General features: G+C 40.7%; 7 protein-coding genes across 10 annotated transcripts; 4 read left to right on the top strand and 3 right to left on the bottom strand.

Annotated features, from left to right (window-relative positions):
* The first annotated feature begins 13,502 nt into the window (after positions 1-13,502).
* Positions 13,503-14,499, top strand: LOC130095415 (olfactory receptor 146-like). The gene has a single exon (XM_056262153.1). It carries the CDS (start codon positions 13,524-13,526, stop codon positions 14,460-14,462), a length of 939 nt encoding a protein of 312 aa, XP_056118128.1. The 5' UTR covers positions 13,503-13,523; the 3' UTR covers positions 14,463-14,499.
* A 25,454-nt stretch (positions 14,500-39,953) lies between these two features.
* LOC130095416 (olfactory receptor 146-like) lies at positions 39,954-40,880 on the top strand. The gene has a single exon (XM_056262154.1). It carries the CDS (start codon positions 39,961-39,963, stop codon positions 40,831-40,833), a length of 873 nt encoding a protein of 290 aa, XP_056118129.1. The 5' UTR covers positions 39,954-39,960; the 3' UTR covers positions 40,834-40,880.
* Positions 40,881-60,310: 19,430 nt separating this feature from the next.
* Positions 60,311-63,361, top strand: LOC130095565 (uncharacterized protein K02A2.6-like). The gene has a single exon (XM_056262323.1). The coding sequence runs from the start codon at positions 60,335-60,337 to the stop codon at positions 63,359-63,361; it is 3,027 nt and encodes a 1,008-aa protein (XP_056118298.1). The 5' UTR covers positions 60,311-60,334.
* A 7,619-nt stretch (positions 63,362-70,980) lies between these two features.
* On the top strand, positions 70,981-73,342 carry LOC130095564 (E3 SUMO-protein ligase ZBED1-like). The gene is made up of 4 exons (XM_056262322.1): positions 70,981-71,584; positions 71,749-72,256; positions 72,515-72,701; positions 72,869-73,342. The coding sequence occupies exons 1-4, from the start codon at positions 70,981-70,983 to the stop codon at positions 73,340-73,342; spliced, it is 1,773 nt and encodes a 590-aa protein (XP_056118297.1).
* Positions 73,343-78,258: 4,916 nt separating this feature from the next.
* or6at1 (odorant receptor, family 6, subfamily AT, member 1) lies at positions 78,259-79,268 on the bottom strand. Its single transcript, XM_056262155.1, has one exon. The coding sequence runs from the start codon at positions 79,263-79,265 to the stop codon at positions 78,303-78,305; it is 963 nt and encodes a 320-aa protein (XP_056118130.1). The 5' UTR covers positions 79,266-79,268; the 3' UTR covers positions 78,259-78,302.
* A 10,393-nt stretch (positions 79,269-89,661) lies between these two features.
* Positions 89,662-116,423, bottom strand: LOC130095419 (neuronal acetylcholine receptor subunit alpha-10). Its single transcript, XM_056262156.1, has 5 exons — positions 116,275-116,423; positions 112,024-112,169; positions 109,369-109,523; positions 108,017-108,549; positions 89,662-90,545 (listed from the first exon to the last, which is right to left on the bottom strand). Exons 1-5 carry the CDS (start codon positions 116,393-116,395, stop codon positions 89,851-89,853), a joined length of 1,650 nt encoding a protein of 549 aa, XP_056118131.1. The 5' UTR covers positions 116,396-116,423; the 3' UTR covers positions 89,662-89,850.
* A 474-nt stretch (positions 116,424-116,897) lies between these two features.
* Positions 116,898-143,564, bottom strand: nup98 (nucleoporin 98 and 96 precursor). 4 transcript variants are annotated; one of them, XM_056262147.1, is made up of 33 exons: positions 143,388-143,564; positions 139,997-140,103; positions 139,795-139,893; positions 139,165-139,347; positions 138,910-139,049; positions 138,650-138,757; positions 138,284-138,467; positions 137,997-138,202; positions 137,748-137,882; positions 137,496-137,628; positions 137,255-137,347; positions 137,019-137,162; positions 136,751-136,884; positions 134,256-134,443; positions 134,041-134,160; positions 133,646-133,929; positions 133,438-133,551; positions 133,193-133,331; positions 130,865-131,042; positions 130,595-130,747; positions 129,390-129,614; positions 129,183-129,309; positions 128,025-128,442; positions 127,702-127,934; positions 126,027-126,296; positions 125,779-125,936; positions 122,745-122,885; positions 121,154-121,308; positions 120,822-121,043; positions 119,887-120,128; positions 118,650-118,804; positions 118,465-118,576; positions 116,898-118,270 (listed from the first exon to the last, which is right to left on the bottom strand). In XM_056262147.1, exons 2-33 carry the CDS (start codon positions 140,073-140,075, stop codon positions 118,068-118,070), a joined length of 5,475 nt encoding a protein of 1,824 aa, XP_056118122.1. In that variant the 5' UTR covers positions 140,076-140,103; positions 143,388-143,564; the 3' UTR covers positions 116,898-118,067. The 4 variants fall into 4 exon arrangements, with proteins under 4 accessions (XP_056118122.1, XP_056118124.1, XP_056118123.1 ...); XM_056262149.1 differs by having other exon boundaries at positions 137,760-137,882; XM_056262148.1 differs by having other exon boundaries at positions 137,748-137,879.
* Between the last annotated feature and the right edge of the window lie 615 nt (positions 143,565-144,179).

Below are 144,179 nucleotides of genomic sequence, written 5' to 3'. Positions count from 1 at the left end.
GGCCGCCCGGGAAAGCATGGCCGTCTCTGGATCAGACTCAGACACACCCGTATGCACACCGGAAGGTGGCAGCTGTGACGAGTCTTCACTTCCAGAAGAATCATGCCCAACTTGTGATGCTGCAATAGACATGGCGTCTTCCTCTGGAGCGCCAAAGGAAATCCCCTGAACACTCGCGGGTTGCAACACTTGAGAGGGGGGCGTGGGGCACGGACAAATAGTCGGCATAGTTCCACACCGTCACCCTCAGGTCACCCTGGCCACCAACCGAAGTAGTGCCTCTCGTGGAGACATTAGATCGGGGTGTGGATGAGGGGACTCTCACTCTTACGAGATCACTGAGTCTCGACCGTAGTGTTGCGATGGTCATGTTCCCACAGAGAGAACATGAGTCATCCACGAGCACTGGTCTAGCGTGATAAATGCCCAAACATACTAGACAGCGCTAGTGCCTATCAGAGTCAGACACGAGTCTACCGCAACCAGAAGTGCACGGGCGAGGCATCTTTAAAAAGACGTGCCACGTGCAAGCTCTTTTGTGAGAGTAAAAAACTCAAGTGTTGAAGCGCCCAGGGAGAAACACATTTACTGGCAAACCACTGCACAGACAGATAAGCAGCCAGGAAGTGTGCACTCGCTGGGATATCGCCGTCACACCAACACCGGAGAGTCTCGCTCGTCTCGTAAAGCTGATAGTTCAGAGATGGCTGTGGAGTGAAGAATTAACTTGGCTCCGAAGCGAAAACATATCTGCATGTTGCCGGCGTCCTCCTTTTATACCCACATGGTGGGGCGGAGTTGCACCATGCAAATTCCGCAGACCCATGGCATTTCTTTGCCATTGGCTCATTTTGTAATATTCGAAGTTGATAGGCTTTCTAAGCGAAACCCCATTCGTCGTCATCCGACGGAACTCAGAGTGACAACAAAAGGGAACAGGTTATCAGTATGTTTTGGTAAAGTTTCCTGATCAGAGCAAGAGCTAGACCAACTTCAACCTTGAAGAAGCTGTGTATCTGTGTATGTTTGCTAGTATTCTTTGTTATATGTCCTGTATTGGTGAGGTGAACAACTGGCACCCAGGGGAGATGAAATGACTAGTTTTCCGACAAGCTGAAGTCTAGAAACACAGATCAGTGACCTTGGAGGGTCACTTCGTGCCTAAAGTCAGGATCCTCATGTCATCCGAATAATCAGAGATATGCTTCTGCCTATCAGTCCATATTTGGAAATTTTCTACATTTATGTATTTCTTAACCAATCAGAATCATTCAGGCAGAGCGGTGTGCAGCGATCGATCCAATGGCGGCATTCGATCAGCGGGTGAAGGTCTCTGCACGTTACTGTCTTTCCACGTGACAAAGTAATTTGATTAAATAAAATACATTTTCTTATATGTATTTTCTCATTATTTCATCTGACCCCATAAATGAAAAGGGTTTTAATGATATCTGGGCATCATTAAAAGTGAGCGCATGTTTGATTATTCGTTTTTAACTCTGATTAGGCTCAGATTAGGAAGCTGTATCACTTAGAGGTCCTTGCGTCTTCCGCAGGTCTCACGACACAATCTCGCCAGTTTTGTTCATCAAACAGATGTAATTGGCTAATATCTTAGACGGTCGGATTCACCCTTACACAATCAAAGATACTTTGATAGCCCCCATGGAATGCATACACTTGAACTTAATTTAATCGTTTTACTTCAGTAGAGGTTTTGGCCACTATTACAGATAAGTCGACCAACTTTACTTCTCTTATAATAGCTTTTGGATTGGCCAAGCCCGTGATTTCTCACATACACTTATCTAAAGTAACATTCAATTAAAAACAGAGGTAATTAGACACACACAGATTTAGGTCGATCGATCGCTGCCCTAAACAGAACTAACTGCAAACCAAGTACACTTGAATTGATGTCAAATATTAGTCATCACTAATCTGACGCAAACTTGTGGGAATATACGAATCCGATAATCTACTTGGGAAAACAATCTTAGAGTCAGTCAGAATAAAATCAAACGTTTACAATTTTTTGACTAGGGAATGAAGCAATAATTCAAAATCCAATTCATAAGAATAAAATCATCAAAGAAATATTTACCTGGCAACGACATGCTACACACAGCGGTCGTGTGGGAAATCTAGTTACAGACTCCCTGAACCTTTTTGCCCCTTTTCCTTATAAACCCAGATAATTCAATATTCTTACCAAATGGTGGTGTCTGTCGTTATAATTAGATTTTGGTCCCCTATTGAGGGGCTTACAGCTGTGAGATCAGAATTTGTACTTGAATGGGTTCTTGTTTTACATACAGGAGAGGATCTGGGGGAGGGAACACATTTAAGGGACACATCACTTTTCTCATATTTTATTACTTCTTTTAGCTTGTCACCATGGTTGGGAGAATGAGACCATTTTACCAGGCGCACTGAGATATTTTAAATGTTACCAAACGTGTATAGTTACTTTTTTGTACACACTTAACATTTCATGGGTTTTCAGTGAGTTTTAGGTGAGGAAGAGAAGGGGGAGATTGTCAAAGTGAGGTGGGAGCTGCACTGTGTGCTGCGTCTCAGATGTTGCTGTTACATTATTATGCAAGGGAGGATTCAAATGTTAATTTTCAGGAGCCTTTTGCTCTCTCGAAGGGTTGCCCAGATTTCCTGGCACTCGCCTTACAGGTTCAACAAACGTACCAGAAATGTGGAGCTAAACCACCAACCTTCAAGTGTGGAGACCTGTACGTGTAAGAAACCCAATGCATGTACCAAAGGCTGGAAGGAAATTCATTGTTCCTTTGTCAGTCGATAAGAAACAGGGACCAAACACTTATGCCTTGAGCGATGGAAAGAAATGGAATGCAGCTCACTTGTCTCTGGTTCCAGAAAACACTTAGGCCCTGTCCACACGGACACGGGTATTTTTATAACCGTGACTTTTTTACGCGGTTCGGCAGTTCGTCCACACGGAAACGCACTGAAACCGAACATTTTTCAAAAAAGGCCAACGTGGCTTTACGGTTAAGGGTTATATCGCCACCTGCTGGCGTGGCATGCTCTTGACCGCGCTTGATAGCGTGTTTTTGCGTTTTCATGTAGACGAAGACCGAGCATGTGTGGACGGGATTTTTTTTTAAAACGCTGGAGGAAAAACTCTGGTTATAGAAATACCCGTGTCCGTGTGGACAAAGCCTTAAACTGCATTAGAGGATGCTCAGGTTAACCCTGGAACTGAGAATGTTGTGCTCGAGTCAGTTAGGAGTACACGGGCTAGACAGCCTCCTGTGTGGTTAAAAAACTGCTACAGGGTAAGGTAACACTTGTGCTATAGTAGGAAAGTAATTGAAAACATTTGTTGATTGTGTTTATGTGTTGATTAAGTGATGTATTATAAGACACCAGAAGTACATTTATAGTTTAAGGGCAGAATTTATAAATGGATGGAAATTGGGCTGAATAATCCCCTTTGTTAAGAGCCTGTTTTTCTGAAGAAAGAGGGAAATGTTATGTCCTGTGTTTGTGTTCATAGACTGTAATATGTTCATAGACTGCAATACTGGGCCAGTCAGCTAGATGCTTTGAGAGAGAATGGTCTGCTGTATTAAAAAAAAATAATAAAAAAAATTAGTAAGTGTCACGGGCCCACCGGTGGGCCCAAATCCATTACATTTTTAAAACAGTAATATCATATAATAAACCTAAACTAATGTTGACAAACTATATATCATTTGAAAGCTTACAATCTCTAGTTTCCATATTTAGTGATTGATTTTCAAAATAAATTACAGAGGAGCCATAATTTATCAATTTGCAACAAGAATATTTTCATACTCCTAAAGCGTGTTTAGACCTTTATTTTGAAATAGTGATGAACATGAAAAATCATGAAAGAAGGGTAGAAACCTCAGTTTGTTTTCATGCCAAGAGTTCAAAAGATAGCATCCATTCAATTATTTTAGAAAACAAGGTCTGAATATTTTTTAAATATAAAGAAAAAAATGATAGATTCACCATTTGTGATGTGGCAGGAAGCTATAACGCAACGCACATACTTGTTCTTTTTATGTATTTCTTAGAGGTTGAATTCATATCAAAATCTGCCAAACTTCTCATATTACTTCTGAACAGGATGTCTACTTCATAAATTGTATGAAAATTGTGGAAATAATGGTTCAGATTACTCAAAACACATTTGGAAATGGAGGCGCCCTTATATGGGCAGTAATGGAGTCTGGTTGTCATCTAGTGAAAAGGTTTGGTACTGCGCCCAAACAAAATCTTACTGAAAGCTCATTTTTTGAGATATCAACCTAAAATTTGAAACACAACTTGTTCAGATTTTTGGCTTTGATTTTTTTGCAGTTTTAAAGTCGCCCAGGTTTTGAAAATATATCTTTTATATAAAATATGAATAATTAAATTTTTTACATTATACATTTTCATAAACTCAAACTTCTATAACTTTCTTTCTGTTTCACTTTCTTAATTTATTTCACTTCTACAAAAATCTGCCAAATGTCTTCTTTAAAACGAGACCAATCTTACGTCTATATTCCAAAGCATTCTTGAATTACAACCATTTAAGTTCGAAATGTGCATTTTCATGTATATTCAAAAAAAGGGGGGTGACACTTAAAGGGTTAAGAAAGTGTTGTTAATGTTGTGAAACGAGTCTCCCTCTCTCCCTTTTTATTTCTTTCATTAAGAGTTCCAAACATTATAGGCGGCTCATTGAAAAGAAGGTCATCCCAGTATGTCTTTCAATAGAGTAGGAGTGTAACCCCGGCATCCTGGCCAAATTTGCCCAGTGGCCTCTGTCCATCATGGCCTCCTAATCATCCCCATATATACTCATTGGCTTCATCACTCTGTCTCCTCTCCACCAATAAACTGGTGTGTGGTGGGCGTTCTGGCGCAATATGGCTGCCGTCGCATCATCCAGGTGGATGCTGCACATTGGTGGTTGAGGAGATTCCCCCTTCTATGTAAAGCGCTTTGAGTGCTGAGAAAAGCAATATATAAATGTAATGAATTATTATTATTATTATTAAAAAGATTGGGCAGACTATGCAAATGTCAAGTGACAAACATGGTCAACAGCCAATCGCTGTGGGGTTCAGGTTGTGATGTCTGTCTTGAGAGTTTAAAAATATGCAGATTGTGCCAGAGTTTATGCTGGATTTAGTGTGTAAATCATTTTGTTTACAAATAGACATTTTTCAGTTGTTATATATATGTTAAATATTTTACTTTGGATGTGTTCATTGTGATTATAATGGCTGGGTTTATTAAAGTTTATAAAATTGACAGGATATCTTTGCTTGGAGCATTTGTTTCTGCCCACTTATTCACACAAAACAATATATTGATTAAAAATTTGTAAGACAAGTTTTGTGTCAGAAAAGCTGTATGCGAGGAGGCATGAATGATCATGAATATTGATTGATGTGTTTCGCACCTGGGAACACACAGACACCCCTAATGTTGTGATTCCTGTCTTGTGTTCCCCTTGTCTTGTGTGGACTTTTGTTATTTCCTGTTCTGTGCCATGTTTTTGTAGTCCTTTATAGTTTTTCTTGTTTATTAAAGGAACACTTCACCCATTTCAACATTAATCTTTATTGAAAGTGGGTCATATATGTAGTCGACATGTAAAAGAAATTTTGAATTTGGTGCCCTCTTGACCGAGAAAAGACAGAAAATAACTTTAGGGCGCATTTGTATGAAAGACAACAACTCCCACAATGCACCACATTGCACAGCTCCGCAAGCCACTCCCACTACTCCAGAACAGCGCAAACATCAGATAAATCACTCGTCTACAAGGCTAACGTGAGCTGCCACCAGAGTTAGAAATTCATTTCACACAAAATGTATAGTTAGTTGGCTGTGGCGAGCAGGACGAGGGACGTGAGAGCGGCGCGAGGCCGGTGGCGTGAGTGATAATGATCGACATCTGTAAGACGCACCGGTCTCTCTCGCGTCTCTCACCGAGGAGCGGACGCATAAAACGAGGAGCGACGACAGTCCAGATCGAGAGAGGAACAGGCCTGATTTTATGGTGTGTTTTGTTTCTGTTGTGTGTGGCCAGCAGTGAGGGGCTGCTGGCTTATACTTTTGTTTTGTATTTGTTTATTTTACTATTAAAATGTTTAAATGTTCGCCGATTCCCGTCTCATTCTTCCCACAACAACGAACCCCGTTACATTGGCAAACTCATTAGCGAATTACTCCTCGTTTGTATTTCTTTCTATATGGTGAATTATTGCATGATACCTGTATGTTCCAGTCAGAACAAATGCGGTGCGACACTAGGATTGTTCACATCACAACACAAACGTCCGTGTGCTCGTCTGATCCAGAGATTTCGTCCAGGAGAAATTGCGATCGTTGAAATTCTCTGCAGCAGATGGACTCTGTCCGTAGCGCACAGCGAGAGCACACGCACCAGCAGCCCGCCTCAGCTCGAGCCAGTCCGGGCTCCTCGTCCGCTTCAGTCCGCCTCAGCGCGAGCCAGTCCGGGCTCCTCGTCCGCTTCAGTCCGCCTCAGCGCGAGCCAGTCCGGGCTCCTGTGCTCCTCCTCAGCCTCAGCTGCTCTTCACTATACTGCGGCTCGTAAAGATAGCCACGAACACCGGATTCGAGCAGCAGAATTTCAAAATCCTCTTCTTCCATATCATGTTTAGTTTCTTCCGTCATTGTCGTAACTTCCTATCTCCACAGCGCTTGTCAGCTTAGCTTCCAAACAAGATGGCTGATATTGCTTTCTGTATCTGCAAGTGAAGTCCCACCCACTGATCTGTAATAGGTCTGTAGCGTGAGTGAGTCCCACGCCCTGAATAAATGATGAGCTTGTGTTTGTAGTCTCTACACTTTTCAATGAAATGGGACTTCCTGCTTTTTATGACGCAAAATGACGATTTTTACGTCATAAAAAGCAGGAAGTAAAACACTTAAATCCTTATTTCTCCCATCTCAGGGAAAAATAAAGGAAAAATCCACGATCATTACAATATATGACTGGGTTTCTAACAATACAAAGCTTAATGCAAATGGGTGAAGTGTTCCTTTAGTCTTTCCATGTGTTTCTGATTAGCCACGCACTCCCTGGGTGATTACGGACTCCATTTCCCATCATGCATCTCCCTGGACTGACCTACACCATACACCATACACCTGCACTGCACTGATTACACACACACCTGCACCTCCACACCTGTTCAAACACTCATTTAAGACACACTCACACAACACTCTGGGCTAAGTCTTGTTTTACTGCTGCGAACATTTCCAAGCATTTTTTCATGTGTTTATCTGCCTGTTTTGACCTTGTCTGTTCCTGATCTTCTGCCTGGTTCCTGTATATCCTGTTTGTTTGCTACCTGCCCTAGTGATGGCAAAATGAGGCTTCCTGAACCACTGAGACCTCGCAGCCTATTGCTTCACCCAAAGGTTCATTACTCAAAGCTTCATTCAGCATTGCTCACTAGTGATATCTAGCTACTGTACAAAGAAGTAACAGACAAATTAATTAATTCTGAACCAATGACCTGAGCAGACTTCTGACTTTATTTATTTATTTATTTATTTTCTTCTCATTGCATTTGCAATAATAAAAAGACCTGAGCAGACATCTGGGTATAAAATAAAATATGTATCTTTCTCTGTCTAAATTTACTTGTGCAGAGACAACTGTCACACACACAGTTAATTAATTATTCATAAATTGTTTGGATAGTGACAGTATGACACTGTGTTGAGTGCAGTACTTCTGGTGGAGGGAGTGTAATAAAGTAAACTGCACAGAATAGTCTGGGGTGGGAAAATTTAAGAATTGTTTCTGGGGGTTTTGTGCAGTGAACTGTTACTAGTTTTAGTCCAGTGTTGTGCTTATGGGACTGGGCATATAAAGGAGCAAACTGCAACACTGCAGTTTGAGGTGGGTGAAGGAAGGATTGCAATAGATTTTTATTGAGAAACAAAAAATGTTTCAAGTGTGTTGGGGTTTAGACGATTCCTCTTTTTGGACAAAACCTCTCCAGCCTTGGAAAGATCCTTTCACAAGGAACAGAGGATGCAGGGGAATATAAAAATGCCAGTGCTAGTTGGTATATATGAGGATACTGATGCTTCTTTTGAGCCCAGACGGGGGAGGATCTCCTCTTTCTTGCTGGCTCCATTACCAGGAAAAAGGAAGAGTTGCAAAAAGCAAACAAATCCAAAAGTGCAATCCAAAACAAAAACCAGTCCAGTCCAGCTCCAAAAATCCAAAGCAATCCAAATAATGTTATCTAATTAATATAACAAGACTATAATATAGCTACTATAATTATTAATAACAATATACTATAAGTATTCTAACCTGATATAATGTAATAATATACAGCCCTAACACATATGACACAATAACGACAATGCCAATGAGAGTTCTCTAACTCTCTGACACTACTACAACTGCTTCTACTACTCCTGACAACACCCAGAAGGTGGCGCGAGTTTCAAACCCCCTTTATCCGGAAGCGACACTCAGACAAAACCGATGACGTTTTCACACAAACCGAGGCCTCGTTTGTCATTAGTCACATGATTTTTACGTTAACAACACAAGCCTCGAATCGCGGCTTCATCTGGCACGCCCATTTTTTCTCGACACAAGCTCCAATGCCTCGGTTCAAATGTCACATCACTAACCTGCCCTGATATCCTGCATGTTTATTGACCTCGATTTTGCCTGATCTTCTCTGCTGTGTTTGCTGGTGTATGACCCTTGCCTGGTGACTACTCTGTTTAATAAAAACAAGCTGCACTTGGATCTGAATGACTCCTATGCTTCGTAACAGAAGACTTAGTCACACCAAGATCCAGCAGCGATGCCAACCATGGATACAGCAGTACAAATCCTGCGTCTCCGTCAGGGGAATCGGCCGATTGAGAAGTATTTCGAAGAGTTTATTGAACTGGCACATCTCACCTCAATGAACACAGAATGCCTTATGATCTTTTTTCGGGGAGGACTATCTGAACCGCTCAGTTCATTCATGCCCTTGCATGATCCTCACTGGACTTTAGAGCACTATATTGACCTGGCCCTTTAGTTGAGCGGCTCAACTTTTACTGTGGGATTGGTGGACGAGGAGCCCCGCAACCCCACAGTACCCGCCAAGTCTGAGTTTCTTCACGTCTCGCCTGCTGAGCCTGAGTTTCTTCACGTCAGGCCTGCCGAGCCTGAGCTTCTTCACGTCAGGCCTGCCGAGCCTGAGCTTCTTCACGTCAGGCCTGCCGAGCCTGAGCTTCTTCACGTCAGGCCTGCCGAGCCTGAGCTTCTTCACGTCAGGCCTGCCGAAACTGAGCTTCTTCACGTCAGGCCTGCCAAGCCTGAAGTTCATCACATCAAGCCTGAGCTTCACGTCATGCCTGCCCTTCTTCTGCCCTTACGTTAACAACACAAGCCTCGAATCGCGGCTTCATCTGGCACGCCCATTTTTTCTCGACACAAGCTCCAATGCCTCGGTTCAAATGTCACATCACTAACCTGCCCTGATATCCTGCATGTTTATTGACCACGATTTTGCCTGATCTTCTCTGCTGTGTTTGCTGGTGTATGACCCTTGCCTGGTGACTACTCTGTTTACTAAAGACAAGCTGCACTTGGATCTGAATGACTCCTATGCTTCGTAACAGCTAATGTCCCTATCATGTTGAATGTGACTGTGAGTGAACTAGAAGAAAAAAAATGTGAGGAGATTGAAAAAAATTACTTTTTTTTATTGTTTGTATATTATTTACAACATAACATAATCCAAATACACAATGGTCAAAGCCACATTATTGAGCAAACTGATTTAAACACAGAGACTTGAATAGTCACACACACACCTTTGTGCCATTCCTGAAACAGATCATGTTCATATGTTGCAACAAGTGAAACATACCTGGTGTCATGTTTGTGTCTGTCTGATTCTGTTCTGTTTAGTTCTTCTGTTTGTTTTCAGTTAGTCACATGTCTTTTGTTTTCCCGCCACTCATCTGTTTCCATGCCTACCGTCATCAGTCCATCTTCATCACCTGTGTCTTGTTAATTACCTTCATCTGTGTCACCTGGTTTTTGTTCATCAGTGTCAGTATTTAGTTTACTTCTGTTCAGTCTGTCCTGGTCGGTCCTTGTAAATGTTACCTTGTATTGTGAGTGTTACCCTTCTGCCTGTCTACCTGCCTGTACCAGTTTGTGTTAGTTTATTATAGTAAAAGTTTGAATTGGAGCTGTGTGCCTCTGCCTTTCTTCACCCGCACCACACCCGTGACACCTGGCATTTGTGAGATGGAGCTTATTTTACCATGTTCATGTAGAATATCAGTCCAGTGTTGAAGAGCTCTCAGAGAAAAATTTGAGGCAGCAAAAACCACATTATATATTTTAGAAACAAAATAATTATTGTTTAGCGCATTATAAACATCTACGTTTAAGCAGATATTCGCAAATACAGTATTTCACAGTAAACGCTAAACATTCTAACATTCATCATGTTACAGTTTAAACACTCTTTACTTTTATATCGTTCTTTTATTTCATATTATAAGCATCAAACATTCTCGTGTCATAAGATATTTAGATTTATTTAGATGTCAAAGGTTTCCTACCTGCCCATCATATTTCAACATTTTTCACTCAGTTTACACATTTAAGTCTTGTAATATAGTTTGGTAAAAGTCTACCTAGTAAAAAAAGTTTACATAAGCTAACAATAACACGTTAACTAATGTAAGTAAGAATAAAATATTAACTCCAAGAAATTATTATATCCTCTGCTGGATCAAGCCATGCATTGCATTGCATTCTTCTTCTGAGGTAAATTCAAGGCTTATTCCTCACAGCGTGTCTTCTTCCAATGCTTTGTTTATCGAGGTGATGGGAGCATTTACAGGTTTGCGTGTGTAACCGTGGCGTTAGGTCACACTTGATCCCGACTACGCCACCGGGGTTGTATGGAAATACCAGCAAGATGTGCACCAATAATTTGTCCTCTTTTAAACTCTGATATGTCTCCCATTATGTTGTGTGGATTGAAATAGTTTATGTACAGCTGTGCTGTTGCTCTGCTAATTCAATATTCACACTCTACTCTTACTGATTGAATGTAAAATCAGTGAAGATTGACCACCAGGATAACATTTATAGGCATGAAACCTCCAACACTATGGCCTGGTTTCAAAGACAGGGCTTAGATTAAGCCAGGAGCAGACTTTAGTTAAATTTAAGTAGCTTTTATAAACGTAATTTAAGAGCTTTTATAGCTTTTTATAAAACATTACTGATGTGCATCTTGAGACAAAACAATAATAGTTACACATTTTAAAATATGCCAGTGCAAGTTGCTTTCAGTGAAGACAGCTCAAACATGCATTATATTCTGATAGAGTTAACAGTGCCATGGGAGGATGCGGTAGATGAGGCATATGAGAGGAAGAAACTGCGGTATGCTCATCTGGCCACTGAAGCAGAACAGCGAGGATGGAGAGTCCAGGTTTATCCAGTGGAAGTGGGTTGTCGAGGTTTTGTGGCACACTCTACAACCCGGTTCCTCAGAGACGTCGGATTCAGCGGCCAAGAGTTGCGTCGTACAGTAAAGAACTTATCTGAAGCAGCAGAAAGGAGCAGCAACTGGCTGTGGTTGAGACGGAAAGATTCTAGCTGGCTGTGTACAGGTCGCCACGCTACGGTTTCGTAGAATTCTTGAAAACTTGAAGAGTCTGTTGGTTTATTTGTATATGTTCCTGTGGATATTGCGTGAATGACGGGTGGTTGGGCAGATATTGTGTTTTGCGGTTGGTGGTATGCCATACGGAACCGTTGCCACTGAAACTGCATATTAACGCACCAGTGGGGCTCGACAGCCTTAGTCAAACGGGTTGGCGCGTATGGTTGGGTTGCGGAGAGATTGTGAGATTGTGGTTAGGTCTCAGCAGCAGGAGGGATGTAGAGGTCAGTAAGCTGGGCTGAGTTGAGTGGGGGACGGAGGGGGGTGACTCTGGGACGAAACACTAAGGACGGAAGGTGCCCACTTGAAGACCCTAGAGATGTCCCCTACTCGGCTCAATCCAGACGGTTGTCGTGCTGGTCCTGTAGTTGCAGCCGTCGCGTGTGCTGACGCGCCAAGTACACTGCAGCCGTTAACGCCGGACAGAAGGGGAGTCACACCACCATATGGAAAGAAGCGTAAATGGATGGAGAAGCATAGTTTACTGTAAAGCTACGTCTTAGTTTTGCTTATCTTGGCGAAAGCCGGGTACAAATCAGCATGAAGTTTTAACATCTACTCTCGTGTAATGGAAATCATGGGACTAGGCTTAAGCCTTGTCTGTAAAACCAGGCATATATTAGCCAGCGTAACAGTTTCATTGTCCAACCCCTTATTGAATTTCACATACCTCTTGAAAGAGTGTTGTGTTGGTGCTGGTCCTGCAAGTCTGTTTTATTTTATCTATATTTAAAAAAAACTTTAAACATGTGAATGTAAAAAACAAAACGTAAGTTAACTTTTGTTTGGTTAGCTTAGGTTTTCCCCATCTTGGGGAATAAATAAAAAAAGTACCACCTAGTCAGACAATGCTCTTAAATTTCCAAACAGGGCTCAGCTTCTTAATAGCAAATACAAAGCTTTCTATTGCTAAATTAATATAATTTAAAACTAAAACTGTCATTACTCATCCTAATGCCATTCCAATCCTGTTTGACTTTCTTTCCTCTGTTGAACACAAAAAAATATATATTCATATTGAACAATGCTGTGAACCAAATAGAATTGAAGCCCACTGATGTCCACTAAAAAAATCTACAAATATTATTTTATGTTCCACAGAATAAAGTCATACAGTTTGGGAATGATACGAAAGTGAGAGAAATTTTGGGGTGAACAGAACATTACATTTTAACATATAATATTTGTAAATGTATTATCACGCATACAACATAAAGTGTAATATGCATTACATGTATACAGTGACTATGATCATGACAACAAGGTCTATAAATCAGTTTTCCCCTTTGGGATGATGACAACATCACAGAAACACTGTTAAACCAAATAAAAGCTAAGGTCATGTAAACAGTTTTTCACTTAACATCTAGCAACTTGACTGTCATCTTTCTTGATAATAACAGGGTGCTGAGTAAGTATTGTTTTATTAGACAACTAAATTATGCAATGCATAACTTTGTAGCAAAAACAGCTTCCAGGTTCTTTGATTTTTCAATTTACTATGTGGTGATACAAGAGTTGTTCATGCTGACGGTGTGCTGCACTATGAAAATGTTCAGATGACAAGATGTGCATTTGTGAACCATTTGGCATATATGCATTTAATATACTATTAAACGATCATACATTTCTTGAAACAGTATATGTGAATGCAGAGTGGAATGCAGCAGTATCAGACAAAATGTTATTAATGACAATGACAAGTTTTTTTTGTTACTCTATTGGTAAGGTACTCTATAGGTATAGGATTGTGCAGGGCAGCCAATGGACAACCTGACGTTCACAAACAGCATTCTCCTCGTGGAGGGACTAAAAATTACAACTCAATCTTCTTATCCTGTTTTCATCTTGCTTCTTTTGGTTTATGTCTTTATAATGGTCTCCAACATTGGACTTATAATTCTGATTTCAACAGAGAAGAATCTACATCATCCTATGCATTTTCTGTTCTGTAATTTGCCGCTAAATGATATACTTGGTACAACTGTCATTTTGCCGCGCTTAATGCAAGACATGTTAAGGGAAACATCACAGCGCTATATCACATATGTGGAGTGTGTTATTCAAGCTTATTTTGTGCACATATTTGCAGTAGCATGCCATTATGTGCTAATGATCATGGCCTTTGACAGATATGTGGCTATATGTAATCCATTGCGATACACAGCTATAATGACCAATAAAATGGTGGTTAAACTATCAGCATCAGCCTGGGGGCTGTCAGTATTCATGGTGTCAATTCTGTTAGGTCTCACTGTACGCCTGTCTCGCTGCAGGTCTATCATTGAAAACCCTTTCTGTGACAATGCCTCACTGTTTAAACTGTCCTGTGAAAATGTGATCATTAATAATGTCTTTGGAATAGTTTATACTGTGATTGTCTTTACCTTCTCACTTGGGTCTGTAATTATAACATATGGAAAGATTGCTACTGTATGCATAACCAGCAAAAACAAATCACTCAACAGCAAAGCCATAAAAACCTGTAGCACTCATATAGCTGTTTATATAATCATGTTTGTTTCTTGTGCTAGTTTTATTTTTCTCCATCGTTTTCCTGAATACTCTGACAGCAGGAAACTAGCTAGTATAATGTTCCATATTGTACCACCAGGACTAAATCCTTTAGTATATGGTTTACAAACCAAAGAGATAAGACAAAAGTTTGTAAAATTTTGGTGTAGAAAAAAGGTGAATCCTTAGTTTAATGTTTTTTGTTTGTTTGTTTTACAATATAGCAACTAATAATATAACTCTAAACCTTGCTGTATTGTATTATTTTTTATTATTTTTAAATACACATGTATCTTTTTCACTGAGGCATTTTGTGCATGCTATTCTTATCCTTGATTGTCAGGGAGAAAATTGGGGGGAAAACTGTAGCACTTTATCTTGTATTAATTTTTAAAGTATTTCTCACCCTTTATCATGCGTCTATTTGGTAAAAGTATACACTGAAAATAAGCAATTTTATTTGAACTAGAGGGCTATTTTAAAAGTAGTGAATTGGGCATATATAAATATAACCACAAGACAGTATCTATTTTGACTAAACGTTTCCATTTCAAGGTTTATCTTTTTATTATATGAAGTTTGTAAATTCCCCTCCAGAATATTTATAAAGCAGTGGTCTCTGATAATATTTGTGTACTTTTCTTCTCTAGGATCTTCTCTAGGAAAATTATTATATCAGAATTTGTAATATAAAGCAGATTTATGGCACTGATCTACTGATAAAAATGAAATTAAGTTAATTTACTGTTGTATAGACTGTCAGACATTTACAGACATTTTACGTTAAACAAATTGTAATACATAATTACCGGCAAGGTACCAGTTGCAAGTACGATAGTAAAAGGCAAGTGAAGTGCTTTGATTAATACTTTTCACTCATGTCTGAAACCTGACAGTTGCTTAATTTCTATAACTTTATTTCTTTGTCTGAAACATGAAATACTTGCTGTAAGTAAGTAACATCTGAACTATACAAATATACTATAGTCCTTTTAATTGCTTTTGAGCAATATTTAAACAGTAAACTCTTGACTCTTGTCTTGACATCATGTATGCTGGTGTGGTTTTCTTGTCTTTACTTGTTAAACAAGCATTACACTAGTAATTGCACAAGGCAATTACGTGTCAAATCATCCAAATTTCCCCAGCTTCATTTTTTTATTTTGTTCACAAAAAAAATCAGTTATTGAGCAAGTACACAAGACATTAGTGTTCAAAACTGTCTCACTACCTTATCCCGATTCGCAACAGTAGGCTTAAATAAATATTTATAATTTGATCTGTCAGGTCCAATTTTGTGGTAAATGTCAGTTTGATGTAATTATTTTTATTTTTTTTACAATCATTGTTGTATTTTTAAAAAAAAATTGTCGATTAGATTTCAATTATTTCAAAGGTTCTTACAGTCTAAAAAAGCAGATGAACCAAAAACGTCTCAGGGTTACGTATGTAACCCTGGTTCCCTGAGAGGGAACGAGACGCTGCGTCGAGACGCGGTGGGAACGGCTGCCTCAAAGTCATAGCCTTTGAGGCAGCCATACTCCTAGTATCTTGGTCAGACGCCTCACAGTGCCGCGAAGGAAACGTACTACAGGGTGTCTCCCCAAGGATACACCACTTAAAGGGACATGGTAAGCAGCTAAGGCTGCCATGTACACCTTTAGTGTGGAGGGGGATAGACCTGCGGAGAAACGCTCCTGCAGGAACTCCAGCACTGCAACCACAGGGCAGATAACTGGGTCCAGCTGGTGCTCTCTGCACCAGGAAGTAAACAATTTCCACTTCAAGGTGTAGAGTTTCCTCATGGAGGGAGCTCTGGAGTTGAGGATGGTCTCAACAACCTCAGTTGAGAGACCTGAACTTATGAGCTGGGCCCCCTCAGAGGCCAAGCCCAAAGTTTCCACAATTCTGGGCGGGGGGAAGGATCAACCCGCTCGACTGAGAGAAAAAGTCCCCCCGAGCGGAATCTCCAGAGGAGAGCCGTCGAGGAGAGACTCTCGGTCCGAGAACCATACTCGGGCCTGCCAACACGGGGCTAATAACAGAAGAAGGGCCCGGTCCCGGCGAACTCTCACCAGAACTCCCTGGAGCAGAGAGATCGGGGGAAATGCGTACAGACGTGACCTCGGCCACGTCTGCATCATAGCGTCCAGCCCCAGAGGAGCTGGCTGACTGAGTGAGAACCATAGTGGACAGTGTGTGTTCTCTAAGATGCAAAGAGGTCTACTTCTGCTCGACCAAAGTTTTTCATAGGAGTTCCACCACCTCGGGGTGGAGTCTCCATTCCCCGGGCCTCGGCCCCTGCCTCGACAGGATGTCTGCTCCTGGATTATGTAAGAGACCACCGACGTGTTGTCTGTGCAGACAAGCACATGGTGACCTCTCAGGTCTGGCAGGAAGTGCTTGAGAGAGAGAGAGAGAGAGAGAGAGAGAGAGAGAGAGAGAGAGAGAGAGAGAGAGAGAGAGAGAGAGAGAGATCGAAACACCGCCATCATTTATAGCCAATTTATGTGCCAAAAAAGTAGATGGTCCTGCCAAAGATCTTTCGCCGAGCGACCACTCATGATCGCCCCCCAACCTGTGAGGGAAGCATCCGTCGATAGCTACGCGTCGACAAGAAGCCCCCAGCACTGGGCCTAGGGCGAGGAACCAAGGTTTCTTCCACATGACTAAGGCACGTAGGCATCGCCGCGTGACCTTGATCATGCGAAACGGATTTCCTCTCGGAGAAACCCCTTGGTCCTGAGCCACCACTGCAGGGGTCTCATGTACAGGAGGCCAAAAGTTATTACGTTGGACGCAGCTGCCATGAGACCCACCAGTCTCTGAAACTGTTTCGCAGTGAGTGACTAGCCTAGTTTTACCTAGGCCGAAGAGAAGAACCCGATATTGGTACACTTCGCCCCCGAAAGCGAACCTCAGGGACTTCCTGTGTGGAGGACGCGTCCTTCCATCTATCGTGGCAAACCAGTCCTCGGACTGAATCTGTGACACAATCTGTTTGAAATGTAAGCATCCAACCTTCTTTGGAACAATGAAGTAACGGCTGTAAACCCCTGACTCCCTACTGGGAGGAGGAACCCTTTCTATAGCCTCCTTTCGCAGAAGAGTCTGTACTTCTTGCTCCATAGCCAGAGCCTGCTCGGAGTCCACCACGTAGGTAGGACCCCTAGAAATCTAGGCAGAAGAACCGAACTGGATTCTGAAACCATTTCTATAGTGCGCAGGACCCAGTGAGATATATTTGGCAGTAGCTTACAGGGTGCCAGAAAATCTACTAAGGGGACCAGTCTCTCGAGACTGGCCTCTGGATTTAACCGAACAGTCACTTCGGTGCCCTGAAGCGGATAACCGGCAGGGAACGACCGAACTGGCAGCGCTGCGACCCTCCTCAGAGAGTCGCTTCCCAGGAATGATAACATAACCAGAGCCGGACCCAACGAGATATATTTGGCAGTAGCTTCCACGCTGCCAGAAAATCTACTAAGGGTACCAGTCTCTCGAGACTGGCCTCTGGATTTAACCGAACAGTCACTTCGGTGCCCTGAAGCGGATAACCGGCAGGGAACGACCGACTTGACTGTTCCACGACCCTCCTCGGAGGATCGTTTGGGAACGCTGACACCTCGGTGCCCTGAAACGGATAACCGGCAGGGAACAACCGAACTGGCAGCGCTGCGACCCTCCTCAGAGAGTCGCTTCCCAGGAATGATAACATAACCAGAGCCGGACCCAACGAGATATATCTGGCAGTAGCTTCCACGCTGCCAGAAAATCTACTAAGGGTACCAGTCTCTTGAGACTGGCCTTTGGATTTAACCGAACAGTCACTTCGGTGCCCTGAAGCGGATAACCGGCAGGGAACGACCGACTTGACTGTTCCACGACCCTCCTCGGAGGATCGTTTGGGAACGCTGACACCTCGGTGCCCTGAAACGGATAACCGGCAGGGAACAACCGAACTGGCAGTGCTGCGACCCTCCTCAGAGAGTCGCTTCCCAGGAATGATAACATAACCAGAGCCTGCTCGGGGTCCACCACCGTAGGGAGGACCCCTAGAAATATGCGTGGATGAGAACCGAACTGAGTTCTGTAACCCTTTTCTATAGTGAGCAGGACCCAACGAGATATATTTGGCAGTAGCTTCCACGCTGCCAGAAAATCTACTAAGGGGACCAGTCTCTCAAGACTGGCCTCTGGTATTGGTCGAACAGCCACTTCGGTGCCCTGTAACGGCGAACCGGCGGGGAAAACTGAACTGACTGTTCTACGACCCTCCTCGGAGGATCGTTTGGGGACGCTGACACCTCGGTGCCCTGAACGGCGAACCGGCAGGGAAACCGAACTGGCAGCGCTACGACCCTCCTCAGAGAGTCGCCCCCCAGAGGGCGCCGAGGAGACACGGATTCTCGAACCCGTCTCTGCCCGGAGGGGGCCACCCTCAGAAGCCAGATAGCCTCGGCATCAGGACTTCTTCTTAGTCGAAGCCTACTTCGAGATAACGACTATCCTCAGATATGTCTTATCCAAAAATGACTATGGCTGAGACTACTAAAAGGAACCAGCCTCTCGCGACTGGTCTCTAGTATAGCTTGAGAAGCCAATCCGGCGTCCTGAAACGGATGACCGGCAGGAAATAACCGAACTGACCCCTCTTAAACCCCCCTTCTGCGAGTCAAACACTGAGACTAGAACTCACTGGAGGGCACCGAAGGGAGATGTGCACCATATAATGAGGTGTTATCCATTTGCTCTTGGGAACAACCATTTATTTCCTCAGAAATAAATGACTCCTCAAAGATCAGATGAGTACATATTTAATTTTCTCAATTAAATACAGCCAAATATCAATCAGACAAGTAAACACGGTCTGGATGAAAAAGCTGAATAGTATATTAATACAGACATTTAACTCCAGGATAAGATGAATACATATTTAATTTTCTCAAAAATTAAATGCAGCCAAATATCAACCAGACAAGTAGAAACGGTATGGATGAAAAAGCTTAAAGCTGAATAGTATATTAATATAGACATGTAACTCCAAGGATAAGATGAGTAGCTATATATTTAATTTTCTCAAAAATTAAATGCAGCCAAATATCAACCAGACAAGTAGAAACGGTCTGAATGAAAAAGCTGAATAGCCTATAAATACAGACATTTAACTCAAAGATTAGATGAGTAGGCCTACATATTTAATTTTCTCAAATTAAATACAGCCAAATATCAACCAGACAAGTAGAAACGGTCTAGTTTAAAGGCTGAATATAGTGTATTAATATAGACCTCATAGTATAATCTCAAACAAAAAAGAATACAAAATAAGTTTTCAAACAATCATAAGAGAACGAGAGAAAGGGAAATTTCCCGTCTACTCAGTTCCCTGTGCATATTAGCTACCATTTATCTACACGTTGCCTCGGCAAACGTGAGAAGAGCCACTTTATTATGCAGATATGCAGACCCATAAATTATAATCACGCGCTGCCTCGGCAAGCGCGCGATCTGAGCCATAGATTCTTATTGTAGAGATGCAGACCCATAATCAACGCGCTGCCTCGGCGAACGCGAGATATGAGCCAATAGATTCTTATTGCAAACCCGTAATCTACGCGCTGCCTCGGCAAACGTGAGATCCGAGCCACGACTCTTATGCAGCCCGTAATCTACGCGCTGCCTCGGCACACGCGAGATCCGAGATCGAGTCACAGAATCTTTATTGCAGACCCGTAATCTACGCGCTGCCTCGGCAAACGCGTAGATCCAAGCCAAATCTTTATTGACTTTCTTCCCTCGAGAAGAAAGCCAACAAGAGCAGAGCTAAAACTCTCGATAGTGCATATGTTACATGTCGGGAATTTATGAATGAACACAGTCAGACCCAATTTACTAGAGCTGACCGTGCATGCTCCACTCCCAAACAGACCACACATGAATCGCGTGTGTCCCCACTCGTAATGAAGCGAGGGCAGGGACGAACACACGATCCAAGGCTGTTTGCTCTCCATACTCCTGTCTAATATATATATATATATATGCTTGTGGACAAACAACAATAAATAGACAGAGACAAGATCACACAGAGCGCTTGCTGAAGGCACAGAAGCTGGCGCGGTCTGTTTTCAGGTGTGCTTTATAGTTTCCTGGTCGATGACGTCACCCGCCTATGATGTCTCGTCTCTCCATTGGACTGATTATACACGTGCTTCACGATGCAATCACGCAGGGGCGTTCCCACCGCGTCTCGACGCAGCTCGAGTTCCCTTGAAAGGGAACCAGAAAGACACTGACCAAGCAAATAAATATAACAAACAACAGGATAACAGGTTACGACTGTAACCTTGGTTCCCAGAAAAGAGAATGAGATGCTGCATCGAGAATGATGCTGTGGGAACACTCTGTGTGATTGCGTTTAGACGTACGTGAAAAATCAGTCTAATTGTGTAATGGGACGTCAGAGGCAGGTGACGTCATGGCCAGGAAACTATAAAGCATGCCCAAACCAACCAGCTCTAACTTCTGATAGGATGAAGTAAGTCGCTGACAGGCATGCGGGAAGTATGGCAGGGCGACACAGCGTCTGATTCCCTTTTCAGGTTACAGTCGTAACCAATACGTTCCCTTTCAAGGGAACACTGTGGGAACCTTTATACCCACATCACCATAATGACAAGTGTGACGTGTCTGTCTTGTGTGAAATCATGAAGAGCAGCACTAAGACGAGAGTACCTGGGATCTTGGTGTAGAGCCCAAGTCTAGGTTGTAAAACCTAACGAATGTGTGTGGAGAAGACCAGCTCACAGCATCACAGACATCTTGAAGTGAAACTCTTGATAAAATAAGCCTTAGAGCCTCATAGTAGAGTGGGCCAGGACTAACATAGGCAAAGGATTTCCAGCCGACTCATATGCAAGAGAGATAGCTTCAACTATCCACTTGCTCGTCCTCTGCTTAGATTCTGGGGACCCCTTGCTGGGTGACCCAAAACAGATGCCAACAGCTCTGTCAACATAAGCATCTAAAGCCCGAACTGGACACAGCAGATTATTTCTTTCCTGGTCTGGATCCTGAAAGGGGGGAGGACAGAGAGCCTGCAGCACAATAGATCTAGCAACATTAGTGGGGACCTTAGGAATAGGAGTGAAGGGTGAAGAATAGAGTGAAGAAATGCCTTCACCATACCAGGTGCAAACTCCAAGCAAGAAGGGGCAACTGACAGGGCTTGCAAATCTCCTACTTTTTAAGAGACGAGATATCAAGGTGGAACAACGCTTTAAGAGTTAGGAACTTAGAACCTCCTAAATAGGCTCAAATGGAGCCAGGGACAGGCCTTGTAAAACAATGGCCAAATCCCAGGCTGGCACCCTAGGCCTCAGCCTCAGGGTACCACGGAGGAAACGGGTTACCAATGGGTCTCTCCCCAAAGACACATCACCCTAAGGAATGTGGTAACCAGCTATAGCCACCACATTAACCTTTAACACTAGAACGGCCACGACGGTCATTTTGACCGTTTTGAATTTTATATCTGCAATAACTTTGTTGAAAAAATAAATAAAATCCTGCTGGTACCTGACTTTTCCTAAAAGTGTCTGTATTTTCATTTAAAATGTTTTTTATATAAATTACACATAAGGCAAAAAAAACAAATGAACATATTTACCTATTTCGGCCATAGACGGTCATATTGACCGCACTGAATTTCGCGGTATTCTTTTGTTACATTTCTCGCGGTTGACCTTTGTCTATTAGGAAATAATCAGAAGATTCAATTGCAAAATGACAGATATGTTTATTGAGAGCTGGTCAGATGCTGGGAGAGTTAAGGTGTGTAAATGTCCGGTATGAAGCCCTTGGCAGCACAGGGACGCTGCGTGAAGAACCAGGAGTGCTGAACAGCTATAGTAGTTATGGAATTCTGGCACTTCTAGTGTTAAGGGGAGACACAGCAGGCAAAAACATTGATTTTTCATGCAATGATCAGTTTTGAGATTTTGGGCTAGTTTACTCCTTCAATATGTGTTCTTTCAAGCTGCTATAAAGAAAACCTTGAAAATATACTTTAAGATGTTTATTTTATTCCATTTTGTTTACTTGCGGCAATAAGTTTCTCCCGAATTTACCAAGAAGTTAGCATTCGAACGCGTCATGCTGCGTTCCGTCTGTTTACTGAAGTCTGTCATGACCGGTATCGTTGTAAAGCTCTGAGTCTCCTGCACAACGCTATGCAACCCAAATATGGGCATTTCCTTTCTATCAGTAACCAATCGTGAATGTCCAAAGGGTGATTTAAAGCTAATGACGAAATCTCATTGGCTACTGCTGGTTTCTGCTAACGTGATTCGCTCAGACGCATCATGTGGTGTACTCTGCCAATGTTAATTCATTGAATTACTACAGTTGTAGGCCTTATATGCCTGCCATGTTATTAAATAATCAGTTTTCATGAGCTTGAAATATTATATATTATTATTACTAAGGGCCTGAGCATTTATTCCGTTTTTGACCAATGTATTCCGATAGAAATGTATTAAATTCCCTACTTATATATTTAAATGCCTTTTTCTCAAAATGAGTTTTTTTGTCTTTCTCCAGTACAAACATCTCAGCCTGTGAAGCACCTATGTACACCAAACTTTCCAGTTATACACTTAGCAGTATTCTGAAGATATTTTCAGAGGGATTTGTTAATAAATCATTCCTGGCCTGATTTATGTGACATTTTAAAGGGCACCTATTATGGAATTTAGAAAATTACCTTTCATGTAGTGTGTAACATAGATCTAAGTGAACAAAAACATCCTGCAAAGTTTTATATATGAAAGGTCACCGTAAAAAAAGTTAATGTCTCTCAAAAGTATGAATTTAATGAATCGTTTTTCCAATGAGTCAGACTCATTTTCCTTTTCGTTGTGACGTCAAGACGGAAAATTATCAAATTGGCCGCGTCCACTCATTGCGTGGGCAGACACCAGGGTAAACTTGAAAACATCATGTCGACAACAAGACGCCGTGTTCTGAAGTGCGAATCAAAAGAGACCTTTTTTTCACTGCCCAGGGACGAGCATGTGAAGAATCAGTGGCTAGAGTTTATATTTACAACTACACCACACAAGTATAGGCCGAATCTTGTGCTGTGTTCGCGTCATTTTAATGACGATTGCTTTACAAACATAAATGTTTTCAAGTGTGGATTCGCGAGCCGGTTGATACTGAAGGAAACGTTCAGTACCAATTTTATTTGGATGAGCTTCCTCCTCCGAATCACAACCTGTAAGTAATATTAATAATTGTTGGTTTTATGTGTTTGTAGCATGCTCAATAAGTATTTGTGTGTGTTGTGTAAGTTACACTCAGCGCAGCTTCTAGGTCTCCAATGTCAATTTCTTTTTAAATATGTGAAATGTATGTCGTTGTTATTGGAGTTGTCATAAAGAATAAAGCAGTACCTTGTAGTACTGCAGTGCTTTATCAATATGTTTATGCGTTGGGCTAACGCAAACAATAACTGATTGGGTCATCTGACCAATCACCGCAGATTAGCATCACGCAAAGGAGGGGTTTGGAAAAATGAGTCGTTGAACGTATCATTTGGGAGTCGGTGAGCAAATCCGGCAAAAATAAATGCATATTATAAGACAACAAAAGTGTTTTTTGTCATTGCATGCATGTAAAACTGTTGTTGGGGACTCGCAAAACAATATTAGGAACATTTCAAATGCCATAATAGGTGCCCTTAATCAAAAAAATATGTTTTTTTAAGGCTATGGAGTCGGACAGTATATTTTGATTTTCTAGGTAATGAAAGCATATATCCTGAAATCCCTCTGAACTTTTTTTTTTATCTTTTTTTATCTTTATGATAAAGCCAATTTTGCACCTGGCTTTATCATATGTTCAGATCTATCTACCGAAAATATATGCAAAATTGCGCATATTTTATGAGATAATGCCTAATTTGCATAATTAAACATACACATTTCAAAAACTTGTAATAAATGTTTTTTTATATACTTGTGTAAGTAATCAGCTGAGGAAGTTTCATAGTAATATCTATTATTTTACAATTTTACCCTATTCACCTGTAGTGTCTCGCCTTAAAGTGGACGGGAATAACCCTGCAGCTAATCGTTCTAGTAGGAACTCAAGCATTGTACCAACGAGGCAGTTAACTGGGCTCGTTGGTATTTGCTCTCGGACTTGGTAATTGGTCTCGCCAAATGTTCTAGTTGGTCTCAACCGAGTACAGCAATATATACTTTTTTATCCTTCAAAACAAAACCATTTGTCACAAACTGCTCTGAGACCAGAAAGTTTTAGATCCAAATGCAGCTTTAATAAGAAGGGGAAAATCCAGACACGTAATCAAAAGTACAGGCAACAGGTCGAAGTCCAGGTAGGCAGTTCATACAAATAAACACACAAGGTTGGGAACAAGGCAAACGGGTAATCCCGAGGCAGGCAGGGGACAAGGCAAACGGGTAATCCAAAGGCAGGCAGAGAGTCCAAGAAACCCGAAAAACAGGGAACCAAAGAAATGCTCAGAGATGCAGTGCAACACATACAAAACTACGCAGTGATGAATTATAAAACCAGGCTTATAAGGGGTGAGCTAAACAAGGTAATGATAAACAGGTGAATGTGATCAGTGATGATGAGTCCGGGCAGTGAGTATGGGAAATGTAGTTGTGACGGAAAATAACAATCTGAAGTGGAGTGCCCTCTGGTGGCTCTTGAGGGCACTTCAGCTGATGACCGTTACATAGAATGGCCATCTTGTCCGGGGAAACTGGCTCGGCGGCGGACATCTTGTCCGGAGACACCGTGGCGCGGAAGAGGGCCTGGAGACTGAGGCTGGACAGGGAGGAGCAGGCAGAGCAGGCGACCAGGGCGAAGCAGGCTGTTCAAGAGGCCAGGGTGGACCAAGCAGTTCAGGTGGCCAGGGTGGACCAGGCAGTTCAGGTGGCCAGGGTGGACCAGGCAGTTCAGGTGGTCTGGGTGGACCAGGCATTTTCTTGGGGGCAGCTATGGGGTTATGAACTGGAACAGACCCCAGCTCAGGAACAGACCCCAGCTCAGGAACAGACCCCAGCTCAGGAACAGACACCGGCTCAGGAACAGACACCGGAATGGCCATCTTGTCCGGGGACACTGGCTCGGCGGCGGCAATCTTGTCTGGAGACACTGGCTCGGCGGCCATCTTGTCCGGAGACACTGGCGCGGCAGATGTGACGTGAACAGTCTCTGGCTCGGCAGACATGACGTGAACAGTCTCTGGCTCGGCAGCCACCACGTGAACATTCTCTTGTGCGGTAGGCATGACGTGAACAGTCTTTTGTGCGGTAAGCGCGACGTGAACAGTCCTTTGTGTGGCAGGCACGACGTGAACAGTCTCTTGTGCGGCAGGCATAACGTGTACCGTCCCTGGTTCGGTGTCCCTGACGTGATGCGTAGGCTCGGCAAGAATGACGTGAAGTGCAGGCTCGGCAGGATTGACGTGAAGTGCAGGCTCGGCAGGACTGACGTGAAGTGCAGGCTCGGCAGGACTGACGTGAAGCAGCTCAGGGTTGGCAGGACTGACGTGAAGTGCAGGCTCGGCCGGACTGACGGGGAGCGCAGGCTGAACAGGTATGAGGTGATGATCAGGCGAATCAGGCATGACATGAAGAGTCTCAGACTTGGCAGGCATGACGTGAAGAGACTCAGACTTGGCAGGCATGACGTGAAGAGACTCAGACTTAGCAGGCATGACATGAAGAGACTCAAACTTGGCAGGCATGGCGTGAAGAGACTCAGACTTGGCAGGCATGACATGAACAGTCTCTGGCTGGGCAGGCAAGACGTGAAGCTCTGGCTCGGCAGGAGGGGATACTGTGGGTTCACGGAGCTCCTCCACCACGCCCACAGAAAATGATGAGTCACTCAGAAAAGGGCCAGGTCAATATAGTGTTCTAAAGTCCCGTGAGGATCATGCAAAGTCCTCCCGGGAAAAAGATCATAAGGCATTCTGTGTTCATTGAGGTGAGATGTGCCAGTTCAATAAACTCTTCGACATACTTCTCAATCGGCCGATTCCCCTGACGGAGACGCAGGATTTGTACTGCTGTATCCATGGTTGGCATCACTGCTGGATCTTCCGGATAGTTTCGCAGTCTCGCGGCGTAGTTTTCTGTCACAAACTGCTCTGAGACCAGAAAGTTGTATATCCAAATGCAGCTTTAATAAGAAGGGGAAAATCGTTTTCTCGATACAAATAAATCGATACAAACGAGGTGGATTTTGCATCTCGAAGGTATTCCAGGTTTCGGTGATCAGTGATGACTTCAAATGGAAATTTCGCTCCCTCCAGCCAGTGTCTCCATTCCTTCAAAGCCAATTTGATGGCCAGTAGTTCCCGGTTGCCAATGTCGTAATTCTGCTCCACCGGGGACAGTTTTTTGGAGAAGAAGGCACATGGATGGAGTCTGGGAGGCTTCCCCTGCCGCTGGGAAAGAACCGCTCCTACCCCGGTGGTTGAGGCGTCAACCTCGACGAGGAATGGAAGATCAGGGTTTGGATGAATGAGGGTAGGAGCGGAACTGAAGGAGGCTTTGAGCTTCTCGAAGGCATTGGTGGCTTCAGTGGTCCAGGACAGAGACTCGGCCCCTTTCCTCAGCAACGGTGTGATGGGTGCGCTGATCTTGCTGAAACCTTGGATGAATCTTCAGTAAAAGTTGGCGAATCCTAAGAAACGCTGCAACTCCTTGATGTTGGATGGTAACGGCCAATTGGAAACGGCCTCCACCTTACTCTGGTCCATGGTAATTCCATGTTGGTTAATCGCATAACCCAGGAACTGGAGAGTTTCTTGGTGAAACTCAATTTTTTCCAGTTTAAGGAAGAGCTGATGATCGCGTAGTCGTTGAAGTACTTGTTTAACATGGTGGTGGTGTTCTGATAGACTGGCAGAATAGATGAGAATGTCATCAATGTACACAATCATGAACCATTGGAGAAAATCTCTGAAGATCTCGTTCATGAATCCTTGGAAGACGGCGGGAGCATTGTACAGTCCGAAGGGCATGACCCTATACTCATCATGGCCAGCAGGGGTGATGAACGCCGTCTTCCACTTATCTCCTTTTCGGATACGTACCAGGTTGTAGGCACTGCGGCGGTCCAATTTCGAAAAGTTCAGAGCACCACGTAGCTGTTCTAGGGCGGCTGGGACCAGAGCAAGGGGATACCGGTACTTGACAGTGGAGGCGTTGAGGGTACGATAATCAATACAGGGGCACAAGCCTCCATCCTTGCTGCCTATACAAGCACGTATCGAATTCAAAACACTGGTTTTAACGTATAAAGCGATTCATGGAACGGCCCCTGCCTATCTCTGCAGTTTAGTTCCCTCTCACACTCCAGCTCGCTCTCTGCGCTCTTCTAGCTTCTAGGTATCCTTCAGCAGCCTCGATATAAATTAAAATCAATGGGTGGTCGAGCATTTTCGGTCTCAGCACCACGTCTATGGAATGCTCTACCATCGGGAATTAGAGACTCTCCAACATTGGACTGTTTTAAGAATTATTTAAAGACACACCTTTTTAGAGCTGCTTATTGTAAATTAATGTGTTTGTTTTATTGTATCTTATTGTTGTTATTCTTTTTTGTATATTGTAGCGCTTTGAGTTTAAGAAAAGCGCATCATAAATAAAATGCATTATTAGGGCCCAAGCCCTGAAAGGGCGAAGGCCCTATTGTTTTCCTTAGGATTTTTTTTTTTTTTTTTTTTTTTAGGGCCCAAGCCTTGAAAAGGCGAAGGCCCTATTGTTTTCCTTAGGATTATTATTATTATTATTATTATTATTATTATTATTATTATTATTATTATTTTATCGACTATTCGGGCACTTTTGGGGCTCTTAACGTGCACGAAAACTCTTGAAACTTTGCACACTGGTCAGAACCCGCGGCCATCAGGGCCGGGCTGAAGCTGGTACCCGGGCGTGGCAGGGGGGCTCGACAGCGCCCCCTGGAACGGGGTCCGAAAACTTGGTCCATAAATCAAACACGCTTCCATGTAATAATATGAAACTCGGTACACATATAGATCTCATCGGTTCATATATCCTTTGTACTTTTACTTTTTACCCCAGCCCAACAGGAAGTCGGCTATTATGGTTTGTTTGGAAGCGTATGCCCCTGGAATTCGATATACTCCTCCTAGAGAATTCAACCAATCGCAAGGAAACTCGGTCAGCATGATGTCAAGACATTGAGGATGAAAAATTGCCAGGGGATTTTTCATATCTCGAACGGTTTGGCCGTGGCGAGGAAACAAATTTATGGCGAATAATGGAAACAGGAAGTGTGTTATAACTTCTGCATACATTAACTGATCTTGATGAAACTTCAACAGTATGTTCGCTGTAAGAGGCCGATCACATGGATGTGACTATTGTGAGTCAAAGTTATAGCGCCACCAACTGGCAGCAGGAAGTGTGTCACTTTCTAAATGCTTTTGACAAAAGTGGGGGGGTTAGTTTTATCTACAGTTACAAAACTCAGCGTGTATATTCTTCTCCTCAAGCCAAACAACTTTCTAATTTAAAGTAATTAGCTCCGACCCTCAGAAAGTCAGATATTGTGGTTTGAATAGGGTCATTTTCTCTCTCTCTCTCTCTGAGCCAATATGGCAAGCCGCCTTAACATTTAATCATTTTAACCTACTAGTCTCTATTTTCATGCTACTAGTACTTATTTTTAGATACTAGTATCTATTCCATTAAGTACTGGTACTTATTCATTAGCGACTAGTGCTTATTCTTTAGTACTAGTGCCTATTCTTTAGATACTAGTGCTTATTCTTTAGATATTCTTTTTAATACGTATTAGTAGCTAATGAATAAGTACTGGTATCTATTTAATAGGTACTAGTATCTAATGACTTAGTACTAGTATTTATTGAATAAATACTAGTATCTATTAATAGGTACTAGTATCTAAAAGGTCATTTTCTCTTTCTCTCTCTCTGAGCCAATATGGCAAGCCGTTTTAACATTTAATCATTTTAACCTACTAGTCTCTATTTTCATGCTACTAGTACTTATTTTTTAGATACTAGTATCTATTCCATTAAGTACTAGTACTTATTCATTAGCGACTAGTGCTTATTCTGTTTAGAATATTCAAAGTGCTTATTCAATTTTTTTGCTTATTTATATTTTCAGAGCAGAAAATCCGATTTTTCTGCTTATTCAATATTGCATCTAAAAATGTAAGTGACTTGACGTGTGTGTGTGTGTGTGTGTGTGTGTGTGAGAGAGAGATGTGTCTGTTACAGTGACAAGAGTTTTACCCTTTAAGGCCTTGTCTTTTTGGATATATATTTTTTTTATTAAAAAAAATGTGCATACAACCCATATATTTTAAATGTATTGTTTGCTTTAAATTAAATTAAGATTGTATGTTTGGTAATTGAACCTAAATAAATTTTAAATTAATGTGCTATATTTCAGATCAATATATTTGTTTTCCTTCATTTTAATCAACACTAACTTTATTCTCATCTGAATTATAAAGAATTTATTTCTGTATAAAATAAAAAATCCCGAATAATCCAGACCAACCAGAGCGCACTATTTCTACAACATCATCAGTGCTGAAGCGAAACTACCAGAGCCGTTCGGCAGATAGCAAGCAGATATTTTGTGTCACGTCGTGCACAATAACCCTAAAGGCACCAGGGTGGCGGTGCCACCGGCTTTATATATACATATATATATATAAATATATATATATATATATATAAATAAATATATATATATATATATATATATATATATATATATATATATATATATATAAATATAGCTGCGAGCAGCGATGAAGGGCCCAAGCCGGCGGCACCGCCACCCTGGTGCCTTTAGGTAACTAAAGGCACCGGGGTTGCGGTGCCACCGGCTTGGGCCCGTAATCGCTGCTCGCAGCTATATATTTTTTTTTTTTTCTCCTCTTTTATTTTTCTTACGACTATTCGGGCACTTTTGGGGCTCTTAACGTGCACGAAAACTCTTGAAACTTTGCACACGGGTCAGAACCCGCGGCCATCAGGGTCGGGGTGAAGATGGTACCCGGGCGTGGCAGGGGGGCTCGACAGCGCCCCCTGGAATGGGCTCCGAAAACTTGGTCCATAAATCAAACACGCTTGTATGTAAGAATATGAAACTCGGTACACATATAGATCTCATCGGTTCATATATACTTCATGCTCTTACTTTTTACCCCAGCCCAACAGGAAGTCGGCTATTTAGGGTTGTTTGTAAAACGCATGCAATGGAATTTAAAGTACTTCTCCTAGAGAATTCAAAGAAATGCCACGAAACTCGGTCAGCATGAACTCAAGACATTGAGGATGAAAAATTGCGAGGGGATTTTTGATATCTCGAACGGTTTGGCCGTGGCGAGGAAACGAAATTATGGCGAGAAACGTGAAACAGGAAGTGTGTTATAACTTCTACATACATTAACTGATCTTGATGAAACTTCAGCAGTGTGTTCGCTGTAAGAGGCCGATCACATGGATGTGACTTTTGTGAGTCAAAGTTATAGCGCCACCAACTGGCAGCAGGAAGTGTGTCACTTTCAAAATGCTTCGAAAGCACCCTCTTATTTTTACCCGATTTGCTTCAAACTTCACTACTATAATGTAAACATACGCCAGATGTAGACCTGTGAATGGATTCTTGATATCTTTGATACTGTTACCGTGGCAACACATCAAACTTCAAAATTCTTTTTTGAGGCTTTTGAGACTCTTAGCATGCTTGAAATTGCATGAAACTCGACAGACATGTCACATATATTAGCCAGTAGACATGTGCAAAGTTTCAGGAACGGGCGTGGTGCAGGGACTCAGTAGCGCCACCTTTTGACAAAAGTGAGAGGGTTAGTTTCATAGTTTTACCTGCAATCTTAAAACTCGGTAGGCATATTGTTCAGATCAAGCCGGACAACTTTCTAATTTACAGATTTTGGTTCCGAACAACAGGAAGTCAGATATTTTGGTTTGAATGGGATGTTTTGGAGTAATCTCTGTCACTCTCTCCCTCTCTCTGCATACCTCTGTGTCTGTGGGGGGAGGGGGATGTGTCTGTTTGAGTGACAAAGCTTTTAATTATTGTTGATCAAGGTTTTGGGGGCTTTTGGGGCCCTTAACATCCTCTAAAACTCTTGAAACTTTGCACACGGGTCAGAACCCGTGGCCATCAGGGCCGGACTGAAGCTGGTACCCGGGCGTGGCAGGGCGGACCGACAGCGCCCCCTGGACTGGGATTCGAACACTTGTCCATAAATCAAAGACACTTGCATGTAATAATATGAAACTCGGTACACTTATAGATCTCATTGGGTTGAACAACTTTCGTGCTCTAAGTTTTACGACATCCCAACAGGAAGCCGGCTATCATGGTTTGTTTGGAAACGCATACCCCTGAAATTCTATTTAATTCTCCTTGGGAATTGATCGGATTTCAAGCAAACTCGGTCAGCATGACGTCAAGACATTGATGATGCTAAATTCCGGAGGGATTTTTGATATCTCGAACGGTTTGGCCGTGGCGAGGAAATTAATTTTATGACTAAAAAAGGACACATAAAGTGTGTTATAACTTTGCTCGTTTTACCTACAGTTACAAAACTTGCCACACATATTGTTCTCATCAAGCCAATCGACTTTCTAATTTAAAGTCATTAGCTCAGAGCAACAGAAAGTCAGATATTGTAGTTTGAATGGATTTCTTGTCCCCCTGCCATTCTGTTTGTGTGTGTGTGTGTGTGTCTGTGGGGGGAAGGGGGAAGGGGGAAGGGGCTCTTTGAGTGATAGTTTAGTTTAAACACCAACTCATACATAGGGCCATACTGCCCTCTTGTGTTCAAAATTATATACATATTTGGTATGTGACTGAGGATCGAGAGCTTTTAAATACGGACGTCCACATTGATAATGGTGGCGCTTGCAGAGCGCTCGAATGAATAAATTAACTAAACGTTCGCTCAGCTCTGCTCGCTCGTCGCCATGGACGCGCACCGTTATGAATGCCCAGTGTTTCCCCTAGGATTTTTTTTCAGGGGGGGGGGTGGGGGATTGGGGGAACTGCTAGTGTTGCGGAGCAGGTGTATTACGAATACGTGGTGTAAATTTTTTAGCAATCAAAAAGCATGTCTAATTAATTGAAATAGTGTATTATGAATCATTAAACGTATACAACATTTAAAAAAATATATGAAAAAAAATGTCACACTAATTCTGTGTTGTGTTTTTTCTGGTAATAAAATGAAGACATAAAACACAAATTTTATCATTTATCATCAATTTTAATCATATGAAATTAAATAAACTTTTTGTCAAATAACGTGCTGCACAATGAGCTTTACTGTTAAAATTAAAACATGGATTATTCCTTAAATTCAGTTTTGATGATAATTTATTTGGATTAGTGTTAGTATTATTACATTGGGACATATCTAAATTCTACTGTACACCGGTAATATATTTCTGTCAAGTTAAACCGAACTTTTATTTTGACGGGTTGCCGTGAAGACATTTTGAGTTTGTTTGTTTATGTCATAATGATAGTTTTTCTCAAATGAAGCAGTTAAATGATCACGAAGTGACTTTCGGAGTGGATCTAGAGCCTAAATACTAGTATCTATTAATAGGTACTAGTATCTAAAAGGTAATTTTCTCTCTCTCTCTCTCTCTCTCTCTCTCTCTCTCTCTCTCTCTCTCTCTCTCTCTCTCTCTCTCTCTCTCTCTCTCTCTCTCTCTCTCTCTCTCTCTCTCTCTCTGAGCCAATATGGCAAGCCGTTTTAACATTTAATCATTTTAACCTACTAGTCTCTATTTTCATGCTACTAGTACTTATTTTTTAGATACTAGTATCTATTCCATTAAGTACTAGTACTTATACATTAGCGACCAGTGCTTATTCTGTTTAGAATATTCAAAGTGCTTATTCAATTTTTAAGCTTATTTATATTTTCAGAGCAGAAATTCTGATTTTTCTGCTTATTCAATATTGCATCTAAAATGTAAGTGACTTGACGTGTGTGTGTGTGTGTGTGTGTGTGTGTGTGTGTGTGTGAGAGAGAGAGATTGTGTCTGTTACAGTGACAAGAGTTTAACCCTTTAAGGCCTTGTCTTTTTGGATATATATCTTTTTTTTTTTATAAAAAAAAAAGTGCATACACGCCATATATTTTAAATGTATTGTTTGCTTTAAATTAAATTAAGATTGTATGTTTGGTAATTGAACCTAAATAAATTTAAAACTAATGTGCTATATTTCAGATAAATATATTTGTTTTCCTTCATTTTAATCAACACTAACTTTATTCTCATCTGAATTATAAATAACTTATTTCTGTATAAAATAAAAAATCCCGAATAATCCAGACCAACCAGAGCGCACTATTTCTACAACATCATCAGTGTTGAAGCAGAACTACCAGAGCCGTTCGGCAGATAGCGAGCAGATATTTTGTGTCACGTCGGGCACCAGGGTGGCGGTGCCACCGGCTTTATATATATATATATATATATATATATATATATAAATATAGCTGCGAGCAGCGATGAAGGGCCAAAGCCGGCGGCACCGCCACCCCGGTGCCTTTAGGTAACTAAAGGCACCGGGGTTGCGGTGCCATCGGCTTGGGCCCGTAATCGCTGCTCGCAGCTATATTTTCTCTTTTATTTTTCTTACGACTATTCGGGCACTTTTGGGGCTCTTAACGTGCACGAAAACTCTTGAAACTTTGCACGCGGGTCAGAACCCGCGGCCATCAGGGTCGGGGTGAAGATGGTACCCGGGCGTGGCAGGGGGGCTCGACAGCGCCCCCTGGAACGGGGTCCGAAAACTTGGTCCATAAATCAAACACGCTTGTATGTAAGAATATGAAACTCGGTACACATATAGATCTCATCGGTTCATATATACTTCATGCTCTTACTTTTTACCCCAGCCCAACAGGAAGTCGGCTATTTAGGGTTGTTTGTAAAACGCATGCAATGGAATTTAAAGTACTTCTCCTAGAGAATTCAAAGAAATGCCTCGAAACTCGGTCAGCATGAAGTCAAGACATTGAGGATGAAAAATTGCGAGGGGATTTTTGATATCTCGAACGGTTTGGCTGTGGCGGGGAAACGAAATTATGGCGAGAAACGTGAAACAGGAAGTGTGTTATAACTTCTGCATACATTAACTGATCTTGATGAAACTTCACCAGTGTGTTCGCTGTAAGAGGCCGATCACATGGATGTGACTATTGTGAGTCAAAGTTATAGCGCCACCAACTGGCAGCAGGAAGTGTGTCACTTTCAAAATGCTTCGAAATCACCCTCTTATTTTAACCCAATTTGCTTCAAACTTCATCTGTATAATGTAAACATACGCCAGATGTAGACCTGTGAATGGATTCTTGATATCTTTGATACTGTTGCCGTGGCAACACATCAAACTTTAAAATTCTTTTTTGATGCTTTTGAGACTCTTAGCATGCTTGAAATTGCATGAAACTCGACAGACATGTCACATATATTAGCCAGTAGACATGTGCAAAGTTTCAGGAACGGGCGTGGTGCAGGGGCTCAGTAGCGCCACCTTTTGACAAAAGTGAGAGGGTTAGTTTCATAGTTTTACCTGCAATCTTAAAACTCGGTAGGCATATTGTTCAGATCAAGCCGGACAACTTTCTTATTTACAGTTTTTGGTTCCGAACAACAGGAAGTCAGATATTTTGGTTTGAATGGGATGTTTTGGAGTAATCTCTGTCCCTCTCTCCCTCTCTCTGCATACCTCTGTGTCTGTGGGGGGAGGGGGATGTGTCTGTTTGAGTGACAAAGCTTTTAATTATTGTTGATCAAGGTTTCGGGGGCTTTTGGGGCCCTTAACATCCTCTAAAACTCTTGAAACTTTGCACACGGGTCAGAACCCGTGGCCATCAGGGCCGGACTGAAGCTGGTACCCGGGCGTGGCAGGGCGGACCGACAGCGCCCCCTGGACTGGGATTCGAACACTTGTCCATAAATCAAAGACACTTGCATGTAATAATATGAAACTGTGTACACTTATAGATCTCATTGGGTTAAACAACTTTCGTGCTCTAAGTTTTACGACATCCCAACAGGAAGCCGGCTATCATGGTTTGTTTGGAAACGCATACCCCTGAAATTCTATTTAATTCTCCTTGGGAATTGATCGGATTTCAAGCAAACTCGGTCAGCATGACGTCAAGACATTGATGATGCTAAATTCCGGAGGGATTTTTGATATCTCGAACGGTTTGGCCGTGGCGAGGAAATTAATTTTATGACTAAAAAAGGACACATAAAGTGTGTTATAACTTTGCTCGTTTTACCTACAGTTACAAAACTTGCCACGCATATTGTTCTCATCAAGCCAATCGACTTTCTAATTTAAAGTCATTAGCTCAGAGCAACAGAAAGTCAGATATTGTAGTTTGAATGGATTTCTTGTCCCCCTGCCATTCTGTTTGTGTGTGTGTCTGTGTGGGGAGGGGAGCAGAGGGGAGGGGAGGGAGGGAGGGTTGGTGTCTGTGTTTATGTGTGTGTGTGTGTGTGTGTGGCTGGCTGTATGATTTTTCCTGCATTAAAGGATAAAGAAATCTCTAAGTCCTTGTCTTTTCGCATAACAATTTTTGTATTTTTTTTTAAATGACAAAATATGCATCACTCCTCTTAAGTGGTTTATTTTATTCCCACCAAACTTTTTCAACATGATGAAAATACATTAAAGAAGCATAATTGTGAATATCTATTGAATATCTCTAATTGTTTTGCTATGGCGAGGGATTAAAGTCATGTAAAAAAAAAAAAAAAACACTAAAAGCTTCATATCTTCTAAAAATGTAATTATACACCATTTATTTCTAGATAAAATTATACAAATATCAGAACTAAACCCATTTTATTCTTTTTTTCAATTTAAGAATAATGTACAAGTTTAAAAACAGCCAGGATGCACTATTCAGTTAAAAAATAAATATATCAAATAATACATAGGGCTATACTGCCCTCTTGTGTTCAAAATCAGGTAGGCCTGTTGTATTTAAATATAGGTAGCTGCTATGTGACTCCGAGAATTTTTTCTCACCGGTTATTTGACGTGTAACACCGGGGGCTTTTATATCGCTAAGTTAAAAGTGAAAGTAAAGTAAGGACATTTATAGTGGTGGCGCTCGCAGTGCGCTCGAATGAATTTCTATGGAAGTAGAAATTAACTAAACGTTCGCTCTGTTCTGCTCGCTCGTCGCCATGGACGCGCACCGTTATGAATGCCAGTGCAGCCGCATACTTTTTAGTGTCACTAAAATTAGTGCAATTTCGGGGGCCGATTGCTTGAATTGTGAGTTCAATAGTCTATTATTTTTCACGGAAAACACAACAATAAAAGAGTACAATGACAGATTCGCTTAAATAGGCGTTTTTACATAAAATAGCCTATTCCGTCATCATCTTTTCAGTCAGCTCTTCACTCTCGTGATTAATGAAATTTGACTCCTGTTGCTGATATTTGCTGCAACTTTCGTTCAGCTCACAATTTAGTAAGCAAACACGTTTCAAATGTGTTTTTATTTTATTTTTGTGTATGTGTGTGTGTATGTATGTATATATATAAATATAGCTTATGTTTCAAATATGAGTTAATTAACAATCGTTGGAAAGAATGATACTTTTAAACATAACACTAAACCGTCATTAGGTGTCGCCAGGCGACCGTCTTAATGAGCGAGTCATTGATTCATTCGTTTGAACGACTGAGTCATTCATGAATGAGATAGATGTTTATGGATTGATTGGTCATTGAATCTTTGAGTCAACCGATTTGTTCAAAATGCTGAATCATTCATTAATGAGAACGCGTTGCTGTGAGATGCGCGATGGTTCTGCTGTGATCTTTGTTTAACTATTTTCGCTGCTGAAACAGAAAAAAAGTCAATATTGCATCTAAAATGTAAGTGATTTGACTTGTGTGTGTGTGTGTGTGATTGTGTGTGTGATTGTGTCTGTTACAGTGATAAGAGTTTAACCCTTGTTAAACTTTAGGCCTTGTCTTTTTGGATATATATCTTTTTATATTAAAAAATAGTCATACAACCCATATATTTTAAATGTATTGTTTGCTTTAAATTACATTAAGATTGTATGTTTGGTAATCGAACCTGAAAGAATTATAAATGAATGTGCTATATTTCAGATCATATATTTGTTTTCCTTAAAATTTGAACTAACACCAATTTTATTCTCATCTGAATGATAGATTATTTTTTTCTGTATAAAATAAAAACACCTTTGATTTTTCTTTTTTAATCAATGTAGAATGTGTAACTGAAAAAATAAACAGATTAGGGCTCTGTTTGATGACAAGAAATGAAAACCAATGCGATATGATGAATGTCCAAAAGATGGCTCCCACAGACTGTTTTTAAATAGGATTGTTTGATATTTTTTGCTTTTAAACTGTGTGTGTGTGTGTGTGTGTGTGTGTGTAAGAGATTTTGGTTGGGTGACAGTTGTAGTTTACAGTTTGACAAGAGTTTATAGTTTGACAAAAGCACAATGTTGTGTTTTATTGCGAGTGTACACAAATATAAGTAAACACTTTGCAGTTTGAATAATGTCCTGTATGAACAAAAGGACGGAGTATGTCTTTATGTCTACATTGTTCAATTACGCCACACACACACACACACAAACACTATTTTTCTAATCAGATCAGGCAAGTAATATTCTGTCTTGTCTCTTAAAAAAACAATATATATATATTTATGTATATATATATATATATATATGTGTGTGTGTGTGTGTGTGTATATATATATATAAATATAGCTGCGAGCAGCGATGAAAGGGCCAAAGCCGGCGGCACCGCCACCCCGGTTATAGCGCCACCAACTGGAGCAGGAAGTCTGTCACTTTCAAAAAGCTTTGAAATCACCTGATTGCTTCAAACTTCACTACTATGATGTAAACACACGGCAGATGTAGACCTGGATGTAGACCTGACCTTTCAGAAGGTTGCTCTCGCATACTTTGTGGTTGACATGTGCCCTCAATGCACACTTTTGCAGAGCACACACTGATACAAGCTCTACAGCACACTTCTTTTCGACAGTCAAACCAGGGTTACGTTTTTGCACGTCGTGCACAATAACCCTAAAGGCACCAGGGTGGCGGTGCCACCGGCTTTATATATATATATATATATATATATATATATATATAAATAAATATAGCTGCGAGCAGCGATGAAGGGCCAAAGCCGGTGGTACCGCCACCCCGGTGCCTTTAGGTAACTAAAGGCACCGGGGTTGCGGTGCCACCGGCTTGGGCCCGTAATCGCTGCTCGCAGCTATATTTATTATTATTATTATTATTAAAAATGCTGCGCTCAAGTTAAACTCAGTTCAACTTTTAAAAAACGCACTTCGAGACCTTGCGGTTTTCCCCCATTCCATGCCCGCGTTCTGTGTGAACGAACAAGCCCAAACAATGAAACTCAAAACGTGACACATACAATGTATTTGTATTCTGATTGAATTTATTGAATCTGACAAGAGGACACAGATATGACAATAAATATAAAATACTGTTAATCTATTGCTCAGTATTATTTCAGGAATTTGATCTTCTCAATTGAGAGAGCACATGCTGTATTGTATTGTATTATAATGATGATTTAATATTACCTCTAAACTTTAACTAGGCTAGATATTGTCAAGTTTGTTTTTGTTTTTGTTTCAGTCCATGTCTCAAGTCAAGTCTTTGTTTATTTTGTATTTTGTTTATTTGAATAAACTGCACTTTATTCTTCAACTGTACTTGCCTTCAGTGGACTTTATTACAGGTATTTTGCATATTAATTGTTCTAGGAACCTCAAAGCATATTTTAATTTTTGTGTATTTTGTGCTACTCCATAATGATGTTCTAGTTTGTTGCATAGGTAGGGTCCAAACATAAACTTAAGCCCAGGGGCTGCCCTGATGACATTGTTCCAAGTGGGTGAATTCTCTTTGGGATGATTACAGCATCATAGAAACACCTTTGAACAACATATTTAAAGGTGAATGCAAATATTGTTTTCTTTAGAGAAGTACATGTTATACGTTTTGACTAGTTAATGCTTATATTACATAACAGAGTTGCCTTCTATTCTGTTTCATGCAATGAATGTAGCAATAAATCAAGTGGACAGTTGGTAAGTATATTGGGTTACACTTTATTTGAAGGTTTTTTTGTTACACTGTAATTATACATGTAAATATTGAGTACAATTAAGTAACTACGTGTATTTACTATAAGGTTAGGATTAGGGTTTGGTTTATTTCAGGGTTAGTTGCATGTAATTATGGATAATTTATAGTTATTACTATAGTAACTACATGCAACATACAGTATGTAACAATGACACTATAAAATAATGTGTTACCGAATAGTTTTATTTGTCAGCTACCAGACTTTACACTTTGTGATATATTTGTGGGGGGGGGGGGGGTGTTTTGTTTTTTTTTGTTTACTATGTTGCATTTATTTATTTGTTTTATAAGTACTTCAAGTTGAAATACTATTAATGAAATGCTAGGTCTGGTTGTTTCTTTCTCCTTAGATTTTGTGAAGAGCTGCAAATGGACAACCTGACATTCAGACACAGCGTTCTCCTCATGGAGAGACTAAAAGTTACACCTCAGTCCTCCTATCCAGTTTTTATCCTGCTCTTCTTGGCTTATGTCTTTACAATGGTATCTAACTTTGGACTTATAGTTTTGATCTCAACGGAAAAGAATCTTCATAATCCTATGCATTTTCTTTTTTGTAACTTGCCACTGAACGATATGCTAGGGACCACTGTCATTTTGCCACGCTTAATGCAAGACATTTTACAAGAAACCTCAGAGCACTATATCAGTATCACATATATGCAGTGTGTTACTCAAGCATATTTTGTGCACATATTTATAGCAGCATGCCACTATGTGCTGATAATCATGGCCTTTGACAGATATGTGGCTATATGTAATCCACTTAGATATTCTGCTATAATGACCAATAAGATGGTAATTAAACTATCAGCATTTGCTTGGGGCCTGGCCATTCTTTTGGTGACAATTATGTTAGGTCTCACTGTGCGTCTGTCTCACTGCAGATCTAAAATTGAAAACCCTTTCTGTGACAATGCCTCACTGTTTAAACTATCCTGTGAAAGTGTGGTCATAAATAATATTTACGGAATTGTTTATACTGTGGCTGTACTCTGCTTTTCAGCAGTATCTATATTTATAACATATGTCAAGATTGCTGTTGTATGCAAAAGTAGCAAAAACAAAGCGCTCAACAGCAAAGCCATAAAAACCTGCAGCACTCATTTAGCTGTTTATTTAGTCATGTTTTTTTCTGGAGCTATCATGACATTTCTCCACCGGTTTCCTGAATACTCTGACAGCAGGAAACTAACTAGTATAATGTTCCACATTTTACCGCCAGGATTAAAAATCCCTTAGTATATGGTTTACAAACCAAAGAAATAAGGCAAAAAGTAGCTAAACTTTGGTGGAGAAAAAAAGTTATTTCTTTGTAAAATATATATATATATTTTCTTCACAATTTGTTGTTTCTTTTTCTCATAAAGAAAATACAGTATATGGTCAATAACATTGGTTTAGACATTTCTCCAACAGACTATTCTGCGACTATTCTGAAATTATTGTCATACAATTTTCATACAATGAATGATGTAAACCATTTTCATTTCAAATGATTTTAACTTTCAAGTACAGAAATTATTAGCAGACATTACATTTATTTGCAGACATTACATTCATGTAATCAAATCAATTATCTGCTTTTATATATATATATATATATATATATATATATATATATATATATATATATATATATATATATATACTGTATATACTCAAAAAACAATTATGTCTAAATTTAAGATTTATGTATTTGAATTGCATATAAAATTTCTATCCATTTGGATTTCATAGTTTTAACAAAGTTTTAAACAAACTAATAATCTGAATGTGATTCATATTTGTCAGTCATACATAAATGAAATAGGTATGATTTATGTAACTGTTTTAATAAACTGAATGTGACTCATATTTGTCAGTGATACGTGAATGAAACAGGTAAGATCTATGTAAGAGTACACACACAGTAAAATCTCCAGTGTTGAAATCCTGGTGTTAAGGACATTTAGAGTGTTAATTTTCTGGTGTTGAATTTCAAGGGATTAACACTGCTAGTGTAAATCGCACCCTCTGGCAGGTGAAAATATGTAGAGTTAAATCAATAACACCGAGCAGAGTGTTATTAGTCACATCCGGGACATTTACGAGCTGGGCGGGACAAAACGAGCTGAAACTTTTTTCACAGGCGCCATTTTCTTTGACTCGCGAAGCAAGGCATACGAGGAGGCATATATTGAGTGTTTTATCGCATTTACATATACATTTTATAATATCATATTGTTTTAGAACAATGTGTATGTGCTGTGCACGGTTAAACCATTCACAGAGGGACATTTTCGATGACGCGCGATGTGGAGCAGACCAGGATGGGTTTGATTTTTAACAGGGAAAGTAAGTTAACTTAAGTGCTTTATCTAATTTACAATATGTTTAATTTACATTTTATAATATATTGATTTGTAGCGATATTTAAATGCTCTGCGCGCTTAAACGAGCCGAAACTTTTTCAAAGGCGATCTTCTTTGACTCAATACGGAGCTGACGACGACGAGGAGGGAACGTTGGCGTTAACAGAGAAAACACCGAAGTTAAGTTAAGTGCTTTTAACCAAATTTACAACAAGTAACTTATTTCATGCCATTATATTGTTTTGTAACGATATTTATGTGATGTGCGCGCCTAAACCTCTCACAGACAGACTAGGCCCTGCATCTTCTTTGACTCGAGTCGTGACGCAGTGCAGACACGGAGTTTGCTTTTAACAGTGAAAACACAGAGTAAGTGTTTTAACTCATTTAAAATGCGTGTTTTATAATGTTATGTTGTTTTATGACAATATTTGTGATCTGCAAATATCTTAAAGTATGTATTTATCCTCAAACTATTTTTCTCTCGTTTGCCAGCACACCTAGCGTAACGTTATAACTGAAGACGAACAACTCCACAAACTGCAACCAACAAGTCAAGTCAAGTCAAGTCACCTTTATTTATATAGCGCTTTTTACAATACAGATTGTATCAAAGCGCTTCACAGTGATAACATGAAAACAATATAACAAAGTTTGTTTCTAAAAGAAATTGCGTCAACGTCCACCTTAAGTAAGGCAGATCAATAATATTATTGAATATTAAATGTCCCCAACTAAGCAAGCCAAAAGCCAAGGCAACAGTGGCAAGGAACCAAAACTCCATCAGGTGACAGAATGGAGAAAAAAACCTTGGGAGAAACCAGACTCAGTCGGGGGGCCAGTTCTCCTCTGGCCAACGAAGGAACAGTGCATGATTCGGGCAGCATTACAAGTCAGATTGGATCGGAACATTTAGAGTATTTTTTTGGAAGTCCAAGTAATCACGCCGGTCTTAAGACGAGTAGTTGAGGATCAGTGCCGTCCACCATAGAGAGTCCATATCGCCCGTGTTGAGTCGTCACTTCATAGGCTTTGTGATTGGAGCATCTGAAGTCTCCGTGAGAGGCTGGATACAAACTGGAGCTGACGAACGCTATTTTCTCGGGACTCGCGTCCCGAGATAACAGCAGGAAAGCAAAGGGAAAATAATTAGCGTAGCTGCTGTTCATAATGATGATTTCCATTGCACAGTCGTAAATGATAAAAACATGTAGACAGTGACTCTTGCGTCCCAAAATCACCCCCCTCCGTCCCCCACTCAACTCAGCCCAGCTTACTGACCTCTACGTCCCTCCTGCTGCTGAGACCTAACCACAATCTCACAATCTCTCCGCAACCCAACCATACGCGCCAACCCGTTGACTAAGGCTGTCGAGCCCCACTGGTGTGTGAATAGGCAGTTTCAGTGGACAACGGTTCCGTATGGCATACTACCTACCGCAACACAATATCTGCCCAACCACCCGTCATTCACGCAATATACACAGGAACGTAATGACTGCAAATACTATGCAACCTATACAGATAACCTACAGTCTCTTCAAGTTTTATAATATTAAATGCATTTGATCTGATTCAGCACTATTATAAAAGGTAAGCATTATGTAAATGCTTGGCTAAAGAGATGCGTCTTTAATCTAGTTTTAAACTGGGACAGCGAGTCAGAGCCTCGATGCATGTGAAATTGTCACTTTATTTCCTTATTTGGAGGACCAATTTTCTTAGAATGGGTAAGTAATTATTTCAGATTAAATATTTATGCAAAGTGCTTTTATCAGATTAACTTTTGGTTGATGTTTGATATGCTTTCATGATTAAATTTTGCTATTTGTGTTTGCTAATACTAGGAGCATTTCTATGCTGCACCAAGTGGCTAAGGCTAACCAGGCTTGGTTTTTGAAGACTATACAGACTTGAACCTGGTGATGATGGTAAGATTTAACAGATAACATATGAGGCACAAACATAAAAAATAATCATAGCTTTGTTGCTATTTGGGATAACTAGATATTATTTGTTTCATAACACTCATTTTGAATTTGTCCAGTCAAATTACTTTACAAAAGTAAATCTTTTTTCTTTTTTACTTAAAATGAGATTTCAAACCAATTCTTTTCATGATTTGACTGGTAGAGGTTTTCTTGCTGTTTAATTTTAGACTCAACTGATGGGAAATCTCTGCCCAGCTGCCCCGAACATCACAAAGCCACACGAAGGGAACAAGGACTATTTAGTGAGATTTCTTAAGGTGCGTGACTTAATTTATTCTTAAATGGTTAATTCACCCACAAATGGAAATTCTGTCGTTAATTACTCGCCCTCATGTCGTTCCAAACATGTCAGACTTTTTCATCTTCACAACACAAATGAAGATATTTTTAATGAAATCTGAGAGCTTCCTGTCCCTCCACGTTCAAGCCCCAGAAAGGTATAAATGTACATCATTAAAGTACACCATGTGACTCCAGTGGTTTAACATAAATTTTATTAAACTACGCAAGTGCTGCAAAAAAAAAAACATTTATCACTTAATTTATAAAATATTAATTTCCAACATGCATTCATGAGAACATTTCAACTCGTGCATATTGTTGATGCGAGAGCAGATGTTGCGTTAACGTGCATTGTAGATTGATATTTTGTAAATAAAGATGAGTTAAAATTGTCGTAAAAAAAAGTTGTAAAATTGAGGTTAAACCACTGGAGTCACATGGATTACTTATGATTTCCTTTATACCTTTAATGGCTTTGGAAGTGATAGTTGAATAGGCTGTCGACGAAGGGACAAAGATTTAGATTTCATAAAAAATATCTTAAGTGTTCCGAAGATGAGCAAAACTCTTAACTGGTTTGGAACAACATAAGGGTGAATAATTAATGACAGAATTAAAATTTTTGGATGAATTAAGTCTTTAATTTACTTGGAAATCAGTAAATTCAAGTCTTAAAGGAAGAGTTCACTTTTAAAATGAAAATTCTGTCATTATTTACTCACCCTCAAGTTGTTTCAACCCTGTATGCATTTCTTTCCTCTGCTGAACACAATGGAATATATTTTGAAGAATGTCAGTAACCAAACAGTTAACTGATCCCATTGACTTCCATAGTAAGAAATAAAATATACTATGGAAGTCAATGGGACCAGATAACTGTTTGGTTACTGACATTCTTCAAAATATATTCCATTGTGTTCAGCAGAAGAAAGAAATTCCAAAATAGTTTCTTGTTTGAGTCACGAAAGTCTAAGATGATTGATATTTTTCCACCATACACTTGCTGTATTTATAAAATACAAATGGTATTAATTGTAATTGGTCTGGTTTTGTGTTGTCTAGGGAACCAGCACTCCAGGATTTTGAGAAAGTTGGATCTGCACAGCCTTTCCTGCTCTGTGAAACAACTATGCACTGAACTTTACTGTTAGCAACTGGACACAACTGATCCACTCATAACCTGCAACTGTTTTTCATCTGCTGAATGTTGTTGCTGTACTGTTGCTAAGTCGAAGGTACTGAATCAACTTCACTGACACAGGACTAACATTCACTGACATGTACAGGACTTGAAGTATTACAGACCATTTGATAAGCAGCTTTCATATAATTCTAATAACAGAAATGCCTATATTGTGCCTTCATTTATTTTAAAAGTTAACCTATGATGTAAAGGGGCTTGTTCGTTAATAAACTAGTTTGTTAAAACAACTGTTTGCATTTTGCCTTTATTTTTAACTTTACAATGAATACAGAATTCTACTATAATCCCAGACTAAGGTTACAATTTAACTTTCTGGATTGTTTTGAAATAAAGTTTTGAAAGAGTAATATAGAGTGATGTGTTTATTTCAAAGTGAATTTATTCTTTTCAGATTAAATGATTTGTCATCTTATTTTACATTTCTTTAGAGTAGGTAATGCAGAACCCTAATAAGAAAAACAGTGTTTTTATTTGTAAAAAGGTGTTCTATCAACACCAGGATGGGGTCAACACCAGAACAGTGTAGAATTTTAAGTGCTCTGTAACAGTGTTGTTGTTATCTGCATTGGTGTTAAAATTTTACACTCTTAGTGTTCACATTGTAACACTGTGTCGGTGTTGCGAGAGGCAACACTTTTGAAAGTGTTGATCTAACACTTTGTGGGTGGTTCCCATTTATACACTTTTAAAGTGTTGAAATTAACTCTAATGGTGTTGATTTCCGGGTTTCAAATTTACTGTGCAGCTAAATGCTCATGTTAAATTAACACTGCCTAGTGTTCATGTGTGCTCTTTGTCGGAGTCTACCTTCCTTTCTGACTCTGAGGTGTCGAGATTCTGGACCAAGCTTTTCTGCTTGTGTTTCTGGTCCCTTGTTGTCAAATTACTCTGTTAATGAACATGGGTATGGGGTGATGCCCAGGGTTGAAAGCTCCAATGCTACCCACCAAGCCATGCAAAACTACATCCTCCTTGGTTGGTAAAGCCTAGGAGTTGTACCGGGATGCCTGTATCCTAACCTCAGCACCTCTGGTGTTTCAGGCCGCAGCGGTTTCCAGTGAGCTTCTTACCCAATCCCCACCCGGGAATGTTGCGGAACTGGGATGCTCACTCCCTCAGAGGAAGTTATTGGAGAAGTATATTCAGTTCCCTTTCGTTGTCACTCCGAGTTATGTCGGATGACGACGAATGGGGTTTCGCTTAGAAAGCCTATCAACTTCGAGTCTTACAAAACGAGCCAATGGCAAAGAAATGCCATGGGTCTGCGGAATTTGCATGGCGCAACTCCGCCCCACCTCGTGGGTATAAAAGGAGAACGCCGGCAATATACAGATATGTTTTCGCTTCGGAGCCAAGTGTATGCTTCACTCCCAAAGCCATTCTGAGATCTTCTTCCTCTTCGAGACGAGCTTCTCTCCAGGTGTTGGTGTGACGGCGATTCCCAGCCAGTGCACATTCCCTGCGATCTGTGCAGTGATCTGCCAGTGTGTGTGTTTCTCCCTGGTCGCTTCAACACTCTGCGGAGATTAATCCTCTCTAAAAGAGCAGCACGTGGCACGTCTTTTTAAAGATGCATCGCCCGTGCACTTCTGGTTGCAGTCGACTTATATCCGACTCTGATGGGCACAATCGTTGCTTTGTGTGTTTGGGCTTAGAGCACGCTAAAGCAGCGCTTGTGGATAACTCATGTTTTCATTGCGGAAACATGGCCATCGTAACACTTCTGTCGAGACTCAATGATCTTACAAAAGGGAGAGTCCCCTCATCCACACCCCGATCTACCGTTCCCACGGGAGCAGGTACTTCGGCTGGTGGCCAGGGTGACCTGAGGGTGACGGTGTGGCACAATGTTACACATGTTACAACCCGCGAGCAGTCCGGATGATGTCCCGCGGTCGTCGGCGGGCCGCGGGTGTCATTCGGCGCTCAGAGGAGGTTGAATGTCGATTGCAGCATCACAAGGTGGGCAGGAGTCCTCCGGAGATGATGATTCGCCTGTGCTGCCACCTTCAGGTGCGCCAGCATTGCCCGAGTCAGATCCCGAGCTGACAGCCATGCTTTCCCGGGCAGCTGCGAGCATTGGGTTAGAGTGGAACCCTCCACCCTGTCCCGAGCGCTAGCGGCTTGAGGACACCCGTCGGCGGCCAACCCCAATACCTTTCTTCCCAGATGTGCATGAGGAGGTCACGAGGTCCTGGAAGACACCCCTGTCTTCCCGTGATCGATCAGCGACCTCCTCCGCCTTTCCTCCCCTCGATCAGGCCGCTGCCAAAGGGTACACTGGGGTTCCCATGGTGGAACGCTCTGTTGCGATGCAACTGTGTCCGCAGAGTGCTTCCCTCCAAAGCACCCCTCCAAAGCCTGTAAGTTTTCGTCTACTTTGGTGGCGAAGTCATATAGAGCCGCAGGGCAGGCAGCCGCCTCTCTGCATGCCATGGCCACTCTGCAGGTCTACCAGGCCCAGATGCTCAGGGACATGCACGAGGACTGATCCAGGGCTCTTTGATGAGCTGCGTGCCGCCACTGACCTCGCTCTCCAGGCGACGAAAGTGTCCGCACGCTCCCTGGGCCAGGTGATGTCCACTAACGTGGTCCAGGAGAGACACCTGTGGCTCAACCTGGCTGATATGGGGGACGCCGAGCGGACTCGTTTGCTCGACGCTCCCATATCCCAGGCTGCCCTCTTCGGCGGCGCGGTTGAGGACTTCGCCTAACAGTTTTATCAACCGCCCAGAAGCAGACTGAGGCTATTAAGTATATTCTGCCCTGGCGGCCCGCTGCTGCCTCCACCCAGCCGCCGGCACAGAATCCTCAGCCTGCTCGCCGCAGAGGGCACCCTCCTGCCGCTCCCGCCCCTCCTGCATGGCCCCAGCAGCAGCCTTCACCCGGGCCACGTCGTGGAGGTAGCCGCAGGAAGGCGCCACAGCCCGCTAAACGCCAGGCCAAGCGGCGCTCCTGAGACGGGCTGCTCAGAGATGGCCAACAGTTCTTCCCAGGAGATGGAAGCAGGGCCACTCCTTCCCACGGTGGAGGGCCGGGGGAGAATCTTTTGTTTTACATTCCCCACTGCTCACCCACGGGTGGGCAGCACCCTAATGTGGTTAAAGGAAGAACTGACATACCCATCTCTGAGCACACAGAGTTCTCGGATGACAATGCACGCCGCCCACGGGCCTCGCCACTCTCGTCCCCCTCGGTCACAGATTTCTCGGATGACAGAGTCCCACGGGCCTCGCCACTCTCGTCCCCCTCTGTTGCCAGACCCCTGGCAGAGCAGGCCCCCGTGGAACGCTGGTCCTTCCCTGCCCTCCTCTGTCAGGTCGCGGCTAATGACCTTGCCCCCGCACCGGGCCGCTATGCCACCCATGTCTGGGCCGGTCATTCCGCCTCGCTGCACCACCGAGGGGACGTCTGTGGTTCGCATGACCCCGCTGGTACAGTTCTTGGGAGCCTGGCTAGAGCTTCCCAATCTGTCCCGCTGGGTCGCCCGAACCATCAGCCTCGGCTATGCGATTCAGTTTGCACGGTCTCCTCCCCGCTTCAGGGGAGTCCGCTTCACTGTGGTCGGGGGCAATGCCCCTGTCATGAGAGTGGAGGTCGCCACCCTACTGGCGAAGGGTGCGATCGAGACTGTCCCTCCAGCTGAAATGAGGTCCGGCTTCTACAGCCCGTACTTCATTGTCCCCCAAGAAATCCGGTGGGTTACGGCCAATCCTGGACCTGCGCGTCCTGAACCGCTCCCTTCACAGGCTGCCGTTCAAGATGCTTACAGCCAAACGCATTTTCGAATGTGTACGGCCCCAGGATTGGTTTGCAGCGAACGACCTGAAGGATGCCTACTTCTATGTCTCCATTCTCCCTCGACACAGACCGTTCCTGCGGTTTGCTTTCGAGGGGCAGGAATACCAGTACGCGGTTCTCCCATTGGGGCTAGCCCTGTCTCCTCGCGTCTTCACGAAGGTCGTAGAGGCAGCCCTTGTGCCGCTTCGGCTACACGGGGTTCGCATCCTGAACTATCTCGACGACTGGCTGATCCTAGCTCAGTCTCGAGACCAGGTTTGCAAACACAGGGACCTAGTGCTCCGGCACCTAGCTCGTCTGGGCCTTCGGGTCAACTGGGAAAAGAACAAACTTTGCCCCGTGCAGAGGATCTCTTTTCTCGGTATGGAAATCGACTCGGTCGCCATGTGCGCGCAGCTTACGAGCGAGCGCAGTCACTGCTGACTTGCCTGAGACAGTTTGAGGGCAAGAGTGTGGTTCCACTGAAACTTTTTCAGAGGCTCCTGGGGCATATGGCATCCGCAGCCGCGGCAATGCCGCTCGGTTTGCTTCATATGAGACCGCTTCAGCACTGGCTTCACGATCGAGTCCCGAGGTGGGCATGGCAACAAGGCACGCTCCGAGTACCAGTTACTCCGACCTGCCATCAGACCTTCACCCCGTGGGCGAACCTCAGCTTTCTACCGGCAGGAGTGCCCTTAGACCGAGTTTCCAGGCATGTTGTTGTCTCAACAGATGCCCCCACCACGGGCTGGGGTGCCATGTGCAATGGACATGGTGCCGCGGGCTCCTGGACAGGACCCCAGCGCCTATGGCATGTCAATTGCCTCGAGTTGCTGGCGGTACGTCTCGCTCTGCACCGCTTCCATGCGTTGCTCAAGAACCAGCACGTACTAGTCCGATCAGACAATACCGCGACAGTAGCGTACATCAACTGACAAGGTGGTCCATGCTCCCGCCGTATGTCGCAACTCGCCCGCCACCTCCTCTTATGGAGTCAGAAGCATCTGAGGTCGCTTCGAGCCATTTATATCCCGAGAGACCTGAACTGTGCAGCCGACGAGCTCTCACGGCTTCAGCCTCTTCCTGGAGAATGGAGACTCCATCCCCAGTCGGTCCAGCTGATTTGGGATCAGTTCGGGGACGCACAGGTAGACCTGTTTGCCTCCCATGACTCGTCCCATTGCGACCTGTTTTACTCCCTGACCGAGGGCACACTCGGCACGGATGTACTGGCGCACAGCTAGCCACGGGGCCTCCGCAAGTATGCGTTTCCCTCAGTGAGCCTTCTTGCACAGACCCTGTGCAAGATCAGGGAGGACGAGGAGCAGGTCATCTTGGTTGCGCCTCATTGGCCCACCCGGACTTGGTTTTCCGAACTTGTACTCCTCGCGACAGCATCTCCCTGGCCAATTCCTCCTTTCTCAGGGACGGGGCACCCTATGGTACCCTCGTCCCGATCTCTGGAACCTCCATGTGTGGCTCCTGGACGGGACGAGGCAGGTTTGAGTACCCTACCACCTGCGGTGGTGGCTACCATCACTTCCGCTAGAGCATCGTCCACCAGACATGCCTACACGTTGAAGTGGAATCTCTTCGTCTCCTGGTGCTCTTCTCACCAAGAAGACCCCAGAAAATGCCCGATCAGTGTCGTGCTTTCCTTCCTGCAAGAAGGGTTGGAGCGAAGGCTGTCTCCCTCCACCCTGAAAGTCTATGTTGCGCTATCGCCGCACATCATGACGCAGTTGAGGTAAGTCTGTGGGAAAGCATGACCTGATCATCAGGTTCCTGAGAGGAGCGAGGGGTCTGAATCCACCGGGGCGGCGCGCTGAGGACCAGCACGGCCCACCCCGAGAAACCAATCATCCAACCGAGACGGTTCGGGACACGGTGTAGGGTTCCACGCGAGCCCGACCGTCTCGGTGGCCCGTTTCAGCATAGCTGAAATTTCTGGATCCGGCTCGGGCAACGCTACTCTCCAAGAAGGAGATAGCGCAGCCGAGCCATCATCTCCAGAGTCCATCTCCCCTTCCGATGCAGCGATCGACATCCTGTCCTCAGGAGGAGCCCCGAACGAAACGGCTGTTTGGTCCACTACAGAGGGACCAGCATGTTCCACAGGGAGCTCCACCGGCTGCGGTGTGACAGAGGAGTGAGGGGCCCACGGGGACTGGTTACCGGGTGGGGAAGCCCTCACTGTGATCCTCAGATCACTCATCCCACACGGCGCAGTAGCTCTCTTCTGGGGTGGGCCAGAAGGGGCCCTTGAGCGGGGCATGGGAATGTGGACTCCACCTTCACGGATGAAGGAGAGTCTCAATCTCAGCACCGATATAGTCATGCTCCCGCAATGAGAACATGAACCATCCACAAAAGCTGCTTCAGTGTGCTGTAAGCCCAAACACGTGATGCATCTATTGTGACCGTCAGCTGGGGACAGGGAACGACCACATCCAGAAACGCACGGGTGGAATGGCATCTTGAAAAAGACACAGACCACCCGTGTTGCTCTTTCAGGAAATAGCGCTCTCACCAGTGCCTGAGCACACAGGGGAATGACCGCGGCAACACTGACAGGAGATGGTGCCGCCTGTACCAGTGAAGCACTCACTTTCTTCACTCTCTAACCAACCATCAGAACAAACAAACACAAAGAATGCTGTTAAAACAGCAGTTGAGAGCTCAGAAGGCTCGCAATCACCGCTGCACTCGCGCTGTAAACACACCAGCACCGGGAGAGAATTTCCAGAAGAAGCACCGACACACTCGCTCGTTGAAACCACTCCAACACTCTTCAGAGACATCAACATCCGATTGGCTCCGAAGCAAAAGACAAGTGGTGCGTGCATCCGCTTCCGTATTTATACCCGCGGCGCGGAGCGCAAGATGCAAATCAATACTCGAAGATGACAGGCTCCCTAAGCGTAATCCCAATCAGTACGGTACATCCGACTACGTTGAACGTGACCGAACTGAAAGGGAACTGAAGCCTGTAACCCTTGGTTACAGTCGCGAGGACCCACGGATGCGAAGATCACTCTCTCCAAGCCTCCTGATAAAGAGCCAGAGGGTTCTGTTGAACCGATTCTATAGATGGAGTGCTGGTGCCATCTAGTGGACAGAGAGAAAAACTGAGTGTCAAGTCAAGTCATCTGTTCAATCTTTCTTTAACAACCAATAAAATTCCGCAGATCTGGAAGTCTGCATTCGTGGTTCCTTTGTTGAAAGGGGGCGACTCTACTTCATTAGATAACTACAGACCAGTGTTTGGAATAACGCCGTTTAAAAGAACGGCGTTAGGTAACGATGTTATTTTTTCAGTAACGGGGTAATCTAACTAATTACTTTTTCCGTCGTTACAACGCCGTTAACGTTACTGGACGTTAAATGCGGTGCGTTACTATGCGTTGATTCATGGGCGTCAGTTTGGTTTGAAATGTGTGGGGGACAGAGACGCATTCGGAAGTGCACTTTCAGAAGTGCTGGGTACAACGACGCAATATACGTAAATATACGGTTAGTAAAAAATATACTAATGTCATAGAACGGATACCTAATACAAATAAATAAAACATATCCAGTTAACTAGCAGAGCATTCATTTAGTTCGCTATTAATTAAGAGATCTAGCACTTAAATCTGTTGTTTTTGAGATCCAGCTGAGCGCTCGTGCTGCTGCGATCAGTGTCATGGATACAGTTGTTCTCTTGTGGCTCGCGGCGTGCGCAGTCTTCACTCGGACGCGCGCTTCAATCTATCGCCGTTGCGGAGACTCTATATTCATTCCGGTGAAATCACAAAATAAAATGCACACAAACACAAATGAACAAAACACTTGGAACTGTTGGAAGTACAGGTTGTTAACTTGACCAGTTGTTTCTTAGGTTGAGAGAGTTTGATTTAATTCGCTAGAGTTAAATGCACTTTATATGGTGTAACTGGTTACTTTTCTTACAAAGATAATACTTGAGGTGCAGGATAAACCTCTTGCTGTCTGTCGACGTGCAATAAATATCGAAAGTTACGTACAAACACCTGTCTGTTCTACTCATTTCAACTGACTTGTGAAAACTGCTAAAAAAAATCCAAATTCTTTGACATATAGCAACTTTTTTTTTAACAGTAACGCAAATAGTTCCCTTTCGAACGGTCACTTCGTATTGCGTAGCTATACGCAGTGGGAAAACTCCTTTTCCTTGATTTTACTGAACCTTATGTAAAACGCATTTGCAGCTGCACAGCTAGCACATAGAGCGTCTCGCTCGCTCATAGGCTGTGCTGCAGCAACTGCACATCCAATGGCGCGGGCGCTCCTGACGTGTGACCAATGAGATCGCTCCACGTCATCACACGTCAGAGCCTGTCATAGGGGCGAGGCCTAGCCTATATAAGCCCCTGAACTCGCCAAAATAGCAGATTTTACTCCTTCAGCGACAAACTGTATGTCTCTGACAGTTTCACTGAGCCTTCGCCGTCGAACAAGCCCTTCAGCCTGAGCGAGCATTATTCAGCAGATTACGTCTTCTCAGCCGTTCGTCTCCTGACGCCGTCTCACCTGTGGCTATCCGGCGATATCCTTTTGTTACTTCAACCACGAGATGTCTCGTAACTGCGCCACGTGCGCACGCAAGCTGCACGGAAGTTTCCGGAAGTTCACAAGGAGCTTACCAAGGCTTGGCGCGCTCCCTATTCTGCACGAGGCGCTACAGTTCCCGCGACGCTTTCTTCTGTGGACGGCGCGGCGGAGAAGGGCTATGAGACGTTGCCGCCTCTGGAAGAGGCCATAGCCGCTCATTTATGCCCGAACACGGCCGCTAGCTGGCGGACCAGAGCCGTGCACCCTAACAAACCGTGCAGAAGCACGTCAGCCCTCCTCGGACGCGCGTATTTCGCTTCCGGGCAGGCTGCTTCAGCCCTGCACACGATGGCCGTGCTACAGGTCTACCAGGCCAAACTCCTCCGGTCTATGGACGAGGCTGGCCCGGATCCGGAGACTTTTCGGGACCTCCGCAGCGCGACGGACCTAGCCCTGAGGGCTACCAAGGCTACAGCGCAGGCGATCGGGAGGAACATGGCTAGCTTGGTCGTGGCTGAACGCCATCTCTGGCTGAACCTCACCAACATCAAGGATTCGGAAAAGTCCAAGTTCCTCGATGCACCGGTCACCAACACCGGTCTCTTCGGCCCAGCGGTAAAAGGGGTTCGCAGAGCGATACACCGAGGCACAGAAGGCGTCCCAGGCCATGCGACACTTCCTGCCGAAGCGCTCTAGCTCTGCGTCGAGCAAAACGAAACCAGCTCCGTTTACGCCTCAGCCAGCGAAACCGAAACAGCAGGCCTCTCAGCCCCGCCCTGCGGCTGATGCCCAGCGCCAGACAAGAGCTGCGAAGCGTTTCCCAATGCCCCGGCGCCAAGGCCCGCGGCCCAGCGTTGCGCCCGAAGCGGCACCGCCGAAGTCGTCCTAGCACGCAGCATGAAGAGAGAGGGCGCCGGCCGGACCACCCTCTAAAATGCCAATGAAACCTCCCACAGCCCCCTGTTCAGTTCGGGTGGATGGGGATTTTATTTCTGTAAACAGGCCCGCAGTAAGCGCGTCTTTACAACCAAACGCCGTTTTCACGGCGACCCAAATAAATCACAAAAAGAGCATGTTTCACAAGCACAATACACGGGTTCACGGCCCCCCTCAGATAGGTGGCCCCTCCCCTGTGGTAACACTGACTTCCCCACACGCAAATGCCTGTACAGTCGGTCAAACATTCAATGTATGCACAAATCACATTATAAGGGTTTCAGATCCCCCTACGTTAGGTGGCTCCCCCCTTTCAGTGTGTCAGTCCCTAGCCACACGGGTTCTAGCCTGGCAAGCTATCCCCGGTGTGTCGAGTTGGGTCATAAACATTATAAAGCGAGGCTACTCGCTCCAATTCGCTCGCAGACCCCCAAAGTTTCAGGCGGTTGTCGAGACCTCGGTGAGAAGCGACGTGGGTCACGTGCTTCGCACCGAAGTGCAGAAATTATTAGCAAAAGGGGCGATAGAATTAGTCCCCCCTGCGCTAAAGCACGCGGGTTTTTACAGCCGTTATTTTCTAGTTCCGAAGAAAGACGGCGGTCTCAGACCCATACTAGATTTGAGACATTTGAACAAGGCGCTCATGCGACGTCCCTTCAAAATGTTAACTATCAAACAGATCCTCGCGCAAATTCGCCCGGGGGATTGGTTTGTTACAATGGATCTGAAAGATGCTTACTTTCATATTCAAATAAACCCTCGTCACAGGCCATTCTTGAGATTCGCCTTCGAGGGACAGGCTTATCAGTACACAGTTCTGCCGTTCGGCCTGTCTCTCGCACCCCGTACTTTTACGAAGTGTGTGGATGCAGCGCTCTCTCCTCTGAGACAGAGGGGAGTGCGCGTACTGAATTACCTCGACGACTGGCTGGTGCTAGCGCAGTCGAGAGGCGAACTGATAGCTCACAGAAATCTGATTCTCGGCCACTTGGAATGCTTGGGTCTCACGATCAATGTTTTAAAGAGCAAACTATCACCCTGTCAGAGTGTGATCTTTCTGGGCATAGTTTTAGACTCGGTGTCAATGAGAGCGCGGCTCACACCAGAGCGCGCGCTCTCAGTGCGTGCGCTGGCATCCTCGTTCAGAGAGCGAGAGTGCGCGCCTCTGAAGAAATTTCAGAAACTACTGGGTCTTATGGCAGCAGCATCGCCAGTGCTCCGCATGGGACTGCTGCGCATGCGCCCGCTGCAGCACTGGCTGAAACGCCGGGTGCCAACGTATGCATGGCAGTCAGGCAGCCTACGCATCAGAGTGAATCACGGTTGTTTAAGGACCCTGGTTCCCTGGCGGGCTCAGGGCTGGTACCAAGAGGGTGTGATAATGGGGACAATTTCCAGAAGGAAAGTGATCTTTACGGATGCATCCAACCTGGGTTGGGGGGCATTACACGAGGGCATGCCTGCTTCCGGCCTCTGGTCGAGTGCGGAACAGAGCTTACACATCAACTGTCTGGAAATGAAAGCAATTGGTCTGGCCCTGAATGCTTTTCTATCGAGCATCAAAGGTCATCACATCTTAGTCCGCACAGACAACATGTCAGTGGTGGCCTACATAAATCGCCAGGGGGGCGTCAGGTCAGGTGGCCTGCATGCTATGGCGAGGGATCTCCTCTTGTGGGCACAGAGAAATCTGAGCTCTCTGAGGGCTACACATATCCCGGGCGTCCAGAATCTGGGCGCGGATATGCTCTCACGGGGCAACACTCCCCTCGGCGAGTGGTCCCTAAACCCACAGACGGTCAGTCTGATATGGGAAGTGTTTGGCAGGGCCGAAGTCGACCTGTTTGCCTCGGAGAACAACACCCATTGCAATCTCGTGAGCTTAGAATTATAAGGTTCTATCTCCGTTTAGGGTAGTTCTGAGATATTGAGCATCAAAGTTTTTACATCCCTGCTGTTTTGTGAGATGGAACCTTTTTATTTTATTAATAACTACTAACAAAATATTTTTTTTACAAAAATAACACCACACAGGCATTAATAAACACCTAATGGATAAGATTATGTCAAAAACTCAATTTCGACCAAAAGTGGAGATAGAACCTTATAATTCTAAGCTCACGATCTGTTCTTCTCGAAAGACAGGGATGCATTGGCCCATGCCTGGCCCAACCGCCCCCTGTATGCATTTCCCCCTGTCTCGATGATTCCACAAGTCATCAAACGGGTCAGGGAGTGCAGGTGCCCGGTCCTTCTGGTGGCTCCTCTTTGGAAGTCCAAGCCGTGGTTTCCGGAGCTGGTCCAGATTTCGGATGCAGCTCCATGGCCTGTTCCGATGAGGAAAGACCTCCTCACGCAGGCAAAGGGGTCGTTGTGGCATCCGCGACCCGACCTGTGGGCCCTACATGTGTGGCCCTTGAACCGGTATCCGGGGACCTTCCTGTGAAGGTGCTGAATACTAAATCTGAAGCTAGGGCCCCGTCGACTCGGCGCCTTTATGCTTCAAAATGGGTTTTTTTTCCGGCTGGTGCTCGAAAAACCGTCTGAACCCGGAGTCATGTGACATATCTGTGGTTCTCTCATTCCTACAGGAGCTGTTGGACGCGGATCGCTCCCCGTCCACACTCAAGGTGTATGTGGCAGCTATTGCAGCACACCATGTTCTGGTAGCTGGCCAGTCACTGGGAAGAAACGACCTGGTCGTGAGATTTTTGAAGGGTGCTAGGAGGATTAACCCCTCCAGACCTCCTTCTGTGCCGTCCTGGGACCTATCTGTGGTCCTAGGGGCTTTGAAGGGTCCACCTTTTGAACCACTCCAGTCGGTGGATCTTAAACTTCTCTCGCTGAAGACTGCCCTCCTGTTGGCGTTGGCATCTATTAAGCGAGTGGGAGATCTGCAGGCTCTTTCTGTGAGCCCGGCATGTTTGGAGTTTGGTCCTGGTGATTCCAGGGTCATCCTCAAACCCAGGCATGGTTATGTACCCAAAGTGCTCTCAACGCCGTTCAGAGCACAGGTGGTGACATTGTTAGCCCTTCCCCCTTCCACGGAGGGTGGGGAGGTTAACTTTCTCTGCCCTGTTAGGGCGCTGAGAATCTATCTGGAGCGTTTTGCATCGTTTAGGCAATCAGAACAGCTTTTTGTCTGCTTTGGTGGTCGATCCAAGGGGGATCCGGTCACTAAACAGAGACTGTCTAGATGGATAGTGGAGGCCATTTCGACGGCTTATACCTCAGCGGGTCAGGTTTGCCCTTTAGGTGTAAAAGCCCATTCGACCAGAAGCATGGCCTCGTCGTGGGCGTGGTCGTCTGGTTTTCCCATCCAAGACATTTGTGAGGCGGCCGGGTGGGCCTCGCCGTCCACATTTATGAAATTCTATAATTTGGAAGTACCCTCCCTACAGGCGAGGGTGCTTTCTGTATGATAAGGGCCTTGGCTGTGTCTGGTCCTTCATCATTTGTTCCGTGCATAATCACATTCACATATATATGTTTATAAACCCGCTTCTGGCCGGTAAAAATCTTGTATTATAAACCCGCTAAGGCTGGTGGTATTTTCATATTCTTGACCCTATCGGGTAATTCTGATGGATTCACCTGGACCTGACGGTGTCGGCTCTAGTGTATACATATTAAGTGGTTTATGGCTTGCAGTGGCAACCAGTTATTCAGTGCGGCGTTTTGCATAGCGTTCCCACTGCGTATAGCTACGCAATACGAAGTGACCGTTCGAAAGGGAACTACTTGGTTACTTACGTAACCTCAGTTCCCTGAGTTAGGGAACGAAGTATTGCGTAGCCGACCGCACTATTTTAACTGGGTATTTGTCGCTTCAGTCGTATAAACCTGCTATTTTGGCGAGTTCAGGGGCTTATATAGGCTAGGCCTCGCCCCTATGACGGGCTCTGACGTGTGATGACGTGGAGCGATCTCATTGGTCACACGTCAGGAGCGCCCGCGCCATTGGATGTGCAGTTGCTGCAGCACAGCCTATGAGCGAGCGAGACGCTCTATGTGCTAGCTGTGCAGCTGCAAATGCGTTTTACATAAGGTTCAGTAAAATCAAGGAAAAGGAGTTTTCCCACTGCGTATAGCTACTAGGGATGTCAACGATTAATCGACGATCGATTAATTGTCGATAACACGTTTAATCGATAAACCTTATCGATCATCGATTAAGCAGGTTCATGCGCGTGCGTGCTGCTCAACCGCGAAACATGTAAGTGAGCGCGCCGGAGTTATGTTTGGGACTATTTTACACCTTCATCATGACTATAAGTTTGCGTGTGCATTCGCTGCCTTTTGTTTTGTGCAAATGTAAGTTGTAATAGTTTATTTTGTGTGCGCCTATCTATATCTGATTTATCTCATATTGGATGCATTTGGTTAAGAATTGACGCAGCGTGATCTTTAGCGCGCGCAGCTCAAATGGCAATGCACGACTAATAACGACTATAGGGACTGTCATATTATATAACATTATAAAGTGTTATGATAATGAGTTATGGTACCTTTAAGGAAGGTTCTAGTTTATGTTATGCTGTCACTTTAAGAGAGTCTCTTGTGTATTGCGGGAAGTGAGAAGTGACTGTATGCGGTCGCGTGTGTTATGCCAACGAGAATACAGAGTAAAGTTACAGTTCTGTTTAAGCACGGTCTGGCCTCCATTTATTACATATTTGGCGACGAGGATAAACAACGCACTTCTGCTAACGAATCGTAGGGGTTGGCACGAGTGAGGAAGCCCTGCTGGAACGGATTATATTGACAAAATGGCGATGTTCGGGACAGTGGGGGAATTTGTAGAAGAAAATGGTGACTGGCTCGAGTATACAGAGCGTCTGGAGCATTTTTTCGCCGCGAACGAGATCACGGAGGAAGATAAGAAACGCTCTATCTTGTTAAGTGTGTGCGGAGCAAAGACGTATAAGCTCATGAGGAACTTGGCAACACCGCGAAAACCGGGAGAGTTGGCTTACAAAGATTTGATTGACCTGGTCCAGAATCACCACAGCCCTAGACCTTCAGTGATTGTGCAACGTTTTAAGTTCCACAGCCATTTTCGTAAGACTGGAGAATCTATTTCAAAGTTTGTGGCTGAGCTGCGTCAGCTGTCTGAACATTGTGAGTTTGGTGCTGTACTGGAGGATATGCTGCGTGATCGCCTTGTGTGCGGAATTAATGATGACGTGATTCAGCGCAGGCTGCTGGGGGAAGCGACACTTTCGTTTGCAAAAGCAATGGAAATCGCACAAGGTATGGAGTCGGCAGCACTACATGCGAAAGATATTCAGAAGGCAAGTGGCAGTGCTCAGAGTGATATTTTTCAGGTGTCTAAGGCTGTCAAAGTGAAATCAGTGGAATGTTACAGATGTGGGGGAGCTCACTTTGCAAATGTTTGTAAATTCAAAGACACTGTGTGCCATAATTGTGGCAAGAAGGGTCATTTGGCAAAGAAATGCAGAGGTAACAAATCTACAGGGAAAAACTCAAAGGGTGGATGGAAACCTCACTTAAAGACACATCACATAGTGGAGACTGAACAAGAGGAGACATGTTCCTTGAGTGAAACTCGTTCAGACCCTCTTTACGCAACAATTAAAATTAATGGAGCAAACCTTAAGATGGAGGTTGACACGGGAGCTTCTGCATCAATCATCAGTGAGGAGACTTATGGGAAGTTATGGACTAATGAGCAGACACCAGCATTATGTGAGTCTTCCATTACATTGAGAACGTATACAGGAGAGATCATTCCGGTAATGGGTGCGACGGAAGTGACCATTGCCTATGGCAGCCAGGCGGCTGAAGCTCGCTTGCTCGTTGTCAAGGGAACAGGCCCGAGCCTGCTGGGGCGTGATTGGCTCAGTAAAATTCAGTTAAACTGGGGAGAGATAAGACTCATAAAAGGGCTTTGTGCTGGGGATGTGGTTGCGAGGTATCCAGATGTGTTTAAGGATGAGCTGGGCACCCTAAGGGGTACCACGGTGAAACTTTGCGTGGAGCCCAATGCTACACCTCACTTCTTTAAACCCCGGTCTGTCCCATATGCAATGAAGCATAAAGTGGAAAAAGAGCTTGAGAGGCTTCAGCAGCTCGGTATCATTGAGCCAATTAAATTTTCAAACTGGGCAGCCCCAATCGTTCCCGTGCTAAAAGGGGATGGTACAGTCCGCATTTGTGGAGACTATAAGCTGACAATCAATCAAGCAGCGAAGTTGGAGACATACCCTATTCCAAGAGTGGAAGATTTGTTCTCAATGCTGGCGGGAGGAAAAACCTTCACTAAGCTTGACATGAGTCATGCCTATCAACAGTCGTTGCTGGATGAGGAGTCAAAACAATACGTCACGATCAACACTCACAAAGGGCTGTTCAAATATAACAGACTGGTGTTTGGAGTGGCGTCTAGCCCGGCCATTTTTCAAAGAACAATGGAAAACCTGTTGCAAAGAATTCCAAACGTGGCAGTATACCTCGATGACATTCTGGTCACTGGGAAGACAGAAGAGGAGCATCTCAGTAACCTCGAACAGGTGCTCAAGAGGATGTCAGAGGCAGGGCTGCGGCTAAAACAATGCAAATGTACATTCCAGGCAGAGAGTGTAACCTACCTGGGTCATCAAATATCAGCCCATGGCCTCTTTCCAGTGGCAGAAAAAGTCAGGGCCATCAAGGAGGCCCGCAAGCCGGGTAATGTGTCGGAGCTTAAGTCATTCCTTGGGATGGTAACTTATTACGGGAAGTTCTTGCCGGAGCTATCAACTGTGCTGGGCCCGTTGTACAGGCTGTTACATCATGATTGCCAGTGGAAGTGGGGAGGGGAGCAGGAGGCTGCTTTCACCAAAGGCAAAAATCTGCTGCAGTCAGCCAGTGTATTAGTCCATTTTGACCCTGAGAAGGAGCTTACAGTGTCGTGTGATGCCTCTCCATATGGCATTGGGGCCGTTCTGTCGCACATAATGGAGGAGGGCTCAGAGAAACCCATTGCATTTGCGTCCAGGACGCTTACAAAAGCAGAGAAGGGTTATTCTCAACTAGACAAAGAGGGCTTGGCAGTGGTATTTGCTGTGAAGCGTTTTCACCAATATCTCTATGGCCGTTCCTTCACAGTTTTCACGGACCATAAGCCGTTGATGAGCCTGTTCAGTGAGCATAAGAGTGTTCCTTCCATGGCATCAGCTCGTATCCAGAGGTGGGCACTGACATTGTCTGCCTATCAATATCGTATAGTGTACAGAGCGGGAAAGGAGAATGCCAATGCGGATGCATTGAGCCGATTGCCACTTCCAGACACCCCTGTGTCCACTCCTCTGCCTCCTGAAACTGTTTTCCTGCTGGAAAAGTTGAGTGACTCACCAGTGAGCGCGAAGCAGATCAAAGCTTGGACAGAAAGGGACAAGGTCTTGTCAAAAGTCAAAAGATTCGTGCTACAGGGTTGGCCATCCATTGTTGCAGATGCGGAGTTGAAACCTTTTGAGAAAAGGAAAAATGAGCTCTCAGTTCAGGATGGTTGCATCTTATGGGGTTCAAGAGTGGTGGTGCCTCTGCCAGGGCGAGCCAGAGTCTTACAGGAGGTCCACATAGCCCATCCTGGGGTTTCACGCATGAAGAGTTTAGCGAGGGCCTATGTCTGGTGGCCAAATATGGATCAGGATATCGAAAACAAGGTCCAACACTGCAGGGAGTGCCAGGAAAACCAGAAAATGCCCCCACCCGTTTCTCTTCAGCCCTGGGAGTGGCCTAACAGGCCTTGGTCCAGGCTGCACTTGGATTTTGCGGGTCCTTTCATGGGGCGTATGTTTTTGGTCATGGTGGATGCTCGCACAAAATGGCTGGAAGCACACATTTTGAAAAACATTACAGCTGGCGTGACAATTGACGCACTGCGCCAAGTGTTTTCAATACACGGACTGCCGGATGTGGTGGTAACTGATAATGGACCGACCTTTACAGGAGAGCTGTTTCAAGAATTTGTCAAGAGGAATGGAATTAGACATATTCGTACAGCCCCTTTCCATCCGGCATCGAACGGGCTGGCCGAGAGAGCGGTGCAGACGTTGAAAACCGGTTTAAAGAAGATGTCAGGGGAAAATGTTGAAACTAACCTCTCTCGTTTTCTGTTCCAATATCGGATTACACCGCAGACTACTACAGGCCTGGCGCCTGCAGAGATGTTGCTGGGTCGGAAACCGAAATCTCACCTGGATTTGCTGCATCCTGATGTTGGGGAGAAAGTGAGAATCCAGCAAGAAAAGCAGAAAGCGCGACATGACAAGCATGCAAGAGAACGGTGCTTCGGGGAAGGTGAGACGGTCTTTGTCAGGAATTTTGCCAGAGGTCAGCGCTGGTTGCCGGGAGCCGTTTTGGGAAAAAGTGGTCCCCGCTCATGTGTAGTGAGGCTGTCAGATGGACGTGATGTCCGTCGCCATCAGGATCATGTGAGGAGCCGTCATGTGGAGGAGCAGCAGGAGTGTGAGGATCAAGTGGAAAGGGCTGAAAAACGAGAGAACTCTGACGTAACAGCTGTCTCGGTGCCACTGGGGGCACTGGTGCCTCCAGGAAGTGTACCAACCGTCCCTGAGGAAACTTCAGAGACTTTAAGGAGATCAGGACGCCAAAAGAAAGCACCTAATAGGCTTAATCTTTAGGTTATAGTAGGGTTAATTGTTTAATAGTTGTATGGGGATACTGAAGAAGAAAAAAAGAAAAAGAGACATTCTGATTGGGCTGTTAAGGGTTGGTAACGTTGATTCTTAGGGGGGAGAGATGTTATGATAATGAGTTATGGTACCTTTAAGGAAGGTTCTAGTTTATGTTATGCTGTCACTTTAAGAGAGTCTCTTGTGTATTACGGGAAGTGAGAAGTGACTGTATGCGGTCGCGTGTGTTATGCCAACGAGAATACAGAGTAAAGTTACAGTTCTGTTTAAGCACGGTCTGGCCTCCATTTATTACATAAAGAGAACAATATTGTAATAAAACATTGTGAATTATTTGGGTTTAGTTGCCGTGTCGCGTTGTTCCAGGAAGAGCGCGTCCACAACATGAGTCATTCTGAATGGCACGTAACTTAGTTCAAGTTCACTTGTGCATTCACGTCATTTTGTGCAGATATAATTTGTAATATTATGTTTATTTTGTATATATCTGATTAATCTCATAGGATGCGTTTCTTTGAGTTAAATAACGTGCTAGCAAAGTGCTCCACGGTTAAGTTATTCATTCAGCGCGCGCCGCTCAAGCAGAATGCACGACTAATAACGAGGATTAATTTGGGACTGTCATATTACATAACATGAGAACACTATTTTATTAAATCTGTGTGAATTCATTGGGTTTAGTTGCCGTTTTAAGTTCGTTGTTCCAGGAAGAGCACGCGTCCACAAGTCACACATTCTGACAAGCGCATCTGAGGCGGCGTTGGTGACACGTTGTATTAGTCGTTATAGTTGATTATTAAATATTTAAATTATTATTAATCACATTGAAACATTTTACAATCCTACTAGCCCTTTATTTAGATTTAAACCATTCTCATTAATTTGGTGAGGAACATAGCGGTTTGAGCAGCATTTGCAGACGCTGTCATGCTGTTGGCCATATGCACTGCAGCAGACGCATATTGCAGTATTAAGGCTAACGATTAATCGATTAATTGATCGTTAATTTAAACGACGATCGATCATGGGAATTTGTGAAAATTGACATCCCTAATAGCTACGCAATACTTCGTTCCCTAACTCAGGGAACTGAGGTTACGTAAGTAACCAAGTAGTTACTTTCCCTGGTAACGAGTTACTTTTATTATAGAGTAATTCAGTTACTAACTCAGTTACTTTTTGGAACAAGTAGTGAGTAACTATAACTAATTACTTTTTTAAAGTAACGTTCCCAACACTGCTACAGACCGATTTCAAAGCTTTGTATTTTGTCAAAACTTTTGTAAAAAATTATCAGTGACCAACTGACACAGTATTTACAGATTCATAAACTTTTGACTACCAACCAATCGGGATTTCGTAAAAAAACACACCACTATTACGGCTGTCCTAAAAGTTATAAACGACCTTGTAGGGTCCTTAGATGAAAAACAACACTGTGCATGTCTTTTTATTGATTTATCTAAAGCGTTTGACACTGTGGACCATGACATATTGCTAGATAGACTTAGAAGTGTCGGATTGTCAGTTAATGTAGTCTCGTGGTTTAAAACATATTTAAAGGGAAGAACCCAATGTGTGCAGGTGCAAGGTATCAAATCCGACTTAAAAGAAGTGGTTAAGGGAGTTCCCCAAGGATCTGTTTTGGGGCCATTACTATTTACTATATACATAAACTGTCTTAATGTTAATATTGAAAAAGCAAGGTTTCACTTTTATGCAGATGACACTGTCATCTATTGCTCTGCGCCTACAAAACAAGAAGCTTTGAGAGATTTACAGTCAGTATTTGATACTATCCAGACAAGGTTTTTTACTTTAAAGTTGGTCTTAAATGCTGAGAAAACTAAATTCATGTGGTTCTCCAATTCTAGAAATTCCATAGACAGTTCTATTATTCTTCAAACTTTACAAGGAAAACCGATTACATTAGTGTCAGAGTATAAATACCTGGGCATCATAATTGATGACACATTAAAATTTACTTCACACATTAATTACTTGAAACAAAAATTAAAGAAGAAGTTGGGATTTTACTTTAGAAATAAGTCTTGCTTTTCATTTAATGCAAGGAAGAAGCTTGTGTCTGCGACTTTCTTGCCGATTCTTGATTATGGGGATGTAGTGTACCAGCATGCTCCGTCTTATATTCTTGCCTCCCTAGATGCTGTGTATCATGGTGCCTTAAGATTTATTACGAATTGCACATTTTCCACACATCATTGTGCATTATACAATACAGTTTCTTGGTCTTCTCTTGCTGTACGAAGGAAAATGCACTGGTACTCATTGATATACAAAGCAATTTTGGGGGTTTTACCATCTTATCTTTGTTGTATGCTTAAGCAAAAAGTAGCAGGTAACTATTCACTGCGTTCACAGTTTTATTACAATCTGCATGTACCTCGAGTTAGAACTAATTTAGGTAAAACTGCTTTTAATTATGCTGCACCTTCAGAATGAAACTCTCTACAAATGACATTGAAGCTGAATCATCTGGTGTCTTTCAGCAATTTTAGAACACTTATATATGCGCTAGAGAAACATTTATTGATTTGCAAATGCTTCTGAGGTTGTATTTTTAATACTAATTTATTGTGTGTTGTATTGTTTTATTGTTATATGTGTGTTTGAACAATTGGGCCGCCTATCTTGGCCAGGACACTCCTATAAAAGAGATTTTAATCTCAGTGAGGTTCTCTCCTGGTTAAATAAAGGTAAAATAAATAAAATAAAAAAGTCACCTTTATTTATATAGCGCTTTTTACAATACAGATTGTATCAAAGCAGCTTCACAGTGATAACATGAAAATAATACAACAAAGTTTGTTTCTAGATGAAACAAACTCAGACTCAGAGACCGATTTATCTCTTGGTTCATTGTTATTATCCTGTTTTTGTCTCCCTGTGCCCCCAGCATTGAGTCTGGATGCGACAGAGAATTTTTAATTTGCTGTGAACCCAGGGGCTGAAGTGCTTTGTGACAATACACTTGAAAAACTTGTGCTTGTACCCATCAGCCCAAATTCTTTTGGTGGCTGAGTATTCTGCACTCGAACTTGTGGAATTGCTGTCAGCAATCCACGGAACCTTGTGTGTTGAGAAGGAGGTGAACTGGCCTGTACACAACTTTTGAAGTGGCCTGAACATTTTTTCACCCAAACTCCACATCCTCCGCTTTTTTTGCAGGTGGGGGAACAGCCGTGGTGGACTCGGGAGAGGACATCACAGAAAATTCTAGGTGTTGTCCGTCCCTCCCATGCATAGATTGCGTCCTAGGTATCCCTCTTCTTTTTGTTGGAAGGGTTAGCGAACCTAGACTTTGCAGCTGCCGCGAATGACTGCTTACCCCACGGCTTAGTGTTTGAAGCAGCGGTGGGGTGAGCCGCCTGCTCTGCGCTCTGGGGTTTTGCAGTCCTGGACGCATTCAAAATCCTACTGTTCTGCGTCGGAGGAACAGGACACAGGGGAACAGGAGGATGCGGTGCTCCTTCCTTCTTCTGAAGGTCGCACCACTGTCTCATCGCCGCAACAGCCAGGCCGAACAATCCCCTCAAATCCACAGAAGCCTTAGCTGAAGGAGGGACAGAAGAAAGACACAGATTGTCTTTAGAAGATGCAGCCATCCAAAATCCTGACTGGCATTACACGACAGTGTACGCAACTTTCCACCAGCGTGGCCTGAGCATGCTTGATGCCCATGCATGCAATGTACATCGGATGCAGATCCCTGCCCTAGATCATACATGCTGCCGGACACGAGTGCAAAGGAGCATCCTTCCCTTTCTCCGTGGCGACCTTGGACACCAACATGGTGAGTATCCTGTAATCTTATCTCGCCTTAACGAGTTAGCTAGGAGATACCGCCAATGAGGGCGAAATAGAGAAGCTCAGTAACGAGCAGAGAATCCACAACAAATTTTAACTGCACTGCGTTTTGCAACGTCAACCTTGACGGTACGTTTGTGAACTGAAGCAGCGCAGCCTAGGTACTGAAGAAAAGTGTTCACGAGGAAGAGAACAAGAATGCCGTTTCAGGGATCAACGCTGTATATATAAAGAGGGGTGGGCTCCTTGTCATGAGCTGTGATTGGTCCGTCCTTCGGACAGATGTGGTGTAATTGGTGCTTCTATAGTCTATCACGCCTGGGGCGTTGCCCATAGTGAAATACACTACAGCCAACAGCTTTTCTCAGTTCTTCGGGTCAAGCTGTTTTAATGACGCATAGGAGCAGCTCTGTTGATCTAATGATCTATAGAGCATTATAAATAGTATTTTAAACATTAAATAGATGCATAACGATTTTCTTTGTTTGTAGAGAAGATACAGGTGGGTTCTTTTTAAATGTGTGACAGGTTGTTGCATTCCAAAGAGATCATATCAAGCATTTAAAAGTGAAATGCCCAGCAGACAAGAGATACCTGTATGCATATGTATTTATCGGTTAAAACACTTGAACAGTTGGTCATATGAATCAGACTTAATAGTTCTTGATTGTAAAAGTTGCTTACAGCATCAAAAATAAATGCAAAGATATATTTTTCAGAATTGCAAGATTCTTTATTTGCATTATCCACTCACAAAGCCCCAGTACAGCTGCAGTGATGCTGTGGCTTGTACTGTTACATCACTGATGGTCCTTTTGGATCAAATTTCGTATGATATTATCTCGTATATTTGTCACCACAATAGTATTAGTAATAGTACTCATTAAACTATATTATCACCCAATATTGGATTCAAACTTTTTGTCAACTTGTTCTCTTTCAATTAGGACTGGTTTTATATTTCTATTTGCATCTGATTAATCTTAGGCCTCATTTATCTGAGAGTAGGCATCTGATTATTTTAGTAAAAAAAAACATTATTTATGAATAATTTTCACAATATTAAATAAAATATGAAGAAAAATTGCTCTGTTTATCACACTAGTGTGCTTTAATGTTTAATCATGGTGTTTGTTTTGAAATGCTTTTATTTTGTAAAAAATGGCACAGTCACACTTTTGGTGTTCCCGGTCAAAAATAGCCGGCCTACAAAAAATAGCTTATTAATCACTTGTTATGCTATATTATCACACAATATTGGATTCAATCTTTTTGTCAACTTGTTTTCTTTCAATTAGGACTGGTTTTATATTTCCAATTTGCGTCTGATTAATCGTAGGCCTCATTTATCTGAGAGTAGGCATCTCATTTTTTGAGTAAAATTGCATTGTTGATCACACTAGTCTACTTTAATGTTTCACAAGGAAGTTTGTTTTGAAAAACTTTTATTTTGTACAAAATGGCACAAAGTTATACTTGTGGTGTTCACGGTCAAAAATAGCCGGCCATTGAAAGTGAATGGGAGAGACTGAAAATAGGAGAAAAATTTTGTTTTCAGGAGCAGGTTCATTATGTTCTGTAAACATGTCCATGTGTGCTTGCAAACATCGAGCCCTTGGACCAGTGCATGTGTGGATACATGCATACATACGCTTCCAAAACACACACACACACACACGTTAAAACACACAAACTATTCTGAGTATTACACATTCTATTTCACAGAGAGAAACTAGATCCTACCCTGAACTGCATCTAATATCCATTCATCCATCTGACATTTATATACACACACACACACACACACACACACACACAGACAGACATGTATGCGCAAACTGGATTTAGTCCACAGTGACCCTGTTTCAAAAGAATCTTTCTTTCATGTTCTTTGTTTCATCACAGGTTTCAGACAAAATATTATGACATTTTGTTTTTGGACTAAAATGTACAAATATAGATGTTATAGCACAGACACATATAAATGCTTCACAGTGTTTTGCTTGTCATTCATTTGGTAGCAGGCGCAGCACAATCGCGAAGAAGCTCTCTGTGCATGATGTTCTTCATCAGATCATTGATCAAGATTCTAGTGAGGAGGACGTGATGCAGGATGACAAAGAACATGAAACAAAGAACATGAAAGAAAGATTCTTTTGAAACCCATTTCTTCTGGGTTAAATCCAGTGAGTGAGTGTGTGTGTGTGTGTGTGTGTGTGTGTGTGTGTGTGTGTGTGTGTGTGTGTGTGTGTGTGTGTGTGTGTGTGTGTGTGTGTGTGTGTGTGTGTGTGTGTGTGTGTGTGTGTGTGTGTGTGTGTGTGTGTGTGTGTGTGTGTGTGTGTGTGTGTGAATGAATGTCAGATAGATCAATGGATATTAGATGCAGTTCAGGGTAGGATAAAGTTTTTTCTCTGTGAAAAAGAATATATGTGTAATACTCAAAATAGTTTGTGTCTTTTAACGTGTGTGTGTATTTGGATAGCGTGTGTATGCATGTATCCACACATGCACAGGTCCAAGGGCTCGATGTTTGCAAGCACACATGCGCATATGTTTACATGAACATAATGAACATGCTCCTGAAAACAAAATTTTTCTCTTATTTTCAGTCTCTCCCGTTCACTTTCAATGGCCCATTGAAACAATGACCCTCAATGGCCCATTGGAACACCACAAGTGTAACTCTGTGCCATTTTGTACAAAATAAAAGTTTTTCAAAACAAACTCCCTGGTGAAACATTAAAGTAGACTAGTGTGATCAACAGTGCACATTTTTTGCACATTTTTTTCATATTTTATTTAATATTGTGAAAATTATTCATAAATAGGCCTAATGCTTTTTTTACTCAAACAATTAGATGCCTACTCTCAGATAAATGAGGCCTACGATTAATCAGATGCAAATAGAAATATAAAACCAGTCCTAATTGAAAGAGAACAAGTTGACAAAAAGATTGAATCCAATACGCTGATTTCACGCAGCCGCCATTTTGATATTGAAAGCGAGGCTCCGGTGGGAAGAACCCCGGAAGTACAGATAGACAACAATGCCTTGGACTACCAACCTGAAGCTGCTGCCGCGATCTACACGGATGGATGTTAATATCCAATATAGGATATGTATATGTGACCCTGCCTGTGAAAACCCAGCTAAAGTAATTTTTTTGTGATTTACTGTTTTCTACATAAAATCGTCCTACATAATGTAAAGAACATTCTGTGAAAATAAAACATTGATATCTTTAATATTGACTGAGTAAGGCTATGTCAAAGATTTGCTGAATCTCAGGCTCAGAAAATCATGTTTTTGAGAAATTCCGATTTAAAAAAAAGCTTATTTTTAAAACTTAACACATTTGATCCATAATTATCCTCCATATGTGCCATATACCACATTAAAGCTGAGATTCTCCCCTTTTTAGTGATAATGACACATTTATGGGAAAATTCTTACAGTTTTGTAAAACAGACCTATTCATTATGATGCGCATGTCCAAAAAGCTAAAAGCATAAAAACTAGTGCTGGGCCGTTATCGGCGTTAACGTGCTGCGTTAACGTGAGACTCTTATCGGGCGATAAAAAAAATATCGCCGTTAATCTATTCTCAAAGTTGGGTTGGGAGCTGAGTCTATACTACGCAAGCTATGATGACTTTCACCTTGATAGTTTAGCGCGGATGTATACCTAGCCGAATTGCACTGTAGGGGGCGAGAACGAGTCTTCGAATCTGTGTGTGTGTGTATGCCTACTGTGAAATTACCACATCAAACGTGCTAACATGGATGCAGCTATGAAGCCGCCAGGTTTGCTTCAGGGAAAATTTATTTTTAAGAAGCTTCCCAATGGAAACATCGACAAAACTAAGGTTGTTTGCACCTTATGCAATGCGGAATTAGTTTACTGTAGGAGTTCTTCCAGTCTCAAGTACCACCTAAACGCAAAGCATCCCTTAGCTAATGCGGTTGATGCCGGGCCAAGCACTGATGTAGCGCAGGGGAAGAGTCGTCGTCAAACTACTTTGTTTGAGTGCAACCGAGGCAAGCCCGTCAGCACAGCTCTATCAGCCAAGCTAACTAATCTCCTCGCTCAGTGGATTGCCACCAGCTGCTGGCCCATCAGCGTGGTTGAAGATGATGGGCTCGAGCTTGTTCTCCAGACGGCCACAAGTGACCCATCTTACAAACTACCTGCGAGGCGAACTATCATGAGGAGAATACATGACCAGCACGCCACAGAGAAAGCCGCAAAAGATGAGAAGATGGTAGAGGCGAGGTCTGTAGCACTGACTGGGGACCATTGGACATCTGTCAACAACGATAACTACCTCGGCGTTACTGTACACATCATCGATGCCAGCTGGGAACTTCATTCCTTCGCTTTAGGTAGGCTACGTTATGTAATTTTAAATTACATAATTTAATTTAATTACTTAGCATATTAATTACCACGACATCCCGAAGTACCACCACATTATGTTTGCTTCTTGATGATTGCTAGTTGTTTACTAGTAGTTAACTTATTCTGATTTACTTTGTCTGTCCGTTAGGTGTGATTAAAACAGAGACGCGTCACTTTGCAGAAGCGTGTGCCAGGCAGTTTCTCGACGTCGCTAATCAGTGGGGGATAGCTGACAAAATCAGCACTCTTGGAACAGACAGCGCTCCTAATATGGTGGCAGCAGGGAGGATACTGCCATTCGAGCATTTGCCCTGTGTTGCGCATGTTGTACAGAGAGCTATTGTAATGTCACTTCGGGAAGGTGGTTTTGATGGTGCACTGGCCAAGTGCCGTAAAGTGGTCGGACATTTCAAACATAGTCCGGCCAACTCAGACGAGCTGAATGTCCAGCAAGCCTCCCTTGGACAAGTTCAGGAGCAACTCGTGCAAGATGTTCCAACACGGTGGAATTCCACCCTTGAGATGATCAAGCGCGTGATGCACAACAGAGACGCACTGCACACAACGCTGTCTCAGCAGAAGCACAATCTGGCCCTCCCAACAAATGCTGAATATGAGAAGTTGGCAAAGCTAGAGAAACTGCTGGAGCCATGCAGGTATGGTCTACAAATGAATTGGCATACAAGTTATTTTAAATGTCACTTTGTATTTAAGAAACACATGCCCTTAAATGTAATGTGATTAAGAACTTTAAAAATGTGTAATCTGAGTTAAATGAATCAGTCATTAATTATTTATTGCTCTGTTTCTGTGTGTGTGTGTGTGTGTGTGTGTGTGTGTGTGTGTGTGTGTGTGTGTGTGTGTGTGTGTGTGTGTGTGTGTGTCTGTGTGTGTGTGTGTGTGTGTGTGTGTAGGTACATTACTGAGCTCCTTGGTGGGGATAAATATGTATCCTGCTCTGTGGTTCTACCTGCCCTGTGCCACCTCCAGCACGCGATGAAGATCTCAGATGATGATCCTGCCTATATTGTGCGATTCAAGGCTGCCTTCACCAAGGACCTTAACCAGCGGAGCGAGAAAATAAACCTGGAATGGCTTAAGGTATGTCAGATTGATCCAGAAGATAACTGCATTGTTTGACCATTATAGACTGTTAAGCCAGTAGATCGGTCAATGAATAGATGAATGAGTCATGAAGAAATATGGAGGTTGGATTTGGAAAGTGAAATATTCATCAATCAATAATTATTATTTTTTATTCATCAAAGGTGGCGACTGCTCTAGATCCACGATTTAAGGACCTCAAGTGCTTGCCCAGAGCAGAGAGAGAATCAGTGTGGGCAAAGCTAAGTGAGTTGGTGAAGGGAGAAAAACCTGCTCTGCAGCCACTCTGGGAGGAGAACCCTGAGCCACCCAAGAAGAAAACAGCCCTGCTACTGATGGGATCAGACTCAGAATCAGATGAGGAGACACCAGAAGACAATACTGTGGAGAGGTACAAGGCAGAGCCCAGTGCCAGTCTAGATCAGTGTCAACTGAAGTGGTGGTCGGAGCACACTGCTGTCTATGGTAAGATGGCCCACATTGCCCGTAAATACTTGGGGACTCCTGCCACAACTGTCCCATGCGAGAGACTTTTTTCTTTAGCAGGCCATATTGTGCAGAAGAGGAGATCTAGTTTGTCACCAGGAAATGTGAACAAGCTGGTCTGCCTGAGTGACTGGTGGAAGAAGGAGAAATAGAGCTTGGACTGATTGACACAAAGCTACTGACTGTAAAACAGTTCATCACGACCTCTTATGTAGGCCTTACAGTTCAAAATTCATGTTTAACTGAATAAACAGTTAGTAAACAAGTACATCTGATTGAGCATGATTTATTTTCATCACCAATTATCATAGTAGAACAGCTTTCTCAAGCAGTTTGTGATGCATTTTGGAAACAGGAGACGAGCCCCTGGTCTAATGCGCCACCTGGCTTGAGAAACCCATTCTCAAGGACTTACTTTTAGTGGGTAGCACACATATTCTGCATGCCTTCGGCAAAATTCAAATGAGCCATTTTAATCTAGATTAATCTAGATTAATTCCAAGATTAATCTAGATTAATCTAGATTAAAAAAATTAATCTATGCCCACCTCTAATAAAAACATTGAAACAAATGGGGCCACCGAGTTTGATTGTAGCAACAATTACCATGTCAATTCAGTTGAATGATTTGTAAAACTTTATTAGTAAAATGAAATATCAGTGAAAATATAATATCAATAATATATCAATTAATTAACATATAACATTTTGGTAGAAAATCTCATTCTCTTACTGAGCCATGGTGTAACATTGAGTAAATCTGGAGTAAAAAATAAATAAATACAATTTTAAGGGATAGTTCACCCACAAATTAGAATTCTGTCATCATTTACTCCCCCTCATGTTGTTCCAAACCTGTATGAGTTTCTTTCTTCTGCTGAACACAAAATAAGATATTTTAAAGAATGCTGGTAACCAGACAGTTGATGGCACCCATTGACTTCTATAGAAGGAAAAAAAAAACCTATGGAAGTCAATGGGTGCAGCCAACTGTCTGGTTACCAGCATTCTTTAAAATATCTTATTTTGTGTTCAGCAGAAGAAAGAAACTCATACAGGTTTGGAACAACATGAGGGGGAGTAAATGATGACAGAATTCTAATTTGTGGGTGAACTATCCCTTTAACAGGTCAGTCTCAAATTTTTTACACATTCTAAAATTGTCCAGATGCAAAATATAAAATTGTCTAGATGGAAATAAGAGTATGAACATAAGCAGCTCCATAGAGACTTAAGTCAATTAAGCTAAGCCAGTTTCATTTTTTTTTGGCAAGACCATGTGGGGTCTTTTTTGGTCTTCTAACACCATGGGTGTGGGGTGGAGCAGGAGTCAGCACATCTGCATGGACAACTTTGTTGTTTTCGTCACTCTGAACCTTGTTCTGCATTGTTGGATTAGGGCATACCAGATCGTCCTCATCATCATGTTGGTCACTGCCTGAAAAAACAAGGAGAATTTGTTCAATTAAAAGCAAGAGATCTAAATGGATTTATGAGATATGTGATATTTTAAATGTAATATATTAATTAAATGTAGATATGAGATATATTTAAATGTAAATACACATTTAAATTGGATAATGAATCATTTTTATATGAAAATATCAGACTGAATCTGATTAATTGAGGGGATGAGATAGGGACAAGAAACAGGTAGGCTATGGATATATGGCCATGGCTTCAATTCAGAGTGTAGCCTAATTAAACAAATAAACATCATGTCATAAACGTAATTAATTTAAACTGACTCAATCTCAATCAACAAATGTAATAAACATTTAAATCCACTATTTTTGCATCACAGCATGGATTATGTGTTAGCATAACGTTACATTGGCTGAACACTGACAAACAAGAATGACAAAAACTTACCGTTAAATTCCTCGTCAGTTTCGTCAAAGAGTGTGTCCTGTTCATTATCCTCCAGAAAATAATCCGCTATAAAACCGGTTAAATCATAAATTGGGCAATTACACCGAGATTAATATCTAACAAGTTGTTTAAGCAATCCGCTATTTTACGTTCCTGCTCATGCTTCGGTGCTGCCATGTCAGATGTCAAAATGACGCAGTAACGTTACTCCAGCAAACAAATTATATTATTGACACATAGCAGGCCTAAACTGTTAAGATTAATCTTATTGGCAGAATACTGAGCTACAAAAAAAAATAAGCTGTTCTTAAATGTTTGGCGATGACACGAAAAATCTCCTCAGACATCTGAACCCGGCTGAAGTCGCATTTTTTTTTCATTGTGTTGTAGTGATGGCCGGTTCGTGAACGAATCGTTCTTTTGAACCGGTTCTTTTTAGTGAACCGGTCGAACCAGTACACTAAATCGGACTGAATCGTTCGAAACAGTTCGCGTCTTGCGTTAGTGCTGATACACAAGTTACTAAAGTTACTCACTTTCAGACATGCCTGACAGTCCCTCTGACTCGAAATAAACCAATATCCCGGAGTATATTTCACTCCAGTAAATCCAACAGTTTGAAACGTGCTGTTTTTGAGAGTGATGAGCACGAGCTGATACTGCGCATGCGCGTACTACCGAACGCACATGTACAGCGGTTATCGGATCACCAGTACAGAACCGAGAACTGTTTCTTTCGGACACGTTCGACATAATGAGAACAACTGATCGATGAGCTGAGCACGCGTGCAATTTTTTTCTGAAGGACGAAATGTACGTTTCTTAAGTATTTATTTAGTTGAACATCAGTAAGTGTAATAAAAAAAAACATGTTGGAAACATGTTTATCACATAATTACTGTATTATCACTGTATTATTTTAAAGTTTGGAAACACAATGAATGGATTGTAAACCTGTCAAACTAAACATTTATTAAAATAATATTTTCAGGAACTGCTCATTTAATTTCTAAGTAAGTTGATATAAATATTTGATGTAAACTCTTGCCAAAGTTTTAATGGTGCACACTGCACAGTACTGCTTAGTAAATGTTTATAATGTGTTAAAACATAACGTATTAAACATATTGGAGAAGAAAGACATGCATCGATTTTTTTAGTTTTGTCGACTGTATATTCAGGTTTCAGCAGTTCTCAGCTCAGCACACAGCCTATGCTACGGTTCTGGAGTCAAGAACTGGTTGTTGCAGTTCTTGAATCACCAGTACAGAACCGAGAACTGTTTCTTTCGGACACGTTCGATACGGAGAACCGATGAGCTGGAGATACTGAGCATGCGTGATAGCACCGTCTCTAAACAGAACTTTCTTTCAGCCAACTGATGATGTGCTGATGAGCACGCAGCACGGGTGAACCGAGGACTTAAATGAGGGGCCGAATTCGGCGAAATGTAAGTTTATTACAAATAAAATGATGAAGACCACTTATGCACTTTATATATTTAAGACATGTTAAACATCCGCGTTTGCACATCGCCTGTAGGCTACAGGGTTCGTTTGCAAAATGTAAATGTAAGAAACTTATCCAAGAGGATTATTACGATGAGTACTATTATTTAAGTGAAGTTATGATTACAAATGCCTTTAATTTAAAGTATTTTTATCCGCCGGGATGATATAATTGACGTCATTACGCGAGGACGTAAAAGAACTGGTGAACCGGTTTTTTGAACCGGTTCATTGAAACGAACTGTCCGAAAGAACCGGTTCGCGGAAAAGAACCGAACTTCCCATCACTATTGTGTTGACCTGATTGCCTCTCGTGCGGATTGATATTAAGGTCTGTTTACTATTTCTAATAGAAAATAAGTAGAAAAGAAGTCCCTGAACTGAATGATATAAGAATCAGCAGGTGTTGTTGCGCCGAAAAATAAACCCAGAGACGATTGAAATCAATGTTTAGGAAGCCCGCGTCCGTTTTTTTTTTTTTTCGCAAAAGTATAACGTAGTGTCAATAAAATCATTAATTTTAGTATTTATCATGTTATAAAGGAAAATTTGAGTATTGCATCTCAAAGCCCTTGGAATAATCTATCATTTACAGCAATAAACACACATGACCTATTTTTTTTTTTTTCATTTTTATGGCTATGACTACTTTGACGCTCTTTTACTCATAATTAGATTCTGCGACTTTAGCCGGGGGTTCACAGGCGGGGTCACATATAGTTCGTTCCTGCTTCTTTTTTTACGTTCTGAATTATATATAAAAAAATAATTTTATTTATAAATGAATTTCACTGTATATAGTCTAAAGCATGAAAGAAATGTATGTACATTTTTAGAATAACTAATTTCAACATTAAACACAACAATACACCATCGCATTCGCGACTCTCCTATGATTAAAGGCGACACTTCCGGTTTTCTTCCCACCGGAGCGATTTCAAAATGGCGGCTGCGTGAAATCAGCGTATAGCTATCAACTCACTTATAACATTCTTGTTCTTGTCACTGTCCACAGTTAAAACCACCTCAGTGATATTCAAAGATTATTTGAAATAAAAATGGAACTGCGATTCTATTAAATGGTATATTTTTAAATGTAACATTTCCTCATGACATAAACATTACTTTATTGCAGCAAAATTCCAAATGAAGCATACAGTTTTAACAATCCTAAAACATATTAGACATTCTAATCTGAAATCACTTTGACAATTTTTATGATTGGAGTAATGGATAAAAATACAATATCCTAAATGTAAACAAAAGCAATCAAACAATTTATTATATCACCACAAATAGGTCTGTTGATTTATCACACTACTGAAAATACAATGGAGTGAAAGAAATGTCCAGTTTTGTTTTCAGAAGTTGAAAAATATCATATTGTATAGTATCTGCCTAATTAGAATTAATTCAAAGTATTATTCAGTTTATATTATTTTTTATTTGTCATTTTTAATTTAACAACAAAAGAATTTAAGCCTAAATTTAGTATTTTATTTGCATTTCATCCATGTGGATTACACAGATTTAACGCAAACAAACTAAGAAACTTAATGGTATATACATAAATGAAACAACAATGAGATTTCTGTAATAATAATCAAGTTTTAAATGCACAATAACCAGGTTGCTTCAGTCTCATACATTGTAACTTGAATCTAGCTTGTTCCACACATATTCATACTTTTTAACAGATTAAATTGAATTATTTTCACAATGAACAGCAGAATTAATGCAGATTGTAAGCAACAGAAGGAACTGTTTTTCTGGAGGTTTTAGAAGCAATAGTGCATTTACAAAACGCTCTCTTCATTGCATTTTGCAGTTCTTTATTCCTCAAGCTGTAAATGATGGGGTTCAGCAGGGGTGTGAGCACAGAGTACAGCACAGCGATGACTATACGAACATCTGGGTCAAATTTAGCTACTCGATATGAGATATACACAAAGGCGGCTGAAACATACGAGATGCACACCACTGTCAGGTGGGACACACAAGTGCCCGCAACTTTGAGCTGCTGTGCCTTGCTCATTTTTCTCATAGCTTTGCCAATACAGACATACGTAATTAAGATGAAAAGAAATGTACTGAGAAGTGCAATGAGTGCGTTTGTTAAGGACAAAATGCCATTCCTGGTGGTGTCTACACAGGCAAGGATCACTACTGAGGAGTGATCGCAGAACATGTGCCTAACAATATTAGGCCCGCAGTAAGGCAGCAGAGTCGCCCAAATAGCTGGGGGCAGCACCAAAACGAACCCAAAACCCCAAGCAGCAAATATCAATAGAATACAGAGCCGCCTGGTCATGATAGTCGTGTACCGCAGGGGGTTACAGATTGCTACGTACCGGTCAAACGCCATCACAGTCAGCAAAGCGCGCCCTGTCACTCCAAATGAGAGAAAAAAGTACATCTGTACAAAGCATCCTGTTTTGGAAATGGTCTTGACCTCAGTCAGGAACACTGACAGCATTTTGGGAATGGTCACTGACGTGTACACAATATCAGTAAAGGACAAATTATGAAGGAAAAAATACATAGGAGTGTTGAGCTTGGGGTCGGTTCTAACAAGGTAAATGATCATGCTGTTTCCACACAGAACAGAAACATAGACAGTGAAGAAAATGGGCAGCACGTATCTGTCCTTTAGTCCATCGAGGATGAAATATTCCACAGGCCCGCTGGTGTTCATTGTGGTGACATGCAGATCCTGACCTTGTCAAGGAAATACTATATGTAGAAAATAACAGTAAAACAAAACAAAAACAAAAATATGCAACTTATGCTGTGTGTTGGGGATTCCTCATTATCTACAGTTTTATGCTATATCTTGAAAATGATGTGGTCTTTAAAGTATATGCACCCACATTAAAAATGAGAGAGAATCCTTTTACAATACACTGTTTACTAGTTCTATGAATAAATCATAGTATATAGTAAATATTATGATATTATATATTGCTAAAATAACATTATGCCTTCAACGTTCAGATTTTTTACTGCATTAAAAAATAAATGATATATAAAAAAATACAATTTCTGGATGTGTAGAGAAATTGAACCAACCTTACAATAAAATATTGAGTGAAATGTAGAAATTACTATACACTTTAGAGTACTATAGAGAGTCTTTAACAGTTGATAGTCAGCATGGGTCAGTGTTGTCACTCTGGCATCTTCCTATGTGACAAACATTAAACACCGAAGGGGCTTTAAATGCGGTCATTTTCAAGGAGGAAAAACACACCTTGGGGGGGGGGGACCAATTTCCATTGAATGCATGATGTTGTGCATTTTATATCCTTGGCAACAACTCTCATGGTGCATCATTAAGAGCTAATGATAGTTTTGTTTTGTTGGATTCATGACTATATTCAGAACATATTATTATTATCATTATTATAAGCTGGAAATGTTTTAAAGATATATGTAAATAATATAAAGGAAGCTTATATAAACACACACACACACACACACACACACACACACAGAGTACTGTGCAAAAGTCTTAGGCAAGCAAGTAAGTATTCACCCCAAAAATGGTTTTAAGCCAGTTATTAATGGATTATTACAATTAATGGCTAATATATATATATATATATATATATTGAATAGACTGTATATGGTGGTGGTTAAGGTATTCCCTGTTATCAATAAAGCTCTTTGAGCAGTCTTATTTTACTTCTTTTAAAGAAAAAAATGCTTGAAACAACAAAACTGTACTTTGCTTAAAACTACCATGTGCAATCGATGCAGTTGTGCAGCTTTTGGGATACCAGACAAGCACTAAGGATATATATTATAAGGTTACATTATATACACTGAACAAAATTATAAACGCAACACTTTTGTTTTTGCCCCCATTTTTCATGAGCTGAACTCAAAGGTTTAAGACTTTTTTTATGTACACAAAATGCCTATTTCTCTCAAATATTATTCACAAATCTGTCTAAATATGTGTTATGAGCACTTCTCCTTTGCCGAGATAATCCATCCACCTCACATTAGACAGCATGATTATTGCACAGGTGTGCCTTAGGCTGGCCACAATAAAAGGCCACTCTAAAGCTCATCTGCATGCTTGTCGTCCTCATCGGGGTCTCGACCTGACTGCAGTTCGTAATCGAAACCGACTTGAGTGGGCAAATGCTCACATTCTATGGCGTCTGGCACTTTGGAGAGGTGTTCTCTCCACGGATGAATCCCGGTTTTCACTGTACAGGGCAGATGGCAGACAGCGTGTATGGCATCGTGCGGGTGAGCGGTTTGCTGATGTCAACGCTGTGGATCGAGTGGCCCATGGTGGCGGTGGGGTAATGGTATGGGCAGGCGTATGTTATGGCCAACGAACATAGGTGCATTTTATTGATGGCATTTTGAATGCATACTGTGATACTGTGACGAGATCCTGAGGCCCATTGTTGTGCCATTCATCCACGACCATCTCCTCATGTTGCAGCATGATAATGCACGGCCCCATGTTGCAAGGATCTGTACACAATTCCTGGAAGCTGAAAACATCCCAGTTCTTGCATGGCCAGCATACTCACCAGACATGTCACCCATTGAGCATGTTTGGGATGCTCTGGATCGGCGTATACGACAGCGTGTTCCAAGTCCTGCCAATATCCAGCAACTTCGCACAACCATTGAAGAGGAGTGGACCAACATTTCACAGGCCACAATCAATAACCTGATCAACTCTATGCGAAGGAGATGTGTTGCACTGCGTGAGGCAAATGGTGGTCACACCAGATACTGACTGAGTTCAGCTCATGAAAAATGGGGGCAAAAACAAAAGTGTTGCGTTTATAATTTTGTTCAGTATGTGTGTGTGTATATATATATATATATATATATATATATATATATATATATATACTGTATTCCCATTTAATTTCAGGCCTAATTTATATCTTGATCAAGTCCTTTTATTTTTAGTGTGGCAGATGTAAATAATAATGGCCAAGGGGACATTTACTATGTCTATATGATGCCATCTTGTGTTGAAGAAGCTAAATTTACTTAAATGGCAGTGGGCAGATTTATATAAAAAAAATTCTAAAGCGCATACATTCATTTAGTGAACTGTGTAATAGTGTTATAGTGCACACTATTACACTATTACACAGTTCACTAAATGAATGTATGCGCTTTAGAATTTTTTTTATATAAATCTGCCCACTGCCATTTAAGTAAATTTAGCTGATTTGGCAGCACTGCTACCACAAAATTTGGATAATGGCAAGTCGAATGTTTTAAAGAAAAAGGAGGTGAATCTTATGTGCTTAGCTACTGAACTTGAAAGAAAGTGCTGTAGAACAATAGACATGAGCAGTAATTTATACTTCGCCCTAGGTTTGGCCTTTTGAGTGGCATATTGTAAATACACCTGTCAGTTGTACTGCCTATTTGAGAAGGATCCTCTATCTGACCTTCCTCCAAACTATACTGCCATGACACGCATGAGCACTCTTGATTACTTGAATCAAAGCTCCTCCTGAGTCAGCAAGAACTGTGGCACCGCAATCAAGTCAAAACTGCAAGGCCAGATTCCTGCTTCCCAGGCAAATCTCCAGAAAGTGCAGTCTTGGTCATTAGGAAACTCTTATAGTCTATAGCATTTACATTAGAATTAAAGCTTGAAAGCCTAGCTAGCATACCTGCGTAACTATTACATTCATATTCTTCATGAGAAAAGTTCATTCCTGGAATGTCATATGATATACACCATTCAAAGGTTTGGGGTCAGTAAGATTATTTAATGTTTTTTTTTAAAGTCTCTTATCTTTACCAAGGCTGCATTTATTTAATCAAAAATATTGTAAACAATAATAATATGAAATATTATTACATTTTAAAGTAACTGTTTTCGGTTTTATATATTTTTTGTAATGGCAAAGCTGAATTTTCAACAGCCATCCTTCAGACTTAATATGCTGATGTGGTGTTCAAATAACATTTCTTATCATTCTCAATGTGGAAAACGTCTCAGGTTATGACTGTAACCATAGTTCCCTGAAAGGGGAACGAGACGCTGCGTCAGAAGTTACGATGCTATGGGAACGCCTCTGCGTGAATTCGTTTCCGTATTCAATACAAGATACCTAACCCATGACCTGATTGGCTGAACAAGTCGATCACAGGCATGTAGGAAGTATGGCAGGGCAACGCAGCATCTTGTTCCCTTTTAAGGGGACCATGGTTACAGTCATAACCTGAGACGTTCCCTTTCAAGGGAACTCGCACTGCGTCGGAAATCACGTTACTTAGGTGAAGGTTAATACCCACTCTGCCATACTGACAAGTGCCTGTCTGGTGTGAATCTTACAGAGCACAACCTAGGAGCACCCAGGACCCCGGTGCAGTGTCCAATAGGTCGTAAAATTTCACAAATGTAAGTGGAGAGGACCAGCCCACCGCATCACAAACTTCTTGTAGGGATACCCGCCATACTTCTAATTGAATGAGCTCTGACAGCCATTGGTGAAGGCTGTCCTCAAGCCTCATATGCAAGAGAGATAGCCTTGACTATCCACTTGCTCATGCTTTGCTTGGTGACCCGAAGCACACAAACAATTGATCAGACTTTTGCCACAGGGAAGCTCTGTGGACATAAGCATCCAACGCCCTGACAGGGCATAGCAAATTTAGCTTCTCCTGGTTCAACGTCCAAAAGAAAGGAGGGCAAAAGGCCTGCGACACTATGGATTGCACCACATTAATAGGGACCTTGGTATAGGGTGTAGAAACACTTTCACCATGCCAGGTGCAAACTCTAAATAAGAAGGGGCAATCGACAGTGCCTGAAGGTCTCCTAAGATGAAATAGCCAGCAGAAAACCAGTTTTCAAAGTTAAACATTTCTCTGTGATGGTTTCAATGGCCTCAAAGGGAGCCGTCGACATGCCTTCCAGTACAATGGCCAGATGGACAGCTCGGAGCTGGACAGCTGCAGCGCCAGACCTTCACATTTAGGGTGGAAGAAACCTCTTAGCGTGCTTCCGACCCCTGAGAGTAGGTGCTGGATCTAGCGGGTGAAAGCAGAGAAAAGGCAGAGCCCGCCTTCAACCCCTCCACTAGATCCACCTGCAATCCCCACGATCTAAGTCGCCGCTCTGCCTCGGCAGCAGCGGTACCCGAACTGCGAGGACAGCGTGCCTGGGCGGCCTTCTCGAAGAATACCCGGCGGGAGCAGAACTGCTCAAAGTGAAAACAGTCAGCCCCCTCGAGAGATGACCATGCATCCTCCACCCCCGAACAAACGACGCATAAATCGTGTGTATCCCCATCCGTAATGTAGCAAGGGAAGGGAGGAACACACATTTAAAACGCTGTTTGCTTGTCATTTCACAAATTTTCCAATATATACATGTATGCTTTCCTACAGGACAAACAATCACCATCAGTAATGGGAAGTTACTAACGGCATTACTTTTTCCAGTAACGAGTAATCTAATTGATTACTCTTCTCATCTTAATAACGCCGTTACCGTTACTGCCAAAAAAAGCGGCGCGTTACTATAACTGATGAAGCTGTTTTTTTTTCATCAGAGTCAAGTCAAGTCAAGTCATCTTCATTTATATAGCGCTTTTAACAATGGATTGTTTCACGGACCAACTAGATCTCTGAGCGAGAGGCAAATACTTTGTTTACTGTTCTTCCTTGGTTAGTGGGCAGAGCACGAGACAAGCGCATAAATGCTGACGATTGGCTGAGGTAGAGTAAAATGTCATTGTAAGACAATCAGAGGTAGAGTTAGGCGGGTCTTCAAAAGCACGCATAGTAGTGATGGGCATTCGGCTCTTTTGACTCAGCTCACTGAGCCGGCTCTTTAAATGACTTTGACTATAATATTTCAATTTTTATTACATAATTATTTAATTTCTATAGGCTAAATTTGTAAAAATAGAGTCGGCTCTTCAGATATGCGAGATATGGCTCTTAGAGTCGGCTCATTCGCGAATCGCGAACGACCCATCAAAAGCTCATTCGCGAACGAGTCGATCCATCATCACTAACGCTCATTCGCGAACGACCCCTTATCACTAACGGCTAACGCTCATGAATTGCGAACGACCCATCATAACGCATAGTCGGACAGGACAGGACACACAAGGAACAACACAAGACAGTCAGTCTTTTTGGTATATTGCTTAACAAGCTTAATTTAATTTTGCCCAGTTGTGGCCTGTTGAGGGGCAATAAATATCAAAAGTTCCAAAACATCTATTGTGTTATTTGCATTGATCCACTATATAAACATAATATCTACATACATGGCATTTGATTGGAGGCTAGTCTCACTTTGTCCCACAACAACACTTTTTTTTTTAGATGTGTGTACAATGTTTCTGTTAATAATGTAGACCTATTGTATTAAGTGTCAATTTCATTATAATATTCAGATTTATCATAAATAATTGAACATGCACATGTATTTTAAGTTCCGTTAAAGAGGGGTAGAGGTGGGGTCACATTTGAGCATTTAAAATTTAATTTTACTTGAAAGTAACGCAATAGTTACTTTCTTAAGTAACTAGTTACTTTTAAAATTTGTAACTGAGTAACTAATTTAGTTACTTTTTGGAAGAAGTAACTAGTAACTGTAACTAATTACTTTTTAAAAGTAACTTGCCCAACACTGATCACCATAGACCAGGGGCGTGGTAGCGGGGGGAAAAGGGGTACCGAGTACCCAGGGCCCGAGGCAGGGGGGGGGCCCTTAGAAGTCGCCGAGCTCAAGTCAAAAGTGCATCCATCCATCATAAAAGTATTCCATACGTTCCATACATTTTTCCAACAAAACTTTTATGATGGATGGATGCACTTTTTTTGGACTTCAAAATTTAGGACCGCCATTCACTACCATTATAAATCTTGAAAGAGCAATGATATTTTTTTAATATAACTGTTATTCTGAAAGAAGATAGACATATACACCTAGGATGGCTTGAGGGTGAGTAATTCATGGGATCATTTTTGGGTGAACTATCCCTTTAATAACTTCAATAAAGATTCATCTATATTTAATTTATACAAATAAATATGTCTGCTTGAAAGAATGAAAAATGCTGTATGCAAGGTGTTCTGAAAAAAATGTATATATCAATTAAAAAGACCATGTTCTTGTTTCTTTATGAGAAATGGTTTTATTTCATTTTAAGATAAATAAAGACATGATATATGTCACAGCAGTTAAATCGGTGTCTGTATTGCATGTTCAAACCTTAATATCATTCATATTAACAGGTTGATAAATGTTTTCTCCAAGAGTATATAATGCGTTTGGAAATTTTTGAGAAATGCTTAATTGATTCAATACAATTCAACTAATCCCATTACATTTTAGTCGACTAAAACTAGACTAAAACTAAAACAATTCAGATGACTAAACTATGACTAAAACTAAATGGCATTTTAGTCAAAAGACCATGACTGAAACTAAATAAAAATTTGCTGTCAAAATTAAAACTGTGCAGAGGCGTTCCCACTTCCCATACCGTTGTAACTTCCGACGCAGCTCACAAGTTCCCTTGAAGGGAACAGTTATGCCTTATGTGGAAACCATGATCCTTTTTTTCAGGATGCTTTGATGAATAGAGTTTAATTTGGGGGGAAACATGGATCCTTGCTGAAGAAAATTATTAATTTCCTTCCAAATAATAAAAAAAAAATCTTACTGACCCCAAACTTGAATGGCAGTGTAAAAACAGTTTGAAAGGAATTATAGGGTTAATTTAAATTCTTAATGGATATTTGGAAAGTTTCAGGGAGGCTCTATAATCAAAGAAGAAGTTCAATAAGCCTCAATTTGTGTGATGAATGTAGTTTTTATATCTCTACCATCCCTCCTGAGGTCTGTTGAAGCCTAGAGCTAATTAACCTTACCATTGCTGGGAAAGCACACAGAGCAAAAGGTTAGATGGTGGGGTGCAAGGAATAATGAATGTTTAATGCTGTGATTTGATGATTTATATCAAATCCATTATTTCTGACTGCAAACTTATTAGAAGTTCAGTAACTACATCGCCTCCTTAAATGGGATTTAAAATAGGCTGAAAGGGTTAATTGCATAAATCTCACCAGTAACTAATTATTGAAGGTGATGAGCATTTATTTCAGTCCTTTTCTGTGGAAGTATGAGATTAAATCATTTAATGAGGATTTTTGATGGATCTACACTCTGTGTGAGGGTTGAAATTTGCCCACTACACATTCATAAGACATCACAAAAAGTTTTAGCTTTCTGATTTATTCAAATATCCCAATAAACATCCTCTGTTTCACAAAGACATTGGCTAAGCATAGCTAAACAATTAAATACTGTATCTAAACATTTAATGATATTGTGCATACAGTAGTGCATATAGTATTTTAAATGTGTGTGTGTGTGTGTGTGTGTGTGTGTTTATTTATATATATATACACACACACACAAATCAGGCAGTACTATGGCTCACATGCAGTAACAGCCAACGTTATGTAATAGTCCTATATATGAAACAGTCAGTGTTACTCTGGATTTGGCTCCATTTGTCATGCTGCTCGCATCTCCATTTCCCCATGTTGTTTACGGAAAAATAAATCAACAGCTTTCAATAAGCTTTCCATATACTGTATGTATTATCTCCCTCTTGTGTCTCTTTTTAATATTGCAATCATAATGCTGTGATATTCCTGCTCGAAACTATTTAGAGTGAAGACTTTAGCTGTAAAGTAAAGAGCAGTAAAGACTAGAGTGCATCCATCTAATAAAAAAACTTGGTTGGCTGTTTGCTTGGCTTTTGGCTTCAAAGCTCTATTTTCTCTAAAGTCAGTAAACATAATGTGGTACATTAGTTTAATGTTGATAATTAAAAACATGTATTCATTTACCTAATATCAATACAATAAATAAAGTAAATTAACACATAAATACAAGGATTCTTATTTTTGTGACCTAACTGAACATGGACTTAATGTCCTGTACCAAAATCACAGACCTCTGTGACTTCAAATGCACAATTTTTTTCTTCAGTTTGGCACACAATGGGTCTGATTCACTAACCAAATTTATATTTTAGGATAAAAAAAGACAGAAATAATTCCTGTTGGCCTTTTGAAGCTGGAATATGTTAAGCTAAAATGAGTATATACATTAGTTGTTAGTAGTAATTACTAATTACTAAATGAACCTGCAATACATCTTACCTATTTATTCAGAATAGTAGCCGATCACAAGTAGTCCAGGCCTATATAAAAGGTGTTTATTGTGTTCAGCTGATTTTGAGAAAGGGCAGAGATGAAGACAGGTTGGGCATGTATTATACTAATTGAGAATTACTTTGGGCACACACTCCCTCATTTAGAATAATCTGGATTCATCAACAATATACAATGACATGAGAACAAATGAGACTTAGTATGTCCAGATTGCCCTTGTGAAAAGGAAGTAAACTTTAGCATACTTTATGGATATAATATACTTTAAAAGAATATACTTAAAGGGATAGTTCACCCAAAATTGAAAATTCTGTAATTTATTCACCCTCACGTTGTTCCAAACCTGTGTGAATTTATTTCTTCTGCTGAACACAAAAGAACATATTTAGAAAAATGACGGTATCCAAATGGTTGATGGACCCCTTTGACTTCCATACTATGGAAGTCAATGGGGCCCATCAACTGTTTGGTTACCCACATTCTTCAAAATATTTTCCTTTGTGTTCAGCAGAAAAAAGAAATTCATATAGGTTTGGAAAAATTAATTAAAATAAGTTACACATAGGTCCATAGAGGACAAAAATGTCTGTGTCAAACTTAAGTTTGGTCTCATTTTAAAGAAGACCCGTGGCAGATTATTGTTGTAAAAAAAAAAAAAAGTTCAAAAAGTGAAACAAAAAAAAGTTATTTATGAACATTTTATATAAAATATATATTTTATGAAACGTGTTGAACTCTAAAACTGCTAGAGAAAATCAAAGCCATTTATGTAAACAAGTTGTGTTCCAAATGTTAGGTTGATATCTAAAAAAATGAGCGTTCAGTAAGATGTTGTTTGTGGGTGCAGTACCAAATTTTCCCTATTAGATGCCAGCAAAGCTTCTCTCTTTCAAATATTACAACCACACACAATTTTTTTTACTACATACATACAAATCACACTCTGACATCCATACCCACACAATTATAGCTGCATAATTTATCCAATTGGCTCTATAATATCCATGAGGAGAAAACAGGAATAAACCGAGTATTTGCTTTACAGGCCAAACTTGAGAAAATCTGATCTGGTAAAAAATCTTTTTAAAAAATAACTTTTTAAGCCTTGCCAACAGAATGAAAGTCTATTAACAAAGATTGCATCATTTTATAGTTAAGTGGCACTATGATTCAAATTTGCAAAGGAGCCATTTTTGTCCTTAAGGTCATGTGGAACTTTTTTCTGTACCAGGTGCAAAATAAAGGAAATGGGGGTGAAATGGTACAATTCCAATAAAATACACACCTGTGCCAAAATGTATGCAGTTGGCATTAACACATGTAAAATAGACTTTAAAAAAAACTGAAATAAGGTCGCAAGTTTGCAGGCAGAAATAATGGATTTTCATTTTTGGGTGAACTATCCCTTTAGGTGCATATCGATTTTGATATATGTTTAAAGTATACTGCTGAATGTACTGAAAAGCATTTAGGGTAAACTAAAACATACTTTAATGTAATTTCTATTGAAACTTGTATTTCATGTACTTAAAACATTTTTTTAGTTACACATTTGTAATGATGAAGTTGGAATTTAGTACATTTAAAATATATTAACTTTAAATGTAATATCGAATAACACACTACAGTTAAATTATAATCAAGTACTTTACAAGTGCTTTAGTTTGTCAAGCCAACACATCGATATAAGTGTAGTATTTTAAACCAAGACGAAAAAAAAAAACTAGATTATTTAAAATGTGCTTAAAAATTGCAATTTACAATGTAACATTTTAATTGGACATTATTACAGTGCACTCTGTACTCCCTTCAAGTACACTAAGAGGCCTTTTATTTCATTCATTTTATATTATTTGCAAAAACATTATTTAAATATAATATCTTTAAGATCTGAACATTCTGTACATTCAATACAATTGAGCGCACTTCTTTTTCACAAGGGAGTTCAATCTGTGTTGGTGATATTTTCTCTTTTTATTTCAATTTTTGCATTTGCAAACCTTTTCATTCGTTAGACCTGCGCCGACATTTACTGTATGCATGAGGCCCCTGGTGTCTTTCATATCAAGCATTCAGACAGCTTTCCCTATAATAAGCAAACTCATCAGGAAGACCATGATGAAAAATATCCACATAAAGAAGCGATCCATGACTTTGGCAACTTTCCGCCACTCCCCGTTTCGTCTCTGCGTGGCCTTCTGCTCATGATAAAAGTTAGCGATGTACTCGATATTCCTCAAGAGGCTTTGCTGATGACACAAACACTGACCTTCAACAAGTATCTCCCTTTTCTTCGCCGATTCTTTTCCAGTCGCTCCGCTCTCCAACACTCTCTCTCCTGTAGCTCCCGCAACCTCTCCATGGTCAATGCCCACACAGGAACCATCTGTCCAGCCAGTGTGGCACTCATTTCCTTGCCTTAGTGATAAGGTTGGACTGACATCCTCATTTAATTGATCTTTTATCTTTTGTGAACAACCGTCACTGGCTGAAATGCTTCGTACCCTCAGAGCGAAGTCCTCGCCCCTGGCCTGGCCGTTTATAGTGCAGCTGCTTCCCTTTTGCGCAGGTTTGTCTGTGTGAGCAGACAGGCAGCCCTCACCCATGTCATAGACGAAGCAAATCCGAGCCAGGTAGCGCAGGACAAAACGACGTGCCCATGTAGGAACAGGTTGGGCCTCTGGTCCGCAGTGGTGAATGTTCATAATGAAGATAGTCAGGGCTGTAGAAGCTGTAACCATTGTCATTGTGGCGATGTAATATTTCCCTGTGGAAACATTGGAATCGGTGAACATAGACAGCAGACTTCTTTTCAAAGCTTTCAGCAATAAATAGATATTTAAAGAGTCATCGATTATCTGACCTCAAGAGGAACGTTTATGTTAATTATTCCAATGTTAACCATTGACTGGGCTACAACTTCAATAGTGAGTTTGCTAATAAAAGGCACAGTTGCAGGCAGCCCTAGACTCATTAGAAAGGCTCATTAAAATGATTGACCCTTGGCACATTGTTTATTGCTCTAGCAGCCTATTTGCATTTCATACAGTCTGATAATTCTTTATTTCAGGGCTTGTGGGTGGAGGTGTTTACTCTTTGGTGAACCCCTTAATTACACACCAATTGAATCAAAAGGGGTGTTGTGCTGAATAAAGAAGACTAAACATTTATACAGCATGTGGCCACTTTTTTGGGGGGGGTAGGAACTAAAAGTGCCAGAACAGATGTACCTAGCCCAAGACACTTTAACACAGAGCATGCATTTAAGATGTGATGGAAAACTATGGTTCTAATTGTCCATTATTTGATGTTAATTGAGGTCAAATTCTTTAATGCTGCATGAATTGTACAGACATACTGAATACCTGGAAAATATGGGGAAAGTAATTATCAATTCCAATTAATGATGACACTTGGGATGATATATGGGAACATGCTAAAATAATATCAGTCTGTAAATCGGGCAAAAGCTGTTCGACTGAAGACAGATTCCATATATCCCCTAATTGTAGACATATCTTTAACAATTTCTTTTGTCTCAAATGTAAGACTGAAATTGGTACTCACTGTTTATGGTCATGGTATTTGATACAGAAATAATGGCTTCAACGTATTCTTGACATAGAACGAAGAGTACAAACTTATAATAAAATCGTTTGGTATTTCACATGACATGCAAAAAAAATATTAATAATTAATTAAATAATGGCCAAATTGTTCTAATTGTACTAATTTGTTAATTTGCCACGTGAAGATTAAAATTTGATTGTTAAATGTATTTTCTGTATTATTATTCTTTTTGTATAATGTTTTTTGTGAAGTCGGGGTATGTTGTACATGTATTTTGAGCAGAGATATGGTATGAGCTATATTTGGCAAAGGAGTATGTGTGCAATGCAACATGTTCCACTGATCCAAAGGTTTTCCAATCATGTATACATCGACTGAGGTGCTGTATTCTTTATAAGGAAAGGAATGTTTTTCACTGATGCATATGTACCAAGGATGTATATAATAAAGGACAGTTTTCTTTCTATGGAAAGTGGATTGTGCCACATGTAAGCATGAGGCATACGTTCCATTTTAAACATAAGCAACATATTGTTCTACTTTACAAGGAATTTGCAAGTTCCTCAGTGGTGTATATAAGCTCAAATCCTTAGGGTACCACCCCAGAGAAACACATACAGCATGAGTGAAGGGAGAGGAAGGAGAGGGGGAGAGAGGAAAGAGATGGGGAGAGACAACAGAGAGGGGAACAGAGAAATCTGAAATGAAGACCACCTCTCCTGTAACCTTCCTCTTCTATGCCCGTTTCTCTGCTATGCTGACATGTAATAAAATAAGAAATAAGAGAACTCTTGGCAAAAGAACTGGTGTTGCTTCCGTGATTCAACCATAACGGGGAAAAGCTTAATTTTCAAGTCTACACCACGATATCTTGTTTTTTCCCCTGAAAGTCAAAAACCTTGTTAAAAAATATTTTGATTATGCTTAATTCAAGTTAAATTCTCTGAAAGCAAGTATTACTATTATATTGGTATTATCAAATTTTGCTTTTCAAGTAACTTGATCTTGTTTTAAGCATTTCTTCTTTTTTTTACCATTATTAATTCAGCAGTAGGCCTATATAATATGCTGAAGTCACTGAAAGCATCAGCCAAATGCATAAATGGGAATTCTGTGTTGTGCTGAACATTTGTTTAAAAACCACAGGCTATGCACTGCTATCCTTAATAGTACAATTATTAAAGGGGTCCTATTATGCCCTTTTACAAAGTCTTGGTTTTGGGGTGTACTAGAATATCCTTTAAAAAAAACAAATAATTTTTCACATATTTTATTATTACAGCACCTCTCTCCCCAGTCAGGCCCGAAAGTGTCAATTAGTTCCGGTTTCAAAGAAGCCCCTTCTTCTGAAATGCAAAATGTGCTGCTGTGATTGGTTAGCTGGCCCAATGTGTTATGATTGGCAGTGCTTAGCGTGTGTTCGGGAAATGTCCCGCCCCTCCATGTGAGTTCTGCTCTAGTGTAAATATTAAGGATGGCGGCAATTTCAAACCAATTTGAGCCCGATTCAGACCCTGACAATGTTAACAAACGAGGATCGTCCAGAACGGATTTCATGCACGGACTTTGCAAGCATGGATTTCACAGGACGTTTCAGAATGGTATGTTTTTTTGGGGGGGTAATTTTCTTATACATTTTAGATACGATGTTACACTATTTAATCATGATATTTGTCGGAAATCTATGGTAATACAAACAGTAATCGATCACAAAACCATGGTTAATTTTACTAAGGGGCGGTGAACTTACAAACGCGAGAGCTTACAAAAGCTATAAACATTATATCAACAGTAATGTTGGCAGGTGAGCGTAGCAACAACACAAAACGTATAATTGGAACTGTTATTAGAAAACGCAACTACAAATAATAGGACATACTTACAAGTTGTGATCCACAAACAACAGATTGTCCCGACAAAGTGGGAACTGCTCCATTTCAGGAGAAGATTTTGTGCGCAGCCTGCATTCTGGAAGCTGTAATCATTGGGATTATAATGTTCAAGAACAGTTTAAAATAAATTTTAACCACTAAGTTCGTCAGCCTTAGGAAGGTCAAACAAATGAGTTGTGGAAAAAACAGTGTCTCTTTAACATAGCAGCAGCTCAACCAGGCCTCGTCCGCTTTTTTGCGTATTCCGTGGGCGGGGACTATTTAAATGAGTAACATTATGACTTCACAAAGCCTGGAAAAAAACGCGTTGTAGTCCAAACGAGCCGTTCGTTGTAGTTCTTGGAAAGTGCATTCTGTTGAATAAAATATCTCCCTTTGGAATGAACTTTGAGCTTTGTAACCTTGCCGATCTTTTTTATGCTCAAACAGCAACATTACACACTAACTAAAGTGAAAAAGCATAAGAGGGCCCCTTTAATGAGCAAAAAAAAAATAAATCACAGTTACTGCATGTTAGAATAAAAACTAATTGTACAATTACTAGGGGTGTAACAATATATTGTGTTACAATATACCGCATTACAATATACCGCAATACAAAAATGCAACAATATGTATCGTGGATAGTGACAATATGTATTGTGTATAGTTTACCCAAAATGAAAATTTCTGTGTGAGAAAAAATTCAAGTTTACAGAGTTTTAGTGTCAGTACTACATTAAACTAGTATATAATGATGAAAATAATGTATAATAATGCAATGGGGTAATATTCATGGGTCCTGATAATGCCAAATGTCTTATGTTACCAGTAAAAAGTGGCCTACATTAGTTTATTATATCTAGTCTGTGTCAGTGTGACGGGCCCTGTGTGATCCAGTGAGGTCTCTCTGTGGGAGTGATACCTGTGTGGTTGTTAATTATTTTTGTTCTATTGAGGTGATTGCTGATTGGGTGCACCTGGAACCTATGAGCCAGGGGAGATAAAGCTCCACTTGGTCAAACTACACTCTCTTCTCTCTGCAATCTAGACGTCAACCCTGGCCTGATCATCTCGACTGCCACATCTTGTTTTGAGTTTATTTATGTTACAGAGTTATACTTTCCACATTTAAGTAGTTATGTTTAGTTACTCTTTTGTTAAATAAATCACTTTTGACCATTTATGCTGTCTCGTTCCCTCTTTTGTCATGACCCTTGAGCCAGGTTGTGACAAAATGGGGGCTCGTGCCGGTCTTAGTATTTGGGCAATTTGATAAGATATGGGATTAGTGCAGCCATAGTATTGTTGTAGCCTAGCCTATGTATTGCAGTCCAGTTTGTTGGGAGCGGGGCAGCTCGTTGGAATGGTAAGACATTTGTTTTACTTTGGTAATTGTTTGTTTCTTTGTTTGTTCATTTGGCGTGGCAATATACAGTAGGTTGGTTGGTTGAGCAGGGTAAGTGAAGGCTTGTTTATTGGCATTTGAAATAAATTTGTAGGTAACTTGTTTTTTTTACAAATTAGTTATTGTTGTTCTGCAGTTAACAGATAATCCAGGTGACTGTTGTGGTTCCTCGTATGCGTATTGCTGATCAAAGTGGTTGGAGTTTTCTCTTGTAGGCTGTAGCGACGGTCCACTTTTGGGCTTGTTGAGCGGATCCTTGGTAGTGTTGTGGTGAACGTGGGTGAAGCTTTTAGCTTGGGAGCATGTCCGTGGTTTTGGGAGGGTCGCTAGTGTGCTAGTTGCTCTTCCAGGCCAGCGGTCATTAGTGCATAAATACCCACCACAAGTAACTGCATGAAGACTAGGGATAAGTTAGTTAGTTGGGTTGATTAGGATAGTGGGAAAACTCCATACTACGTGAGATTTAGTTCTCTTAGTACGCATGAGGAAGCTGCACTGATTTACTGGGTCTGTTGCTGTGGTGTTGATGAGCCAAGTGTAATTTGTTGTAATGGCAGATTGTGATGCGTTTATTGCAGCTCCGTCTGAAGAGGCGTTGGAGCGTTGTACTAGGGAGCAGCTACTGAAGATTGCAGAGCACTTCTCTATAGTGGTAGGTGACAAACGCCTTAAAGAGAACATTAGGGTAGTTTTGAAGGCTGAGTTGAGAGAAAAGGGTGTGTTGCCTGTAGACGTGAAAGATGATTCTCCAGTTTTCGCTGGTGCACTTATCCAGACTCAGGGCTTAACGTTTGACCAACAGAAGGAACTGTTGTTGATTCAGCTTGAGCATGACAAATGTAAGCATGAGTTGCAACTCAAAAAGCAGATTGAGGTGGAGAAGATTCGGCAAAAAGTAGAGCAGGCCAAACTAGATCTAGAAGGGCACCGCTTATCTTTGGCAAATGATAGTAAGGGGTCCAGTGAAGATCAGAGTAGGCAGTTGTGTTCCTTTGATATTAATAATTTAAGATTACTGCCACAGTTTAATGAAAGGGACCCGGATACTTTTTTTGTATTATTTGAGCGTGTTGCCAGTGCTAGAGGTTGGCCTGATGCAGATTGTGCTTTGATGCTTCAGTGTGTGCTGACAGGACGAGCACAGGAAGCTTATTCATCCTTGAGCGCAGAAGATAGCTCTAGCTTTGTAAAAATCAAGTCTGCCGTGTTAAAGGCGTATGAGCTGGTACCAGAAGCGTATCGCCAACGTTTTAGGTCCTGGGAGAGACGTACTGGTCAAACTTATATGGAGTTTGCTCGGGATGTAACTAGTCATTTTAAACGTTGGTTGGCTGCGCTGGAAGTCACCACTTTTGAGCATCTGTGTGACCTTGTTGTTTTGGAGCAGTTCAAAAACATACTTCCTGGTTACATTGCAACATATGTAAGTGAGAGAAAGTGTGTCACGGCGGCGGGTGCGGCTGCATCAGCAGATGAGTATTTGTTACTCCATAAAGGGAGTTTTAGAGAGCGTGCTATAACACGTGAGCGTTCTTGGAGAGCTGATGCGCCAAAGTTAGAAGCAGTATCGCGAAGTAATGTTGACACTAACTGTAACTACTGTCATGAAGAGGGTCACTGGAAGGCTGATTGTCCACTGCTGCATTTTAGGAATAAAACTGTAATATCTAAGGTTAAGCCTGTGGCAGCAGCTGCGTCGGTTGTTACGGACTGTGTATCTGAGTTGCTTGCAGCGGAGCTTGAACCGGATGTCTTGGCAGCTTATGCCCCTTTTATTAGAGATGGGTTTGTGTCACTGGTAGGAAGTGAGGCTAAGGTTCGAGTAAAAATTCTAAGGGACACAGGGGCCTTTGACTCTTATATTGTGGGATCTGTGTTGCCGCTGTCAAAAGAAACTGATATGGGTGACTGTATTCTAAGTCGTGGCATGGGTTTAACTGTTTTGCCCATACCGTTACATAAGTTGGTCCTGGATTGTGAACTGGTGAAAGGAGAGGTAGCCGTAGGTGTGCGTCCAGCGTTGCCCATTGAGGGGATTCATTTCATTCTGGGTAACGGGCTGGCTGGTAGCCGTGTTTGGGCTGACACTCCTCCCTTGCCAGTTGTTACATCTTGCCCAGTTAAGTCTGTTGTTGACCAAATTGCCGATGACTTACCTCAAGTTTTCTCAGCCTGTGTAAGTACCCGAACAATGAGTAAAGCTGAGTCTGAGAGGGAAGCTGATGGGAGTGAAATTGAGTTTGTGGCTCCATCATTGTCGGATTTTCCACTATCTGTGTCAAAAACTGAGTTGTTACAGGAACAGCAAAGTGACTCTTCCCTTAAAGAAATGTTTGACTGTGTAGTATCTGCTAAGGAGATCAACAGTGTAGCAAGTGGGTATTTTGTACAAAATGGCTTGTTGCTTAGGAAATGGTTGATTCTGGGTACTGACTTTGTTGGAGATGCTGTCGTTCAGTTGGTGGTACCGACTAAATTTCGTCCTCTTGTTTTAAAAGTTGCTCATGATGAGAGTGGGCACTTTGGTGTGAAAAAGACTTATCTTAGCATCTTGAAGCATTTCTTTTGGCCACGGATGAAAAGAGATGTTGCAGCATACATTAAGACATGTCATGTGTGTCAGCTAACAGGAAAGCCCAATCAGTTTGTTAAACCTGCTCCATTACAACCCATTCTGGTTGTGAATGAACCATTTGAGCACCTGATTGTGGACTGTGTGGGTCCGTTACCATGTTCTAAGTCTGGCTGTAAATATCTACTGTCTGTGATGTGTCAAAATACTCAGTGGTAATTGCCCTCAATGGATATGCAGCAGGATACCAAGGCGGTAGTGAAGGCTCTAAGTCAGTTCATTTCGGTTTTTGGCATTCCGAAGGTCATCCAGAGTGATCAGGGGTCCAATTTCTCTTCGCACATGTTTGGTCAAGTTTTGAAGTTGTTGCGTGTCCGTCATAACCAGTCATCAGCCTATCATGCACAGAGTCAGGGAGCCTTGGAAAGATTCCATCAGACTTTGAAGTCTCTCCTGCGTGCATATTGCACAGAGCTGGATAGAGACTGGGAGGAGGGTCTTCCTTGGCTTATGTTGGCTGCAAGAGAAGCTGTACAGGAAAGTACAGGTTTTAGTCCTAATGACTTGGTTTTTGGACACAAAGTGCGTGGGCCCTTGGCTGTTTTAAAGGATGGCCTGGTGGAGGCGGAACCGCCCAGAAATTTGGTTGATTTTGTCAATGGCTTTAAGCATCGTCTGTTTGTAGCAGGTGAAATGGCCAGGGAGAAATTGCAAGTGTCACAGAGTAAGATGAAAAACATCTATGATCGCCGTGCGGGGCATCAAGAGTTTAGTCCGGGAGATCAAGTTCTTGCACTGATGCCTGTTGTGAGCTCGCCGTTTCAGGCTAATTATGCTGGTCCTTATACAGTTGTTGAGAGAAGGTCTGACCTGAATTACATAATTGCAACACCAGGACGGAAAAAGTCAACAGTTATGTCATGTCAACCTTCTCAAGCCATATTATAAACGTGAGGCGGAGGTAAGCCAGACGGTGAGAGACGAGGTGCATCCTGTTCTGCTTGTGAGTTCGGTGTCAGAACCACAGGAGGCAGATGGAGTGCCAGAACCAGATGACAGTTTGTTGTATGGTCGTCTAAAAAATTCGGAGACACTTTGTAACCTTGATAGTCTGTTGTTGCATTTGACTGAGTCTAAGCGTGGTGAGTTGTCTGATCTGATACAGAAATATCCGTGTCTGTTTGGCGATGTTCCTACATGCACAAATTGGATCGAACATGATGTTGATGTTGGAGATGCACAACCAATTAAGCAGCGCTTTTACCGCATGTCTCCAGAGAAACTTAAACATCTAGACTCTGAAGTTGCTTACATGCTGGAAAATAATATTGCAGTCCCGTCACCTTCTAGTTGGTCTTCACCGTGTATTTTGGTTCCAAAGGCTGATAAATCGCCTAGGTTTTGTACAGACTTCAGAAAGGTAAACTCAGTCACTAAACCAGATTCCTTTCCACTGCCGCGTATGGACGACTGTATAGATCAGGTTGGTTCTGCCAAATTTGTTAGCAAGTTTGACTTGCTTAAGGGATATTGGCAGGTTCCATTGTCTGCGCGTGCTCAGGAGGTGTCGGCCTTTGTTACACCATCTGGACTCTATTCTTATAGAGTCATGCCGTTTGGTTTGAGGAATGCTCCAGCGACATTCCAACGACTGATGAATCGCGTTGTGTCAGGTTTAGAAGGTTGTTCTGTTTACCTAGATGATCTGGTTATTTATAGTGATACATGGCACGCTCATCTTAAATGCATTCGAGCTTTGTTTGACAGGTTGTCTGAGGCGCGTCTGACTGTCAATTTGGCCAAATGTGAGTTTGCGAGGGCAACTGTGACGTATTTGGGACGTGTAGTGGGGCAGGGCCGTGTAGCTCCGGTCCAGGCCAAAGTCAGGGCAGTAGAACATTTTCCTGTGCCTACAATTAAAAAAGAGTTACAACGGTTTTTGGGTCTAGTCGGATACTACAGGAGTTTCTGTAAAAACTTCTCTACAGTTGTTTTTCCTCTGACTGAGTTGTTGAAGGCTAAGGCAAAGTTTGTGTGGTCTAATGAGTGTCAGCAAGCCTTTGAGAACATTAAGTCTCTGTTGTGTTCGTCTCCTGTGTTGATAGCACCACAGTATGATAAAACATTCATGCTCCAAGTAGATGCAAGTCAGGTTGGTGCAGGTGCTGTTTTGTTGCAGGAGGATGGTCAGGGAATGGCAAGACCAGTTAGCTTATTTTCCAAAAAATTCAACCGTTATCAGCTGAATTATTCAGTGATCGAGAAAGAAGCGCTGGCACTTGTTTGGGCTTTGCAGCATTTTGAGGTGTACATTGGAGGGGGACAAATTGTTGTGTACACAGACCACAATCCGCTGACATTTTTACAGTCACTGAAATGTCCCAATCAGAGACTCATGAGGTGGTCGTTGTTTCTGCAAGCCTACGCACTAGAGATTAGACATATTAAAGGAGTGGACAATGTGATAGCAGATGCGTTGTCACGTGCCCCTCTGCTCTAAGTTATTAATGCTACTTGTTGTCTTGTGACCTGTTTTTTTTTCTATGCCTGTTTTCTTAATTTGCTTCCCAGGTATCGAGGTTTGCTGAAGATGGAATGGGGGAAAGCAGTAATCCAAGCGCAAGTTGAAGGCCAAATGTACATTTCTGCTGTGTGTATATCTAGCCATTTATTATATTCTGGTAATTTTGTAATATTTAATGATCTAGATTATAGTGGGTTACGTTAGTTTTTCTTGATTTTGCCGGCGGCTCCTCTGGGCCACCGACTTTATGGGGGGGGGTGTGACGGGCCCTGTGTGATCCAGTGAGGTCTCTCTGTGGGAGTGATACCTGTGTGGTTGTTAATTATCTTTGTTCTATTGAGGTGATTGCTGATTGGGTGCACCTGGAACCTATGAGCCAGGGGAGATAAAGCTCCACTTGGTCAAACTACACTCTCTTCTCTCTGCAATCTAGACGTCAACCCTGGCCTGATCATTTCGACTGCCACATCTTGTTTTGAGTTTATTTATGTTACAGAGTTATACTTTCCACATTTAAGTAGTTATGTTTAGTTACTCTTTTGTTAAATAAATCACTTTTGACCATTTATGCTGTCTCGTTCCCTCTTTTGTCATGACCCTTGAGCCAGGTTGTGACAGTCAGAGTGCAAGCATACTCGTCTAAAATAATTCTGTATTTTCAGATTCAGAATCATCAATATTTTTATTCTGGTGCAACCATTTTCCTGTGCATTAGGTTACCAGCACCAAGTCCAAGCCTATTCATTTCCACCCATTCATGTAATACCAAATTTTGTATTTTAAATCAACAGTACATTTTTTGTTAACCTTTTACCATATGTCTTGGAGTATCGCAATAGTATCGTATTGTGAGTTCAGTATCGTGATGAATATCAAATCGTGACATGAGGGTATCATTACACCCCTACAGTGTTGTGTGTAACGCGTTACAAAGTAACGCGTTACAGTAACGTAACTACTTTTTCGGGTAAAAAGTAGTGTAACGCGTTACTACTGAGAATTTGGTAACGAAACGTAGTTCCTTTTTCAATTCCGCACAACGTTACTTTTCCCATGGACAGATTTGACAGCAACACTGTCTCCTCAGCTGCGCGCTTGCAATAGTCACAAGCTCCGTGACAGAGGCTGGTAGCAGAGCAATCAATTCTGTGAATTACACTGCGCAAACCAAAAGTAATACTCCCACCGGATGAAGAAGGGTTGGCTCTCCACAGAACATAAAATATTAATTGTATTGAATTTTTCGTGTTCGCATTTATGAGGAAAGAAACAATATGGACGTAACAGTTCTTCGGACTAGACCGCTCTGAAAGCGGCACTAACCCAGATAGCAAAAAATATCGGCACGGCTTCTTTTTGCCGCCGGCCCCAAACTGTCGGCTATAGGTGCGGCCCGCTGGCGGAGAAGAAAGTTTGCCGCCGAATACGTCACTCCCATTTCTTGCGAGATGCCGCCGGCGAACAGCCGCCGGGCCGCCGACTTCATTCTCTCTGGCGGTTGCCGCCGTCTAAATGAACCGCGGCCGGCTGGCGGCAAGCCGCTTTGAAATCGACCAGCCATGTCATTGGCAATGGCATGAGTGGAACTGACAGCATTTTAACTTTCACATTTAAAGCGATTATAATTATTATGTGAATTATATCAAATTTTTAGGTACCAAAGTCATTATAGGGTTTATAACAGATTTGACTCAGTCTGATTCCATGATAAGGTTTAGGAAAATACATTTAAATTACGTTGAAACTCTGAAGCGATTCAGTGATAGGCCTATGTAAAATATATAGAATTATTTTATTTAAGGTGACAATTCATTTCTTTGATTTATGCACAAGTGAGATGCACAAATAGTCCAAAAAGAATTCCTTTTGTAAAACTTACTTGGCAATAAATATCTTTCTGATTCTGATTAGGTTTTAAAATAAATATTTCATTCATGGTATGAACAATTTAGCAGAATAAATGGATGAAGTTAGACTTTTAACCAATGCCTGAAATCAGTGAACAGTGAAAGACATCTGCAACTTGGCCAAAAGCTTGGGTATGCTTTAGATTTTTTTTATTAATTTGCAACCATGGTAATATTTATAATAAACATGAAAATCCCTGTTTTGACCTGAAAGATAAAGTGAAATATTTAGAAATATTTTGTCTCTCTGTCACCCCAGGAAATTTCGTTTATGTCTTTCATTTTTTTACAAGTTCGATTTTTTTATTTATTTTACCTTTTACAGGTATAAGGGATTCATTTGCAATAGCGAGTTTTGCAATCTGTACAAATGTTTAAGAAAGTATTAAAGCACAAACAGAGAAGTACCTCCACCGGCCGAGAGGGGCAGTACCTAAAAAACGGAAGCAGATTTACCAACACAACAGTGGCGTCACACACGATTTCAGTATTTGGAGACGATATCCTATCTAGTCATTGACTACGATCTTTAAAGTAAGTACATTTTTCCTTTTTGTGTAACGCAATATTATGTTCATTTTTTACATTTTTAGTTCATCTTTTTCAAATATGTTCTTGCCTTACTAGTCAAGCTAGTAAGTTAGCCTGTTTACAAAGTTTGCGTCATGTTTCTGACATAGCTAATGTTAGTTAGGCTAACGTTACTTAGTTTCTTCCTGGCGTTAGTTTTTTCTTTTCTTCTTTTAACTATATTTACGTATGTTTATGCAAGTGTGAGTAGGCCTACTACAGTATGTGGTTTAAGATAGTATTGGTCAGTCGAATAATTAACTAACTTACGTAACTAAATCCTGAAGGACAATTCTCCCGCCCACGTGGGAATGGTAACGTTAGTTAGCAACATCTTTACGACAAGAAAGACTGATCAGTATAACTTGTGTTGTTTTCTAACTAAACATAATGATGTTTTGTTTGATTCGACAACCATGCTGCTAGTCTAGTTTAACTTACAGTGTTAGCTAACACATGCTGCTTCGCCTTTTTTACTCACTGAATTCAAGCATGTTCGACATGTTGAAATGTATCTAGCTACAGTAGATCGCCAAAGCTTTACATCTAGAAAGAAAGCTTTACATCTAGAAAGTTTAACTTTTGGTGTTTTCTTACAAAAATAACTATGTGTGTGTGTGTATATATATATATATATATATATATATATATATGTGTGTATGTATATATGTGTGTATATGTATATGATTGTGTTTGTCTGAACATGGTTTTCTGTTGATCCACTTGTGAAAATGACTCGTTTATTGAAGGGGTGAGCATTTTAATGTTATTGATTTTGCCTGGAAATTAATCAAAAAGTATACTTTATGCAAAATGTTCTTCTATTTTAGATGGTTCACATTGTTCAGTTTATCAACGAGGAGGATCTGCCATTTGCAGTGGTTCCGCAAGAGTGGCTCAGCGAGAGCATGTGCCATTGGCCCCCATTTAACCTCAGCAAAAAGACGAAGGCAACAATTTAGCCATCCTCTGCACACCTCCACACAGCACCTGGGAGAAACATCATTTTAAGTTCATGAAGGGAGCAGGTAAATGGGTCTGACTTGTGTATTTGATTTTCCTGTATTTCATCTGTGTAATTTATTTTCTGTTTATTGTGGATAACTGACTCTTATATTCATTATTCCCTACTCTAGAATCTTGTAAGTCTCAAGAAAAAAAACTCTAGAAAGATGCATCGATTCCAGAAAACCAGGAAAATGCTGAACTGGTATGTAAAATCTATTGCTGTTATGCTGGATTTGTGATCCTGCCACTAAACTATACCATTTGTTAGATTTTCAAATTTCTGTTTCCTCTTTCTCGCTACCAGGTTTCTCCCCAGTAATCCAGACTCCACTTCACAGAGCCAAGAGTTTGAGTACAAGTAAGTGATGTTATTTGTGAAGTTTTTTTGTCTTGGAAACTATTGCTTCTATTTGAAGTCGGCATGAACCGGAAGTTACAAACGACTTTTCTCCAGTGTTGTGACGTATTTAAAAGTGAAACGGTATATTGAACGGAGGGCAGGGTTTTACTCTAGCGCTCCTGTTCTCCATCTCTGCTCATAGCACGGTTTGAGGGGAGTTGCCACGCCCTCGCGCCATAGCACATGACCGGAAGAGAAGAGAAGTCGTTTCGAGGGGGGAGGGAAGGGTAACGTATTTGATTAAAGATTATAAGGCTACATGAATTTTAAAAGAATAATGAAGTGCACAGATAAATCATTTATAATAAACACTACAATATTACATATAAAAATACGAATTGTAAAATCTTACTTCAAGAGCAGGTGAAGCAAGTTCAACAAACAATGTTGAAGACGTTTGCTTGCACTGAGCAATTAGGTACAACTTGCAAACAGCACCTGTGGTTGTAGGTTTAATTCCCACTGGGGCTACCTGTACATGTAGTAGACCTAGATATAAAGTAAAATTTAACATTGTATACTGCATATATTACAGTCTGAATCCTTAGCCTTTCACATTTTTTATTTATTTATGAGAAGCTTCAGAGAAATGTAATTTGTAACACTTTTTTGGATTTTCAGCTTTGTGTAGGGCAGGGGTCGGCAACCCAAAATGTTGAAAGAGCCATATTGGACCCAAAAAAAAAAAAAAATCTGTCTGGAGCCGCAAAAAATTAAAAGCTTTATATAAGCCTTATAATGAAGGCAACACATGCTGTAAGTGTTATATTAGCTTTATTAGTATCAAAATGATAAGTAGGCTACAACTTAGAGCTTAGATCAGGCCCAAAAAATCAAGCCCGGCCCGACACATTTAACGTAATTATGAGCCCGAGCCCGATTTTAACCCGACCATTTTTTAATGCGTGGGTCGTTATAACTGACGTTCTCAACTTTCTTTCCCTCGCGCCCGCAACATTTATGTTTTGTCCCGCTCCCGCCCGCAAATACACTTTTTTCTGTACCTCCAAATACTTTCAAGTTAGCCTACGTGTCGCCACCATACATCCTCCTGATAAATTATTTGTTATTAAAACATTAAAACACAAACCACTGTTAATTTAACATAAAAGCAAGCAGTTTACTGCGTGCATTGCCATGACTGAATGCGCGCAAAGTGCGCTCTCTTAATAATTCCTAAAAAGCTGACAGTTCATCGCGATCTCACACATCTCTGTTATTATCAATGAAGCTGACTGCACAATGAATCTTTCATAATATCCACACTTTGTTCGTTATAATTAAAGGATTTGCCAGCATACAGAATTCAGCACTGAACAAAAACGTCAGTTTTGAGCGGTGAGGGGAGTCTATCTTAAATGCTTCTGATTGGCCATTGCGTTCAAGAAATCAACACATATGTCTGTGATTGGCTATATCGCTCAACGCTGCAAATACGTTATGAATAGAAATTCTGGCCTGTAAATCGTTTCTATTTTGTTTTAGTAGAGTGAGTGCATTACCGCACGCGCCCGCGCTCGCACTCGGCCATCAAATCTAGTCCCGCGCCGCACTAGAGTGCGTTGGGAGTGCTCAGCTCTTTCTCTTTTCCCCCTTGGGATCCATGGCCCATGACACACCCGCCGGTTTGTTTGTTTGTTTGTCAGCCACCGGTCTGGCATCACGCCGATCTGACAGACACGTGTGTCACAGTCTATGAAGTAAATTCTTCGTTGACAGAAATGTTGAAATTAAATATTTATTATACACATTTTTACAACGTTGACAAACTTTAAGAATATTTGTAATGTTTTTCCTCCTACAGAAATTATATTAAAACAAAAAATATTTGTTCCATTTTCAAATTTTTGAAAAAGCTCCAGGGAGCCACTAGGGCGGCGCTCAAGAGCCGCATGCGGCTCTAGAGCCGCGGGTTGCCGACCTATGGTGTAGGGGATAAAGCATGTTTTAGAGACATGTTCCTGAAGACCATTGTTCAAAGTAAGTTGGATATTTTTTTTTAGATTTAAGTAGATGTGTATGTCCTATTGTCCTCATGCAATTCAAATTAAATGACAGATCTGTATTTTCTATATTAGCCATCCGGAAGGACCCGGCAACCCAGGATGCACTGATGAGGCGGTCCAGGTTAACGTTACGCGTTACCTGAAAGGAGCATCTGACCGTGAAGGCAGAAAAAGGCGCCGCACAGCTGAGAGGGACCCACAGCCGACCACTTAAAACTATACTGACTACTGACACCCCAGAATCACTGACAACTGGAATCCTTTCTTTATCTTGCAGTCAGTAGAATCAAGACCCTTAAAGAAGTCAGAAGTGTCAGACTACACTCACTCACTGTGGAAATTACTTTCTTTTTTTCTTTTTCAAATAAAGCTTGTAAATCCTTGTGCCACAGGTCAGCATTGGGGTTATAATGGCCTATTCTACTCCAGAGCTTTACTATAAATTACTACCACTTATCATATTGTTAGAAATGGTTTGTAAATGTAGTTATACTTTTATTTATTTGGTATCTTGCACATTATTTGGTATCAAATATCCTCTTTACTTGTCATAATGTTTACTGGTAATTTTTTACCCTAGAGCTGTCCTTTTTATATGAACACTTATTGTAAGTGTTGTAATTTGCTTGTAAGGCTGTTTAACCAAAATTGAATTGGAAACCTGCATGTTAGTATATTGATTTATTTATTTTTCTGTTATGTTTCAGTGATCTGAAACATCTTGTTTAAATGACAGTTACTGTACTTTGAAATGTAGAATAAAAATGCCAATTGTAAATTTGTCTGGTTTGAGCAATCATTATTCTTGACAAACTGCATGCTATAAATAAATAAATAAAAAATATATATATAGCCAGAATAAGCGGCGGCAGAGCGCTCGAAAATAGCGTTTGCCTCCGGCGGGCCGCGGAAGGACGGCCTTCAATATAAAGGCGGCGGAACGGCGGTTGGCCCGCGGGCCGGCCGCTTAACGAAGGCGGTAGGAAGGCGGCTGCCGCTTTTAAAAAGCGGCTGCCGCCGGCGGTGCGCCGTCCAACGTGTTTGCGATGTCGCCATTCTGACGCTTCTACTGCCGCCGGAGAACCGACGGTGGTCCGCCGACTCATTGCTATCTGGGAAAAGACTGCTTTAAATCTTTCACAGAGACCTCAAACAGGCATTTAAAACACCAAATATTAAGGATTGGCATATCAAGCAAAATAATATTCGATGATTGCTCGAAAATCGTACCTCTACCCCCACATGCTTACAGTAAGACGGCGTTCGCTCAAATCCCGCTCCGATATTAAATTTCTCTGTATAGACCTGCGTGTTGTAGCCTAGTCATTAAAGAAAACGATTTAGTTTCATATTTATGTTTAAATAAAATAATTTATTTTTTAATTTCATCAATGTTGATTATATGAAAAGTGAAAAGCATGAGTAAGAGCATAAGATGCGCAATCGGGAGACAAATGGAGTGGGCAGACATGATTTTGACCACTTCATTAAGTTTGTTTTTGTAGAAAGCCTTTCTTTAAAGTGAATTTCGTTTTGTATTAATTGTATCTTAATTTTAATCAATGTTTCATCAACCAATTGTCTTTAATAAATAAGCAGTAAATATAGCAGGCAATATAATCAGGACTTCTCAGGAGCTCCGTGCCGGCGCGTGGACTGAGCTCGTCTCATAAATGAACCGAAACTTAGCGCAAGCTACTTGCCTCAAAGATATGAGAAATATATAGAAAGCTTGAAATGTGTACTTTAAAACAAAACTATTCAAAACGAGAGAAAACAGACTCTCTGCTTATGTAATCCATATGAAATGTGCATTTCTCTCTGGCGCGTTCACTACTGTGAAGATCGCGAGTCAGCATCGTCAACTTTATCTTTGCAGCCGACACTGACTGACAAAGAAAACACTTGTTTATTAATAAACAATTGAAATGTCTCCTTGCTATATTTGATATTCATAATCATTTCTTTTGCCGGTTCTTTGTGACATTTTTCATGAACGCGTCACCACCGCTCAATAGTTAATATTGTGCTTTGGTGTTCAGTTTATACAGGTTTTTCAAATGTTATTTAAATAAATATATATTTTTTTTCTATCTCAAAATCTCTCTTTTTTTAGTTTTTTTTCTTTCTAGTTTTTCAATAAGTAGAGTTCATGGTAGAATTTTATGTAGGCCTACACATTTAGGAACAGATATTGGGTTCTGCCCAAAGTCAAGCAACATAAAAGTAACGTAAAAGTAACGAGTAACATAAAAAGTTACTTTCCAAAGGGGGTAACTAAGTAAAGTAACAGATTACTTTAAGAAGTAACGAGTAACGAGAAAACACTACTTTTTAAAAGTAACTTCCCCAACACTGCACCCCTAACATTTACAAGTGAAAGTTATTTTGCAGGATCTCACCAATGAGTGGCACGTTCTCTGAAGGAGGCATGCTCTCCGCGACCAGAAGCTGGAAGACGGTAAGGGCTAGTAACACTGTGACCCCTAAAGACACTTTCTCCCCAGAGTCGGCTGGCAGGTAGAAGCCCAGTGGAGCCAAGAAGGAGATCATCATGCAGGGAATGAGCAGATTGAAGATATAAAAGGAAGCTCTTCTCTTCAGGTGAAGTGTGTAGGTGATATCTGGGTAGGGGTCTGAGCAGCAGCCATAGAGAATAACGTTCTTCTTAGCAGGCATTCCCAGAACCTGCCACTCTACGTTCTCCACAAAGTCAGAGAGATCAGCACTGTCCAGGGCAATGTGAAGGTCCATCTGGTTGCCGTTGTGGGTCCAAGAGCCAAAGGTGAGGCGGCACTGCTGGGCATCAAAAGGGAAAAAAGACACATCTACTTTGCAAGAGCTCTTGGATATTGCCGGCTGGTCCCACATAATCTGGCCATCATGGCGGATCACCACATTGGTCTCCATAGAGCTGGAGAACTGGTCATCTGCACTGGAAGGCAGAAGGTGGAAATCAATAAAATCATTGTCATATTCAGCACTTTTCTACTTTTCATAACCCTAATGAAAACCAAAAATGAATGCATGAATCATATTTGAAGTTCCTTCTTACTGGTGACTAGTCTAACACTGCAAACAAATCTTTTTCTTAACTGTCTCTTTGTCTTGTTTTTCAGAAAATATAAAAAAATATCTAAACATCCTTTAAACAAGATAAATATAAACATATTATATAATGAGAATTAGCTTTTCTTACCCCATTGGAAATTTTATTCTTTTTCATTCTTTTTTTTTAACATCTGTAAATTTTGTTAATGTATGCCTAAAACAAGCACACACACACACAGTATATATATTGGTCAATTGGATAAAAAAAATGAAGATGTGGAGTTGCAAACATAATAATCAGTTATACTGATCTTATTTATGTACATTTAAATATTTTCACAAGACAAAAATGCTGATTTAGGAAATTACTTTTTGCCGAGCAGACAAATAAACACACACACACACACACATATATGTATAGTATGTGTGTGTGTGTGTGTGTGTGTGTGTGTGTGTGTGTGTGTGTGTGTGTGTGTGTGTGTGTGTGTGTGTGTGTGTGTGTGTGTGTATGAAAAATAATGAGTTAAGACTGATAACCCTGTAGTGCAGTTTGTTATGAGAAGAGGAGACAGAAAACTTACTGTACGCTCCCATGAACAAGCAGTTCATAAGAATGTACAGCCTTTGCAACAACAAAGTGATGACAGGACATGACATACAATTTGTGGCTGAATCGATGAAACCCAATACCAATCCGACCTACTTGTTATATAGGACAATATCGGGTCTCCATACATAACTACTAGGTATACGGATGGTATCAAGCCCATCGTAGTCTGTCTTATTCCAGGTGAGGTAGGCATCAAACCACACCTGACGTATCCACAAGTATGTTGTGAGGATCTGGTTTCTTTCATCCTAGAAAATAAAGACGGATTTCACAATTTAACAAATACATTAATATTATATAATAATATTAACAAATATAATCCAGTCAGCAAAATAAATATCAATATCAGTTAAAAATAGCTAAAATTATGTGACATTATTTTTGTCAGAAATTGATTGAAAAACACTTTTATACAGATAATAGTTGTATGAATGATGACCATGCTTTCAGTTTATGAATTACAAGGCATTTTATTATTTTATGGGGCATAAAGTTAAAAATGTCTATGTGGTATAACTGTCCAGAGATTGTATAAAATAAAAAAGTTTTGAATAATCTTTAATTATTATCCTTAAACAGATAAACAGTTTTGTTGTAAAATGAAAAAAGAAAAAGATGTGACCGAGAGGACCCCTGTAGGCACATATTGTGTCAAGGGCAGCTTTTTTTCCTCTTTTTTCTTAAATAATGATTAAATGTGCACATTGTGTGTTTTTAAGGAACATTTTAATATTTTATTACATTTGATTTGGTTGTAAAAGCTGACATTTTAAAATCATTAAATAAAAAAAAATTTGAATTTCTTTTTTAAATATTCAAAACCGTATGATACAAACATGAATACAAATATTACATTTCTTAGCACATTTGTTTTAATATATTTAATGCGAGACACAACAAGCTAAACCATTTTCTCTCTCTCAATGTACTGAGGGGCAATTCCATGCAAAGGTCATCTTTACCATGAAAAAATAAAGTTAACCAAAAGAACAAAACCCTTTTTAAGTTGTCCATTTAGGTCTGTAATATACTGTATTAATGTGCTTTAACAAAAATTTAAAGAAAATTGCCTTGTTTATCCACCAGATATGAGGTGAGCAACAATGCTTAAATTACATTTTCAACCAGCCATATTTCATGCTTTCAAAAAAAGGTATCAAAGTCCCACCTTTTTAAACTTTATTTTGACAGTAAGCATTTTGCAGAAAGATGGAGGCATGCCTGAGAAATAAATATACTAATTTGGTCATAACAGCCCTGCCTGTTGAATTTATAAGGGCTATAATAAAGAGGTCTTGACGCTTCAGTGCACTGTCACGTCCATAACGTTTTAAAGGTTTAGTTTATTTAATATGACAATTATAAATGCAAATAACTTGATTTATTTACAAAGCTAAATTATGTTTATGCTTATTAGGATAGACAATTCATCTCACTACTTTGCTCTGAACAACCATAATAATGCGTTACGGACGTGACCGTTACGGACGCTTCATATTAAATCATGCATATGACTATTGTGATCTGTTTCAAGAAAGAAATGATTTTGGCCACTTCATTTCAAGTTTTGTTTTGTAGAAAGACTTTATTTAAAGTGAATTTCGTTTTGTATAAATTGGATCTTAATTTTAAATCAAAGTTTCATCAACCAATTGCCTGGATTTAATAAATAAGCAAATATAGCATGGAGGTGCGATCACTTGCAACACGTGAGCGCGTCTCATAACTGAACAGAATCATTTCAGACAGTCTTCTTAATGTGAAAACACAGCCATTATGCGTCAACAAAAGTGCCATGATGGTTTGATTGTTGATTTTCCAAACAGATTCTATGTATTTCAGATGTGTCACATCCATAACAGGGTTTTTGTCACATCCATAACGTTGGTTTTTCCTCATAATACACTTCATAAAAATATATATATTTTAAACATTGATATTTTTATGTTCAGCTAAGACCCCTTCATCATGTGGATAGCAATATTTATACATTGGATTTAAAAGTTCACAGAGTTTAAAGGAAATCGAACAGTATACCAAAAACTCTGTCATTTCCCGTCACATCCATAACGCATGCATATTTTCCTTTTTTGGGGGTGCTTAAATATATTCTAGAAAAACATATTTTGCCTGTCAATTCCCCAGATTGGGTGCTCTGAGAATATGCATTTCCAATTTAAATATTGTAAGAAGTTTTTTTTTTCTGAGACATTTCACCTGTCATTATGAGGAACGTCATCAACGTTTCACCTGTCATTACGCTGGAATTACCCTGAGCCAGAAATCTATAATCTATGTTCTGAAGTTTTTTACAGAGGGGGTTGATCACATATCATTGTTTGGTTTATATAACATTATTCATAAAAACATGGTGAAAATGCTTTTTCCCCCCTGACTGTTTACAGGATTTTCTAATTTATGGAGTGATAAAAAGAGATTTCCAAAATTCCCTTTGTAAAAACTTTAAACTCAAATACATGAAAATGAAAACCTAATTCTGAACCTGGCTTCATCTAGTGTTCGGATTTCTGTTGAAATAATAAATGCCTTACTGTATTAATTAACTGGGGAATATACAGTATGATATTTAGTTAACTAGTTTTACTCTATTCACCTGTAGTAAAAGAAACAGTTGACGTATTTGCTCAGACAGCACAATTCAAAGGTAAAGAGCAAAGCAGGGAAATGAGACATCAAAAAGACAGAGAGAGAATGAGAACGAATGTGTGATTGACCGAGAGGCATTACCATATCAATGATCTGGGAGAGAGTGATCTGCAAGGTGACGTTAATGATGTTGTCCGTGTCCTCCACAGGCCTCAATGCACTGGTGTAATTCACGAATAAATCATTCAGCAGCTTGAATGCATATTTCCCCTGGGCACACAAACACACTGCCGAAAAGGAAGAGGAAAGTGATTTAGATTTGGCCGATTTGTTTTATTTAGATTGATTAATCAATTAAGACACAAAGTCAAATGGTGGTGTTATGAGGGTGAGGAAGGATGAACCCAATAGCAGACAGTAGTCAAGGCAACACGATTTATTAAACAAATAACCTGGAAAACAAAGCCCACGAGGGGGCAAAACAAGACAGGACTACGGTGACTTACTAGACAACGACACTGACAAAACACTAGAAAACAAACACTTCAAGAGAAACTAACAAAGACTAGACTTTCAATGACTATCAAAGACAAGACTTTCACAGGGTACTCACAAGTAACATTTGGCAATGAACCGACACAAGACAGCAAACACAAGGGGATTAAATAAGGAGACTAATCAAGACATAACAGGTGACATGGGTGAAGCAATAAAGACTGAATCAGGATAACAAGGGGGCGGGGTTAAGAGACGAGACAACACAAGCACATGGCCATGACAATTGGCCATGCGCTTGTACACAAAACATTGGTTCTGTCATGATCCTGCCACAAGACCAGGAATAATCAATAACATGATGGCAGAATCATGACAGGTGGTTCCTTGAGTATATTGAGTAAAACAGCTATCCTCACATCCTTAATGAGTTTGGTGGTTTGGGATGGAATAGTTTGGTGAGTGTCTAGGGCTGATAAAGAATAATCTGAGCACTTGAGGCACTTAAGCTTATTTATAGCAATAAGCCCATCAGACCCATTTTCATTCTATGGTCAGTAATGGTGCCCTCTTAATTCTGGACTATTACCACCACACCACAAACTATTTTACTAGCTTAATTAGGTTTAATGTCAAAGAAAATGAAAATATTCCCTGTACTGATTTCCCAAATACCCTTGATTCTTGCTGACACTTAGATTTGTCTGGCTCCCAGCTCAGGACGCTTTATCAAAAAGCGCCAGTAACAGGAGAGCTACAACAACCCTTCAAACTGCAGTCCATATATTTGGCTGAACTACGGCCACACTGCGTGCTGCAGGGGAACTCTAGTGAACGAGCACGATTACTCAGTTACCCCCTCCTGTTCTCTGAGGATGAGTGTGGTCAGCGCTTTCACTGGCGAATCAATTCACTTCAAGTGCCAGACAAAATAGCGCTCTAATGAAAGTTAAAAATGGAGGCTGTGGTGTGAAAAGGATGTGTGAGATCCAGCTGGCAGCGCTGCTGTCCTGCAGCATGAATTGAGCAGCAAGTGCTCAGAAAGTATCAAATTCTTGTGACCAAAAACACTGGTGTCAAAGTTGCTTCTTTAGACCAAATGCAAAAATGCTTCAAGGACTCTGTGGTCCATATATTGGGTTCCTATTTGGGCAACTGCCACATAAACTTTTAAGACAGTACATTTAAATAATACATGCGACATTACAAGTTATTAAAGTTTCCAGGATGTGTGTGGACCTTAGAATGAGCGCAATTGTTGAATGTCCAATATGTAAATTACAAATCCTCCAGTCACCAAAACATACAGGAACTAATCACAGGAGTTCCATTTTTGCATAATTAATAACAATTGAAAAAAAGCACCTCCAAAGGGAATTAAATAGAAACTCCGGGTAATACCGGGACTGCTGGTCTTTACATGCCTCTATGGAATTATAAACACTAATTATTAATCAGTGTGCCAACCTTGAAGAACATGTCAGATCAGTTTGATTAGAATATAGTACATTAAGTTATAGATCAGTGCTGTCATCTGTTCACTGTTGTTGTTAGGGTTGAATACACAGATGTTCCAGAGTAGCGTGCACATGTCCATCTTAGAATCTCTTGGAGGGATATATGTGTGTGTGTGTGTGTGTAAATTGATGCTATGCAGAGTATTTAGGAGAACAATGTGGAAATTTGCTGTAAATGCAAGATCTTAATACAGCATCTTCAGTCTTTATCACATGGAGTTTCTATTTATTTGAATAAGTGTATTATTTAAGAATTCACATTTATGTGACTAAATCTACCAAAAAAAACAGACTGACAAAAACATAAAAAAAATCTCAACAGCAAATTAAATATAAACTCTGGGACCAAAAGTTGCAATAATAATAATAAAAAAAAGTTACATATAATACACAGAAACACTTAGTTTATATAGGGGTCAATGACGTATAAAGATTTTCAACAGGCCAATTTTAAAATACAAAAAATACTATCTATTGCAATTGTTCATACTTTAAGAATGTTGTGTACACATAAATTCATATTAAAATTTTAAATTAGGTGATTTTAGTGGGGGTTTTTTTCATTTAGATGAATTGGCCGTAGCCTCAAAAAAGTGTCAATTCATTTCCTTAACATGCTTAATATGTTTTTTACAAGTTCTCAGTAATTAAAGTGTTTAGAAACAAAGTATTTGCATTGTTTTTGTTCACTTAATACTGTATTAGTGATTCATATTTCAGCCACAGAAATTAGATTTTATTTTTAATTTAATAGTTTTTGATATTATTGGTTATACCACATGATGAGTGGTCGCTCCAAATGACACGAGACTTATCGTTAAAATTCTATTTAAATAGATCAATAAACAATACATTTCATACAAAAAAAAAGATTTAAACCAGATTTTATTAAAATTTCACCGAATTTTCAAAAAATTAATTTTCATAATTTGTATATATATATATATATATATATATATATATATATATATATATATATATATAAATCACATCGTGCAAACATAAGTGCAACATTCCATTTAACTTGACAGAATTTTTTTCTAAAAAATAATATATATTTTTTATATAAATACAGGTATGGGATACAGGTAAAATGTATGTTTTTTTAAGTAATTAATACTTTTATTGATCAAGGACACATTCAATTGATCAAAAGTGACAGTAAAGACATTTAATGTTACAAAAGATTCTATTTCAAATAAATGCTGTTCTTTTGAACTTTCGATTCATAAAAGAATCCTGACAAATAAAATGCATCACAGTTTCCACAAAAATATGAACTGATAATAATCAGTTTTTTTTCTTGAGCAGCAAATCAGCATCTGGAGTAATGATGCTGACAATTCAGCTTTGACCACAGGAATACATTTCAGTTTACTATATATTCCCACAGAAAACAGTTATTTTAAATTGTAATCATATTTCACCCTTCTCCTAGAAAGGTGTAACTCCGCTCTTGCTGCAAGGTCAGAATTAACACTGCCTAAGGCCAGTGGTTTTTACTTTGCTTGGTAGAATCTGGTAAAAATCTGATTAAATAGATTATTTATCTATTTATTTATTTATAAGGTACTAATAAATGCACAATATCCAAACTGAAATTACGTGCTCTAAATTATTTATTTTGAATTTTTCTCATATTGTACAAAGATTGAACATAAATCGTCTGAAATATATATTTGTAATGCATTTTTTAATGCAAATGGCATAAGAAATTATACTAAAATAAAGTACTTTATGTATATGAACCATCAATTGAATATAAAAGCACAAAACCTGCCAATCTAGGACATATATCATTCATGGAAAACACTGCAGTGTTGCACCCCATGATATATTTTCAAATTCAGTCAAAATTTACAGGCACAGAATTGGCCACCTAAACAAAACAAGCTATCATCCCACAAAAAGTACAAATATATGTAGAAATAACTTAATATTCATTGTTGTTGTTGTTGTTTTAGGTCATAGCCTGATATCCAAAATGTGGTTCTACTTAAAAAAGGTTTTTGTTTTTGTTTATTTGAGAGAGAGAGAGAGTTACAAACCTGCTTGCACCACATGATATTTTGACACTTTAAATAACAGAAACTACAAATAACTAATGCTTTTTAAAAAGTTAAAGTGAATACAAACATGGGAGAGGTAAGTTACAATGGTATATTTTTATGGATTTAAACCCTTTTTTAGCTGATAAAAATGCAAGTTCAATATTGGACAGAAAATGTAGGCGTCACGTCACTGACTCATAGACTAATGTCATATCAATAAGTAATTATGATCTTGTTTAAACTCAAATATAGCCGACATATGAAAACAAAACAAAAAAATACCTAATTGGAAGCCTGAATAAACGTTCATAAAAAGAGCGCACCCTTACCTGGAATAAAACCAATGGTGGCAATCAAATGGAAAGAAGCCCAAATAACACGTGGATTCATTTTGTGGCGTGAATGAGGAATACAAACTCTTCTGTGGTCTCGTGAAGGCAGATGCAGCATTTCTCAGACATTCCCATAGTTCAGTACCGTATTGAGACCAAGCAGACAGCGCAAGATATGCGCAACTCGAGGGGCTAGAGAAGTGTCGCGTGCTAGTTAAGCGATGACGAGTTTCACTACTAGCCTAGATACTGGCGACGTACTGGTAGTCGACTCGAGTGTCTGAAAATATGCCTTGTGGTAGTTGTGGGAGCGTTGTGGTACTTGTAGTATGCGTGGGACTGGAGAGTGGAGACAAGAGAACTGAGAGGAAACTAAGACCACTTTTGAAGTATCTATCTATCTCTCTATCTTCAGGTCGTATTTCTGCCGTTAAAGGTAGGACCTATCAAATATTTAGAAATTCTGCAATTAATTTTTCACTTAAAGACTATTATGCTGATATTAATTTGTATGAATTTTTTACATAGCGCTCAGGCTTTTTTTTACCCCACTATACATAAAAACTACACAGAAAAATGTTCATTAGAAATTCAAAGTATTTTATTCGTAGTTCTATATAAAATAAAATAAAAGCACATTCATGCACAGCAATACTCAGACAGCCGCAAACACGCACCCATTCAAAGAGCAGAACCTTAATTATCTGAAGCATAATCTGTCATAAACCAAGTTTAATGTTTACAGTGTTTTTAGAAAATAAACCTTACATGAAACGAGCACATTGCTAGAGACTGGGGCATTTGTTGCACACAACAACAACAAAAAACAGGGGATGAAGGGTTCACATAATGCTGTAATGTAATTACATCAGCGAAACTCTATCCTAGTCAGAAGAGATGTCAGGTTGACTTTGATTAAAGTTTTATAAGAATCACCAGTCACATATTGTTGAACACATAAGAACCACAAAATATATTTCTATGAACGTTCTTTGATCAATAGAATTGAATTTATTTAGTTTTACATTAGGTAAACCTTTAACAATAAGGTTTTCCAGATCAACGTGTTGAAAACCCTACAAAAATAGATATGCCCACACTTTTACATGTTTATTGTTGCCATATATTTTTGTTGTGAGAGATTCGTTTTAAATAAATGCTTAATCTCTTCAAAAAAAACCCCACCTCATTACAGGCTGAGTAACCTTATCATTTACACAAAGCACGCTTGCAACTTATAGACTAAGGCAGTCCATAGGAACAATAAAAATACTGTACTTACAAAAGGTTACAACACATGGTCACACTAAGATTTAAAAACACTATGACTGAAAAGAACAGTCAAAAGAAAACACTCCTTTTTTTAAATGTCTTTATGAATTGTTTAAGGTAGGCCCTAAACACAACACAATATTATAGCTTTGAATGGACCAGATGATACTTCACAATGTAGCCTAACTGAATAGACAAATGTAGAGTTCTCCTATCTGGCATTTTCCCTCTGAGTATCTTAGGCAGATTAAGTCAACAGATGTATTCAAATAGATACTTTAATTATAAAAGACACTCACACATCATGTCTATGACTACAAAACAGGATTTGAAAAAAAAAAAAAAACCTCCTACACAAACACACAAAGGAATGCTTTATTCACAAGTATTGTGCCTAAATATGCATCAAAAGTTCAACCACGGCCTGAAACAGCCATATAATTGGAGTGCTGAAGGTAATTCCACTCAAGACTCATGTTACTTCTGCATAACTGATCGAGAAACCTATATCTTGATATTCAGTGACTGATAACATACTCTTGCAGGTACGACTGAGTAAGGCTGCGGAGTTCCTCTAAAGCATAGTCCTCTGGCATGGGTAGACGTCCAATGTGTGGAGCAAGCTGGCAAAGAGGGATGTGTCGGGGATCCGGGGTGCCTTCACCACCCTGCTGGAGACTCAAAACCACTCGGAGGATGTTAGCCACACGTTTGGCCATCTCTATAAGGCAAGAGAAAACCAAGGTTACAATTCTACAGTAATTGTGAGGATTCATATTGTTAATCAATCCAATAAGGTTTTAAGCTGGTTTTCTAGCCGGTCCCATAAATTAACAAAGAAAACTATAAACTAGCTTTTCAGCAACATTATTTCAGTATAAATTTCCGACAAAACAGAGTAAAAGAATTTCAGACCTGATTGGGCAAGTCTGTCTTTAGCTTTGGAGCAGGGGAGGAGCTCTATTCTCCCACAGAGAGACATCACCTCTGTATCCAGTCGCTCCAGCGCATAACCTGGGCTTTCAGCCTATAGATAGATCATCACGTTAAACTTTTATTCTACTGAAGCAACATACTTTCCTGAAGCAGCAGCAGGTTACCTGTTGGATGTCCTGCAGTGTCTGGATGACATGGATGTAATCAAGGTAGACCCGTCCAGATGTGTCCCAGCTCTGAATCTGAACACTGCGCTCTGGCACTGCCAACCCCTCCAGGAATTCCAACAGGTACTTATGATTATCATTAATTATGCAGTCTAAGGAAAAAAAGACGGGAAGATAGCATTAGGTCGGTTTTAAGGGCAGGCATGTATTTGACTTTTACAGAAAGCTCTATACAGCAAATATGTTAACGGAGTTACACTGAGCAGTTCGGCCATGAATTCCAAAAAAATCTATAGTCTAATGAGTCTAACTTTTCATGAGCTGGGGACCAAATTTACATCCAAATGGCATTTTAAACTAAACAAACCAAACCATATATTTAGCTAGAAACTGCTTAAATCATCCAGTTTCAGACTTACTCAAATTATGGGTTCCTTCCTTTATTTTACTTTATTTCTTTAAAGGAATGCTCAAAGTGGGGGGAAATAAAAAGTGCCGGGACTCCCGCTGCTGCCTTGGAATCGCGTTCTGGTGGGAGTAAACCTCGGATGAAATCGTATTCAGGGCTTGGGATAGTCAGAGTACCGGCGACATGTGATAAGTGCGATAAGGTGCCCACTTCGAGCACCGCATTAAAACCTATATTTCAAAAGATTGAGTTGATGAAAAGGTTGAAAGTTTTCAGTTTTTTGTCTCTTCAGTGTGTGAAAGGGGAAAAAAAGGCTCAGCGACAAAGCTTCTTATGAGATGGTCACACGAGACTTTGAACATGCAGCTTTTTTCAGAGACTGCAACAGTCATGTGACGTTACACTCTGCGGCATCTTTTTTAGAAACATAAATTCAACAAATCCAATATGTTAAAAAAAAAAAAATCTACTTTTCTGCAACGCTACAAACCTGTAGCTTCAAAGTTTCTGAGGTCATGTCATCACGGATTCATCTTTAAGCGGTCACACGTCTTCACGTGATGCAAATTCACAGAGGAGTTAACCAAACCCGATTATTTAATGCGCCCGTTTCCCGTATCCTGCGTTTGCAATGTATATGAATAGAAGTCAATGGGACGAAAAGTGTAGTGTGACTGACTGTACAAGCAAGTTGCACTGTAAAGGGCCAGTGTGAATACTAGGTAGAAATGGCAGCCAAAATGAATAAGCGTTGTTCATATTGTCGCACACACAAAACGTATTTGAGGCATTAATAGTTTGTGTGTGTTTTTGGCTTATTCTAACCTGAGGCCAGGTGCTGGATGACCAGCCGATGGCAGTGATTCCAGTGGCCGGCCTTGTAAAGGTGCAAGGCTTCACGATGTTTATCTCCCTCTCTGCAGGCACGGATGGCCTTGGCCTGATGGATCCACTGGATGGGGATCAGCAACTTTTCCGTAAGAAATTGCTCCTTCTCCATTGACTCTTCTGTCTCCTCAAGGGGGCAGTGTAAGTTGAGCATCTCCCGCACTGCACTCTCTCTACGTCTGCACACAATAACATAAAATAGGAATCATCTCATGTACTACTAGTATTGTCAAAAGTACCGACTTTGGTACCAAATCGGTACTGAAATTTAAAAAACTAAGCGCTCTTGAACGGATTCTTAAACACCTCTGATTGGGCGTTGTGTTCACACGCTCAACATATATGTCTGTGATTGGCTACAATGATCAACGCTACAAAAACATGTTGTAAATTGATGTCTTTGACGGTCTTCACCAAGCGCTTAGATACACACAGGGGCGTTTAAAAGCAGGCGGATCTATCAGTGGATCAGTCTATCAGCTGTTATATTAGGGATCCGCTGATAGACACCTGTTTTTTAAACGCTCATGTGTATATCTGTGTAAGCGCTTGGCGAAGATGTACAACATGTTTTTGAAGCATTGATCATTGTAGCCAATCAGGCAGATGTTGAGCAAGTGAACACAATGGCCAATCAGAGACATGCATGTTGAGCGAATTAACAATGGCCAATGAGAGGCGTTTAAGAATCTGTTCAACAGTGCTCAAAATGCTAGAGCGAAATGCTGGTACAGTCACATTTTTAAAAATTCAGTACCAACTTGGTACCGAAGTCGGTACATTTGACAACACTATCACGTACAGTCACTCAACTCATCCTAATATAAAAACTATCACAAACTAAATGAGTACACAATAGAGCTGTCGTTTACCCAGAGTCAGGTATGTGCAGCAGCACGAAGATAGCCATCTCCCAAAATCCCGCACTCTCCAGCTGGGCAGCATAGCTGGTGTGCAGCAAGCCCTGGCATGAGGTGGACAGGTGATTGTAGTTAAGAGCCTGCAACACGTTCCACAGGTGCCAGCACAGCCGGTAATCCAGATGATCAGCAGTTACTGTGCTGGGATCAAGTAGCTGTTGTAGGCTGTAATGCCTTATGAGAGGGAAAATAGTATAAGAGCAAAATCAGCCTGCATACATAGACAGACTATGGACATCACCATCAAAGAAAAAACAGGAATCAAAGAGGACGTGATTACGAACCTGTCACTGTAAAGTTTAAGTAGGTGGAAGCAGATGTCATAGAGTGGCTTTTTGGATTCAGTCTCATCCATCTCTTCATCCAAACCCAACAACTCGAGTTCATCTACATAGGGAGGTAAAGGAGGGCAAGCATACCTTTTCACTTCCTCTGAACCCTGAAAAGCATACAAATACAGCATTTTAAAATATATAATTTATTCACATACTCTTAAAGGGTTAGTTCACCCAAGTGAAAAAAAAAACAAAATGCCATCAACTACTCACCCTCATGTGGTTCCAAACCCATAAGACTTTGCTCATCTTTGAAACATAAATAAATTTCAGAGAATTCTGTTCTGCCATTTACAGTACACGCAACTACCACTTTGTTGCCTCAAAGTTCATAAACAGATCGTAAAACTAATCCATATAAAATCAAGTGGTTTAGTCCAAATTTCCTGAATGGACATGATAGCTTTATATTATGAACAGATTGAATTTAGGGCGGCTTTCATTCACATAAACCAGCTAACATAAACAGAAGCTCAACCATACACGCTTTCATTGGTTCTTGCGGAAAGCTTAAATGGTTCTTGCAGAAGCTCAAACGTGCTGTGTAACACGAAAATGACCCTCATTGGTTCTCGCACGTCAAGCGAACATGCTTGAGCTTCCGTTTACCACAACTGATGTGTGAGTTGATAAATGTTTTTATGTGAACAAAAGCCTAAATTAAATCTGCTCAACATAAATCTATAATGTCTCTTCAGGGGACTAAACCCCTCAATTAGTTTTACGATCTCTATGAATTTTTTGAAGCATCAAATTGGTAATTGTGTACTGTCAATGGAGGGACAGAAAGCTCTCAGATTACATTAAAAATAACTTGCGTTTCAAAGAACGAGTCTTATGGGTTTGGAATGACATGGTGAGTCATTGACAGAATTACAATTTTGGAGTGAACTATCCCTTTAACGTCCTTACACAGTTGATCAAGAATCAGTGGCATCTCTCAACAGAAAGGTGCTAAAACATGGTCTTTAAGCAAGCTAGCGTCTTGTTGTGACCATAGTTGCCATGGTAAGTAATTATAGTGGAAGTAAATACATTTCTTCAAAAAAAACATTCAAAAATGTTTAAAACAACAACTTGTTCAAAAGTTTGGGGTTCAGTAAGATAAAAAAAAACATACAAAAAATACATTTATTCAGCAAGGATGAATCAAAAATCTTACAAAAAAAACGTATCTGGTAAGATGACGTGCATAAATTACGAAGGAAACAAGTTAATGAGTTAAAAACCAGTTAAATTTGCAACTTGGTAACATAGCTAATCTTAAGAATAAATGTTTCTTGAGCACCAAAGCAGCATATTAAGATTCAGATATTTTAATATACAATAAATAAATAAAAAGCCTTTTAAAATTGTAATACCATTTCACAATATTACTGTTTTACTGTATTTGTGATCAAATAAATACAGCCTTGGTGAATACAGCCCCCAAAAAATCCTCCCGACCTCAAACTTTTGAACGGTTGTGCAATTAGGAAATGTTATACTTGTGTCAAAGATAAACTAAAATTGCTTTAAAAAATTGTGTGATGTGAGGTACCTGAAATGCAGACTCGTATTTGGCGAGAGCATCAGCTACAGAGGCAGTGGGAGGCAGCATGTACCAGAGATGAACAGCAACACACCGCTTCCAGTCAAGCTCGGAGCACACGTTTATAACGCTGTCTGTTGACTGCCACACCTTTATTGAAATAAATGACAAATTAGGGCTGTACGAAAAGGCTTTACCTTTCTGCACTATATAATATATTGCAATAAAAATACTGGAATGTTTACCAGATGACTTGAATAGCTACAGTATATTTGGAAAGAATGAATCACTCCAGAACAAGTGGGGTGGTTTTTGAGGGAGAGTAAAACGCATATAAATTAAACAAATGGGGGAAATTATTTGTTTTTCACAGTTTTTGACCAATTCAGTGTAAATAATAATAATAATAGTGATTATTATTAAACATATGAAACAAAAAAGAAATGCACTAATATGTTAACTGCTGTACTGCAAATGAAATTGAATATTTACTACAAAGAAATTAAGATGTAAATATTAGTCTTGTAATTTTAGAGTTGTCCTTTAAAATACAACTCTAAAATTATTACAATACTAATATTTACAATTTTACTAAATATTACTATTTACATTTATTCTCATAATTTCTTTATTTTCAAACATTAATCCATCAGGTTTTTATTTGGATGGGTTGTCAGCAAATGGATGCATGCATTGCCGGTTTCAGAGTGAAAATCTGCATCCGTGGACTGGTGTTTTGGGCGTCTCAGATTGGCTTGCTTCACCAAGCTGTTCTGAGAAGCTGAAGCACTGTGTCGTGGGCTGTTGTTACGCATGTGGATGAGCAGTGCCACTCTGGAGCCGGTAGCACATAAATTACACACATTTGATAATCACACTAAGCTACATCATGATATCGATTTTATTTCGATATTTATTACAAATCACTAAACCATATCCACCTTATTTTTCAACGCAGAAGTAAGATCAATTCTGTGAATGTGCGAGACTTCAGATTCATTAGCCACTATAGGTAAATAACTAGACGAATAAAGTGCGGTAAAGGGTAAAACTATGTGCTATAAACCAGTGCGTTTATAATTATGACAATACACTCACCAGACACTTTATTAGGTACACCTGTTCAACTGAATGGGAAAGAAATGTGATTGAAGTGACTTTGAACGTGGCATGGTTGTTGGTGTGTGACGGGCTGGTCTGAGTATTTCAGAAACAGCTGATCTACTGGGATTTTGATGCACAACCATCTCTACGGTTTACAGAGAATGGTCAGAAAATGTGGCAGTTCTGTGGACGAAATTGCCTTGTTGATGCCAGAAGTCATAGGAGAATGACCAGACTGGTTCAAGCTGATAGAAATGCAACAGTTACTCAAAATAAGCACTCGTTACAACTGAGGTCTGCAGAAGAGCATCTCTGAACACACAAAACGTTGAACCTTGAAGTAGACTACAGCAGCAGAACACACACCGGTGTCACTCCTGTCAAAGAGAACAGGAAACCGAAGCTACAATTCACACAGGCTCACCAAAATTAGACAAAAGATTGGAAAACTGTTGCTTGGTCTGATGAGTCTTGACCCTGCTGCGACATTCAGATGGGGGTCAAAATTAGGCGTAAACAACATGAAAGCATGGATCCATCCTGCCTTGCATCAACGGTTCAGGCTGGTGCTGGCGTTGTAATGGTAAGGGGGATATTTTCTCAGCATTTTTTGGGCCCCATAGAACCATCGTTTGAACGCCACAGCTAACATGAGTATTGTTGCTGACCATGTCCATCCATTTATGACCACAGTGTACCCATCTTCTGATGGCTACTTCCAGCAGGATAACGCGGCATGTCACTAAACTCAAATCATCTCAAACTGGTTTCTTGAACATGACAATGGCTGTTTACATGCACAACTTTTGTTTCAATCGGATTGAATTCATTCCGATTGACGAATCCGAACATAGTGTTTACGTGAACGCTAAACATGTGATTGGGTTGATGTGCTCATTTATATGTCACAAGCTTCAAATCAGGAATAGATTTTTTGACATGCACACACTGCACGAATATGAGAGTTTCCTGCTGTTTGCGCATTCCAACATTGGTTCTTTATTTGTTTTAAATATTTCATTCATTTCTGGCCATAATTTGGAGACAATGGGCATATGAACTGTTATGCCGTGCTGCTTATTTATCACACAGTAAAAATGCCCCTCCCCACGCCCAAAACCACTCGTCTGTGGATGAGAATCCGAAACAAGGACTGGTGGGACGTTGTCCTGCTCCACTTCACAGACGCGGAGTGAAAGGAGAATTTCAAAATGACGGGACACTCATTTATATGACAGTTTATTCAACAGGAAGACCAGCACGTTCAGCACGTCATATGTCATTGCGCTATTTCAACGTCATTGTACATGTGCATTTCAGTTTCAGTTTTCAATCCGATTAAGTGTTTACATGTTCTCTCGATCGGATTAGAAAAGGAATAAACCATCCCTTTCAATCCAATCGAAACTTCGTTCGGATCGAGCTCAATCGGATTGATTAAGGTGTTTAAATGAAGGCTTTTCAGTCCGATTGAGCCGTCAATCCGATTACTAAAGGATTATTTGGTTGCATGTAAGCGTAGCTAATGAGTTCACTTTACTCAAATGGCCTCCACTGTCACCAAATCTCAATCCAATAGAGCATCTTTGGGATGTGGTGGAACGGGAGATTCACTCGACAAATCTGCAGCAACTGCGTGATGCTATCATGTCAATGTGGACCAAAATCTCTGAGGAATGTTTCCAGGACCTAGTTGAATCTATGCCACAAAGACTTAAAGCAGATCCAAAGAAAAAAGGTGGTCCAACCTGGTACTACAAGGTGTACCTAATAAAGTGGCTGGTGAGTGTAAATTAAAATAACATTGTAAAAAAGAATTCATAGGCTGTTTTGTACAACTAAAACCAACTGGAAGCCTCACACATTAAATTTACAAACTGCTGCGCTTTTGTACTGCTGTAAATTTACAAACTGCTGTACTGTACAAACTTTTACTTACTGGTTTGCCTGCAAGCAAAGCAACGATTCGCAGCCTCTCCTCTTCTATGAAGGAGTCTGTCTGCATCCTGTTCCAGTCAGTGAGCTGCAGAGCCAGTAGATCTCTACAAAACTGAGAGCCCACAGCCTGAGACAACATCAGTGAAAGGCGATGGTCCCCTATAAAGACACACAGCCTTTGTTAGAACCACTAATGCTACTGTACAGCATGCAGCTTGACTGCATTCAGAAAAAATAGTGTACACTCACCACTCTTCTGGGACAGTTTGCAGGCCTTGCTTATGCAGTGGCCGGTAAGGTAACTGAAAACAGCCTCAGCGTGGTTGCGCTGAAGAGCCCGGCCCACCTCCTCCTCTATACACTCGGCTGCACTTACAGAGAGCCAGTGTGAGAAGCTCCTCCGCCTCTCAAGCTGCTGCTGGTAGCCCGAGTATTGCTCAGTCTCCACATCTCGGTCACCAAGACGACCCCACAGGGCAGCACACAAAGTCCAAATTTGCTGCCAATGGGCCAGGCCAGCTAATGATGAAGATCAAAATTATTTATGATATAATATGCTTTTATATAATTAAGATGATTTTCAGCATCCTTACTCCAGTCTTTCAGTGTCACACGATTCTTCAAAAATCATTCTAATATGCTGTTTCGGAGCTCAAGAAACATCTCTTATTATCAATGTTGGAAACAGTTGTGCTACTTAATATATTGGTGGAAACCCAATTTTTTTCAGGACCCTTTGATGAATAAAGTATAGAAACAGAACTACATGAAATTTTATAACACTAAATGATTCGTCACTTTTGATTAATAAAAAACACTTACTGAGCCCAAATTGTGATGTGATATATATATATATATATATATATATTAGGGGTGCAACGGTACAGATAGCCCACGGTACGGTCCGTACCTGGGTTTTTGGGCCACTGTCTCGGTTCGGTTTCGGTACATGTTTTGTGCAGAAAGAGACTGCTATTTCATCCCAAAAATATGTTTTATTTTTCTTATGAGCATAAACAGAATGTCACAGTAGGAAGAACATCAATGTGTATGGAATCCCAATGCACCGGTTATCTTTCTGTGTTTCTGTGAAGATGAACGACTTCGAGCCGAATCAGGCCGAACTGGTACGTCTGTACCAGCATGTTTATGATCCTTCTATACACAGAGACATTTGCATTGATGGGCGACCATAAAAGCCTCTCATTTTGTGAATAGGAACACATTTGCATTAAGCACCCAGTTTGCACTTGTCTAAAGTAATTGGTTACATTTACAAAATAAGCCTACAATAACAGAAGTAAGCCCTGCTGATGAAATTAAGGTTTAAACACTCAGGCTTCAATTGTTTAACTAGTTTACATGCAGTGAAAGTAGGCTACAATAAACCTACTGCATTTATTACTCTTTTATGAATCAGCAATTAATAAACTACTAATAAACGGCAAACTACTTCTTCACTGCTGATTCCTGGTGGTTTAGAAGAGAATTACTCCTCGACAGGTCGCCCCCTGTCGTTTCACAGAATAGCACAACGGCGAGCGCGTCAAGTATAAACGCCTCGTCCGTTTGAAGAGGTGCGCGCGCAGTCAGCGGAGACTCGCGCTCGTGCGGACGCGTCGAGTATAAACAAGGCTTAAAGCAAAAACTAAAAGGATCAGCGCGAACTCAATGGCAAAACCGAAGTCCCGCGGGACACGAGGGTAGATTGTCCCGTGCAGGGCTGACCGAACGGTCCGGGATTTTACCGTGTACCGTTGCATCCCTAATATATATATATATATATATATATATATATATATATATATATATATATATATATATATATATATATATATATATATATATATATATATATATATATATATATATATATATATATATATATACACACACACACACGATACTAAAAAAAATATCATACCATCCCCTCCACCTGTATCTTTGTTGAACTCCACAATCCATTCTGCATAACCATGCAGAGCGTCCACTCCTCTCGCAGGCTGAATGAAAGGACAGGAGTCCTCTATGTTGATTGTGCTGTACTTTAGACTGATCTCCAGTGGCCTGTGGTAAAGAGCAAGGCTCTCACCTGACTGCTTGTGCTCCAGGCCGACCACCTGCTCCATACGCACCTTAAACAGACTTTCAGTGATCCTGGTATGATGCAAATATGGGAAAATTACTTTGAGAAAAATTCTGTCATGTTTTATTTGCGATGATAAACTATGAAGAAGTTAAACTTACTGTTTGCTTTTGGTTGGTTTGGGTAAGAAGCCAAAACCCATGCTCTCTGCTGCCTGCTCCTTCATTGTTTCTGTGACACTAAGTTGATCTCCACAGTGCACCAGTGTCCAGTTGGGACCCCAGCCCACTCTGAAAGACCGGCCTCTGAACAGAGCCGCGTCCATCAGTAAACGGCCTTTCCCTACAGTTACGGAGCCCTCCAGAGGCACTGGCCCACCTAGCCTACGGGCCCCGACGGTCCTAAGCGTAGGTTCTGGAGGAGGGGCCGGCAACAGGAAGGATGGACCCAATGATGGCCATGGGGCTTCAGACACAAGTGACTTGCTAAGCTTCTGAGGTATTCCACCAAAAGGAGCCTCTGGGAACTGGGGAAAAAGCCCTCCACCTGAGGTGAACTTTGTTTGTAACAGGGCTCCGACTGCAATGGAAAAGCCGTAATATCAGACATGTTCAAAGAAATGCACTTTGCACAGGTACAGTTCCATAGCTGCCAACTTTTGAGTTTAGCTTGGAGTGAGACTTCTCCAACTTTGTTGATGCTCCCTGCAAACGCAAGGTCTCTTGCTCGCTTTCCCTCTCTGCCGTGCGCGCTCTAGATTCCGGGAGATTTTAACTAGTCAATCACGAGTGGCTCAACAGGTAGATATATAGATAAACTCATCTTGCTGGCATTTGACCAACCGGGTTGACACTTCAGCATGAGAAATCGGGGGTGTGGCGTGTGAAACCAATCAAATGCGGGTGTCTCACGCCCAAAGCGTGAGAGTTGGCAGCTCTGCAGTACATGAGAAAATATTTCTTTATGTTTTTGAAAGAAGTTTCGAATGCTCACCAATTCTGCATTTACAGTAAAAACTAATATAGTGAATTTACAATAGAGTACCAATAATATGAGAATATAATTGTGCACCAAATCAACATATTAGAATGATTTCTGAAGAATCATTTGAACCTAAAGGACGGGAATAATGGTTGCTAAAAATTCAGCTTTGCCATCACAATAATAAATCAAACTTTTAAAATATACATTTTTAATCAAACAAATGCAGCATTGGCGAGCATAAGAGATTTCATTTAAACACATTATTAACTATGAATTATTCCAAAACCTTTGACCGGTAATGTATGTAAACTGCATTTAATGAATAAGTGGCATACTTGATGGCCGACCAGGTCCAGAAAGCAAAACTTTGGGGGAAGCCACATCCATTATGAGCTTTGAAGAACCATGCTCTTGAAACAAGTCACATTCATCATCCTCTGCAAAGAGAGAGGCCTTCATAATCTGTGTGGAACACAAATCAACGTTACTAAAATATCAGAACGCAACATTTGCAATCGATGACTCAATTACATGCACGCTACCTGTAAGGTATGAGGGTTGATGCCCATTGAGGAAGCAATCTGGCTGGATGCAGACACGGGCTCATGCTCAACAGGAGTCTCAGATCTCAGCTTGTTCTCCTCCAATGAAGTTCTCTCTCCATCCTCCTCACCCAAAACACTGTCCACGGGGTGCTCTTGAGTAATGTCGGCCATGTCACTGTCCAACTCCGACACACGGCTGAGCAGCTCAAGTACTGCAGTACTCTACACGTATGCACACAAAGAGATCAATCAAGTCTTTGTTCTTGATCCGAGTGCAGAGTATTGTTTTGCATCATCATTAAACTGATGCTGACAGACCGTTAACATATTTTTACCAAATACTTTGGCAGGCATCGAGGATCTAGTTGCTGCCAAATCAAAACATCGCTATGAAGCATTGTGTACCCATTAAATGTCCTGACACAAACATTTTCATCTTCATTGTACTTTTATTTGTCAATGAAATGCATGACAAAATCAAAGATCCACACACTGTCTTTCATACATTTTATGTTTCACTGCTATACTTCAAAATAAAACATTCTGAAAGCCCACAGGCTCATATCTGTAGAATATCTCAGATCAGACACACTTTTAATCATTGCATGTAATGTTACTCAAATCACCTGCTAAAATACATCTGGTCAAGCAAATTCTTTGCCCGTGTTCTACAAATATACTTTATATTTTGGCAACGATAAAAGAAACCAAGCATAATTAAATACACTAATAATAATGATTGGCTGCGTCTTATTCCACTTAAAACACATTCAGAATCACCCTTTTTTTATTGTGTTTGAAAGTAAAAGTTTCATTCACGCAAGTGTAACAAATAATATTCCACTGAAAAATGTAAGTCTTTAGTCTAAGATGTCTAGTCTTTACACTCAAAGCACCTTCTAATTTCAACTGCTAAGGGGAACAGTCAGCTTTACAAACTATAAATATTAGATAAAAGGCAACTCCCTTTGTTATATGAACTTCCTTTGTAAACTTAATATTTAAAATATGTGCACAGCATTTCAATAACTTCCGATCTCTTTGCATCACAGCTGAAAAGCATTTGAACCTCTAAAACTCTTTGCTCTCTCCCCGCTGCTAGTGTGTAGATCTGGACTGTGGGGGGGCACAGCAGGTATGAGTGAACTTGAGTGGCCCCCGGAGACCAATGTGTGTCAGACTCGGTGCGTTCCTCAGTCTACCTGAGCCTGTGGCGCCATCTGCTGCTGGGTCAGTGGAAGCTGTGAGATCCCAAGGGGGCCCCCGGTTTTCAGCTTCTTCAGGTCCAGCTTGGCCGGGGGGGCTTCCTCTTCTTCATCAGAATCCTGCAGGCCATACTTTGAGAAGTGGGCCACCTGTAAAAGGAGATTTCAGTTACATTCTCACAATTTATTATACATGACAACAGATAACTACTCCAGGTCAGAAAATAAAATGATGCAAAGTGGAGCACTTGGTGTAGGCGCTCATACCTCAAAGACCCAGGATCCAGTTTCAGGTCGGTACTCCAAGAAGCGTGCACCTTGTTTGCGCGAGGCTGCCTCGAGCCGGCCCTCGTAGTTCATCTCATTCAGCCTCTCTAGACTCTTGATCTGGCAGCACGTTGTCTTGTCATTGGGCCACACACCATCTAGAGTCACTTCAGCACGTCTGCATGTAACAGAAAACAATGTTATGTTCAACTAATAAGGAGAAGTGCTGTTTCAAAGACAGTGACAAAAGTGGCTGAGGAGGATGCAAAACCGATCCAGATTCGAAAAATGTGATTTAAATCTTTTTATTTTATTCAATATATTTTTATATTGTAATACATTCACATTGACTCCCCAAAATATTGTAGAAACAACAAATATGGTATCTTTAAAATATCTGTTTAATGGCATCTTTTTACTAAGCACTAGTAGTCTAGTATCACTGATACTGAACCTTTTTTTTTAGCCATTCAACATTATAGTATAATTGAAAGATACCAATTTTAACATTTAGTTGGCTTTAAAAAAAAAAACTTTTAATTTAAGTGAACTTAAAACTATCTTCACATAAACCAATTGTAATAAATGTCACATTTAGCTGTGCCTTTAATATATCAGGGTTCAACCCCAAGGTTTTTTTTTATAACTGGCACACACGGATTCAGATTTTTGCCAGCCCTAATAAAATGCACAAAATGTTTTTTGTGTTTTAGTTGTAAACAATGCTTTAAGATTGTCAGGTAGGTCTAACAGGTTACTGAGGTACATACAGAAACTGAATAATCAAACACTGCAGTCTTCACTGCATAAATTATAAATTGAATATAGATTAGTCCATATTAGATTAGAATATAGTTTGGTAATATTATAATATTTATAATCTATAAATTGAATATAGATTAGTCTGTCGGTGTATGAATGAGTGAGTGAATGGGTGAATGTGAGGCAAATTGTAAAGCGCTTTGGTGGCCATTGGGTCTGTGAAAGCGCTATATAAATGCAGTCCATTTACCATATTAAAGCTACAAAAGTTATTCAGTCAAGAGGCAGTGTGTGATTTTCTCTGTCTTTTGTTATTTTATTAACATCAATGACAGACAGCAGCAGGTTTATTAGGCTGCTGTCACTTTAAGACATGAAATGGATCTGACACTTATTTTTTCAGACAACTCTTTACACTCTTTTTATTCATTCTCTTTACATTCTTCTTGAAAGAGAACTCAATGCGGTACAGGCACATAGTCTTTGGGTCTTCAGCGCACCAATACAGATTTGAGCTCTTTTTTGCGTCTTATCGTGCTTGAATCGTTTAATAGCATTTGAATGTAAGATAGCGTAATCATATACTGTAGTAGAGCAGCCAAAGGACAACAGAAAAAAAAGGATGATTCGTTAATTGCATTCAATATTTGTAACGTGTTAAACTGAGAAAAACTATTTATTGCAAATTTAATGTGTTAATTTTAACAGCTAAATTACTTGTAGGCTTGTATAAAAAAATTTTTTTAAATCTAATTGCCATAAATACACAGTTTCAGAACATTTCGCAATCTATGAATACCGAGAACCTGTAGAATGGGCAACAGCATCACGTTTTTACTTTGAATTTATTTAATGAAATCATAGCCTTTTGAAGTTTAATAATCACAGTAGGCTGTAGTGTTGTCACGATACTAGAATTTCTAACTTCGATACGATACCTTGAAAAATATCGATATTCGATACCACGGAGAAAAAACTGCCACAATATTAAGGGGGTATTTTTTTTATTTAAAGCTAAATATAAGTCTAGAACATGACAATGATGTATAATTTACATGAACAAAAATGTCCTGAGTTCTATTTGTTTAAATTTTTTAATTGGACCAGAGCTAACATGATGTATTTTTATTACCTACTGTTATCAAAGATTAAAATATACTGTAACAAAAAAGCACTTAACAGTATCAAATTGGAGGATAGAGAGTCAGTAATGTATAATAATAAGATTAAACATTTAAAGCGGGCATTAAATATCGAAGATTAAACATTTAAAGCGGGCATTAAATATCGATATTTTTGACAACACTAGTAGGCTGTATCTTGATTTCTGTTTTTCCATTCCAAAATTTAAGACCAATTAAATAGATAATCAAGACTTTTGTTTTACCATTTAAGAATTTTTATGACCTTAGATTTCAAAAAACTAAATTAACATTTCAAGGACCCACAGGGAGCCCTTTAAGTCACACACATGCAGCACGCTTCAAAATACATTTACAGTTTGAACATCTATTTTAAAGTCACAAATGCAAGTGAAACACTAGCAATGTTGAATCCTGAGATTACCTGTTTAGTCCCTCTCCAACAGGAGGCTTGTCTTTGTCATCAGGGTACACGATTATCTCCTTACGCCGGAAGTACACAATCTCATCCAGGTTCATGTTGGTAAGATTCACCTCACCAGAGAAGAAAACGGACCCATAGCCTGCAAAACCACAACAACAAAACATTGTTATGTCATGCTCCACTGGTGGGCTACTTGGAATATCATTTGTTCTTTTGCATGGTGATGCTTCAAGCAATAGTTTTACCCTTTCTGCCAACAGTGAAGTTCTCCAAAATACACTCCCCGTTTTCATTCAACATCTTTCCCAGCTCTTCCATGGATGGGATGGTGTAGTAGCCTACACGGCAAAGAACTATACCTGAAAGAGGTCAGAATAAGATAGATTAGAATAAGATTTCTAGCCCATCAAACACATTGTATGTTTTAAGGAACATCAACTGAGACAAGCGTACCAGCTGGGTGAGGAGGTTTCTGAGCCTCCAGCTCCTCATCTCTTTCCTCCTGAATGGAATCCTCAGCCAGAGAGATCTCCTCACTGCTGGCCTCCAAGCCATTGCGATGACTGGCAGTTCCCCGCATGTTGAACTCCGAGATGGTGTCCTGTAGCAAGGGGCTTGGCTGGCCGTGTGGAATGGGTTTGGTGATCGGGTTGGTGTAGAACTTGGAAACCTCTAGATCATCCTCCCCACTTCTCTCCATAGTGACTTCTCTAGTCTCTCCATCATCCATACTCAGACTGAAAAGTGTGACAGATTAAAGAGGCAACCACAAATTTAATGTTTTCCTAAGTTAATGACTGCCAAATATTACTTCACATCAAAACGGTTGAGAACTAGTGACAACTCACCCGAGTCCATTCTGTGGGTACTCTGAAGGGGAAGCTAAATCATCAACCTCTCTGTTCACAGAGTTGTTATACAGACTGCTGTTATTCAAGTTCTTCAACACAAGCTTCTTTATGCTCTTCCTAAAATGCAGACAGGAACACTTTAGTTAGTGCACTACATCTTGTGACCTACACGTGCAATAAGTGTAGCTATAGTTATGACGTCAGGCTCTTACCTAGGCATGAAGGCTCCATTGTTAAGAGAGGGTTCATCATCATCAAGCCCATCGAAGAGCTGAGATTTGGAGGAGCCAGAGGAGGAAAGAGCTTTGGGACGCACACGGGTGGCAGGACGAGGGGTCAGTTTGTATTGAGTAGGGGTAGTCAGGGCTTTCTGGGCAGCTGGATTTGTGGGCTTGAGACGCTAATGAAAGAGAAGATATATTAGCAGTGCATATACTGTGCCAAATGGTTAAAAACCAGTGGTCTCTGATGTTTTATTAAATTAGTGAGTGGCTCAATAAAAGTAGGGCAGCATAATTAATCTAAAGAAAACTAAAATTGCGAGTGAACATTGCATTCTTTTTCCATGGTTCACAGTAAATGCTGCTCCACACAAACTCCATCTCTGCATATGCTCTGAGTTTGGGTCGCTTTAACATGCAATTGACCCTTCGCAGGGAGTTTGATTGACAGACGATCTGACCAATCATAATCCGCCATCCGCCATTTTTGGACGACAAAGCAGTCAGGAGAGTTAGTAGATTAACGTTGGAGGATTTGAACTTGAAAAACGGAGTGCATTGACGTCTATCCGCGGCTAAAACAACATTCCTTCTGATGTTAATTCATGTTTATTTGATGGTATAAATTAACTAGAAGGAAGAGATGATCGGTTCACGAGCAGCTTTAACTGAGGCTATACAGCGATCTGTCAGACACATTAAAGAGCCACAAAACGGTATTTGTTTAAATTACTTTTTTTTTTTAAATGACGACCAAATTTGAAAGTTGAGACTGTTTCATATCAAAAGTAACCTGGTCTGTCCCGTCTGTCAGCGAGTTGTCAGTGTCCTCTTTGCTCCGTGATGTATTTTTCACTGCGTGAGAACATGGTGTGGCATGAGAGAGGCGTGGCTTGTCAGACATAGCAACAGTAACTAAAGGGGGCGGGTCTTTGCGAACGGTCGATTGGGAATGCAACATACGCCAACCATCTTCCCAAACTTGTAATGAGAAGTGCTTATCAACTAGGGGTGGCACGGTTCACAAAACCCACGGTTCGGTTTGTATCACGGTTTTAGGGTCACGGTTTTCGGTTCTTGTTGTTATTTTTTCTTTTAATCTTCAACACTCCAGAAATGTACTTCAGCATATGATAGCTTAATTATCCACTATTTAGGATACAGTATTAATAAAAATGTTATATCATGCACAAACTGAATTTGACTTGACTTTAAGCACATTATTGGGACCATCTCCGAGGAGAGGTAGGTGAGATTTTGAATACAGCAAGAGAGAAGACATTGATGACATGCTTTTCGTTTATTTGGCAAAAAAAAGTAGAATGTGTATCACAGGAACTTATGTGCATTTTTAGCACACAAAGATTAAAAATTAACTTGCATTTATCAAACTGCCAACTTAAGTGTAGCTCTTACAAAAATGTTATCTTTTAAAAGAAAAAGAGAGGAACTCTTAAAACTCTGTCTTTTAAATAAGTCAAAATACATGAAACATAATTGCCTATAATTAGGCTATAGCAATAGCAAAGGCCATAATCATAAAGTGAAACATAAGTTCAACCTCAACACAAAAACAGTATCAACAATGCTTCTATTCCCTGAGAGTGAGGATACACTTTTTTCACTTGAAATTAAAGTGCAGTATTTGGAAACATATGACTGGAGTTCTTATCTAAACTTAAAGTGCCACTGTAGCTGCTATATATTTAAATATCATATAACATGAAATCCAAAATGTTCCCACACACCGTACTTATACGACGCTGGCGCATCCTCCAACTCCGGTTAGCCTTCCTTATCTCTCCCACTTGCCACTTCTCCGCGTGACGTGACCTGACACTCCATACTCCACTTTTACAGGCGTGTTCGAGTTTGATTGAAAAGCATACGGAGCCGTCGCGCTCACGGTACTTTGATGTCATTCACCGATCGCTCTGTGCAGCGCCGGTTCAAGTCGAACAAGCCTCATTTGTATGTCCACACATCTTATTTCGCGCGAAAAGGAAACACGTCTGAGGTCACATACGGGCACGAGGCTACATTGCGCATGCGTCGAACCGTGAGACACACACACGCTCCGAACCGAGACAAGCGAACCGAATGGTTCGGATGTTTTTTCATGTACCGTGCCACCCCTATTATCAACAAAAGATAAGTTAAGGGCTGCCTGTTGTTGTTTAGTCAAAAATAAATGTCATTTTAGTTGGAAAACAAAATATAACTATTCTTTCATAAACACTATTTTTACAGTATTTTTTTATTTTCATTTAGCAATAAGAAGAAATTAATGTTTTTATTTTTTAGGCATATTGATGTATAATCACAAATTCTTGCCAAATTTGCAGCCCTACAAACAACAATATCAAAAATGGATTTTTTTTTTTAAAAAACATCTTCAAATCAAATCACAATTAGATTGTTTTCACCAACTTTTGCAGCCCTACAACAAAGACATGTAAGGACCATCTAAACTGTAAACATCAAACCTCTTCCTTCTTTTTGGGGTCCGAAAGTGGGTTTCTGAAGAGGGGTGAGTCTCCAAAAGGAGAGTAGGCCAATGCATTGATCTGCTGCTGGAGGACAGCCTGCTGAGCGGCTGCTGCACTGGGGTCAGTCAGAGCTGTGAACAAAACACGGTATACCAGTTATTTATTTTACAAAACCTCAAAGAAATATACCTATCATTACTTAACTTATCAACATGATTTAAACCAGTTTTGGGAATGAAATCATTTATGAAGCATTTGCACTGACCCACAGGCTGTTGAGGAGCACCAAAATTCAGAGTGTTGGCTCCGGTGTTGAAGCCTCCAGTCCCGAAGGTGCCCATTGACCCCAAGGTGCAGCCCAGCTTGTTCTGGTTGTTCCCAAACAATGACGTCTGACCAGTCCCTACAGCTGAAAAAACAGATAAATACTTAGAAGGCCTGTTTTAATTCTCACAGTAACAAACGACATAAAAACAAAAAAACTAGCACCCTAAAACATACCTCCTCCGAAGCCAGTTCCCAATCCTGTTCCCAGTCCTGTTGCAGCAGTTTTGTTCCCAAAAAGACCCCCACCAGCACCAGTTGCACCGAATCCTTCAAAAAAATAGAAACACTAGCATTTTAATTTCTAGATCAAATCTAGGAGTGAACTGGTTGTGAAAGTGATGGGCATCATGTCAACCAGATACAACAAAATTTGATTGCAACATTAACATCAAACAACTTCATTATTAAGACTCACCAAAGGTTGAGGTGTTCGTGTTAGCCCCTAGAGTGAGTGTAGGCTTATTTGCAAACAGACCAGTGCCTGTGCCAAAGGAGGGTGTGCTAGTGGTGGTGGTGCCAAATCCAGCAGGCTTATTACCAAAAAGATTCTGTGAAATAAAGACACAAGTTAACCATTTTGAAAAAATGCACAAAATGTAACATGGTGAAAATCTGGAAATTGACTTGGAAAAAAAAACAGCTAAGTTGTAGCCTCTTCGGAAATCACCTGTGTACCCACATTCCCAAAGCCGGTGTTAGTTTGACCGAAAATTCCTGTGCCAAAGCCTGCGGCGGTACTCGTGTTAGTGTTTCCAAAAAGTCCTCCGGCCTGAGAGGCAGCCGTGTTGCCAAACAGCCCCTGCTTAGAAATGAAATTAATGTATTAAACACAGAATTAACCAGATTTTAGATTAATAAGATCAGTTTAGTAAATCAGTGCAGACTGCAGATACTTAGTACATCTGCTGGAACTCACCATGGTGCTGGTGTTGGGCTGGCCCATGGTATTGGTGTTGCCGAAGGAGAAAGTGTTGTTTTGGGTGGTGGTGGCTGAGCCAAATGGTTTGAAGAGACTGGAAGCTTGCTGCTGTTGCTGCTGCTGCTGTTGCTGTTGTTGCTGCTGTTGCTGCTGCTGCGGCTGGCCAAACAAACTTCCTGTGGTTGTCCCAAATGCCCCGGTGCCTGGAGTGCAAGAAGTTAACACACATTCAAGACAACAACAAAAAACTAAACCAAACCAATTCTTAAGGTACAACCACTTACTCGTGCCGAATGAAGTCTTGTTCTGGCCGAAGTTGAAGCCAGTGTTTGGAGCTGAGGAGCCAAAGAGTCCAGTGCCAGTACTGGGAGTAGCTGCGGCTGTCGGTCCAAAGAGACCACCTGTACCAGCTGCCATAGGGTTGGAAGGACCCTTCCTTCCAGCCTGGTAATCCTCAAACCTCAATTCCTAAGATCAAGAAAAGAAAGGTATAGATATTTTATCATGGCTCCAAATCCTCAAAACTCTAGACAACAGGTTTGTTACACATTTTCTGTTTTCTGCAGACACTTTCTTTTCAAAGCACCTGACAAATTTCTTAAGTAGCTCGCCACGTACTAAAACTACGACAAAGTGAGAATCCATCCTACCTCTAAGGATTTGTTCTCATATTCCTTCATTGCAGTGATGCACTGGTGTTTGGTGTTAATGCTGGTTGTCACACCACCTTTTACCATTGTGTCACTACCAGTTGGTGGCTGTAAAAAAACAAAACAAAATAAAAAAAATAAAAAACAAGAGATTTTGGTAAAAAAAAACCTTGTATGAAAAACAGGTAGCTCAAAGTGCATCCATAAAGAAAACAAAACAAAAAATATATATATAAAAGTGGAATCATGTCTAAACGAACATTGAATTTGATTGTTGTGCCAGGGGGTGCAGCAGTGAAACTTGATGCCCCAAACAAAGAGCCTGACGTTCCTCCAAATGGGTTGGATGCTGTGTTGGTTGTCCCGAACAATCCACCGCTACTGGTGCTGGTACCAAAAGCTGCAAAGCAATTCAAACAGTTATTTAGTGCGTTGTTTCCAAGCTAATCTTTTCATTCAAGACACTTTAATTAAAAAAAATTATCATCTACACAGACATTCAGCAGGAAACTTACTGCCAAACGAGGCTGGTTTGTTGGCACCAAAGGCATTATTCTGCTGGGAAAACAGTCCTGCACTTCCGGTGTTGGTGCTTCCAAAAAGGCTGTTTGATGTGCCACTAGGGGCACCAAACCCAAACCCACTACTGGTGGAGGAGGTGACGGGCTGACTGAAAGTGCTTGAGCCAAAGAGACCACCTTGAGGAGAAACACAAATATTTCAAGACAAATGACACTGTCTCAGATAAGTCTTCTCAGCGAGTCACAACTTGACTCACAGCAAATTCCCTTCTAAGATGACTCACTCAACAGCAAACATTATTTTGTTCCATTACAGCTCAAGTCACCATTCATCTATGTATTCACGCTCTATTTTGCAAAAGACTAACATTTAAAGTAAAGTATTCTCGTTGTCTTAACCTGCAGTGCTTAAATCAGTGAGAACTGGTTTTGTAACACCACTGCGTTCATGCAGGTTGCATCTGCATCCACACTGAATAAATTAATGCATAAATCTTAGATAAGTCTCAAATACAAGCGTATCCATCAATAAGAAGCTATTTATATATTTTTTTAAATCACTATATCAACTCAATTAAATCTTAAAGTGATTAATTCTTTGAGTATTTAAAGATTCTGCATTACCTGGCTTGTTCTGGGTGGTCCCGAACAGTCCTCCTCCTGTGTTGTTTGCCGTACCAAACGCTGAAGATCCAAAGCCCCCTGTTGCTCCAAAGCCAGCATCTGATGAAAAAGGTAGCAAAAAAAAAATCTTACTTTGTCTCTGTACCGTATTAATTATTGATTTCTCGAAACATGAAATACTTCAGCACACATATTAACTTACTTTGTTGCCCAAATGTAGAAGAAGTCCCAAATCCTCCTGTACCTCCCCCAAAGGGAGCACCAAAAGATTTGTTGAACATCTTGCACTGCTATAGAGCCTGCATATGTCTACACAAAAGAGAAGTGCTTTCAGGTCTAGAATAGCAAAAAACACTCACAGCAAAACACACTCAGCTGGTTTACATTTACATCAATCCATTCAAAATACCTAAATGGTTATGCGTCACAACATTCTTTTGTTCACTACAATGCTGAGTGTTGCAATAAATATTTCTGATAGGTGTACCTGCTATGGATAACTGCTGGGAATGATTGCCTGTCTGATAGGGCTGCCCCCGACTAAAGATATTCCTAGTCGACTAACACTCCTGCATTTTAGCGATTAGTCGAATAATCGTTCATTTATGATATTAATATAAAAACTTGCGTATATACAAGGAAAGGTATAGTCCAAGTTGAAGTTTAACACTTCCATATGACAGAAAATGCTAAAGCATGATATTAGCGCGTTCAAAATGAAAATTAAGCGCTTAAAACAGAATAGTAAAGCGTTTAAAGTATACAGCGCTTATGACACGTTATAGGCTAATTATAACATAAAAACAGCAATCAGACTGCCTGTGCATTTTAATAATTTATTATCAAAAATACAAACTGTAACAGTTACATGTAAAAAAGAAACAGTTTTGAATAAAATAAACTAAAATTCGTTCTTTAAAATAAATTAAATAAACTTATTAGTAACTTAGGCCTAGTACAAAAGAAGGCAAAAAATACTGTAGCAAAAACGCTGTTTGGTATAAAAATACAGTGGAAAATTAAATTAATATCATTTTTATATTGTTCAAAAGGAAAATTAACAAAAACGAACAATTTAATAAATGCACATGGCACATCGCACAACGCCAAAACTTAGAATAAAAAAGGCAGCGGCAAACAAATCAACAGCCTAAGTATTTGATTAAATTGTTTAGAACAACTAGGCTATATTTAAGACAAAATGTGGAACAAATAGGCTAATTTAAAGAACACTAATACAAATCAAAAATATCAGAGCAAAGCCGCAAACTGCCATTAAGACGACGGATGAGTCTTGACCTGAAACAAATTGCAAACATCAGACTAATTTTTCTTACAGAATAAAAAAACAACTTCTGCATTATATAAAAACGAATAAATAAAAATAATATTTATTTATTTGTATAACCTACCCGGTTATAAAAATACCCGTTTTTTTATAGCCTAACGGATAGGAAACCGAAACGCTACAAAAAGGAAATTAAGCATTCTTACCTAAGCTTTCAATTCGATTTTATTTTTTTCATATTATGTGAGAGGAACACCAGCTTGTCCACATTGTTGGGAAGAAGGGAGCTTCTCGACTTGTTCACAATGAAGCCGGCCTTTGAAAAGATGCGCTCTGATGGAGTGGATGTGAAAGGGATACAGTGGAGGCGTTTAGCTGCTTTAGCGAGCTTTGGATATCGATGTTCATTTTTATGCCACCATGCCAATGGTCCCGAATCAACCTTTGTTTTATCTGCCAAGTACATTTTTAGTTCATCCTTCTCTTCTGCATGCTCCTCCTCATCAATGGCCATCAGCATGGATATCAGCCAAACACCTCTCCCACAAGTGCGCTTTGGTATACCGCGAGGCACGAGATCTCGTTGATCTCTCGTTGCTTTGATGTCATGTCATACACTGACTGCGCAGCCCCTGATTGCGTAATTTTTTCACGTTTTTTTTTTTTTGCAACTAACCGACTAATGAAAATGTATTCGACCAAGCCCTCCTCATATCGACTAACATTTAGTCGACTATTTGGGGGCAGCCCTACTGTCTGATTGTCTTATAAAAACTTAGGAAGTGACAAAAGCGTGAGGTCGACTGCCTTACAAAGAGTGTCATAGTACTGAAATTAGCTCATTTCACTTTTTACTTGATTTCCCATTTAGGCTTATTTTTTTTTTGAAAAAAATTATGTTACATATCAATTATGATACATCAGGGTTTTAAATAATGTTTATTTGTACGTCTCTCAATCATTATTGTATTGCATTGATATGTTTTGCTATACAAATAACAGCAAATTGCATATTTTTTGCAAGTTTGGGCCTCATGTATTCATATATACTCCATATTCTCACTATTTGACACTATATAAGCTAGCCTGATGTATCAAATATGATACAAAACATAAAACAATATACTTTTTAATATAAACCGTTCCATTTTTAAAATGTTTTCAAAGAATTAGATTTACATACTACTTAGTCTCCCAACTTATTCTTTATATTTTACAATATATAGCCTATATATATATATATTAAATTTAGCAGCATTTATATATATTACACAACCACAAAGACTAAATGGACATAGCATGTATTTAAATGAATACTGCCTTTGCATAATTCACATTTTCATACTGTGGAAACATCCATACAGAAACAAATGAGCTTTCATGAGAAATGTGAAAGCACAAATATACATTTCAAAACAGTTACATATGAGGTGTCCCTGAAAAGAAAGTTGCCATGTTTTTATTGTTAATTCAAGACAACAAGTAGCGACCATAGCATAACATAATTCAAAATGTGGCATTAATTGGTAACAAGGGATCCGAAAATTATATCGTAATATTTCAAACATGTTAATGACTTTTTGTTTTTTAACAATTTCAGAGAAGACAAAATCAAATTCGACTATAAACATCTTAAACATTGGTTTTCTGTATATAAAATGTTGCCAGCAATATAAATAAATTAACAATGTATTCAAGACCTTTGTTTGCATTGTTTTCATAATACACAATAGTATCCATTAATGTAAAATAGTATTTAATATTTACTAGATTAAGGTAACTAATTTTCCATGTCTGTTATTGTTAATGAGAGAAGTAATGCCTATCAGCAACGTTGGGCGCCAGAAATTTAATGTGCAAGTGAATTTACGGCCTGTGAGAATTGTTATTAGATTTCCTTTATTGTTCTATGATTGACATATGACTGCACCTCGACAACACACTTCATTACATAAATATTTTGGGTTGTGCCGGATTAAACCTGACCGAACCAGTCTGTACAAACAAGTGCGGACCAACGCAGCTAGGAAAAAGAAAGGTACGCTAGCCGTCATGTGCTAACATTAAAGTTTCTATTTCAAAGACATTTATTTAAAGCGTCAACGAGCTGCCCTGCTATCAATCGATTTAATATATATAACATTTGTCAAAATTCTTCCGATTTATTTAGTCCCCCAAACAGATACACCAATGCCATACGCAAAGTTTCTACTTTCAAATTCACATGGCTCGCTAAAAATGCTAACTTGCTAGCAATCGGGTTTGAAACGCAATTTATCTAACAAGCGGATATAATCAGTCTTACCGTTTATTATCCGGTGATTCCTTAACCAAACGTCCAATAAAGAGTTTCTCGCTCGAAAGGCTCGGTATTTATGGCAAAGGTGAATCCGGTGTTGTCAGTTTAGGACATCAACTTGCTGACTTTCTGTCTCTGCTCAGTGTTGATGGAGGGAAACAACGTAGCTAACAGATAGCAATCTGCGTCATATTTAGATCTCATACGTCATCACGCATCACGTGTTCATTTCCTTCGCTTCAGCTTTTTCTTCTTCTTCTTCTTGTATAATATAGCTACGCAAAAAGCGGATGTTTTTATATAAATGTTCAGTCAGGACAAGTTGTTGTTGGTATGCGTACACACTCATGGTCAGACTTTGTCAGCATACTATGAATTGAAAGCATTTGGGTAGCGATACTCAATTTGAAATGTAATATGCAAAATGACAATGCAATAGGCCTATGTAAAAATGGCAATGCATTTCTGTATTTGAATTTACATTCTTTTTTTTTTTTCTTTTTTTTTTTTTTTATTAAACACACTTATTTACAAAACACAATTTACAAAATCTCTCGTTGGGAGACTCGTGTGCAGAACATAGTTAAACAGTTAAATAGAACAAAATTCGATAAAGAAAATAAAAACTTAAATAAATATAAAATAAAATAACTTAAGCAAAGGCACTTCAGTCCATAAGGCATGTCAAAGTTTTACATTCATTTGTGCAACGTTTGGTGCAAAATGAAATGATATAATTTACATTTGCCATTTCATACACTAGTTTTAATATTTACATTTAATACACAATTTTAACCC

The sequence above is a fragment of the Rhinichthys klamathensis genome, unplaced genomic scaffold (assembly GCF_029890125.1).
Source record: "Rhinichthys klamathensis goyatoka isolate OS25496 unplaced genomic scaffold, OSU_Roscu_1.1 h1tg000191l_1, whole genome shotgun sequence".
Taxonomy (NCBI): Eukaryota; Metazoa; Chordata; class Actinopteri; order Cypriniformes; family Leuciscidae; genus Rhinichthys; species Rhinichthys klamathensis.
Note: the sequence above shows the minus strand (reverse complement) of the source record. Positions and strands in the feature narration are given on the sequence as shown.

Coding starts and splice junctions, on each gene's coding strand:
- LOC130095415 (XM_056262153.1), top strand. CDS start 13,524: ATGGACAACCTGACGTTCACAAACAGCATTCTCCTCGTGGAGGGACTA.
- LOC130095416 (XM_056262154.1), top strand. CDS start 39,961: ATGGACAACCTGACATTCAGACACAGCGTTCTCCTCATGGAGAGACTA.
- LOC130095565 (XM_056262323.1), top strand. CDS start 60,335: ATGGAGGTTGACACGGGAGCTTCTGCATCAATCATCAGTGAGGAGACT.
- LOC130095564 (XM_056262322.1), top strand. CDS start 70,981: ATGGATGCAGCTATGAAGCCGCCAGGTTTGCTTCAGGGAAAATTTATT. Junction 71,585..71,748: donor ACTTCATTCCTTCGCTTTAG/GTAGGCTACGTT, acceptor TCTGTCCGTTAG/GTGTGATTAAAACAGAGACG. Junction 72,702..72,868: donor TAAACCTGGAATGGCTTAAG/GTATGTCAGATT, acceptor TATTCATCAAAG/GTGGCGACTGCTCTAGATCC.
- or6at1 (XM_056262155.1), bottom strand. CDS start 79,265: ATGAACACCAGCGGGCCTGTGGAATATTTCATCCTCGATGGACTAAAG.
- LOC130095419 (XM_056262156.1), bottom strand. CDS start 116,395: ATGCTGCATCTGCCTTCACGAGACCACAGAAGAGTTTGTATTCCTCAT. Junction 112,170..116,274: donor CACCATTGGTTTTATTCCAG/GTAAGGGTGCGC, acceptor CCTTTTCGGCAG/TGTGTTTGTGTGCCCAGGGG. Junction 109,524..112,023: donor TCTCCCAGATCATTGATATG/GTAATGCCTCTC, acceptor TTTATTTTCTAG/GATGAAAGAAACCAGATCCT.
- nup98 (XM_056262147.1), bottom strand. CDS start 140,075: ATGTTCAACAAATCTTTTGGTGCTCCCTTTGGGGGAGGTACAGGAGGA. Junction 137,883..137,996: donor AGCCCAACACCAGCACCATG/GTGAGTTCCAGC, acceptor TTCATTTCTAAG/CAGGGGCTGTTTGGCAACAC. Junction 125,937..126,026: donor CAAACTGTCCCAGAAGAGTG/GTGAGTGTACAC, acceptor GTGTCTTTATAG/GGGACCATCGCCTTTCACTG.